The sequence below is a fragment of the Vidua macroura genome, chromosome 2 (assembly GCF_024509145.1).
Source record: "Vidua macroura isolate BioBank_ID:100142 chromosome 2, ASM2450914v1, whole genome shotgun sequence".
Lineage (NCBI taxonomy): Eukaryota > Metazoa > Chordata > Aves > Passeriformes > Viduidae > Vidua > Vidua macroura.
The window spans coordinates 27,089,380-27,211,275 of NC_071572.1; the positions used below are offsets into that span (position 1 = coordinate 27,089,380).

The 121,896-nt window shown below is 41.8% G+C and overlaps 2 protein-coding genes across 2 annotated transcripts in view; one reads left to right on the top strand and one right to left on the bottom strand.

The window, feature by feature from the left end:
• Window positions 1-13,253, bottom strand: part of SH3RF3 (SH3 domain containing ring finger 3) — a 246,319-nt gene extending 233,066 nt beyond the window's left edge. Inside the window, exon 1 of the mRNA XM_053971184.1 lies at window positions 12,858-13,253. Coding sequence (XP_053827159.1) covers window positions 12,858-13,253 — 396 coding nt within the window. The remainder of the gene's footprint in view (window positions 1-12,857) is intronic.
• Window positions 13,254-49,086: 35,833 nt separating this feature from the next.
• Window positions 49,087-121,197, top strand: EDAR (ectodysplasin A receptor). Its single transcript, XM_053970828.1, has 12 exons — window positions 49,087-49,153; window positions 95,261-95,329; window positions 96,033-96,155; window positions 97,234-97,415; window positions 102,279-102,364; window positions 113,101-113,187; window positions 114,340-114,465; window positions 114,554-114,628; window positions 114,933-115,005; window positions 115,733-115,892; window positions 118,692-118,752; window positions 120,125-121,197. The coding sequence occupies exons 2-12, from the start codon at window positions 95,279-95,281 to the stop codon at window positions 120,442-120,444; spliced, it is 1,344 nt and encodes a 447-aa protein (XP_053826803.1). The 5' UTR covers window positions 49,087-49,153; window positions 95,261-95,278; the 3' UTR covers window positions 120,445-121,197.
• The last annotated feature ends 699 nt before the right edge of the window (window positions 121,198-121,896 follow it).

Sequence of the window (121,896 nt, forward strand, 5' to 3'; positions counted from 1 at the left end):
TCAAAGAAGCACATATTCATCAAAAGCATCAGACCAGCTGAGGAACCTCAAATCTATCCTATTTCTTGCTATCTATTAATTCAACACAGAATGAGCTCAGAATTTTTTCACCCCTGCATCAACAAAAAGCCTACCAAATGTTAACTATGGAGAATATAAAGGAAATACGCTTCTCCTACATCCAAGATCCTAAAAAAACCACCCCTCTTTCACCACAATTTTCAGAACCAGATTAATTAATTCTCAAATGATAAATAGGAAAACCCTGTCTGTCAGGGCAGCATTCTAGCATACAAACTACTCACTATATGAAGAGTATTGCTGAGGGAATCACAGAATCATCAAGGTTAGAAGGGACTTTCAAGATTATCCACCCAGCACCACCATAATCACCCCTAAACCATATTCCCAAGTGACACATTCAGATGCTTCTTGAACACTTCCAGAGATGGTGACTCCATTCACTCCAATGCCTAACCACTCTTTCAGTGATTTTTTTTTTTTCTAATATCTAATCTGAACCTCTCATAGTGCAACTTAAGGTAATTTCCTTTCATCTCTTCACTTGAGAAAGGAAGAATTTAAACTTCTATTTTGTATAAAATCAAACTAACAAAAAGCCAAAACACATAAATGAGGCTGGAACAAATGGAACACCTCCTGGAATTTTTAAGCCTCATTTGATGAAGAACAAAGAACTACAAAGAAGTGAAGAACAGCCATTGGGAACATCCCCTCTTTTCCTCGGTACTGGGCCCCTTTTATTGTCACCTCTGTGCACCCTGAATTCTCCTCCCATGTTCACTGGCCGGAGACAGCTGCCCCTGCCTCTGTTTTCTAAGTTGGTGGTGGCCTATGTGAAGAGTGGTCAAAGCAGGCTGAGTCTTGGGAGTGTTAATTTGATGACAAAACACAAGCCCACCAACTCCTTTCTTGCTGTAGCAATGAGGAAGTTGCTCATCAGCAACAGCTGATCACGACCTCGGTGCAGCACAGGTTTCTGAGCTCAGAGAACAGGGTACAAAGACTTAGAAAGTTCAGTGTGGTCTCCAAATCTTATTATTGACTGCACTTGAAAACCAACCTACAATGCTGTCAGGGCAAACTCTCCCTAAATAATCCCGTCATATTTTTTTAAGATTAGGCTATTACACAAGCTCTACTCCCACAGGAAACGGAGCATCCAAAATGTTCCTCTCTCATTTTCTGCCCAGCCCTGTGCTGCCTTTCAGTATGACTCTACTTGGTACAGTCATTCTATCATTAGCTACCACCAGGCATCCCCCTCTCCCAGGGCCCCTGACCACTAGCACCACCAGTGACTCATGAAGCACTTAATCACCCACATCAAGGAGCTCATCTTCTGGGTCCTTCTCTGAGCTCATCACACAGAAAAAAAAGTGAGGATGCTCATCCTGAAAGCTGGGTTCTGCAATATAGACTAGAAAGGATGTGCTAATTTGGAAGGTTAAAAATTCAACAAGCAGGAGTGAAGGCACAGGCAGATGCCCTAGCCCACTGAAAAGTGAGGATTCATGTAGAGAAAGAGGACAGGAGAACCAGAGCCCAGCTCCTGGACAGACTGTTCCTGCACACTACTGACTGCTGGATGTCTTCAAATGTGATGAAGCACTGCAGAATGACACAGTTCCTTTGCTGGATCTTCTGTTACCACTACCAACAAAGCACTTTGCTTCTGGTATTCCTATTTTTTTGTATCTTTTTAAAGGTGGGTGAAACAGTTGGCAGAGGAGATGCATTAAACAGCACAACAAACCCCCCCAGTCCCCCAGATAATCACAGTGCTTGAGGCACCAAACCTATTTCCTGCTCTCATTTATGGTGGTAGACAGGGCTTGTTTCCCTGCTCTACACACTGCACAAGGCAGCAAATTAAATGCTATATGTTGTTGTTTTGTGGGGTTTTTTTTAATACAAAAGGTAAAACCAATTCTTAGCAATGGCGATTTAACAGAATAAAACTCATATGAAATGAACATCACAAGTGGAGAAATGGGAAAGCAAACTGGCTCTAGGAAGGGGGGAAGGGAAGGGAAGGGAAGGGAAGGGAAGGGAAGGGAAGGGAAGGGAAGGGAAGGGAAGGGAAGGGAAGGGAAGGGAAGGGAAGGGAAGGGAAGGGAAGGGAAGGGAAGGGAAGGGAAGGGAAGGGAAGGGAAGGGAAGGGAAGGGAAGGGAAGGGAAGGGAAGGGAAGGGAAGGGAAGGGAAGGGAAGGGAAGGGAAGGGAAGGGAAGGGAAGGGAAGGGAAGGGAAGGGAAGGGAAGGGAAGGGAAGGGAAGGGAAGGGAAGGGAAGGGAAGGAAAGGAAAGGAAAGGAAAGGAAAGGAAAGGAAAGGAAAGGAAAGGAAAGGAAAGGAAAGGAAAGGAAAGGAAAGGAAAGGAAAGGAAAGGAAAGGAAAGGAAAGGAAAGGAAAGGAAAGGAAAGGAAAGGAAAGGAAAGGAACTGGCTTTTGACCATCTTGTGGCTCTGAACACCTCTGTACTTCTTGTAGTGTGCTGCTGACAAGACAAAGGGAGGAAGACACCAGCCTTCCCTTTAGCTACTTGCTTCTTGATTTTAGAAGCCAGGGATAAAGGGGAGATGGCCATTCAATCCTGGACATTGAGTTCTTGTTTATTAGGAAGCAGAAAATGACCTCTCCCTGGCTGAACAATATTATTACAGATGATGAAACCTCCACAGTCCCTTCTTTAAAATGTGCTGAATTATTTTTAACAGTAGCAACCATCATGGAAGTTTACACTCAGACAGAAGTGAGACTAACTGCACATAAAAGGAAGTCCTGTGTTTATCAAAAGAATAGATAAAACTCTAGGAAAAAATGAATTTTCTCTTCTGCAATATAGATCAAAGGTAACAGGCTTTCCTTTTATAAAAAATTTACTAATTTTTAAAATGGTGTAATTGGTTCAGATTTTACATTGCTGCATGACTGTGAAATATAAATAGTCAGATGTTTCCCACTAAGATCTAACACCATAATTACCTACACAGAAGAAGAGAATAAGCAAAAAATTTCATCTCATGGTTGTCAGCTACTATTTTACTGTATTTTATGACTGTATGACTGTATTCTCCCAGGGGGGGTTATGATTTGTTTTAGAAAGAGCATATGCAAAAGAATGAGGCTCTCCACACAAAAACTCTTGGTTGAAATGCAAGATGTTCTGGACTGAACACAAAGATGTCCTCGCCTGCCTCCTCAACATGCCCACTCAACATGCTACAGATCCCACTTCTGTCAGGAAAGTCTGTGCTATTTCGGTGCCTCATCTCGTGACATTTTAGCACGAAATTACAAGGAGGCTCACAATGAGCATCAGAAGAGCCCGTCACAACTTGTCCCAGCATCCTTGAGGAACAGGCACCTTGCAGCACACCAGGACCCATTCCCCCTCCTCCTCTCCCTTGCTGGACATCCCTTCTCCCTCACACAACAAGCACAGGTCTGTGTTTTTGGGGTGCAACAGGAGGCTGTGTGTGTGCACTCCTATGATCCCTTGAGGAGATGTACTCTGCAACAGGGGTTACCCATGAGCACATGTCGAGAGATGTGGCTGGAACAGCCACACCTGTGTCTGACAATAATGCACAGTTTACTACATATGGACATGAGCATGCACAGAACAGGCCAACCTGACAAGAAAATATACATTCAGGGAGATAGATATACAGATAGATATAGATATAGATAGTATACATACATATATTTGAGTGTTTACAGACAACTAAATGTAAGTTGAAGTCAATCAAAACAAAATCTTCCTTCTACTTCTTTCTAATTCCTTCTACTTCACTGCATAAAAATAATTACAAATTCATAAATTATTGCTGTTATTGGAAATGAAAACATATTGTTTTGTTTATAAGGACAACAATATTGTAAACCTGGTACAAGCTGAAATAAAAGCATTTCAAAACACATATGAAGGCAGCCAGTAAAGAGGAAGCCTACTAAAAGCTGTTAAAGCTGTTTCAAAATTAATTTAGAAATTAAAAAGTAAATTTATAAAATCATGTCTTTTTATAGTAAGTCACAGAGGAGTTTTTTATTGGAATTGGCCTGAAAGTAATCCACAAATAAACATGTCCAATAATATTTACTGAAATGATCATTTAGGAAAATAAATACGATAGTGCCTGTGTTTGGCTGACTCCTTGGCTGTTGCAGGGAAGGCAATCAGGAGGCAGCACATCAAACACAGCAGTGTCCCCTTCCTTTGGTTAGGGCTGTAATATCTTAACCCAAAGGTCCATCCAGTACTGCACTGTCAACATTTTAGATCTCTCTTTCCCTCTACGCTTCTTGCACCTAAACCCACTTCAATGACACATCAACTGCAGCAATTAATGAATCTTTGTCCAGAAGGGGAAAGACTGTAACAGCTTAATGAGACAGTAATACATATTAAAATCAATATTATTCAGATTATGTATCTATTCTAGTCCTCCCTCTGAAAATAACTGAGACTGTAGGAGAAATTATCATTAGCATTTTGATAAAAATCTTGCCAGCCTTCTGGTAAAATACTTTCTCTTTACAGTAAAACTGGGATTTGTTATCTTATACAAGCAGACCACTCTAAAATTAGCAATGGCAAATTCATATTGGTTTGCATCAGATTTTAAAAAAACTTGGAAAAAAATGAATGCTAACTTGCCTGAATAATCAGACTCTTGTGCTGGTTGCTGTAGCAGTGGAAAGACACTCTAAGCACTGACTAAGAAGCAATCTCTTCCCATAAATACCATTTTTGTGCACAGAAAAGCAGAAAAGCACTCCTTAACCATATACAGCACTAGTTTCGCTTGTCTGATAAATCATATTCCTGCTGACAGCCAACATGAGGGACAAATTCCTCCCTACCATAAATCCTTTAGGTATCTTCAAAAAAAAAAAAAAAAAAAAAAAAAAAGGCTGAATGCTGCAAAGCAGGAAAGAGTTTTGCACCTTTTTCCCATTGCCACTGCAAGTGGACAAAAATTCCTCAGCATTCCTGAGTCAAATTATATTATGCAAACACCATGGTGAAAGAAAACAGTTCCATCTCTCCCTTTTTTAAATTAGCAAATCCCACAGCCTTCCTTCTCCTCCTGGCACCCAGTGCCGTGAACCAGACAGCTAAGCCCTCCTGTTTCCAAAATGGGACAAGATGGAGACCTGCTGCAGAAACAGCTTTAAATTGTTCATGAGGATCTGTGTCCCTCAGAAACCCCTGCCCTCGGTCAAACACATGCAAACAGACCAGTCACACCAAAAATCCCAACCACTCCGACAGGACAAGAAGCCAAAATTCAGCAGGGGTAAATCCATGCTTTGAAAGTGCCAGAAACCAGTTGTAAGACAAAGCCAAGCAAGTTTTTCACTGTTTAACCCCTCAATAGCTGGCCTGCAGATGTGAAAGACTTAGCCCAGTGCCAGGTGATGAGTCCTTCCACTGACACCCAAAGAGCTCCATCAGCTCCTTTGGGCAGATATTCAGCTGCCCATCACCTGAGCTCACAGGTCACCCCAGCTGATAGCAATCAGTGAGCAGCAAGTTCTGTGGAACCAGTGGAACATACGCACAAAAGACTGGTCACAAAGTGCTCTTGATTCCAGATGTTTTACATTTTTGTCTCTGCTTTTGAAAACAAAATGTCTTTTTAATACCAAAAGTAATACTCTCTCTTTCTGTTCTTCCCCTAAGAGCCATCTCATGTACATGCATCATTAAATTAATGTTTGTTCTGTCTAACGGAATAAAACCATTCAAATTACATACAAAGACAATTAGATTAAATTATTAGGTGCATGCTCTGGGTTTTTCTTTTCAAAGCTATTCAAATAATTTTAAAGGTTTTTCAGCAATCCTCTAGGAACATAAGCAAAACTTCCCACAAAGAGGAGGTAACAAGTTTAACATTACTGCTGAGGAAGACAGTAATGGAGCCAAGTGAGTAAAACTAGCACATCAGCAACCCCCCCCCCACCACAAACAGTCAGGAAAAGGCATGGCTCAAGCTGTCAGAGGACTCCAAATTAGCAAAAGAAAGAGGATATGGGGCTGGTATATGGGGAGAACCCGTTCCCATGCTCATCTGCATCATGCACTAGAAAGAAATTTTTCTCATTGTTTTTTTTTTTTTTTTTTTTTTTTTTTTTTTTTTTTTTTTTTTGTAGTGCATAATGGTCAGACTAGTAATTTTCTAGCCGAAGTACCAGGCTGCTCCAAGCAAGAGGTTTCTGTCATTAGGAGCAGTTTGTTTTGGTGCAAGACTAGGGATAAATAGGTAGCTTTCAGCTGGCACTGTATTTCCCTGTCACTCCCTCCTCTGCTGCAGAAGCACAGCTGCTGTGGGAGCTGGGCAATGCCAAGGTCATGCAACTTTCTCAAATCCTGTAGTTTATCTGTGTCCAGGCGCTCATGTCCTATTAGAACTAATCTTGGGTTCTCCCATGACAGCTCATGGCAGATTGGGAAAACCTGCTGTAAAATATCAGATTTTAACAGGACTGCAATGAACAGGTTTGCAAAGTTTAGCTTGATATGTGATGAATGAATGCAGGAAAGCTGAAACCATGTTCACCCCCAGCAGTTTTGGTCTGTAGAAGTCACAAAGTCCCTGAACACTGAATGAATCCAGTGCTCTAGAGGTCATCAATTACAATGTTGCAATGCTTAAAGACATTAACCAGAGTGAAATATTAGTTATAATGCCTCCTGAAGCTCAAGGAAAGGCTTCCAAGAAAGAATGATCTACAGCTTTGAAAACAAGTGTCATCTCACAGCTGAAGATATTTCAGGTGGGTCATTGAAGTGCAAGAGTAAACTATGGTTTTTAGCTGAAATTTAAGCACTGTTTCTTAAGAGAAACAACATGAAATATTGAACAGAATAGTGAGATTAGAGAGGACAGTATAAAGACAACAGTGCAAAACTCAAGAACTACCCATCCTTTTCAAGATGAAATTGTAATGGGATTACTAAACCAAAATTATGAGACAGCAGAAAAAAAAATAAGTATAAGAAAATACCTTCTCAGAGAAAGAAATCCTCCATGGCATAAATAAAAAAATGTTGCAGCACTTTATGGGGCAGCTTATTGATCGTATGGACACAGCTTCATCTAGAAGGAGCATGTGTAGCCTCCCCCTGACCTGCAAGTACAGGCACCCAGCATCACCAGCCAGTGCCTGCAGCCTGTCTGACCTGTTGGGCACCCAGCCAGAACCAGGAGTCTGCCTGAACATGAAGTGATAAGATTAGAAACAAGGAATACAGTGTACTATTACAGTCCATGTGCAGCATACATCGCTGCATCCCTGCGCCGACACTCCCTGCAAACCAAGTGCAGCATCTCTGCCAAACCCCACACAACAGCAGAAAACAACCATCGTAGCTTCAATGTATACAGCCAGCACTTTTCAATTTTCCCAAAACCCAGCTTCTCTAGTAATAATTCTGTGTTCGTAGGGCAGCTTCCTTTGGAAGGCTAAGAAGCACATGAGGGTGGGCTAGTGCTACTGGGGCAGATTTCCAGCTGAGAAATGTGAAGCCCAGAAAGGTCATGCAGCTTGCTAGACACCGATGACCATGTTCTGCATATGACTTGAAACCACAGCAGAGCTTTAGGGCAGCTGGGCAAAAATTGCCAGGGTTGAAATGTGCACAAGATCTTTAGGGCTGAGTTGAGCAAGCCTATCCATCTGTCTTTGAATAGCCAGCTACCGAGCACAGAACCCTGTCATATGCTAAACGTTACCAGCATTCTTCATGAATCATTCAGAAGGATGACGTGCAGGGATTAAACTTAGCATTCACATTTGACATCAAGAGGAGTCCTACAGAGCCATGTCACACTGACACAAACTAATAGGGAGGGTTTGGGGCTAATGACACAAAGCCCTCTCCACTGTCCCACAACTGTTTTAGGTGTGACTGAGCCACTGCTGGCCACCCCAATTCAGAAGAAAAAGTGACAGCACTGGCACCCTTTGGTCACACCAGGTCCATCACACATTTTTCTAGCTTGCAAGTAAAATAACATCATCACACAGAAAAAAATCACGAGTAAAAATACTCTGTTTCTGGAAAACATGATGGACATAAAGATGACACCTTCAAATAGCACACTTTCTGGAAAGTCTAAGTGCTCAGTGAATGATGAATTTTTCTGACACAGCCCCTCAGCAATCCCTTCTCCTTTGCTCACTCATTTCTGTGGAGACAGCTTCAGCTGCTGGGGTTTTAAATACTTCTGGCTATATTCTTCACAATACCCTTTAGTATGGTAGTTAATCTCCTGTATCAAAACACATTTTTAGCCATCTGCCAGACAAAAAGGAAATCCTCAAGATCAGAGCCTTTGACACGTGGAACATCACTCCTTTTTGGATAGCTTTATGACAAAGTTCAAGTGCTGATCAGTGAAACTACAGCATCAGAAGCAAATAAATCAAAGAGAATGAACAAAAGTAAGGTAAGTCCCTGGGTTTATGTACATGGCACACTGCTGAACAGCACTCCAATCTGTGCAAGCCTGACCATTAAAAAGGCAAGCTGAACACTACCCTCTGCCCAAGACAAAGTGTGTCCCCTACACAATCCTCTCCTGCTGTAATATATAGAAATGCATATAAACGCCAGACTCTGTCTGCTTCCTCTTGCCTAACCCAGGGTCGGATCTTCACCTGATAGACAATGTAACCACAAAGGAAAGAAACAGGGGAGCGGATAAATACTGTGAGGCCTACTCCTTTAATCCACAGTACCCAGTCTAGGATGAGGTGGAACTCTTAAAAAAGTGACAGAATGTCTCTTTTGGAGAATTTCTGCAGAGTAGCTGAAAAGCTTATTTAGCAAATTAGCGCTGTTCCCTTTGCCTGCAAAACTTGCGTGAAGCCAAGGGCTAGCAAATGGCAGCCTTCCTCCTGAAACAGGGAAATAGCTCTGCAAAGCTGACACACATGAGATGCATCCCGTGCAACATGGGAGTGCAGCCCATCCGTCACTTTGCTCAGGCACGCTGACACATCATTTTCCTTATGTGCACATCTTACTCTTCACCAGTACCTACAACCCATCTGGTAACACACCACATCCCTATCCATCACTTCAGCCATGTTCTCTCTTCTGGGAAAAAGGACATGTTTTGTTTTACTAGGTTGTTTCTTTTTCATGCAAATGTTGTTCTCAGTTTGTATTATGAGCAAACAAGCAATAAGCCTTGCACCTGGAGTGGAAGACGCCTGGTTTGGGAGGAAATTACTAAAGACTTCATGCACTTAGCTGGCTATTAGATCTTAAGAATTCCTGAAAAAAAAAATTAAGTGATAAACTGCAATAATTGTTAAAAAAAGCCCCCAAACTCCACACTCAGTAAAGAAAGCAGATTTACCATAATGCCTCAACAATCTAAAGGAGCCATTTACTTTGACAGAACCTGAAATCCCCAAGCAATTCGTCAGTGGTAATGGAAACAGAGAAGCCAATAAATTATAACCTTGTGAGTAATGTGCCTACCATTATAAACCACTCTTAGCCTCCTGTCTATTCCCGGAGCGGGAGGGCACACAGTTGTTGGATTTCCTTTCCTTCATTCTTCCAGTGTGCTCTTTCAGTAGTTGGACCCTTTTATAATGTTTAATACCATACTCTGCATTTAAACAGCTTTAATGTGAACATCTCAAAATATGCAATATCATTTAGAACAGGACTGTTTGGGGTTTTTTTTTTTAATAGGCTGAAACAGAGGCATTGGGTTACACCATTATACATTGATAGAATCCCAAATATTGTTCAATCATATATTAGTAGGTACATGCTACTTCCACATCTCTCATACTGTACCATGTATCTCCAAACACCTACAGTATTTCAGGAATGTTTCTGAAGAATGGTCTTGGACAACTTTAGAAACAGCACCAGTGCCAGTTCACCCCCAGTTCAGCCCCTCTTACACGGTCTTTCAGCAGTCTGTACAGACCAAGTCTGTGAAAACTATGGAAAAAGAAAGGCCAGAGACCCAATAAAGAAATACAAACCCCACAGAGTTTTGCCCAAGAGATAAACAACATGTGTTGATTTCAGAAAATAGCATCTATGCAAAGAAGATTTCTCCAAAGTATAAGGTGCAGAAGCAAAATACAGGCATGATAGCAACAAAGAGGCTGACCCTGCTCTGTCTTCTAAGGTTAATTAAAACTCTCATAGAAACAGATCCCTGGTGTGATTCTAACATATTGGTCCAAGGAACTGGGCAAGATTGAAGTCTGATAGAAGTGACCTTGGCTCTCTGCCATTATACTTCACAATCAGCAGTTTCCTTCCTAACCAAAAAGCCCGTAATGGTATGTCCTATTTTATATACTGCATTATCTAAAATGAAAGGTAATAATTAGTAAAATAGTGTAATTTGCATTTAAGCCCCAGGCAGCAAATCTACAGCAATTTCTGAAATATATATATCACAAAGAATCACTTCTGCTTTCTTCAAGGCAGCTGAGCTGTCAAAGACCAATGCAAGAGAGAAAGGGGTGTAATTCTTCTTTTCCGTATCAGCCTCAAAAAGCTTGATTCTAGCCTGGATTGTACCATCTATTGTTTAGTACAGAGAGAGGTTCTGCACTCTTGTCTCCAGGACTGCTCAGCAATCAGCTGTATCAGCAGCTCCAAGGAGGATTATTCTCCCCTGCTGCTTTTTTAAAAAAGCAGATTAGTTCAGACTTTCTTTCACTGTAATGAACCTTGTAAGGATCAAGCACATTGCATTGATTTCCAGGATAAAATTGTGCCATCAGTCAAAAGGCCAAGCAAACACTTCCACAGACCCACTCTGTCCCAGCAGACCCACTGCCCCAGAATTACCCATTAACCCCAGCAAAGGGAAAAGAATCGCAGTTGTTAACCATAATAGCCAAAACGTGATTATCAAGTTGTTTAATTTTGCTTTCTGTCAAATTCAGACGGGTAACAACCCTCACAGAAATGGACAACAGAACTGCCAACGCTCACCAAAGTGCTATGCAATCAAAGACAAAAAATGATAAAGTGCAATGTGTTTTTATTTACTACGTGATATCTGCAATAATGGCTAGGGAAGCAACCTTTTAAAAGCCTGACAATTTATGGTAAAATAACAAAAATTCAATTTCCCTAAAAATTTGCAAATAGCTTTCCCTATCAAGCATTTTGTTACATATGCACACCACTGTAATATACAAGCTTGACTAGGACTTAAAGATTTGATAACCAGAGATTGTCTTCTTGTTGGATGGTCACAAAAGCCTAGTGAGGGTGCAAGACCCTGCAGGTCTTGCACTGCAGGTTTAATCAGCAGACCCTGCCTCCCACAAGAGACTGCCTGACTGGACTTCAAACCAGACCATGGGATATTGTACTTTACCTAATGAATGCAAACTTCCATTTCTATAATGCTGAAACTAAGAAGACAGGGGTTGTCTGCTGTGACCAAGCTACAGCACTAAGCTTAGCTGAAAAACAAGGAAAAAAAGCAGAAGGCAGAATTCCATTGCTTTTCTTCTTTAAAATGGACAAGTCATTATTAAATACCTGAAGCTCATTGAAGACTATGGTTCAATAATAAAGGATCTACCCTTCCAGAAATACTGCCTAGCACATTTCAATTCCAACTCCAGGACAGAATTTTATGGAACAATGTATGGCATTTGCCATCATTTCCTGTATGGAAAACTTCAAAACAGCGGTACAGATCGATTCCTTTTTTTCAGGGGGAAAGAAAAAAAAAAAGGAAAAAAAGTAGAAAATTAATTAATTGAAACATTTACTATAGCAATACAACGTCACAAGGAATCTCTACACTGACCTTTTAAAATCAAAAGCCTGTACACTAAACTACAGCTCAAGTGGATTACAGCTCAAGTAAAAAATCAAAGACAATTAAACATATCCAGCATATATATGACATTAAAAGTGAGATTAAGTTCACAGTTTTAAGACTGTCTCCATTCCCAAGTTTCCTGAAGAGGTCCAATAGTAAATTTTATCAGATCGCATGAAAGAGCAATACAGAACAGTGGAAGGAACTGATCTTGTCCCATCCGAGCCAAGAAAACCTTTGTCATGGACTTTAAAGGGCACAAGATGGGGCACTCCATTGAAGAGTTCAATAAATAAATGCACACGCTGCAGTACTCGCCTTCGATAAATCACACACCTTATACATAAAAATGTAATTACGTTCCCTTGAGAGGGGGAAGCTTCAGCTTCAAACCCCGCTCCGTTCCGCCTGTCAGGAGGGCTCTGCGGGGATGTAGCAGCACCGGCGGCGCCCGGAGAGCGGAGGGAGAATTCCAGGGTTGGAGGAACACGCCGGGATCGGACCGGCCGAGCGTTCGCAGAGACTTCCCCCCGCAGGCAGCGCGGGAGTGGGAGCCGGCTCCTGCCCGCACCTGACAGGCACCTGGCGCAGCCCGACACGCCGGCTAAGAGCGCTTTCGAGGCACTCTGTGGTTCGTAACTCCACGTCCGGCTCTCCTACACCGGGGGCGGCCCCGGGTCCCGCCGGTGCAGCAGCTGCCCCACAGCCGGTATAAACCCACCCAAAGGGGGGTGTCCCGGGGCGGTCCCGGCCGCCCCCGCCGCCCAGAGTACTTTGAGGACATCCCCGTCCAAGCCTCCCGTCGTTAGATCGAGGGAGCTACCACAACAGCGGGCCGCAAGTGCGGAGCAGGCTCACGCCGGTGCCCGCGGGCAGGCACCCTCCGCCAGCCGCGGGACGTCCCGCCGCCAAACCGGGGCCGCCCGGCGCTCCGCGGGGACGCGCGCTCGCCCGGCCGCCCTCCCGGCCCGTCCTCCCCCGGCCCGGCACCCACCTTTCCCAGCAGGGCGCTGCGGCTGGCGGCCGCCAGTTCCCGCAGGCTGGCGGCGGCCGAGGCGGCGGCGGCGGCGACGGCGCTGGGGGCGGCTGCGGGCTGGGGGTACGTGGGGGCCGCGGAGCTGGGGCTGCCGCTGGCGCCCCCGGCGGCGCGGGGCCGCTGCCGGATGCCGTCCAGGAGGCGGACGAGGAGGATGTTGGCGGGCAGCTCGTCCACGCCGCAGCCCACCAGGATGCGGCACTCGGGGCAGCGCAGCTCGTGGCGGGAGCTGACGATGCTCTCCAGACAACGGCGGCAGAAGGTGTGCTGGCACGGCAGCACCTTGGCCGTGGTGTCCAGACGCTCCAGGCACACGGAGCACTCCAGAAGATCCAGCAGCGACGACTCGTCCATCGCCGCCGCCGGCTCCCGCTCCGCCGGCGTTCCGCCGCCGCTCCGCCGCCCCTTCGCCTCCGCCTCCGCCCCCGCCCCGCCGCCGCCGCCTCCGCCTCCCCTCCGCGGGGCAGCGCAGGGCCCCGACGCCCCTAGGGCCGCCGCGGCCGGCGGCGGCGAGGGAGGGGCGGCGGCGGGGCGGCGGGGGCCATCGGGGCGGCGGGTCTGCCCCCGGCGGCAGGCGGCGGCGACCTCGGGGGCTGCCTGGGCGACGCTGCCCAGCGCCGTGCGGCGCGGCGGCGATGCCAGCGGCGGGGAGCGCAGCGGTTCGGGAGGAGGGCACCTGTCTGCCCGCGCCTCCTCCCGCCGCCCGGCGCGGCTCGGCAGCTACGGCGGGGCCCGGCGAGGCGCCCGCCGCGCCTCCGCGCGGGGCGGAGAGCGGCGGGGAGCCCCGGGGGGGCGCCCGCAGCACGGCGGCCGCCCCGCAGGCGGTCCCCGCCCGCCTCGCCGCCGCTCCGTGGCTCCCTGTAACCCGACCCACCAGGGCTCGCCGCCCGCTTGCCGCCGCCGCTACTCCCTCCTCCTTCTCCTCCCGGCGGAGGCTCCTGGACAGGCGGGTACAGGCGGAGGAGACCCTTCGGGGAAGCCAAAGGCACCAAGGCGGGGGCAGAGGGGAGCCCCTGAGGGCCCGGCGACCTGCGGAGAGCGGTCTGGGTGGTGGCGGCCGGGCGGGCAGGGCCGGCGGGCACGGCATCCCCGCGGGGAGCAGCGCTCGGCCCGCGGGCCGCGCCATCCCTGGCGGCGCGGCGCCCCCTGGCGGGCGCGGCTGGAGGCGGCGCGGGGCCTCAGCTCGTCACCCCCGGTGCCCCAGGGCGTCCCCAAATAATTGTAATTTAATTATTAACGTATCGTACCCAACCCCTGAGGGGTCCGAAGGGGTGAAAATAAGAGCGAAGGTCGCTCCTTCTCTTCCTGCCGGGTGTCCTGTGCTCCAGCCAGCTGCCTGCCGTCCAGTCTGTCGTGGTACCCGTGTCCCGAAGGCTGCAGCAGGATGTGCCCGGGTCTTGTGTGAGCTGGTGGTCAATCCCTGCGGTAAGGGGAGAGACCCTGTCATTTTGGAGTTAGACATCCGTGGTGTTTATTAACCGCAGGGAGTTTAAAAATATGACATACAGCCGTTTCACGTGTGGACTATGCACGGAGTTTCTCCTAAGAGAAACTGCCGACGAAACTCTATTCTTTATATAAATATTTCATTTGACAAGTCCCTTTTTGTCTAACTTCCGACTATTAATACGATTTAGAGCCCTGCTTAACCCAGACACTACAACTGAAATACGTTGTAGTCTTGCCAAAGAGATTCTTCATTTGTGGTCCAACCCCTGAGTCTTTTTTTTCTATACCTGTGCCTGTGCTGCAACACAGCACTTTTGGAATTGAGGATTGCAATCCAAGTGTTTGCAGAAGCCCTCCCATTCTTCTCTTAAGTGACACTTTTAAAATTGGGTTTTTGTGATAGCCATGTCATAATGACTGCACAAAATCTTTCTGTCAGCTTCATGACTCCACAGTTAACTTCCAATGCACACACAGTTGAACCTGTTGTGATAAGGGTAATCTAGACACTGTATAATAAAATTTACTAAATTTCAGTGTGTGAAAAGCAACTAATCTCTTGCCACTCTTTTGCTACTCTCAAAGGAATATGTGTAAAGCCAAATAAAAGCAGAGCTCAGATCATTATTTGTTGCTGAGTAATGTCCAGTAAGGTTACAACCTATGCCCTTGCAGAAAGAAATACCAAGCACAACAGTTTTAAACTATAAATAATACCGATTCCTGGAGAAATGTGGAACATAGTATCAAGGACTTTGGCTTTCTCTGGAGTAAAACTGTTAATTTAAGAAAAAGAAGTAGTGGAAAACCTTTAATGATAAAAGGTGTTGTTTCAGCAAAGAGAGAGGAATACTGGAAAGTCTGCAATGAACTGCCTAATTGTTTCAGCACCTCATATTGCTTCCTTCAGAGGTGGAAACTTAAATATCACCATCAAAACATAAAAGCCAAAAGTGCTGTGTTGCACACCAGAATGCCTTCAGTGATTAGAGGGGCACTTTTCATCACTCCTTCCTTCTGGTTGCTCCAGAGTTACCACCAAACTACCCTGTCACCAGAGTTGCCTGGTTACACAGCCCCAGAGCAGGCAAAGCACTCTGGAGAGCCAGCACCCAAAGGTGATGAGAGAGTGCCTTGATATTGGGACGGCTTAAAATAGGTGCAGGTGTGCAAAGCACTTATTATTCAATAGGAGAAATTGCTGACGCACTTAAAATGAGAATCTGCTGTAATCCACCTGAAAAATTCCCTCTTAAACTGGAGCTGAGTGCCATCACAGAAGCAGAAGCAAAGCTACATCAGGTCCCTGCAAGGGAGAGGAAGTCAGGGAGCTCTCCGACCACCCCAGAGGACTGCAAGTGAGGGAAGGAATTGCTGAGAGACACTGAGGAGGATGGAAGAAATGGGGAACCAGAGAAGGAGAGAGAAAAGGAGACATGAGATGAAAAAGGAAGGGAAGCAAAGATTAGGAGAGTGAAAGGTTTATACAGAAATGGCACAAAGGACAGGAGACAATAAAAGCACATTATTATGAAAGGAGGAAGACACTTGCAAGTTGGGCTCCAACTAGAAAAAACAGCTTCGAATTCTTTGATGTCAAGAGAAGCATTTTCAGACTTACAAGTTTAGTGTGTGTTTGTGCACCTCCCTGTACCTGGGACTTAATGAAAGTTAGGCCAGGCCAGGCCTAAAGGAAATGAAAGAAAAAAATATCATCACACTTTTTTCTTCTTGCCAAAGAGACCATGGGAAAAATTGCATTAGATATTAGGAAATTAAATACTCAGAGTATTATGTTTGGAAATAGAAAAAAAGATTAAATTCTCAGAAGCCTGAGATAAAACATATGGAAAAAAAGGAAAAAGGTAAAGAAGATGTAACAGGTTTACTTTAAACAAATGTGGATTTGATTAATTTCCCTGTCTCAGCTGCCAAAACATCTAGCTACAGATTATAAGTGTGAAGTGATTATTTGTGAACTAATTAAGTAATGTGATTAACATAGTTCTGAAGCAGAGGTGCTGCTTTACACACAGGGATGTAGCTGCACATTTTGCCGCACATTCCTTGGTGAATATGTTTGACAAGGCAGTTGATAAGCAACTTCTGTTTCAGGCTGTGGAAGTGGCTTCACTCCTATCCTATGGTGGATAGGAGTGAAGAAGTACCCAGAGACAAGAAGAGATTCAAAAAAGGAAAATACTGTTACAGGAGAGTAGGGTGATGCTGAAGCATTCCAAGAGTTCATTTGTAGTTGTCCTTAAATTACAATGTACTAAGTATTACTTGGTGTCTCAATTCAAAATTTAAAAAGTTGTTCTGCTTTCCTGGTTCTTGTTCCTGCATGATCTCTCTTGCTATTTTGTTCAGATCGGGAGAGACTTGACAGATTTTTCTGTCTGCAGCTATATCTATGTTGGTTTTGAAGGCATTTTCTCAGGACAGAAAATGAACATTACACCTTCAGCATTGCCTTCATGTATTTGCATGCTGCTCTTGAAAATGCCCAAATCTTTTGCAGTCTTCTGCCAAATGGGATTTGATTATACAGAAATCGTTCTCAATTCTTGCTTGTATGCTTGCTCTGCTTTAAGAGTCAACAGCACAATAACTATCAATTTGCATAGTGAGGGAACATTTGCCTACTAAATAACGAGTTGCTCTATTTTTATGGTTCTTCCCAAACCTGGAAAGCATTATATGAATGATAGGCATTATTATTTTAGATTATTCAATGTGATTGAACTTATGGTGAAATTCACAGCAGTTCATTTTTACTACTACATTTTCTCTATATGTTTAAATGATCATTCAGTTATACTTACATTGCTTACTTTATTTACACCTATATTCAAAAAATTAAAGCATTCTTGGATTTCTGAAGTGAGTTCTATTAATACCGAGCATGGGGAAAGAGGGGAACCTGTCAACTCTGCCTTTTCTTCCATTTATTTGACCTAAAAAAATCAGGTATATCTAACAAAAAATACCAAATTTCAGACCATGGTAATAATACTGCAAAACAGACAAATTTGATTATGGGGTCTTCTCTCTGCTCCTTTGACTGGAGATAAGATTTTTGGTCAAGATCAGCTGATCTTTTCATCCATCCATCCATCCATCCATCCATCCATCCATCCATCCATCCATCCCTCCATGTGCATATACACATATATTGCCCTCCAGTGTAGAAACCTAGCAATAAATACTGTAAAGAGTTTTTTCTTAGATGTGGAGAGGGTAACGTGTCAAAAACCAGACTGTACAAAACTGGTGGCTGAAAATGCTTACAGAAGCTACAGCAGGACCACTGCCCCAAAGTACATTGCCTGTTACAATACCTGTCCTGGCAGCATGTGTGTGACAGCCTGCCCTAGCATCAAGGTCTGGAGAGGATAGCTGAGATTCCCCCATATGAGACAGTCACAGAAAATCCACTCATTTGGGCTCTGGATTATTTTCAGTGCCAACTTAAAAGACTCCTTAAGGAGGACATGTTACTTTAATTGCTCTTGAAAGTATTTTAATACTGAGGAGAAAATAGTTCCTCGCCTTGTGTTTGACCACAACACTGACAGCAGGAAAGAGAATGATATCCATGTACCTCTGCTGTCTCCTTACATGTATGTTGGTCATGTAGGCCACAGGTCACTAAGATATGTGTGTGGCGTGCAGTGGAATGGCAGCAGATGTTCAAGCAGACACATCAGCTGTCCTGCCTTATCTTCCCCAACAGCCCTGACTGGCTTTTCTGTCCCCTCCCTTGCACCTTGCCTGTATAATGTGTGTCTTTATGAAACTCCTACAGGCAAAAAATAACCCAGAAAAAAAAATCAAATAATTTTGACCATAAAAATGATAAATAAATGTTAATGCTCTAGACATTAGGAAAATTCCTGCATTATACTGTGGTTTTGTTTCAATGAACTTATGAATTAAAATGGCATGTCCTCTGACAATACATGTCCATGACCAGTCTCAGTATGACAGCCTATCAAGTCACTGCAGTTTTCTGACAAGTTTATCTCATTCCTGGTAGTTCAGGACTTTTTTAAAGATATGGACAGAGACATTGTCTGTTGTGTAGCTCTTACAACACATCCAGCCCTTCTGGAAGGCATATCCCTTCCAATGTGATTGTAGAACCTTCCTTGGGCATGGCTTTCAAGATGCACTTTGGGCTTTTATAAAGAATAAACTTCAACTTTTTCTGCAACTTTTTTTAGGGCCTCAAGCATTTATGATACTACCTTCTTTGCAGTGAATTTGACATGAATGCTGCAAGGAGCTTTCAATCTTTGTGGGAATGAGCTTGATGGCATCAAAGGCTGAAGAGGAATATTATCCTAGTCCTGAGGAACTTTTTCCAGTCATGAATACAGTATACAGAACTATATTTCCTTGCCCTCTCTAGGAGTCAGATGTAAGATGATAAACCCCCAAATTCTATTTCTTTTGTCTTTGTCAATTATTGAATTTTCTTCCTGGAGCAAAACAGATTAAAAAAAAAAAAAAAAAAAAACAAACCTGAGAGGAAGATACTTCAGTTAGTGATTAATTAGTTTACCCCATTTATCAAAATACTTCTTCCATGTAGTTGATTTCTTCCCACTAAATCACATGTAAAATTAACAGCAGCTTTGAGGATATCTGACAAAGTCTCTGTATTGGGCTTGCATGGCCAGGTTTTGGTAGCAGGGGGGCTACAGGGGTGCCTCCTGTGAGAGGCTGCTAGAAGGCCCCCCTCTGTCTCGTGAAGTCATTGCCACTGGGCTCCAAGATGGACCCACTGCTGGCCAAGGCAAGGGTGGTAGAGCTTTTGGGATAACATTTAAGAAGGGGAAGGGAGAGACCCTGGCCTGGGAGACACTGCAGCTGGAGAGGAGAGTGAGGTTATGGGAGAGGAGCAGCCCTGCAGACACCAAGGTCAGTGGATAAGGAGGGGGAGGAGGTGCTTCAGGAGCTGAGATTCCCCTGGAGCTCCTGGAGAACACTGTGGAGAGACAGGCTGGACGCCTGCAGCCGATTTTGATCCACAGTGGAGAAGTTATCCACTTACAGATAGAAGATATCCCTGGAGGAATCCATGTCAGAGCTAGTGGATGTCTGAAGGAGTGTGTGACCCTGTGGGAAGCCCACACTGGAGCATGCTTCTGGCAGATCCCGTGGAGATGTGGAGAGAGGAGCTCACATTGGAGCAGGTTTGCAGGCAGGATTTGTGAACCTACAGGAGACTCATGCTGCAACAGCCTGTTCCTGAAGGACTGCACCCTCTGGAAGACACCCACACTGGAGCAGGGAAGAATGTGAAGAGTCATCTCCCAGAGGAGGGAGAGGCAGAGACGTGATGAACTGACCACAGACCCCATTCCTTGTCGCCCTGCATCACTTGAAGGGGGAAAGGAGAAAACTGGGGATGAAGTTAAGGCCAGGAAGAAGGGAGGGGCAAGGGGAAGATGGTTTTAAGATTTGATTTTATTTCTCATTATCTTACTCTGATTTGATTGGTAAGAAATCTAATTAATTTCCCCCAGTCAGGTCTGTTTTGTCCATGATGGTAACTGGTGAATGATTTCCTTCTGTCCTTATCTCAGATCATGAGCCTTTCCTTGTATTTTCTCCCTGCTGCATCATGGTTAATCCTCTGTTATGTTTTACTTGTCCTAACTGTGAGAGGATAAACTATTTCATCACTGTCCTGCCACTAATGAGGTGCCTGCAATGTTGCTTTAGAGAAATCCCTTGCAGGGAGTAAGAAGGGATTGCTGTGGTTAACCTACGCATTTCAAATTGCCAGGTTTTTAACAGTTTAAAATTTGCTGTTTAATCTTCTTGTGTTGCAGTTGTTTTGAAAAGCTAAGTTGAAGTAAACTTGCACTTGACACCTGAATTCCTTGAATTTGTGTGCCCTCATAGGGACTGGGTTGTGTTCAACTGGGGATAGTCAGTACTTCCAATTTTAGTCAAACACTACTCCATGAATATTTAATCAAGATTACTCCACTTGCAGCAACCAGCCAAGAAAACTTATTTTCCAGGAGTCCAGTTTTTTCCTGGAGGCCCATTTGCCTATCTGCCCTGTGCTGCGTAGGCACAGCAGTTGTGTTCATGTCCTCGGGTGGCTGGTTCTCAGCTCTGCAAATGAAAAACCCAGGACTCCCCTCCTCAGCAGGAACTGAGCCATTGTGTTGTCAGTGTTTTCCTTAAACTTTAACCAGCACATCCAGCCAGCAGAAACTGCTGCTTCACTATCAGCTAATCAATGCATGATTGACTTAACAAACCATCTGCTGTTAACACATGGAACAATACTGCGCACTGTAAAATTCTTCCTTTCTCTATCACACTTTTGACTTTGTAATTTTATTTTTTTTAAAGGATTAACTTTTCTTGCATGTGGTTTAGGAATAACTTTGACTTTTATTTGTAAAACTTTGGAAGAATGAGGATTAATTACCATATGTGAGAGAGGACATGTGTTCTTTCAATCAGCATTGACTTCTTTACATTGAAGAGGGGAAACAGCAACCAACAATGCTGCCAAAATAAATGTTTAATGGAGCACAAAGTTGTAATTTTCTTTATAGGGATGAAATGGGTACCATCTCCACAGACAGGCATGTACTTAGAAATTTAGAGATGTAATATACAGAGAAATCTTCACAGTTTCAAGCTACAGACAATACAGGCGAGGAATAGCTCAATAAACTTTATTAATATTCAAACAAGCAGCTGTCAACACTTCATCTCAGAACACACTGAAGCTCCTTACATAGTTTTTACTACTGTAATAGTTGGGTTCATTGGCAGTAGATTGGAAAACATGCAAGACTAATGAACCCTCCCTATTTTTCCTGGTCTGGCATTTAATCCATCCTAAAGTGAAAAACATTTACGACATACACAACACCACGCTCACAAGAGGCTCAGGTTCAAAAGAGATGTTTCAATTTTGTTTCTTAGCAACATACATCCAGCAACAGTGAAACACTATACAAACTGTAATATGTTTGTGTTGTTTTAATCTATAATGCAGTACTTTGCCAGTGCCAAGGAAGTATGCTGCTACAGGATCTTTTCAATGTCACTTATAATTAGACGTACGCATTTTTGTTTTTCCATACTGGATTACCTGCTGCAGAATATATTTCTGAAGATGCTCTAATGTAATCATGAATAATAAATAAATAGGTAAATTCTGCTATAATAAGGGCACGCTTGTCAGGATTATACTGTAGTCTGTTACATAGGGAGACAGCTTTTGATGTTTCTATCATAGGAAGCATTTGGACACCTTGTGAGGACTTGATTTCTAGAATAAGTATCAGCCAGCCTTCAATACAGGACTTAAAAGATTTGTACAGCACTTATTTCTTGGAAGGACAGTAGGCATGGCTTAATATTTTCTTCTCCACAGTTCAATGTCTGTCTCCACAGTCCATTTTGATGTGACCAAAACCGGTTTTGTGGTGTCTTCACTTTAATGTCACATCAAGGAAGAGAAGGAATCAGCCAGGTCTCCAAAGCCACATTATGTCCTGCAGAGGAGCCTTCAGAATTTCACTCACTGCAGCTATAACTCTTCCTCTCTGAAATTTAGCATAACTGCTTCCCCAGCACCAGAAAAGAGGAATAAGAAACATGGTATTTAGTTTCTTCCTATGTTTTTATGCTTCTCCTCTGTATATTTATCTTTAAAAGTCAGACTCCTCTCTCTAGAAAAGCTGTAGTATTTGCATTCTCTAAGTGCCTGGTAATAACAGTTCTAGCACATCAACACTAAGTTTGTAGTAGGCAAATATTGAGAAGTTGTAAAAGGAAAAAATCAATATATAAAGAAGTGCTGTTATTTAATGCATGAAACAAGATTTTTTAAAATAACATAAATGGTATCCTTAAGTTTGGAAATACCAAGAAATGGCTCAAGAAATGCAGCAATGTTTCCAGTTCACACTAGGATTCACCTTCCCAGGGAACCTTGTGCCCTAGTCCTCCTGATGCCAATCTTATACATCATGCTCCAACATTAGGCACTTCTACAGACTAACTCATATTTTCTAGCTGTGTGGACTGAAAAAGTCAGTCTGAAATATTCAAAGAAAACTGGTCTGAGGGGAGGCCTGTAAGTATCTAGCACCATAGATATAATTTATGAATTATTTAACATTGAGGGTAGCTGAGGAAAACAATACCACACAGAAACACCAGGTGGAACTAGGAGGAGAGGAAAGAAGGAAAGAAAGAAAAAAAAATAACCCTCTTTATAGGTTGCCAAGTTTTCTGAAGAAACACTTTTTCCAAATTCAGTCTAGGTAGAAAATTAGTTATTTACTTCTATTTCACTAACTATCCACTTCTCTGGATGCATACAAAATTGAACAGGCGGATTTGCTCTCTAAAGCAAAGCAGCAAAGATTCTACACAGAAATAATAAATATGAGAACTCAGCCAGATATGATAACCCAGTTTGATACATCCTGTTGCATGCAAAATTTGGTGGCAAGACATAATCTGTCTTCATAATGCCCTCTAATTACCTGCTTTTTATTTTTCTTTAGAAAATCTGAACACTTTGTAGTTTTGCTGGGGTCTACTGCAATTTGTAAATGAGGTTGCAGAAGCCAACAAACTCCACAAAAATGGCAGAGGAAATTAATAAATTAATCACATGGTGAAAGGGCACAGTCTCTCTTGAGGAAATAGTAAATTCATCCAACTTGAGCCATCTCAATAACGTGGAAGAAGGAGGTTTTTTCCCCCTAGCAGAGACCACTGCAATGAAATTCCCTGTAGAACAATACCTATTCCCCAATACACACTTAAGCCATGAAGAGAAAGTCACCCTCAGCAGTAGTGAGATGCTGCCTACACGTTTTGCAGAAGGCAAGGAACCAAAAATGATCCTGAAGTTCAGTTTTGGTGCAGCTTCCGCTTCTTGCCTCACAAATAGCTGCCAAAGAGGAGGTGCTTTGTTGTGGCAGCTCCAAATCACCTCTGGCCTCAGTAAATAGGAGGGGTGCACTTCTGCCTCTGTATATAGAAAATGCATTAGGAAGTATTTCAGATTTTGTATCTTTAGCTTTTGCTTCTACAGAAAGCACAATTGCAGATTCTGAGATTTGTAGGATTCAACAAAAGAGGCAATAGAATTTTCCACTTTTGTTCATGTGACCTGTGCTTATTTTTATAACTTTAGATTAGTTTTGATACCAATTTAGATATCATTGTTAAGCTTCAAGTGACTTGCCAAATTGAAATATTGCAATTTTTCACCATTAAACAATCCAGGATACATTTGAAGGGTTTGGGGTTTTGTCAGAGCAGTATGCTTCCAAAGGCACTAATAGCACAATCTTAAAAATGCTATTTCTCTTTCATCAGAAATGTTAGCTGGAGAAATTATGTAAAAAATGCATTGCCTGGAAATCACTAATTAATCAATTATTCAGTGCTCAATTATTCACCCAGCATTCAGGGTGTTTTTCCTATGGGCAATGCTTATGTGGAGACATTTGTGTATTTTTGGACAGAGAAGAGCAATCTCCACGCAGGGTTTTCTGTGTGAGTACCCCTCCACAAATCAGTTGCACTCTTCATACACTTCTCTGGGATTTACCTTCCTCATGAGCATTACAATCAGAGTGTTTATCTGCTAGACCACTTATGGAAAGGAAACACAAAAGGTCTTGAATATAAAAATATAATCAAAACACATTTTCTTTATTTGCAGAAATGCTAATACATAACCAGCTTCCTATTTACAAAAAAAAAAAAAAAAGAAAAAGAAAAAGAAAAAAAAAAAAAGAACTACAAAAATTATGTATTTCTTTCTCCTGTGCTAATTTTCCTCTCTTTATTTCCCAGCTGAGAAACCAAATTTTAATAGCCTATAACTGGAAGGCCAGCTCATGGTGTCTTGACCCTTCTGTAATAATTCACCCTTGTGCAAAAATCATTAATGTGGCCCAGCAAAATAGCATTTATAACCCATTTGCAGAGTGTAAATTATATAGTCCAGGGTATTGCACATTAGGTTTTTCACCCCATAATTTAAAACTGAACATAATCAATAAAACTACAGACTCTACAGTGTTGCCCTTCCAGACTATGTTTGCATGATGTCAGGACTACTGTGTATTGTAAAAATCTGCACACAGAAGAAATGCTGATGCAAATAAATTTGAGACGAGATATTCTTTTCCCCAGACAAAATATATCATAAACTCTTTTCTCAGAAAAAAATTATCTAGGAACTCACCTATCCTGGGGTAATGCAGGACAAAATAGAAGTTTTTATAACCAAATGCTAGTTTACAATGGCCATGTAAGTAATAGCAACTAATAAAGATTACTGGAAAATTATACATTTTGGCCAAAAGTCAGGCAGTTAAGAAGCAATACTGTGAAATGTTTTTTTAGTAAGTGACACAACAAAAAATTGGGAAGGCAGTGTAATGTGACCTCCATGACAATGGGGCCAAGACTGATTTAATCACTTCCTGTTTGTGCAAATGGATCACCAAGACTTGTAATATTAATAACATGGACCAAATTACCATAATTATTTTTAAAAAATGAGCCAGGAAAAGATATAAAGCTTTACTGCTTCTTGATTTTCCTTTGACTTTAACATGCTAACAAATGTTAATATGCCAGAATGCAGATCTTGAAATATAAAGGTGTTCTATTAGCTCTCTAATAGACAGGAGAAGGACAGTTTTCTATCAAAGACTGTGACTCTTGAAGATGCACTCTCCACATATGTGTATATTGAGATGCTGATGATCTCCAGAACTGTGAGAGAAAATGCAAGGAGACTTGGATGGGGCTTTGAGCAACCTGGTCTGGTGGAAGGTATCCCTGCCCATGGCAGTGAAGTTGGAACTAGATAGTCTTTAAGGTCCCTTTCAAACCAAACAATTCTGTGATTCATGAACTGCATCCTTCACCACTGCAGAGTCTGGAGGCAGGAGGCAGTAGCTAAAACAGATCTCAGGAGCTACTGGCACAAACCTTTAGAAGTAGAGATGAAAAGGAGGCATTTCAAGCATGCAGCTATTCCAGCCTAGTTTATGTTCACACAGAAATCAGTAAACATTTCTGAAATGCTGACTGGGCACACCAGCGAGGCATTTCTCCCAAGCAGGCACTCAAACATGAATTCTTAGCTGTGGAGAGGTGTTGAATAACAGCATGGACTGACACTGCCACCAATACATCATAAGTGCCTGAAGTAGACTGACAAATCAGCTTCCACCTGTCTTTGAAAAAGAGGTCTAAACAGTTGAATTTCTTCCTGGCAAAGGCAGAACAAGGTATATGCGTCCAGGGAGGGCTTTCCATGACAAGTGGGGTTCAATTTGTGTCCTTCTGTTACCTATTTTAATTTCAGATGCCTGGCAGCTTCAAATTTGAAGAAAGCATTGGTGTCTACTTTCACAGAAACAGATTTGTGTGGTTGGGATTTTTTAAACTGTCTTTTGTGGCATTATGTAATAGAGAAAACTTATTAAGAGGACTTGGATGCCAAGAAAAATCAAAGAGAACTGAGGCCTGCAGCAGTTCAATCTACTGTGGCTAAATCAACGGCTTAAGCAGCACAGTCTGACGCTCCTTTGGAAGCATATCCTGCCAAAGATGCTATGGACACCTATGTAACCAGTTCCCACAACAGTGAGAAAGAGGGATGTTTTCCAACATGTACAACAACAACAACAACAACTTGAATAAATTCCCTGCTATGGAGAAGGGAATGTTTGTGTATCCCTGTGAACAGCTGGTACAGGCAAAGTCCTAGTATTTTTTTCTTAATCAGAATCAAGTGCATTCTGACTTAAAAAACAACTATGAGACTTTTGAAAGCTAGTAAGTGCTGTCTGTTGCTTGCTGAAAGAGACATCAGTAAGGTTTTGGGGTAAACTCCCCTGTACAAAAAGAGAAGTGAGGGTTATTTAAAAACCTTGCATAAGAAGGAATCACCATCACATGGAGAGACTAAAGCAGCTTTATTATTTCACTCCTCAAAGCTAAATTTGCCACATTTTTTAAAGGGCAGACAAGAAGAGAGGAGCATCTGCCAGGGAGGAGAAGAGCAGAACTCAGCTTAGGTGGGACCTCTTTCCACAGCCCAAAGAAAAGAGGCAGGGGCATGGTTGGAGATACCATTTTGTCAAAATCAATTTTGTGTTAGCAAATCTCAGTGCAAAGAGTGTGCCAAATGGGGAGGTAGGATCTCAGAGGTACCATAGCCCAGGGAAACACAGGATGCATCCACCAGTGCAAAACCCAGCAGTGACAAAACTGTGATGTCTTAGGTGTGCTATGTAAACCTGGGTTTCAGGGCTGTCAGGGGAATTAGGTACAGTTGTCAGCACACCACAGGGCTAAATACAGGCAGGGTGATATGGCTACTGGCAATCTCCCATATGCTGAGGAATAAGGTCCCAGGAGAATAAAAGTTTCCTTTAAGAACAGGTTAGACAAATATATCCCAGGAACAACATGAGTACAGATCATCCTGCCTCAGGCAGAGTGATGGAGTAAATCACCTCCCAAGGCCTAGTCTGGTCTTGTTTTCTGTGTTAATACCCAGGTAAATAATGAAATGATAGAATTTTGAAAGTTTATAATATCCACAGGGCTGTGGAGAATAAAAGGAAAATAGATGGAGGTTTCCTAGATAAATACTAAGGAAGCAAGAGTGGGTTTGCACTAGCAGAAATAGAAGCAAATAGAGAGAAGGGAACAATGTTCTGCCATTGCACTGCATTGAGGAGACCTGTTGATCACACCAGCAAGTGGACAGGATGGTCTGCTCTAGATGGGAGGAACTGGTTTGTAGTCAGACTGGAGAGTATCCCACTGCAGGACAGGCAAGATGTACTTTTGGATGACAATCAAGAATTTTGGGAAGAAATCACCACAGATCCACATCTGAGGGGCAGACCCACACATGCATGCTGCAAAAGCTGTGGGAGGAACTGAAAGATGCAAAATTATCCTTGGGTTGCTGTCACCAGAAAGTTGTTGGAAATGGCCCCATTTCAATTCCCCAACTTGCAGGACTGGTTTGTAAAGGGAGATTGAACCTACCAGGCTGGATATACCCCAATTCAAGTGGTGTCAGAGCCAGAACCAGCAGGCTCTGAGGCAGGGGTGTACCTGGGGACAAACTAAGTGGGATGGGTGGCTTCTGAGCCAGCTGGGCATCTCCATGGATTCTCAAAGTATGGCTGAGTACCACCAGGGGCTCACAGGGACATCCCATAGCTGATTGGCATGTTCATAGCTGAGGGAATGTTCATGTTGAGGGAAATTGAATGTAATTTCTATCCTATAAAGTCAGATAACTACAGAAGGTCTATGAAAGTTTCCAGCAATATTGTATCATCACTTAAGATCCATCAATGTGTTTTGTCATGTTGCATAAAAATACAGCTGTGCTTTGATGGAGAAATAAGGCTTTTTTTAAGGAAGAGAGAAATTAAGTCATTACAGTTGATGGAGACAGGGCTTTGTTTTCCACTTTCAAAAAGTGCAGGGGGAAAGCCATTTCATAACACTAGCAAATGCTACTCTCTTCAGGCAGCATTTTGTGGGGAGCTAAATTCCAGAAGTATCTTTGCTGCCTAAAAAAATCTCTTTCTGATATATTATATGGTACTGGTGAAAATCATGAGGCTGAAGACAGTAAGAGTAACAACCCAGTAGCATTGAGTCGGAGTGGCATTTTTTTTTTTTTAAGACAAAATTCATGGAAATTGCAGAGCTACAAACTTGTTAAATGCCCCAAGCACCAGGGAGATGGACTGATCATGTCTCAAGATCAGCTTCCTTAAAATGCCAGCAAAGCAGATTTCATGTCAGCAGTGTCTGCTTTCTAAGGTAGCTGAAGACAACCATACAGAGAAATTTGTGAAAAAGGGTATTGAATTGATTGGGAATCCAGCACCCTGCCTCAACATTACTTCTTGATCTATGCTCCCAGAGTGTTTTCATCTGCTCTTCTCTAACATTTGGCCAGGTGTAGGCGGAGAAGAACAGAGCTGGATGGGATCTGCAGGGTCATTGAATCCAGTCCCCGTTGTCTGCAACAGAGGCTTCAATCAAAGTGCCATTTCTCCTGCCACAGAAAGACCAGCTGTGATATCTTTAATGCAGCAGAGGAAAAATTAGGAGAAATTGAGAACGTTTTGGTCACCACAATATAAAAAAAGATACTAAAGCTATTAGAGAGAGTCCAAAGAAGGGCAGCAAAGATGGTGAAGAGCCTTAATAGGAAGTCTTTTGAGGAACAGCTGAGGTCACTTGGTCTGTTCAGCTTGGAGGAGACTGAGAAGAGACCTCATTGCAGTTACAACTTCCTCATGAGGGGAAAAGGAGGGGCAGACACTGATCCCTTCTCTGTGGTGACCAGTGACAGGACCCAAGGGAATGGCCTGAAGTTGCGTCAGGGAAGGTTTGGGTTGGATATTAGAAAAGGATTTTTCACCCCAGAGAAGTGGTCACAGCACCAGCCTGACAGAGTTCAAGGAGCCATTTGGACAATGTCTTGGGCACAGGGTGTAATTCTTGGGAATGGTGCTGTGCAGAGCCAGGTGTTGGACTCTATGATTCTCATGGGTTCTTTCCAACTCAGCCTATTCTGTGATTCTGTGATTTTCAATTCCCACAGTCACAGGATATCGCACAGATGCTTCAAGGTAGATCACTGTATTGTGAATGAGGGTCACATTCTGCTCCTCCCTGCCAAACCATCCAGCAGGATAACATCTTTCTGACTGCAGATCACAAACTGCCTTAACTTTCAGAACTGCACAGACTATGCCTACCTTAACAAGTAAGAAACTCAATAAATATGGATTTCTGGAGCAAAACCACTGATGTTGGAAACCTGCCATTGATGTTACACAATTTAGGGGTGATAATAGCTAGTCTGATCCCCAGGACCACATTGGGGCATGTTGGGTGTGCAACTGAGACACGCTTGGTTTAATCTCTCTCAGGGAACCCCATCCACATACCCAGTGGCATTGCTGTGACACAACCCACACTGCAGTGAGTGGGGACCACCAAGACCACCACTTCAAAACTACAGTCCTGGTCTGGGTTAAAATGCTGATGTGGATGTACTTGCTAATGTTTTACCTGAGGATTTTACATCATCAAGAGTTGTCTGTGCCCTCTCTTCCAGCCACTCAAAGAAAAGTGTGTGTAGGAAACCGCTGGTGGCAAATTAGGCATTTAGATTATAGAAAGGAGTTCCTCCTTATACCTTACAGGTGATCAGTGGACACCCAGAAGGGAATAATATTAGGTGAAGTGATGGTGCAGAAAAGCAGCAGAAAAGCATCAGCTCCTCTTCTGCTATCAGTGTATCACAGACCTGTTTCCAGTCATTCTCCCTTTCTTTTTGCAGTTCTTGCTGTGAGAATTGGCTAGGAGGAATGTGGAGCTCTTTGAAGAAGAACAAACCTGAGAGCTCGGAGTAGTTCAAAAAAGCTCTCAATGCTTGTAATAGCTGAGCCTTGACAAAGCCCTCTCCTTTCAGACTCAGAGGACTCCATCAGATGCCAGACTTCAGGGAAATGAACTTGTACACATCTCCTCCATCTTATTTTGAGAGAAGAGAAATTGACCCTGCATCTTTCAGAGATGTGATTTAGGCTGAGGTAAACCACACCCAGCTTTCATGGGCTGGAACCTGTATTGCAAAGCCCTCTCTACACATAGCTTTTAGACAGAAAAAAAAAAAATTCCTGACACACTTGATATGCCAAACAATAGAAAATAACTTAATACTTCTCCTCTGAAGTAGGACACAGTACTTAGATTATTCCTTATATATGAAAATATATCCTCCAGTGGGATTAAACAGCATCTACAAGTGCAGACACAGAGTACACTGCTGGTGAAGAGAGTCCCTGAGTTTGCATGAGAGACCTGTGTTTGCCAGGAGACTTCAGACTTCCACATGCTCAAGGAACTAACATCTAAGAAAGAAAAAGAACACCATCTTTGGCCCCAAAACTCAAAAGGAACATTGATGGTTTTAGTTCCTGTTTTTACACCCAGTACTAGAAACCTTGCTTTATCCACTCATTTAATCAGCACCCATTTATCACCACAGCTGACTGAAATGATCCTAATGATAAATGGCTTGTTACACAAAAAGCGATTGCAAAAGAATTAGTGACATTAAGAATTCTTCATAATTTAAGTTATAAGTCTTCTTTCTTCTACAGTTATTTCTTTCAGTAATCCATTCTGAAGTTAGTGTCTCCTGAACTAGAATTAGTGACATTAATACATTTTTTACTGTTCAAATTATGGTCTACCTTTTCCCCATAGTTGGGTATTTCATTTAGTAAAGGAGACTAAATTTACATCCTGCAAAGGAGATTATTTAATTTAACAAGAAATCTTTCCATGGTTGGATGAGGTAATAAAAAAGCTGTATTATTGAAAATTATTTATGTAATTAAAAAAAAAACTTGATGAAAAGTATGCCTTTTATGAGAATCTGGAAATTTCTCTACTTTTCTGTTTAAAAGCCTCCCACCCTTCTTTTCATACATATTTGATATTCTAAAAATCTTAGAGTTCATCAGGAAAAGAACAATCACAACATCATCTAAAGAATGTAGAATTTGTACCTCTAATTTCTTATTTTATCATTCACTGGCTCCTACATGGCAAATTAATAAATACATCGACCTCTTTCTGAAAAACACTAATGATTTCAGAAGACTTGGATCTACTAGAATTATGGGAGACAATGAAGATTTATTGAAGTAACCTAATTAAATCTTGTTATGCATTATAAATGCCTTTCCAGCTAATATTGTAAGAGTAGGAATTGCAAGGTAAAAAGTCTAATCACAGAGGGAACGGACTTCTGAGTGGCAGCCGTCGTGTATGGCTGCTGCTGTGCAGGCAGGGCTCTCTGGAGAGAGGGGCAGATCCAGCAAATTCTTACTGAGGCTACCCGTAGCAAATTATATTACAGTCTATCTCTCCATATCTGATATATAATGCTGGCTTTACAGGAAATGTAATGAGACTTGTAATATACTTTGCCTGCCTTTTAATAACTCTGTGCTTGGGAGAAAATCATTATGAAAGGCAAAATCATTATTATGAGCCGTTTCCATAGGCTAGACCTAATGCAGTAATCTAGTAATTCTGATATTTATTTAAGCAAAATCAACCTAAAATGTTAACCTGGAGAAAATGTACTTTCAGGCCCTAATCCTGATTTTTTTTTTTTCATCCTGCATGGAATCTGCTGAAATCAAGCTATGAATGATTTATAGAAATAGGACATTGGGTAGTATTTTAGTCAAGTATCACAAAACCAACCTAAATACTATTACAGAATATGGCTTGTTTGTTTTCACAGCCATCTCTTGCACTGAAACTCAACAAATGACAGTAAACCCATTTTCCTCTCAAAATAAATACTGAGAAGGGATCATAAGAAACTGTGGTATGGGCCAAAATCCTGCATTCCAGCATGACCCAGAAATAGAGTGCATCCCAGGCAGTCCATGTATGCCATCAATGAACTTCGCAATAGCACATATTCCCTCTTTAGAATATGTTTAGAAACATAGAGATGTTTAGTTGGCCACCAAGCTGGTTTGCACTTTATTGCTGAAGTACTACACAATACTGTTGCCTTCTCCCAGAATAGATATTTTCTTTATTTCATTTGGTTAATGAGGGATGGCCTGAATCATGAATATGAAAGCTAGAGCACTAACCAGCTTTCCCATCACTCAGGGCATTGGATTTGGCAGAGCGGTTTCAGCCCATTTCCATACCTATGGAAGCAGCTTTCACAAAAAGTAATCCATGAAACTGGAAAAACACATTACTGTACCACAGTGTTATGGTGTGCTCTTGTTAAAAGTAACAGCTAAAAGGCCACTGGAAATGCCCCAAAGAGTGAGGGAAGAAGTTGCCTCTGAGCACCAGCCACACTTCTCTTTCCCATATCCCCTTCTGAGCATGGAAGTGCCTTGACAACAGCGGGGGATGTATAGCTCATGTCGTGCTTGTTTGACTCTTTGCACACAGGGCAACTTCCCATGGGACGAGGCTCAGAGAAATGGCACAGCATCCACAGTGAGTATCCACACTGTTTTCCCCTTAAGCAGCTCCTACTCCAGAACCACTTAGGTCAGAGTTTTGGACAGCTGGTCTAACCAAAAGCCTGCCCTTTATCCTGCCCCATATTTCTGCCCTTCTTGCAGGCACTGTGATGATATGGAAGAGCAGAGACCTACAAGGAGCTATCTAGTGTGGGTACCACAGAACTTGTCACTGGTTAACACGATGCATAACCACACACCCAACATTATTTCTTTGTACTAATACAAGCCTTAGGCCACATGAACATATTATTCTCTGATTCTTAATTTCTAAGCCCACTAAATCCTTAACAAGATGCAAACCTAAAGTGCACAAAATGCTTATTTTATACTGCCAGAATCCTTAGCCTCTGGAAGGTATCAACAGACCAATTAAAACCAAACCAACCAAAATCAAAAGCCAGACTGCTGAAACCCATTATCTAGCACATTAACTTCTCTTGATTTGTCTTGGATAAAAGGCCAAGAAAATGAATATAGATTACAGTGCTGGCTTACTTATAATAGAACAGTAGAATGAACTGGTTTAGAAATAGTTATTTAATTTGATTTCTAGTTTGAAGATTGATTATGCAACCTTCATCGAAGATTTATTTATTTATTTATTTGAAGTTCTTTATCAATCATTTTAATGACTGATAATCTGCCTTTACCAGAGGCAAAGGCAGTCCTCCTGTGGGCAAACTCCGATACAATATGTACAATGTAAAATTCACTGAAATATTTATGAAATGAGGTATTTGCTTCATTTCTGGAACATGTAGAAATTTGCTTTTCATGGTGGAAGACCAGCAGGTACTCCAAGTGCCTGATTTTATCAAATGTACTGAACATTTACTTAAGTCATACATTTTGGCATAGTGTATATGGTTATAGTTGCAATGAATAGATCCGTAGCATAATTATAGGTATCACAAACTGTTTAGGATGAGAATGAAGTGAAAACACAGCTTCTTTAAAAAATTGTTTATAATTACCATGTGCATTTTTTGCCTGTATTTACTGCTTTTGCAAATAAACTTGCCATGCCCTTTCTGGTTTCCTTTGCCAGCTGCCATTTCCCACTCTACTCAAGACATAACCATGCTTTGTTCAGCTACAGAAATAGCTCTTCTTCTCAGAAATAGGATCTTTTCCTTCAAACACAGAGATGACAAAGGCTTCTGTGTTTTGCATTTTAAGAACAAAAAAGGGAAGAGGAGGTCTGAGGAAAAGTAGCCTGCAGAGGATCAGAGGTGCCCAAAAGAGTGCAAAAAATGGTATTGTTTTAAATAGAGATTTTTTTTCCCCCAACATTGTTATTGTGTTATTGAGGTTCTGTATAAAGTAAAAAGTTTATAGAAAGTGACAGATTTTAGTATCATCATTTGTCTTTACAGGTCCAGAGGAAAGGAAAAATCAGAAAGGCAGCAAGAGGAGGACTCTTTAGTTTCACTTAAGAATTGTTGCAAATTAATTCAACCAGATCCAGTTTTAAAGGTTTTATTACACACTTCTGCCACTCTTCATGAGAGAGGAGACATAAGTGAGCAGACTAACTTGCAGCCAGACAGCTCCTGAGCATGTATGGGAATTCACAAGGCCACTGAATATTGATTTGACATGAACAGGTACAAAATAGACTCTGTGGAACAACAGCACCAGGGCACAAGAGTGCAAGGAAAAGTCCAATATCCCACCATATTAAGCAACTGTTCTCCTTATGTTTTATTCTGTACAGATCTGTTGTGCTCTACACCAGAAGTAAATGGATTTTAGTGGAGAGCCTTGAAAGTAAATAGTGTGTGCACTGCTGGGAAATGCCACAGCCCTGGCAGTGGCACTGTCCCTTGAGGATTTCACACAGAGGGAAGGAGGAAGAGCTTGTGCCTTTGAATGATTTCACTGCATAGGAGACGAGTAACACACATTTGCTCCAGTTAAAGAATCCTACTGAGGCAATTTCTTCCTATCATGCAAAGTCATTTTATAAATACACTTAGAGTGTTCTTGAATGTAGAGAAGTAAGGAGAAACCCAGCATAGCTGGAGACAAGAAAGAAGATGGGATCTCGAGTCATTGTTCAGAGAAAGCTATCTAACTTGATGTGCCAGCAGGAGAAATGCCATGTACTCATTGTTGAATGTGCTCTCACTCACTGTTACGGAAAGGCATTATTAACCTGGAGAGAGCAAGTGGTTTGGCTGCACATTTCGGCATGAACTCCAGTCAATTAGGTTCTTGAAGCTGGCTTTCTAAGAGCCATATTGGCACTCCCTCTTCATCTTTTTGTGTCTGTACTTATTAACAAAATACATGAACAAGTATATTGAGATGAAGAGAGAGGGAGCTGCAACAGCCACTTGTAGAACACCACCAAGTTCAAACATCCCTATGACCTTCCTCAAAGTAGAGATGTGCCAAAACTGAAGGTGTATTGCAGGCTGTCCCAAAACCTCTGATATGTTCCAAGTCCAGTAGATATGTCTAAAGTTAATTCACAGATATGCACCTGGGCTAAGCCATTCCAGGAGAGGCTGCCCTGTGGAAGTCAACCCTCCCTGGCATTGCACAGGGAGGATGACCATCCATGTCGCCTCACAGGAATGTGCTGCATAAGGCACAATGGAGTCCAGCCGGGGACAGGCAATTGGATAATACAGAGCAGTGCTAGGGCTTGAATGTTGAAATTATCCATGTGCTGGTACCAGTCTCCTGCCTGCTGTATGTAAAGTAGTATAAAACTTCCTGAGCCCATCCTGCACAAAATGCAGTCACTATTTGGTCTCTGATAGGAAAATGTTGGCACAAGCAAAGGGCTCTAAGCCAAGGAAGACTGATAACACTTTCTCTAGTCTCCCCACCTTCATAATTAAAAGGAGGAATGAAAAAAGGATTTAGATTGTATTGAAAGAAAAGGCATCGGGGAGCAGATTCAATTTTTGAGTCATCATAGAAATTCTCTAAAATTCAATTACAGTGGTGTGGATCTGACATAGGATGTATCATTATAGTACCCTAGAGAAGGTCAATAAAGCATATTGTAAAGTTTCTACAAGATTTCATCAGGACTATAATATAGATAAGTCTCATTGTTTCACATGTTTTGCAGCTGCTCTAACTTAATTTTCAGGGGTGCCATCATGTAATTATCAAAGATTATTAAGTTTTATGCCCCCAGATCTTGCAGGTTAAGTCTGCAGGGAAAGAGTTCAGACTTACCATATAAAAGTGGAGATGTAATTAGACTCTGGAGAGTGAATAAATAAATCACACCAAGCGAAAAAGGGCAACCTATCTACCAACAGACCAGCATATTTACAGATGAAGCTAATGTCATACAATGAAATACCAATTTAAAGTACAGGAAATTAGCAGGTATTTCACAGAACCTTGACTTTTAGCCACTCACCAGTAAAACATCTGCATTTCTTTAGATATGAAATCTGTCCACACTGACTAATGTTTTCATCTTTACAAATAGAGATGGGTCACAGTGACATAATATTGTATGTATGGCCCAGACTTTGCCTCCAGCACTCACCATGGAATTGCAAGTCTACAAACTGTATCTATTTTTAAATTTACCACAAGTTCACAAGGAAAGAATGGGACTGATTGTGGGTTTATCTTGTTTAACAATAGGTGGCTTACTGCCATCAGACATGCCCTCAATATCTGGGGCTTCTGAGTGGGGTTGGCAGGAATGACACAAGACTTGTGAGAGGTCTGCTCCTCCATGAAAGAGCAGCTGAAGGCAGGGGGCATAGCAAGGTCTGAAATTACTCTAGACTCATCAGGATTTAGTAATTTGTTTTTTTTCCTTGCAGGGTTATTGAGCTGCACAGTTTGATCCAGTGCCTGCTAAAGGACCCAGGTGTTTTGGTCACTGGGAAAGGTCCCAAGAGTGTTTTAATCATCAGCCTATGTGGAGCAGGGACTTAATGTGGCTGTGTATTTATCAGTCTATACCTTTAGTGTGGTAAGGGAAAAAAATTAAGACTTGCTGCTTGTGGTAATTTCACCTTGAATAAATGTGGTGGAAATAGTGTTTAAGAGATAATAAGAACATGTAGAAATTTGCAAAGGCTAAAAAAGACCGACCCATCAGTGACCAGAGATCAAGAAACATGGGTGATGCTAGCTGTCCTTTCTGCCTGCGTGAAGCTAAGAGTCTAGCTGATGTCAGTGAACAGCATGTACAGAAAACTGAGAAAAATACCTTGTGTTTGATAATATCAAGTTCTTTAAGGCATGTTTAAAGCATCAAGTATCTACCACTTGTCAGGCAGGAGAAGTCTCTTCACAGTTCCAAGTGGCTATACATGTATGTCAAAACCTTACCATGCAGAACCTGATTTACTGCCAGAATGTAGGGTCTGCCATGCCCCTTTTGAGTGCCTTGCACAGCCCCAGGGTGTCAGGGCACCTTCACAGCTACACAGCCTGGCCCAGGCCCATGCAGCCCCAATAGCTGGTGCCCATCAGTCTTGCTTTCACCAAATTCACTTTCTTGGACAATCCTCTGATGGTTCATGAATTTCATTGGAGTAGCTGTGTCTGCTGCATTTGTGATGTGAGGGAAGGGAGGATATTTAGACCTCTGGGGGAAAATTCAGGGAGCTTTATGGAAAATGCAGCTTTTTAAATGAAGAGTAGATTTCTTTGTGCATTTAATGGGAATACAGCTCGTGCTGTTTGGATGAGGCACTTCTGAGAAAATGACTAATTAATCATTGCTACTTGTATTCAGACTGTTTACATTTCAGCTTGTTGTACTACAGTATAACTCTGATAAAATAGAGACATTAAGGGCAGTTCAAACTGCTCATAATATAAACTAGGACTTCTGGGGCTTTTATGTGTCTTGTAATACAATTTTTGCTTCTGGTAATATGTAGATAAAACCTACAGAGACAACACAATTCTGCTGTGAACTCTACTGATGCTGGGCCAGCATTACAGTTCCCAGTGCCACCTCAGTTCTCCCTCTTTTGGCATTGTCTGCAGTCATTATCTGAACGACTTACTGAATTTCAGTCTTCAGCACAGCCCTCTGCACCCCTTCCCAAACCCCTGCACCTCCCTAGTCCCCTACCCCCACCCCACAACGAGTACCTGCAGCCAATGTCTTGCCCCCATGTCCCCTCCACTGCAATCTTGTTCAGTTTTCGTCTTGCTTCACAACTTCAGTTCCCAGTCTTGCTATCCAGCTCCTAGTCCCAGTTTTTATCTTTCTCCTTGGATTCCAAGGTGTCCTCACAAGGTTTTTCGCCTAATCTGCTTGGCATGCCTACCCTTTGCCCACTTTGATTTCAAATAATTCTTTTTCTAGTCTTCCCAAGGACTGGTAAAGTTGTTGAAATTGCTAAGTGTGGTCTTCTGGTGCCGGAACACTCTTATTCTTATTACCCACCTGGAGAACAGGATTTGAAGTGTGTTGCCCTGGAGGGGATGGAAATGCCTACTTTAGCATAAGGGAAGAAGGTAAAAAATATACAGGAAGACCAAAAAAGCCAAGACCAAAGAAGGCTCCTAAGATTTTAAGAAAATTCACAGACTGGGAGTGATTTGTAACTGCATTTAAAGAAGGAGCAATGTTCCAAATATTCCTAGGAATCAAGAATCTCAAAATATGCCAGTCAATAACTAAGCCTAACAGCACTGCTGGAAGGAAAGCACAGGCTCCATCAAACTAGCAGATCACAAGCTGCAGAGATAGATGCAGAAACCAAAGTTTGTATTTCACAGGGTACTCTAAAGGATTAACTCAGAAATATTATGGTACAGTACTTAGTATTTTTATTCATGTGAAAGAGCAGAGAAAACTGCCTGCAGTGTTTACCTGGGTGCTTTTTTTTGCTTGTTCCCTTAGTGTGAATATAATATATAGATATGTTTAAATTAAATTCTGTATTTGTGCATGCAAATCATGTTTCTTACACGTAGGCAGAAGTCTCCTCAGATGTTGCATGTGTAATTTAAGAAGCAGCTTTGAACATTTGGTCCTGTATTTGCCTGAAGGAAAGGAATTCAGTACACTAAGATTACATTCTTCTGTGCCCAACCTTAGCAGTTCATTGAGCATGTTGGGTCACTGACTCTGTAAGCATTTAAATTAACTTTTCTTAACAATTACAGTAATTAAGTCTCTCCTAAATTACAAATTAAGATCATCTGGATGCATTATAGAAGCAAAAGTGGTATTAGCAGGGGGGAGGGAAAAAAAAAGTTTAAAAAGTTTTCAATTATTTGTAATTTTAGAGACAAGTTTGTGTTTTTACAGACCAGGCTGTGCTGTTGCTGTGGGCGTGTAGGGTGAGGCACCTCCACAGCACATCCTGGCCACTATCTCCATTCCTGCTGCTCTCCCTGCACTTTGCATAGTCTCTTCAGCTGTCGGAGGATCTTCGTTAGGTACACCTAAGTGCTGGTGTGAGTTTGCTGTGGCAAATGTATCTCCAATGTGAATATAACTTTAAAGTCAATTCAACTCATTTGGCTCCCATATCTTTCTCTGAAGGCACAAGCTCTTAAAACATCCATACAAGCTTCCTGCACAGAGATGCTTTCCACTGTTGTTGAACAGGAGCTGCTCCAACAGTGGCTCATTGACTTCACAGACACTCTGTGCATGCTCACTGATGTTACTGAGGAGTCTTGCCAGCAGTCAATACCCTGGGCCAGAGAACGTACAGGAAAATGCATCCGTTTAAAACAAAATCTTTGGCGGCAGCCAACACCTGGATCCATTTTTCTCTGTCTTCACCCTTTAGTTTAAAAGAAAAAATGAAGAAGATGAAAGCCTTTAACCAGCAAGCAGTGAAAATTCTTGGTAGAGGTCTTGGTGTAAGCCCAAAATTTAATTCAGGCCCAATGTACCAGGGGAGTACTTTGACTACTGTGTTGCTAGCTGTGCTGGAAAGGGAAACAAACACACATGCCTCTCACACACCCACATACGCCTTCTATCCTGAGGGTATTTTCCCAGGAATTAGAATTTTGAAATTATCTTGAAAAAAGCTTTGAATTTCTTTTGGGAAAGGATCCCAACCAGTTCAGCTGATACACTGTAGGAACTAAGGGCAAGGTAGAGAAGGTGCGTGCTGGTCTGAGAGAGGTTATGAACTGCTTCAGCACAAACAGAACTGGGACTCTACCTCTGAGCAAGTGCATGGCCTTACAGTTCACCTCTAAAATGGAAACAGGAATATTTGGAGAACAGCCCATCAGTGGACAGTAGATGATAAAGACGGTGGTGTCATCCATGTCTCTGACTACCTGCTCACCTGCACTTGTGTGGAAGTATTACTGTGAGGCTGGATTTGATCTGTTTAACCAGCTGACAGTTTCAATTTATTATGTATTTTGAAGTTTAGTAATACACCACAGTCATATATTTCAGGTGATACAAGACCATATTAAAATATTAATCAAATATGCAAACCATCTGCATTCATGAAGGGAAGTAATCTGCAAAGGAAGAAGTTATAAACAAAATGGGAATTCATTGCACTGTGTTTGAAAAATGTGCTACTGGCATGTACTTGAAAATACCCTGAATAATTCCTCTTAATACAAGCTTCCGGGATTAAAGATTAATTACATATATTAAGAGTAATAAAAGTGTAATTGACCTTTAGGGATGTGAATTTAAACTCTCTTGTCACTCTGGAGAAAGCACTGACTTGTAGTGAATGGAATGGTTTATTCTACTAGGCATAGAAATTTATCTTGGCCAGACTCATGACCTAAGCCTTTTTGATTTTTTTTCACCACTTAAGTGACAAATTGTGACATCACTGTGGTTATTTTATGGTCCAAATGTCAATTAGATTTTGGTTTGAACCAAAGCTAAAATCACCACTAATTTAAAAACCTCATTTTGGCAGATGTTTATAAACTCAATACCATTCATGCCCTGTTTATATTCTTCTATTAAATTGATGATCATGTATTTTGCATCAAAAAAACTTATGATGCTCAACATTAAAACAAATGCTTAAAACACTGCTCTAGTTACCCTTTCTAAGTGATTCCTCTAATACTCCAGTGTATTATACAATGTTTACACACAACAGAGGAAAACAGACTCCAAGCTGAAAGCCTCTAGTTCTATCTAAAAGCAAGGTGTTTACAGGCTCAGGACATGCTTGAAATATCTACAAATAATTCTTGCAATTCACTTTTTAGGTGTCTAAACAGCTTTAGTATCCTGTAGCTATTTGAAGAGGAATCACTGCTGACTAAAGAATTCCCTTGCTTATATAGCCATGACTATAACAGTGAAATATATGTTTTAATATGCTAGTGACTGCTGCTCTTGTCAGGTGACAAAGCTTTCAGTGGTCAAGTTTCAAGTAACTTCTGAGGGATGGAGCCTGATCCATGGAAAGTGATTTGTGCCCAAACCAAGCATAGGGAGTCACCAGTTGAGTATGACAGGGCTGGAGACTAGCTTTGTCTGACTGGCAGAGGTTATACAAACATAAAGGCATCTGAGACTGAATTTAAGGACTTACTCGAATTACTTTGAAAGTCCAAACTACCATGTGTTCATTTTGGTGGTGGGGGGCAAGGGGGCATAGGGGGTAACTTCTGTGCGAAGCTGCTAGAAGCTTCCACCATGACCAAGAGCCAATCTCTAATGGCTCTGAAGATGGACACACTTCTGGCCCAGTTAGGGAGGTTGGTAACACTCTGTGATGACATATTTAAGAAGAACATAAAAACAGCACACAGGCAGTTTTTTCCAAGGGTGGCTGCTGCCATCCCGGCCTGTGGTGATGCGCCACCATGGCCACCGCCGTGTTGGCGTGGCCCATGGCAAGCCTTGCCTGCCTGGCCACCCCTAGCCAGCCACAGCATGGGCAGAAGGGCAGGGACAGCAGCAGCAGCTTCTCCTTCCTGGCACCCCATGTGAGGAGAGGCATTAAATAGCACAAGCTCCATGACAGCCACCACTGACACAGTGGTGTTGGGGCCACATGGCCAACAGTGGAAACATGGCAAGCAATTCCCTGACATTGAACCTAGACAAAATCAACCTCTCAGCGCTGTGTGCTCCTGCAGGAATCCTTGAATTACTGGAACTTGTTGGCAATGATATCTGTGAGCTGCAGGTTTTCCGCTGGTCAGAGAAGATGAGGAAGTGAGGACATGTGAGGGAAAACAACATGGTGGTATCAAGGTCAAAAAAAAAAAAAAGAGGGGGAGGAGGTGCTCCAAGTGAGCCAAGATTCCTCTGCAGGCTGTGATGAAGACTGTGGTGAAACAAACTGTCCCTCTGTAATGCATGAGTCCACAGGGGATGCAGAGATCCTCTCGCAGCCTGTGTGAAAAGTACTCACGCCAGAGCAGGAGGATGCCAGAAAAAGCTGTGACCCAGGGTGAGATCTGAATCGAGAGAGAGAGCCCCTGCTTCCAAACTAGAGCAGCCTATCCTTAGAGGATGCACCCTGTGGATGAGTGACCCACGCCAGAACAGTTTTGGGAAGACTGTTTGCCTGTGGGAGGGACCCCACAGCACAGCAGAGGAAAGACTCCTCTCCCTAAACAGAATAAGATCTTGAGTGATGAACTGACCAAAAACCCCACACCCTGTCTTCCTATGCTATCAGTGGGAAGGAAGGAGGGGCTGGGTGAAAAAAGGTGTTTTAAAGGCTTATTTAACTTCTCATTTTCCTCCTCTGATTGCTAATAATAAATTTACCTTATGTCTTTTAATTTGAACCTGTTTTGCCCTTGGAGTGTTTTTGTCCCAGTCCTTATCTCAACTCATGACCCCTTCACAATTTTTTTCCTCTCCTCTGCCCAACTATAACAGAAGTGAGCAAATTACTTTTATGGGTGCCTGGCATTTGGCCAATATCAAACCACGACATACCATATTCTGTTTGGCTACATGCTGTGCTTTTTACTAGACTTTGCTTCCTCTGCTGCAACATCTAAACAAAAGTAAAGGCAAAGAGATGAAGCAGAAGAAGGAATATTTGAGTACTTCAGGCAGCCAATACTGCTCTGGAAACTCCAAGGCTCCCTTGCCCTATTACTCTGCTCCCCAAGAGATACACAATACAGGCCTGACAGAGTGATTCAATTTCTGACTGCCACTGAAGCCACTTCAAGCTTCCAGAATATATCAAGTGCTGTATATTGTGATACAGCCTGAAATATCAGTCCTGAGGCATTTGAAATCAAACATCTGAAATTATTGGGCGTATTTGGTTATCATTACTCCTACGTCTTCCTGTTTTCCTCCCTTTTCTCTTACATCAAGTTAACACCACCTGTTTTAGAGAGAAGTTGTATTGATTGATACAATCAATATTGCTCGTAAAGCTCTGAGGAATACTGAGTGTTTTACAAGAGACATCCATAGTACTTGGCAACTTCCATAAGAAAGTTAAAGTATGTTTAGCAGGGTTTGCTATTGTGCCATTAATAATGTTCCTGCTTGCACTTTGCATAAGGAAGAAAAGAAGGACTATTCTAATGTACATTGACTGGGGTGGGTGCATGTCTAGTGTCTGGGGACTGAAATTGTTGAGGCGAGCCAGTGTGAGCATACTGTGGATTCTGGCTTTGCCATGTTAGTTCTGGTCTCCTACTGAGTCCCCCTCTTCCCTTTGCAGTCATACATGTGGGTATGTGGCTGTCCAGCCATGGATATACATATGGATGCAAGAAGCTTGCAAATTTTAGTTTCAGATGTCAAAAGAAAAATGCTCAAAAAAGCAACAAAACACTGAAAAAATAAAAAACAGCCTTTAAAATTATACTTACCTTTGGTTATTCCCAGTGTTCTCCCTCTCTTCCTCCATAAGTCTTCCCTTATCTTGTTCTTCTTGCTAATTTTCATAACTTTCTTCTTCTTTTATGCTAATGTTTCCATCCTTCTAGCCTGTCATTGTCCCATTCTCTTCTTTGTTCCCTCAAACCTAACCATTGGCCTATGTTTTCCTCTCTTCCTTTTCTTCTTTTGGGTCCTCCCTCCTCTCACATTCTGTTTCTTCCCAGCTCTTGCATTTTTCCTGTGCACAGGGATGAGTCATTACAAGGATAGGAGATTTCTCTTCCTTGCAGATCAGCACTACAATGCCAATAACACAAACAAGAAATAATTTCAGGGGAAAAGTTGGTTCAATTTCCACAATGTTGGAGCACATCCACTGTAAGAAGAAAGTTTGGATAATTGTAAAAATGCAAATTGCGAATTCAGAGATGCATAACTCTCTCAGATCAGTGTGTATAGTAGCAAAAAGCAAACTATAAGTTTTACTTTCTCCAAAATTTACATCCCTAAGTCAAAATCTGTGTTATGATGAAGTCTCCTAATGGAAGCCAATGGTAAATATTAGCAGTATTGCAGGCAACAGTACTGTTGCTGCCTCTGACAATTTGATATCAGAGAGACACAAATAAAATTGGACTGTTTTCGAACAATAGAGAAAATACAAGGTTAGCTTGGAATAGAACATTAACATGTGTGTAAGTATGCATAATTTACATTGAATATACACATATGTTAAGGGCTCCCCTAAAGTTTAGCATTTTAAAGAAACTTTCTGACATTGGCATCTTCTGTGCAGGATCACTTCAGCAGGGAAAATCTGAAATTAAATAAGATAGGCAAGAACACTGAAGATGGAAGAAATCTCTCCTAGAACTGAAAAAAGTTTGGAATAAAAATGGCAAATCTAGAAGCATCGGAGATTAATGGTTCTTAATACCCATAGTTCTCTCTCTTCCCCAAATAATAAAACCTCACAAAATGTGAGCTAGTTTTAGATATACCGATAGGGTAATAAAAAGAAAACAGCAGTTTGATGAATGTCTTATCTCTAGAATATACCTCAAGAAATAAAAATAAGTGAAACTATATGGAAAGACATTTGTAAAGAAAGTAATTTTACAACAGGAAGTACAGAAATGTCAATGAAGAGAGAAGGTAAGCATATATGCAAAAGTGAAAAATTACAATACAAAGCAATACATGTGAACAAAAATGCTGCAGAGAATGAAAGTACAAATGTAGATTCAAATATAGTGTAACACAGTAAATATCCACTGATCACTGGTTTAAAATGTTGTATCATGTCTAGATCAAGAGTTTGAGCTACTGACTGTCTTAGAATCCAGGGTTTTTATTAAATCAATAGTAAAACTCTGGGAGACATTTGTGATGCCTGAAGAGGCCTCTTAAGAATACTTCTGATACCACAGTGTATCTCAAGCGTCCTGTATTCCATTTGTTCTTTGTCCTTCAGTTTAACTCTTTCCTAGCTTCCTCTCTTCCCTTGGCTTTTCAGGTATTTGAGAAAAGTTTGTGCTTGGATCCATCCTCCTGTGCTCTCCAAAACCTGCCTGAGTTTTTGAAAGACTGGGAAGAAAATACCTTATAACAAGTAAGGTGTTCTTTCTCAGCAGCAAGGGAAATGGTATTTTCATTTGGTTTTGTTTTAACTACTTCTGCAGTAGTTGTCATAAGTTCTTCCTTTTAGGAAAGGAGACATGATTAATATATTTGTTAATTGCATGCATTCTAGATGGCACAAAAATACATTGCTAATTATTTGAAATATTTATTGCAAACTCAAGAGCATGGTTACTGTGGGTGTTTGAGCTAACCTAATTGCTTTGCAATTTTCAGAACTAGATTCTTTTGAACTAGGAACTAGGTTCTTGTGAAAGACATAATTCTGAAAATCAGAAATATATTTAAGTGGGCTAGCCTGAAACAGTCGACCTGAAGATTTGGAAGAAGTTCTCCAAATGCTATGTAGGGTTTTGTGACTTGGTAAGCAGTTTCAGTTCCCAGATATCTGTAAGGCTGGGGGCTTGTAATAAGTCAGCTGGAGAAGTGAGTCAGTTAAACCTGAAGAATCTCTGAAAGGTACCATTTGAAATAAACCAAACTTTTCTTGGTGCAAGAAACCTTTATCGGACTCGTCTCTACATAAACCATCACCCATGTGTGTTTTCTCTGGCCTAATAAAAAGTGTGGCATCTGAAAGCAGTGCTATGTGTCTTGGACAGATAGAACCAATGAAGGGCAACCCTATGGATGTAGAAAGTGTTGAGGGAGAAAAGCTAAGGGCAGTGGTAGGTGCTGCAATACATCTGACTGAGGCAACTGGGTGGGTTATGAAGGAAAGGAATGGGGTTAGAAGCCCTGGATGAATATGCTCATGTGTAGTCATCAGTCTAACATCAATGAGTCCATCTTTTGAAGTAGGTGGGATGCTAATGGGGGCCCTTTGCAGGTGTATGCTGGTTATTTTGTAATTTTTTATATTGGGAAATAAATGTAAGCTCTCGGAAAGGGGCCCTTTATTAAGCACATCTCCAGAAGTGTTGGCTTTTCATTCCTAAGAGTTCTGCTCAATTATTTCATTTTCCTTCTTACAGTATCTTTCTCAGCTCTTAGTGTTGCAATAAAATGGATGTCACTTCTTCTGAGAGACAATGACAAACAGCTCAACTTTCATTATAAACTAGATAATTTTCCACCACAAAAGGAGAAAGTATCTCCAAGGGCTATGATGCTCTCTCCTTCTCCTCATGTACCACCTCTGGATACCAGTGTCTTGTGCTGCAGTGGGGCAGGAGGATACCAGCCCCTGCAGAAAAGGGAGACAGAAGATGTAAAAGGGAGAGCTCCATCAGCTTTACTTCGCAGCAGCAAGAACACATACCAGGCAAACCCACTGTCTGTTTTAGGCATGTAATACAGGCACTTCTCATGTTATTCTACCTCTCCCATGACTTGAGGGAAGACACAGGCCCTTTGGACAAACTTAAAAAATATTGCAGTGACATGCTTCACCCTTGGGCTGCCTCTGGTGGGACCGAAGGTAGGGTGGAAGGATGATTATGTGACAACAGATATTCATGTGCCATATAGACCTCCATTCTGATAGAAAAGGTAAACAGTAAGAAGCCTCACAAGTCCAGAATTTCTACGTTCATCACGGCTCATTCCTCCTTTCCTTTCTTGTGGCTGTACATATTTTGTCACTGATGCCTGCATGTCCCCTCATTTCAGCTGGGTGCTCAGTGCAGGAATTTCTCATGTCAGAGAGGGTGGGTGACATATAGTTGTCATAGGGGCTGAAAGGGGTAGTTAATCCTTTCAGCCTGTTATCTGATGCCAGGAATCAATGTGGCAGCTTAAAAAACACACTGTGAGTTTGGTGGCTCTTTGACAAAGGTAGCTCTTCTTCTCTTCTTCTTTTGTATTTACTTTTCCGCTGTGGCTGGGTCAGCAAAATACGAGTTTCTCTTTTTCACACAGTGTCTTTGCAGAGCAACTTCTCTGGTCCAGATGTCAGCCCTGATAGGATGTGGACTTCAAAACCAAACCATAAGGAGTTTGCTCAGAGGCAGGACCTTGGGTATCCCTATTGCATTGTGATTTTTCCCTTGGCAAAGCCTAGCTGCCTTGAAGACTGGGAGAAACAGAAGAATGAAAATTAACCTAATTTGGCCCAAAGATATAAAACATAAAATTCTCCAGTGCCTCTCAGACCCACGATGACAAACCATCCTCAGAAAAACATCTTCCTCCAGAAGTACTGGAACTAATGAATCCTGATTTCCTACAGATTTGTGTTCTGTGGGTTGACTGACTTGTGTGGTCTAAGAAGATGTATGCTTTTTGGGTGGCTGGAGAACGTGTGAGGTCTCTCTCTGCATGGATTTGTTGCTTTCTCATAAGGTGTGTTCACAGTGTGCTTTCTCTAAATCCAGGCAATAGATTTGGGATGACTGTCTTTAGCCAGCTGCTTATTGTTAGAGGCTTCTGAGAATGTATCTTTGTTGGCCAGTAGATTCAAATGCTATTCGGAGGGAACACAAACATTGTATAAGCCTTGCTTCCACAGGCAATGGAGACATACAGCTATTGTTCTCCCTCTGCCCTCTGCTCCACACTATCTTCTGTCTTTCATGGTCCTGCTGCCTTTGCCTCTTCTCAGGAATGGATACATCCTGTGGGCCACTTTCCTGGTTTATTCCATAATTTCCAGTGAATCTGCCCTGATACTACCACCTTCATCCTTGTCTCTCTTATGTTCAGAAAAGAACTAGATTCAGGAACAATTCACCTGCTGCTAAGAGAAGCGATCCCTGTGGAAGGTCAGACAGGCTTAGCCATGTTTTGTCTGTTGTAGTGATACCAGCTGTAATCTTTTCTTCTCTGCAGGTAAGGAAGCAACTCGCTGTGTAGTCCAGGGTCAGCTTTTGACTACTGGAACCATTGTATTAAATATGTTTCTTAATAAAATTAAAAATTACCGATTATATTTTAATGTTGATTCATACTATCGAGTTTGGTAGATGTTAGATAAGAACCAAAGCATCCCTGCTTTCAATGCATGCCTTTGCCCAATGGGATGTTGACTGTAAGGTCAGCTGCCAATGACAAGAACAACACACACCAATACACACTTAAGAATCTTGTATACAACAAGGCTGAAAGGTCTCAGTTGAAAAATATTTTCCACTGATCAAGCACTGTCAGTTTTTCATACTACATATTGGATGCTCAAAAAAGGAGGTGTAGTGTTGATATGTTTCTCCTTTATGACCTCTAAATTAAGTGCTCTAACTGCTCTCAAGCCACTTGCAGGTGGGCTGTGTGTTTTTAGTTTCATTTATTTTCACTTCAGTGATAAATAATGCTATCTGAGTAGGTTATTTCACATTTTCTGATTTTAAGGAACACTGTCTTTGCAGAAATACTGGTAATTCCCTTGCATGAAGCTAGTTGACAACCAGAATTTGCAACCTTTAGAAAACACAACTGTATAAGGATATTTCAATTTTGCTCGGGAAGAAAAGAATCAATAGTTCAGAAAGGTACCATGACATTTTCAATTTGTAAAACGTCTAGGTTATTCTTTAGAATTTTCTAGAAGCAGCAGGGAGCTGTGTGTGCTCCTGGGGAGCCAGTGATTCCTGATGTCTCCCATGCTATCCCTTCCTGGTAAGAGTCCTGTGGAAGTCCAGGGAGTCTCCAGAACTGCCATTGAAAAATAGGAAACTGAGGCGGGCTTCAGAGGAGCCACCCCAAATTAACTGAAAATCAGGTTTTTCTGCAGGACAGTTTGATTTTGCCATCGCAACATTCACTAAATTGAACCAGTTCAGTCATCAAACTTTCCCCTCCCTTCTGCTCTCAGGCGCTCCCCAGAAGCATTCCCCTGCACCCCAGGCTCTGGCTCCCCTTCTCTCAGCCAAACCAGATAAAACCTTCTGTTCACCAGCCAAATCCGAGCTCGGCGGTAGCGGGCATGGGCGCGGGACTCCTCCTCATCCCGCGGGGCTCCTCTAGGTGGGGCAGGCGAGTTTTCGCAGAGAGCGGATCCCGCTCCGGCGCCCGCGGCTCTGCCGAACTTCCCAGCGGAGAGCGAGGGAAGGAGAAGTTGCGAGCGGACCGCGGGGCCGTGGGCTGCCGGCCCCGAGGTGTTCGGGCTCACTGGGACCCAGCTGGGGACATTCATGACAAACTCTGCGAGCGGAGGAGACGCGCGCTGGCACCTGTGAGAGCCCAAGCTAGCGGGACACTGCGCCCTGTGCCTGCCGGAGCAGCTGCGGGCATCCCGCTCTCTGTGCCCGCCGGAGCAGCCCTTCTCCGGGCTTCGGAGGCCGTGAGCCCGTCTGTGCAAGGTAGGCTCCCGTTTCTGTGAATCCGTCTGTGCAAGGTAGGCTCCCGTCGAGTTCGTCGGCTGCCTCTCCCCAGAGCCAGCGTGCCTCTGGGACGGGATCCACTCTGTCACGGGGCTGTCATTGAGGACTGTGGCTGGAAATTGTGTTGGGTTTAGGCTTCGTTTGAAAGAGGTCTACCATCCAGTGAGTTTCTCTGCTGCTAGCACAGGACTAAAGAACTGCTTTTATTCTGTGAATGCTAGAAAGTAGCTGCAGTTCCTGGTAGTACCTTTGGTTAGAAGCTCGTTTCTTTGCACAGAATGTGTGGTAGACTTTTTTAATTATTGGAAGTATTGATGTTCTGACTGGTTTCTAAACTCTAGAGGATCCAGTGGGTTTTTTATTTCAATAGAAGTATAAATTTCTTCAAAAGATAGTGGAACTGCTCTTTCGGGTTTTGTGTTAACACTGCAAACTAATTTGCATTTATTTTTTAATACACATGTGAATACATGTTCATAGCATTCTGATTTTTATTTTCCCTGCTTCCACAATCTCTCTGTGAAAGGGTACTGTGAGACTGAGGTCCAGAGAAGAAAGCAGGCTACTGCCCACACTGAAAAGTACTTGGGCAGAGTGGTGTTGCATACCTGCTCCAAGCACAGGACTCTGTAGCCATACGTGGTACCAGAGTAGCTTTGAAATGCCCAGCTATGCCTGGGGGAGCAGAGAGTTCAGCTGGGACTGCAGAACCTGCTCCAATGGTGAAGTGGCCTCTGTGAACCTTGCACAACTATGAAAGATTGCAATTTGTACTGAGGCTGGGTGGTTTTAGCTGCCGCTGCTACAGCTATAGCACTGATACTGTGTATTAGAAAAAGTGCAGCTAGACACTGGTATGCCAAAGAGAAAAGGTGTTTTCATTTTTACAAGCAGTGAAGATTTAGATATTATATGAAAGGGCAATGGATGGCACTTAGGCTCTGTCCCCCATGGGGTGAGATCCTCATCAATAGCACAACAATGCCAAGGAGCTTAGTGAGCACCACCTCCCTGGGGTACCACCGCAAACCTCTCTACATGCCTCAAACTACAAGGAAATCTTTCACACTTTTGGCTGCAGTTCATTCGAGTAGACAAGACCAATGGCCATGCTGCCCCTCCTCTACAGCAGAGGTGGGAGTTGATGTTGTGTGCTGCAGTTTCGAATGCTAGGTCTTGAAATGTTTTAGGCAAGTGGCGGAAATCTCTGGCAGCTCTTTGGGAAAAATCATAGAAGATCGCAAATTTTAAAAGGAAATTAATGTGACTGCAAAGAGGGTCAAACCCAATGACTATTATCAGGATTACTCAGTTCTTTGTTCTTCTCTCTCAGAAATGCCTAAGTTGTACAAAGTGAAAAGAAAGAAAGTTTGGGTATCCTCTATTGAAGACCAATACTATTAAGAAATTAATTGATAAATTAAAAAAGACAAGAACTGTCAAATAAAGGAAATATATTCAGCAGCAGGAAGTTGGCTCCACATCACTCAGTGGGAACAATTCCACCTTCAGGTAACCTCTGTGAACCCATTTTCACTGGAAATCATTGACAATCATGAAACTGTTACTAGAGCTTAGCCCACTTCTTTTGGTTGGTAGGGCACGGCCTAGCTGTGTTCTGTTTGCAATACTGTAGTCTGACCACAAGAAAGAGCTCAGATGAGGATGTGCCCAGAAAAAGCCAGCAGGTTGGTTTTTTTTTTTTTTTTTTTGAGTACATAGATAGCTTTTGCAGAAAACCACTGGCATAAATAGACTGATTTTTCTCTATTGCAGCTAGGTGAAAAAAATGTGGGTTTAATTTTTCACATAGAATGGCAAGATGGTAATTTTCAAGGCATCATATTGAATTGTGTGCCATGGAAATCATCTCACCGAAAATGCTGAACTGAATGCAATTATACCATAGTCTTGTTAAGAACTCCTCTGAAAATTACTTCATGTGGAACATTTCAACTTTATGTGTTAAGGTGGCATTTCTTGGAGGACTGAAATATTATAACAGAGTCTAAAGTTTCTAACTGAATCCATATAGCTGTGCTAGATAAATGATCCAAGTCTCAGTTTTCAAGAAATAGCAGCATAAGCTTTTGAAGATTAGATTAATATTAAGATAAAGTTTTTCTCATGTTGTCATCAATTAAGGAATTCCCCTCTAATATCATCAACAAGAGTTGTTTCCTTTAACCATGCTAGGATGGAACTGGGTCTCAGATCATATCTATGCTATTTCTCTTTTCAGCTAAAAGGTAGATAACTTGCAATGTGAACTACTACTAGCAGAATAACCAGAGAGGTGCCAGCATGGCCCCACCCTACATGAGTCATTGGTGTGAAGCTGAGTGTAGACCAGCCGTTCCATTCACTCCTGTAAAATGTATCTAATTTCTCCTGATTATTCTGAAACCAGGCCTTTACTGCCTTCTGGTGCCCTCCTGGCCCTCAAGACTCAGTATACATTTTATGATGCAATAGAAGGTAATAGGTACACCTTTTTATTCAACAGGTCCTGAAGCAGCAGCTTTTGTTGCAGAAAACCCTTCTTTCCTAACATGTAGAAAAGTTCTGGCTGGTGTGTCAATAGGTCAGGGAGGTATTTGCAAAAACAGAGACACTTTCTTGCCATGTATATTCCAAGAAGGTAAGTCCCTGTAAAGAATTAGTTTATTACTGAACAAGGACAGAATTGTGATGTGTAAGACTGTCCACCTTGGCAAAGTGTAACTGACCTCTGCCAATGGTCACTTTATGGACCACGTGTTCGACTATACTTGTCCCAGAAAACTATGAACCTTCATACAGCGAAGACTAGAACATACAAATATTATTTGGAGGCCAAGTAACTTGCTGTTCCTTTGTTTGATTTATCACTCATCCAATTCTATTACAAATGGATGAGATTCTGAGCCGATGCAGTCAATGGCAAAACTCCCACAAGGGTGGTGTGCCCAGCTCTTGCTGGCTCTTTGGCAACATTCAGTGATCAAACACTGTTTCCTGAATTATATTAACTTTGCACACATTTCTTCTGACTTGACGTAGATCAGTTTTTTCAGTTTCTTTCCACTGGGGAAATCAGAACAAAAGTAGAGAGGACGTTATTTTCATATTCAGAAGGAGTCCATTAGAAAGAAAAAAATAAAAGATAAACAGAAACTACTTTTAAAACATTATCTGCTATTGTCTTATGAAGATGTTAAAGCTTTGCCAGTGGATTTTCAAATCTCTGTGGAGATGGACTCAGGGCCACATCCTCCTGATCTGACGCAAGCAAGTGCTAGTTTTGAAATGTCAGAAGTGTCATTCTGTGAAGTTAAGCCACAATGCTTGAAGTGAATCACCCATCATGAATCTAGCAACAGGTTTTACATTGCCACATTGCCATAATGTCTGACCATCTGCAGTGCAAAATCAATAGCTAAGTCCCTGGTGGATTTCATAGAATTTCTGGCATTCTTTTTCAGACTCTGTTCTGCAGAGCTGAGATTTTTTTTTTTTTTTTTGGTGCCTTAAATTCTTCCTGTTTGCTTTTTGGGAGGAGATGGCTGGTAAGAGTTTATATAGCATAAGTGACTCCCAGAGCTGTGTTAGTTTTATAGCAGAAAGGCTTTTTGAGGAGGCTGATGTTGTCCCATTCCCTGTCCCACAAGGAGCCTCTCCAACAGTTGGTGGTATCTCTGCTGATCTTTGCTTCACTTGCTGTGCACAGGAAGCTAGGAGGGTCTCAATGACCTGACTACCCAGAGTCCTGCTCCAATAATAAAATGTGCATGGTATACTGTGTTTTGAGAATGTTACTTTGATACAGTCAATGGCTATGGGTGAATTGGGAAGAAAAAGCAAAAGAGTTCAGAAAAATCAGTTTGATTATACTTGCAGCATCCTGAATGTTGATGGACCTGAGACCCTTTTGATCTTCAAGTCTAAGAACAGTCTAGTTGCTACCCTTCAGCATCCAGCTATTCCCAACCAATCTTCAGTGAGATACTTGCTCCCTACTGGAGCCTGGCATAGAAAGATCCATGACTTAAGAGTTTCTTGCTGTCTCTGTCTCTGCTGTGTAAGCACTGATGGATGCACATCCCCTGAAGATCATGTTAATGGGCCTCTGGTTCTTTGGGCTTTGCAGCCAGGAAGGATGTGGTGCTGCAAAACTTAGTTGCATCCAAGCCCAAACCAGCTCTTTGGTAAGAAGGAACCCAGGAAACATTCACCCTTTTCCCTACCTCCATATGCAGATGAAGACTGGGCTCTATCCACTCTACAGAAACATAACAGACTGGGGACCAAAGCAGAAACATATGGACAAATAATGAGAGAGCTTTAATTCTGACAGTGCATCCATCTCTTCCTTTGGATATATCACAAACAAAAACTACTGAAGTGCCAGTTAAGCGGCATACAATTACTTGCAGATTGAGTGTCAGAATATTGCATTTCATTTGAAGCAAGAACCATTTTATTAGTTCAGGATTAGATATTTGTAATTATCCAGGCTAGAAGGATGCATTCCTAGGACATGCTCCATTTTTCTTTTGGAACTCTATACTTCTTGGGAGAAGGATCAGGGAGGGAAAAAGATCTGTACAGTAATAGCTGATAAATTGAGGCTTTCTAGAACTTGGCTTCTGTCACTGAAAAGAAGACTAAAAGACCCTGTACATCAATATCACACTTCTTGGAAGAGAAACACTGGGACTGCAAATATATGAGGAACAGATGATATCAAAGGCTAAAATAGGCAGAGTCTTTAAAATACCTGGTGCTGGCTTATAGCCTGGTCTAGTTAGGAGCTATGAAACAGACAACATCCTCAAACATGAGGGACTTCAATTTACCTCTTATAATGAAGCAAAACTTGAAATTACCATTCTAAAGTAGCATTTGTGTTCCTATTGAAGTCCGCAATAAAACCGGAAAGGCTGGGGACATGTTCTCTTTTTGTCACTCAGGATTTTGCCATTTCTTCTCTCAGTGGGTAGTTGTGACAGTGTGTCCCCTGAGTTAGACACATTTGTATTTACAAACATAGGAAAGAATGATCTGTGGGCTGCCACCCACAGTGGTACGTGACAGGGGGCAAGCAAAGCAGCAGCACCTTCACCCCCTTTCTGTCTGAGTGTTTACCACCTGCACAGCAGGCATGGCTCAATGGCTTGTGGGCTCACCTCCAAGCCATGGGAGTTTATGGGCTGGCAGATTCACGTAAGCCGAGGCTGGCGTGAAGTCTGGCAGTCTGAAGCTGGTTTCACAAAGCATCCAGTTTTGCCAGCTGCAGGAGGGTAATAATTTCCAAGAGAGGGACAGAGCGCACAGCTGAGGGCAATAACTATCTCAGCTGTCACCATGTATTCCATCACCAAGTCTGAGTGTCAACACCCTCCAAGAGAGACAAAAGTAAAACTGAGTATCCAGGCATTGTGGGGCACAGATTTATTTCATTAAATTCAAATTCTTCCCTGTGATGAGTCTTGTCGCTTTAAATTTTCCATACAGAAAAAGCATGTAATAATATACTGCCAGTTGGAGGGGTATATTTTCTGTGCATGTGTAAATCCAGTTGGTTTATTTAGGACGTAAAATACAAAGGAAAAAGCCATTGTTCTTGTTTTGCTCTCAATTTTCAAAAATTGCTAGTTCTTATAAGCAGACCAAAACAGATAACAGATGGCACTGGCTAGCAGCAAGGAAACCTAGATGCAAATATTGTATGGTATATGAAGAACATCTCTGATGTGGTAGGGTTATGTTTTTTATCATGGTTTCTAACCAGTTGTGAGAAAAATCCAGTACTAGCACTTTTGTGGTATTTAACTAGATGTGAAAGGTGCAAATAATTCAGCTGGTGACCAAATTATATAATTGGTAATAAATTAAAAAAAAAAAAACAAAAAAACAAACAAAAAAAAACCCAACCTGATAAAATTAATATAAAGGGACTCAATATACTTCCCAATAAAGCCAATAGGAGACTCTCCAGTCATGTCAGCAGATATCCAACCTGACTCAATTTCTGAATTTCTTCCAAGATCCCCATGTACACAGGTTACACTGCAAAAAAGAAATAAAGGGTGCTTGTCTGTGAATGCTTTCCTGGCCCAATTGATCAGTCAGTGATCAAAATCAGGCACCATGCAGGGTCTCTCAGAAAAAGCAGCAGGTCTAGCATGTCAGCCTTACAGATGCCTTGTACCCCTGCTCTCCCAGACCTGGATATCTTCACAATGAACAAGGAACCACAGCTGGGCTGAACTACAGGAGTGTGCCCAGTATAGTGCAGGTCTCCCAGGGCTTGCATAAGGCTGTTTCTAATTTAGCTTTGGTGGAAGTCAGACTAAACAAACAAATGGGTATCTCTGCTGCAAGCATCTATGCATGGGGAAACACCAGGAGCAACCTTGAGGAGGCAGTGAGTGGTGCCCTTGGGAGGACAGCACATGGGAGAGGCACGTCCACATGTAGATGAGACATCTGCTTGCAGCTTGATGAGTGTACATATTTTCCACTCACTCCTGCCCACAATGTCACCTCTACCTCCACTTTTAAATTGCAGCCTCCACAGCAGGGAAAGGCACCACAGGTTAAAAAACCCTAGAACTCCACCAACTTCTCTTTCCAACCAAGAGTGAAACCTGTCTTGTAGCAAATGAGTATCAGATCCAAACCCTACAATTAATAGTAGGGATCTGAGCAGCTGGAAAGTTTAGGTCTAATGTCTTCATTGGGTGAGATTACAGTTAAATGCCTTTTTTCCTGCAGAAATGGGTGCTTGCCAAATCTGAAGTGTAATACAGAACAGCTTCTTGTGCTGCAGACCTCTAAGATATCAGACCTTCTATGTACAGCAGCAGACAAATGCACTCAAAATGACAGAGCAATTTCTCATATTTACTCTCTTTGCCTCTACTCCCAGTACCTGTAGAGGCAGATCTATGGCAGTGAGCATAGTCTTACCTTGTTGGTAGAAGGATGTGGTTAAATGCTCCCTGACTTTTTTTACTAGAAAATGAGTCTGTTGATGTGGTGCCAGTCAATTACTGACAGAAATTTCAGAGAGCTGTGAAGCTCACTTGTTCATTGATGCTTCACTTGTAAAGTACTTAAGTGCTGTAGTAAGTTACTTTGCTGGTAAAATACCTTTTTCCTAGCCCTTCGCCCATTTAACATTGAACTATGCCTACAGAGAGCATCAGAGCATCACAAGTTTTCTTCAGCATATGTATAAAATTAAATTTTTCTTTGTAGTGTTTCTTAATACTCTTCTTGTGTTCAAGTAAAGCTGTCACTGAGTTCACTGAGGTTTGCCCACGCAAGGAGCAAAGGCTCTGTCCCCTTGGGATTGCACAAGCCATTTTCTAGTAATTTGTCTGCTAAGGTGACAGATTTCCTTATTATAGCACTGAAAACAGGAACTTCACTGTCTTCTAACAGAAATGACTTTATGTATTTTATGAAACTGAGCCAAAGGCACTGCTCTTGTCAGCTGGAGTTGGTGGCTGTTTGGTTGGTCTGGACATGAGAATTATCTACTTCCCCTTCCTCTTTTTTTGTTTTTGTTAATGAAGGCTTTATACCTGACTAAAATACATAGCTGTGTTTTTCCCTTCAGGTCATGTTATCGGAAGCTTTGAGTTGGGGGTGGGAGTAAAAAAGTTCACTTACTAAGTAAGATTAAAGAAATTAAAGGGTAAGGCTCGTATTTAATTTTCCCTTGTAGATGTAATTTTTCATGCAGTGACAGCATCAGAACCTTTTCAAGTTTTATAGCTATTTCATATTTGGCAGAAACAACAGGAAACCATCTGTAGCAAAGCAGGATTGTTATAAGCATAATATTCAGTAATGAAAAAAAAGATTAAAAGAAAACACTGTTATCTTTATGTGATAGCTTTGAAGGGGCAAAGAGCAGGATGCTTGCATTTGTTACTAACTTCATAAAAATTTTCTAGATGAGTCAGCCATAGAAAAAAAAAGATTATTTCAGTAGAAAGAAAAAATCCAACAAGAAATTTGACTTCTGGTTTCTTGTTGAGATTTCCACGATGACTGTAAAAAATGCTTGTGGTGAGGAAATTTATATGCCTGTTTTCTGTAAATTGTAACTTACAGTGATGGAGCTTATAAGCACACACACAACTTAAAATAGTCACATTGTCCCACAAAAGGCAAGTAAGCTGCTCGTGTTCTTAAGCTTTAAGTCCAGGCCTGAAAGCCTTTTATAGACCAAGGAAATAAAAATGAATTGTGGAGATTTAGACAGCTTGTGCTGTCCTCCATTCCCATATGACAGGATGTGTTTGTTCTTGCTTTACTGTGTTTTCTGTGCTGGAAAGGAGACTTCCAGACTGAAAAAGTGTATACTCATTGCTTGCAGGCAAAAAATACTTTTTGCTGAAACTTATTTTGTTAATTGGACTGTCACATCCCAAGGCTGCACTAAATACCTCTGAAGACCATGGTCAGTCCTGTAAAGTTGTTACATTGCAAATATCCTTTGTCAGAATGTCCACTTAAGAAAGGGTGTGTTTTTTCAGGTGTGTTCTAAAGTTTAGCCTGGGCTAAACCTGTCTGTAATTTCTTTGTCGCTGACTGTGTTTCATATTTTTATAATCAGACCTAGTTTTAAGATAGCATTTCACCGTGCAAAAGTCAAAATGTGTCAGGAAACTGCAATATCTTGTTGTTATTAATGTCTTAAATTATAGCTAGGCACCCTGTTTTTCCAGTTTTCGAGGCAAGTTATGAAGGCTTTTTTTTTAGTGCTGAGCTGATGAGACATTAAAGGTTTCTTTTTCAAATAGTTTGGCTGTTGGGTTGCTCCTTTCACTCACACCTGCCCCTTGACTTAGAAATTGTCTCCGCCTCTTCTGCATCAAACACTGAATTTACATAGGCACAAAGAAAGTGTGGAAGGCCAACAGCTCGCACCGTCATTATGATGAGAATGCAAGAACAAAGCAGCACAATGGTAAGAGAAATCTAACAATACCCTGCCTTGCTGCGAGTCTGACTAACCAGGGCTTTCCCACAGGAGGGAATGGTGCTGAGGATACCGCAGGATTAGCAGATGCATGCAGGGCTGCTGGCAGTGACTAAGCCAGCAACAGAGAGTGAGTCGAAGTTCTAGACATGAGTCAGGTTTTGAACTTGTTGTGGTTTGTAGCGGCTCGAAAGGCTTTGTATGGCATCACTGCAAGAGTCTGTGACTGCAAAGTGATGGGCTCACAGCTGGCAGAGCCACTGGCTGCTTTGGAAGGGAGTGCTTGCTTTCAACAAAACACTGTAGTTGAGCTCAACATCCACAGCACAGCCTTGGCATTATTTTAATGCGTTTACCGAAATGCTCTGGCTTAGCAGTTCAGTAAGATCTTGCTAATTATGCAAGCCTCCCTGGAGAATTTCAGAGATACTCATAAGAAGCATCATAAAATTATTTCTTAAAATATATGTGACAAAAATAAGACAAAAGCAGTGGAATGATACATGCATTTAGCAGCTAGAGTAAAAATGTTTTTTTCTCTGTATGCATGCCTTTTCTTCTGGAATTCTAAAACACAGAAGGAAAGAAAATGAGAGGAAAGCATGATGTCTGGATTTGTTTTGTTTCTTCAGAACTTTCTGTTTGAGCCTTTTCAAACAGTTTGGCATAAAGATTTGAGCGGGAAGACTTGAGATGCTCCCTCAGTCCTGATGTTCTCAGTGTTTTTGCCATTTATTTTAACAAAATGTTGGTGTACTTTTGTATCTGTTTCCTATGCCTATGTCAGAGATGGACTAAAAGAAAAGGTGCAATTGCTGCACAAGCTGCTGAAACTGTATGAGTTTAATCAAAATGAGTGAAAGACATCTGCTTTTCCCCTTGCAAAGCCAAGTGCAAAGACATTGCTAACAGTTCAAGTTTCCCAGAAATACATGCAGAAGCTGCCCTATGTGGTGTTTTCCCTACCATTACTAATTCTAGATGGATTAATCAAACAAGAGGTGCACACAGACCTATGCTTACCTTCATAGGCATGTCAATTTTTGCAGAAGATATACAAACTCATAAACAATTCTGCTTAACTCTGCAATATTTTTTATAGATAAAATATTTTTCCTTAATCACAGAAGAGCAATTAGTGCTGCGTGTGAGAAAAGTGCATAGAATAACAGGCGTTCTCTGAGTCTTTGATTAGGCAAAGACTCACTCTGAGGTGAGAAGCAGATACTTTCTGTTAGAGCATCTTCAAGGACTTAATCCCAAGGAGGAACTTGGATGCCTAGCTGACAAGTCACCTCACATGCTAAGTCTGAAACTTAGATACTAAGAAATCTTGCTTGCCTCCTCTTCACCGCAGAGGTACCTACATACCTCAACACCCACGTTTGTATCCAGTGAGTTCCTTGCATGCCTGAACGTGTGCTTCTGGACATGCTTTACCTGGCTTGGCCTGTGCTGGATGAACAGACCCACATGCCACATGTCAAGTCCTCCTGCTGAGCATGGTCACACTGTTACATGCTCAGGGAGCTCAGGTGGGAGATCTGGACTCAATGTGTTTCTCAGCCTGTGGAGACTTTAGCTGTTTTACTCACAGCAGTGTCCCCAGCCCCAGCTCTTGTGCATTCCAAGAGAGGTGTCTGCCTGTCTATTCCTTTTGCTTTTTCACTGTTACATTTTCCTAGGCATAAGTGACAATTTGGAGAGCAAAAGAAAAATAATACTGCCATGTGGTGGCTAGGGTGTCCATACACACCTGCCAAAGTGTGTGGAGATGTAGGCTCTGGGTAATAATATATCTAAATTTAGCTCAGAGTAAGAACTGGAGCTCAGTTTCCAAACTCTGGCCCAGGTGGTGCCCCAGCCACTAGGTTTGGAAATCATGTGAGTGAGTGAAAAAGAGACAAAAACTGTATCATGCAAAACGGAAAAGCTGCAAGAGGAGGGAGCTGGACAAACCTAAGAGAGCCTGTGTAGCCATGCTGCCTGGCCAGGAGCTCTGAACAGCTCCCTCTCTATAGAGCCCCCCCAGCCTCTTAGAGGAAAGATTTCCAAAACTGTGGAAGGAAGTTCCAAGGAGGATCCTGGCAGGTGGAGGTGTTTGGCCTTGTGTTGCCCTGTAGATGATGGGGGTATTAAGTGCAAAGATATGAAGCAGTGGTAGGAAAGGTTCCATAGGCTGGAATTTGGGGTGAGTCTGGAGGCTGTAAGGCAAAGCCTTGTCAGGTTTCTAAGCCCTGCCAGGGTCAGGGCCAAGGCATTTTGAAGATTTCTGTTATGAGGTGTCTCTTCCCAGACTCTGGCTGTAGCAAGGATGCTGCCACCTTCTGTGTCTGCTGTGGAGCACTGAGTCCATTATGGCACTGTTCCTGTTGTGAATCTGGCCTGATCCCCAATGAAGTAGGAAACTTTCCTGAGAAAAATGCTGGACATTAGTCCAGGCTAGTTAAAATCAAAGATGGCTAAGAGGCAAATAGCTCCAGGAACACTAGCAAGCATGAAGAATGATTTCTGATGGATCGGTGTCTTGTGGCCAATAGCCAGCTCCAGATGAAGCTATTCTTACTGGGACATTGCAAAGACCTTGCTGCCATGTGCTGTCAGTGGCTCACAAGGCACCCTTGTCACATGCTGTAGTGCACCATGAAACCTCTGGGGTCCACAGGGGAAAGGGGCTGGGGGTGCACAATTAAGCTGTGGAAGTGTGTGTGGGAAATTGCTTCATGGCCACACAAAGCCCATTTGCTTTGGAATCCACTTAAAATTTGGGTAAATACACGCAGTTTAAAAAAACCAAAACCACAAAGTAGCCCTCCTGCAAATATCCAATAACCCCATGGCTTTGGCACTCTCTTGAGATGCAGGTGTTGGAAATTCTGCTCCCTGTTCCAGTTTAAATAGAGGGAGTATTTGATGTTGTCCCATTTTACTCAAAGTGTGTCATACACCTGCACCAATAAATTGATCTGTGGAAACCATATACTCCTTGAAATGTGCTAACCATACCCTGTAATCAAGCCTTTAGTCCTTATTAAAGTTATAGCAATACATTTCAATCTGTTAAAGAACAATTATATGGAGTGCAAGCAGAGAACACAGTAGAGATTTAGTAGAAAGATGTTGCAGGGTAAACTTCAGTGAAGGGGTAATAGATGGTATCAATGTGGTCATCTTAGGTTTGTACTTCCAGGCTTTTGAATGGCTTTGAAGTTTAAATGTTGTACAGTAACTACAGTTACTGAACACTGACATTTGTATTGTAAACTAATTGGTTTTGGTTGAGAAACTGCTGACTGAGCTAATATACCTTTCTGTTAGTTGGCAGGATGAATTCAGCTGCTGATGCCACTTTGGGAGCGGGAACAGCACAATTTGATCTTTATATTTTAAAAATTGAAGTTTGGAGAAGTTTGTTTTATTTGGCATATAAATTAGGGAGAACCGTTTTATATCTCTGTATACAGCTTTGAGTTCTTCCTACAAGAAGAATACACACGTGAGAAATAAACAGGACATCAGGGGTTCAGGTGAGGCAGGGGTTCAGGTGAGGAGCTTTATATATGCAACAGTATGGGCAAGAAAAATGTACAGAACTGATTCCATGCAGACAGGCAAACTCAGTCATTGTTTCCTAAAGGCTTTAAACTTACGTCAGCATGAGGTGCTAAAAGACAGGGTGGTCTTATGGCAGGGTGAGTTTTTTTGGTTGTTTTGTTTTGTTTTGTTTTGTTTTGTTTTTTAACAGATTTGTATATCCATGACATGACAACTAAGATGAAAGGGCTTTAATTGGCATATAATTTATGTGTGTTTGGGTCACTTTTAATTACATGTGAATAGTGCAGAAGAAAAATAACAAACACATATTAGTAACAAAGAAAAACGCTACCCTTTCTGCTGCACACTTGTGGGCTGAGATTTGATATAATTAAGCTCAATGTAAAAATAACTCATCTATCAATACCATCATGTATCATGAAAGGATGAGCTCTCTGTAATGCATGGTTTGAATTAACTGTCGCTTGCTGTCAAAGTGACTGAGATGCTGTGTACACATTTGGCTCTTATGCACATACACGAGTTTTTGTAGATGTCTTTTGGAGACAGAGCCAAGAGAGACGAAAAAAACAGACTCTGAAAGCAACCTGAGCACACATGTGAACACAAGCACTTGCTATGCACTGAAAGTTTTGTCCTTTAAACAAGTTTCCTGTTTGCCTTTTTTGGAGAAGAATTAGCTTTCGTTGTTCGCTGTTTTAAAGCTCTTCACTTTAACATGCCCTCAGGTCCCTACATGGTGACACTTCAGACAAGCTGTAAAAGAAACGTAGTTCTTCAGCTGCTGTTGTGCACTTGATAGTTTTATCGTCTCGAAATTATATTTCTATAACCCTTTATTTATTTCAAGCAAATAGTCATGGAAATAAATAATTTTCTGTTATAGGGTTTTGCTATAGAATACATTGCTACCACTACGAATATGACTTTTCCACTGCTTACACAGAGCAACACATTTAGTCAGACTAAGCCAACTTCTAAAAGCTGCCCCAGACCAGGGCCTGGGGGACTCTAAGGGACTCTGAATCAGGCAGGCTGTCCTCAATTCTTGGAGAGAAACAGCTGTACCAGGAGGCAGGAAGAGGCTCTTCTCACAGCCCTCTCAAGTCATAAACATGACTGCTGCTGTATTTCAATTTGCAAGATGATCTTGACATTGACTCCCCTACAGGCAGAGGCTGATGACACATGGTGCCACATTGCTCTGGTAGCAATAGGGCAGCAAGCAGGTGAGAGTGAGTTGCCTGGGATTTCTGTCCAGCACCTTCTTTCCATGGGGGACTTGAATGGCTGTGGAGAACGGGTGAATGAAGGGAGCAGGTAGAACAGAGGGTCTGTGTTGCAGCAAACATGAGGGTTGTAGGAAAGGATGCTCAAATCCTGTTTGGGCTCCCAAAAGTATGAAGAGCAGCAGGGACATGAGCAGTGGCTGTGGGAACAGCACAGGGTGCTGGCAGAGGGGAAGGGATACCTGCTGCTTTCCAGTGAGGTGCTGCTCGAGCTAGAGTGGAGTGGGGAATGGCAGCCAGAGGAGTCACGCAGCATTAAAAAATAGTCATTGGCCTGACAAAGCATGTGCAGTGAGGGAAAAACTGAGTTAATCAGAGGCAAAGGACCGAATGGGGAAAAAACCAGCAAATGCTTGGAGGACAGGGAGAAAGCTTGCATCTCTCTGGGGGTGGAGAAGGAATTGCTGGTGAATCCAGGGCATTTGCTGTTTAATTCATTGCTGGTGCTCTCATTCTTTAATAACATAACAAGCATCAAACTTTGAAGTTCCATTTTCAGAACAGTAAAATTATTAGATCAGAAGCACAAAGGAGGGAGAAAGTACAAACAAAATTTCATAGGCTGCAGAAAAACTATCTTGAGCCTAAAATGTGTCTAAGGATCTACCATGTAGCCTGAATACACACGTACATATAACATATATGTACATATAACATATAAATAAGTATTTATTTTTCATTGGCTCAGAAGAAATTTTTAAAGTTCCAGTCGTTGCCAGTATACAGAAGTTTCCTGGAACCTTTTTAGCATCTTATTGCAGTAGGAACTGTTCAACACCAGCAACAGATGCACATTGTGTACAAATACAGAATACATTTATACCCTGGCCAAGTACTTAATCACAAAAAATTATGTGAACAATCTCAGTTAATGTACAAGTTTGTCATCCATATTCATATTTGCATCTTCTGATGATCTTTTATCACTGTTGCAACTTATTTTGGGAGATGCTGAACATCCTTCTGGGAAGGAAGAATGCAATGATTCTACATGGCTGTGGGCTTGGCAGTGCTGGGTTAAGAGTTGGACTTGATGATCTTAAAGTTCTTTTTCAACCTAAATGGTTTTATGATTCTGTGTTTAGGCCAGAAGGCCCTGATAGTACCTGTAACTCTTTCTTGAAAATTCTGTTATTTTTAGTAGGCAGGCAGCAGTGAAGCAGCTGCTTAGAGCCAGGTATTTCTGTTTGCCACTCCTGTGGCTCTCTGTGATAGCAATCTGAACTGGCCTTGCTCATGTTTTTGGTTTGGTTTTGTTTTGTTTTTTTGGCAAAGCTGTGCACAGTTTATTGCATTTGACTTTAGGTTCAAGCAGCATTCTGTAGTGCTGTCAAGAGCTGAAATGTCAGAATGAAATACTGAAAGCTATTTCCTCAGAATCTTGGTGTCACAAATTATGGAGGCTCCAGGCTAAGTGTCTGCAACATTTCCCGTGATTGCTGCAGAGGAGCCATGCTCCATTTTTAAATACATTGGTCATGGGTTGATGAAACCGATTTCTCTGAGAATCTTTTGCTGTCACCAGGTAGAAGATATCATCCCCCAAGAGAAAAACAAAACAAAACAAAACAAAATTACAAAACGGCCCACAGAAAAAAAATCTAAAAAACACTTATAAATTGTAAGTTTTTCAATTCCAAAAAATGGAACAGGATACCTGTGGCCAAGCTGAGATTGATGCTGCAGCTTCACATGCAGTTGTGTCAGTTTGGTAGTGTAGATGTTTTTCCTCCCACCCAAGTCAGCAAATGTTGAATGTGTTGTTCAAGCTCTCTTCCTGCCCTCCCTTTTGCCCTATTTTAATTCTGCTGCCAACTTAACCTGCCTTATTCAGATTTGTAACGGCATGAGGCTTATGTGCTAGCTGGGACATGCAAGTACCTGGAGTCTTAGAAATGCTCATAATTTGCATTCTTAATGAAACATAATTTAAAATCCTAAATATAGAAAGTAGTCTATAACTGAAATGGATTACACCAGCTCCTTTTTCCCAGATCTCAAACATCCCTGTCAGCCCAGAAATTTTGGAAGAAGCCCTGTAAAGCCCTAAGACTTAACTTGTTGACAAAGGAGAACCAGAAAACTAAACCAAACAAAGATCTTTCTATTGGGTTAAATCCAGAATATGTTGATGGGTCCTGCCCAACAGCAGGTCAAACCTGTGTAGGAACCTTAATTTTTTGTTAATCCTGTATTGCTTTCTGATCTCTGGATCCAAGATAGGCATTATGAAATGCTTCAGAAGAGCATTTTTTTCTAACTTCAAAATTTTGCATTAACTACCTATGCTGTCATCTTTTCTGCATTCTTTTCTCTATCAGTTTAATTTCAGAATATGTCCTCAAAACTATTTTTGAATGCCCTGGATTAATGGGGCATTATTCCAAATGCCATGCTAATTCTTCAGCCTCGAAAATGCTCCTTAGCTGGTTCTACACCACAAATTGCATCCTTACACCCCAACTTTTATTGGGCCTTTGAGCAATAGTATGATATAGGCAGTAAGTATCTCTGCCAATTGCCAGGTGTTATTCTCTCATTATGACAGACGTTTTCTGCCAGCATCACTTCAAAGCCTTCAATAACTAGCCCAGGTCCTGTTAATGCTAGAGTTTCAGCAGCCTGAGCTGTAGGAAGTTCAGCTGTATTTCTCTACATCCTGACACTGTCCTGAGCACTCTCTTCTGTCTGTCCTATTGTTTGCTTCACCTATCTCAATACCCTATGGCTTTGCCTCCCACCAGACAGATCCAGTGTAAAATTAAGTCCTTACTACCAAGGGTTGTCCTCCAGAGAAAGCTGAATTAAAATAGCTATCCACAGCTTACTTAGGGACAGGATCCTCAAATGAAGAAATCAGGCTTGCCTCAGAAAACATGGGAATGACATGAATTGATGGCACAGTCCTTCTCATTGTCTCCCACCAAGTGAAAAAGCTCCTTTCAGTCCTTCACAAGCACCCGAGTGGTTACCGCTTCCCTGGCACTGGGGTGGCTTAAGGATCCCGCCCGATGCCTGGTCCCACAGCCTGGCTGCCAAAGGCAAGGAGAGCCTGGGCCAAAACACAGGTGCCCACACAGGCTGCCAGAGCCATTTCATCGCTGCGCCCCATGCCGCAGGCTGGCGGCTGTCGCTGGCTTCTTCCCTGGTCACACCCTTACACACTCCTTCATGCCCGTCTGTCTTTTCTCCACCCACTACGTTCATCAGAGGTTCGATTTCTGTCCCCCCCCCCCCCCCCCCCGCCCCCACACACCCGTTTTTTTTTTCACCTCAAAGTGATAGCAATTCCTGGTGCATTTATCTTGGATGATGTGGTTGTTGTAAGATGAGGTACCTGCAGCAGCCAGTCTGCGGTTGATTTGAACTCAGGCGAGTCTCAACAATGAGCTTAAAGGAGGGTGTCAGGTATAAATCTTGTCTTCAAACAGCCAGGGTGCATTCCAGACTTCAGAGACACCTCTTTGTGTGGAAGGTTGGTTGGGTTTTTTTGCCTCCTTTTTGCTTTTTCTTGGACCTGGAAGAGGATGAAAGTGACGGGGTGTGTGCGTTCGTTTAGGCTGATAATGAGAGTGGGGCTCAAGGGCATGGTAATTTGGCAGCCTCTTCACTTCCTGTAACAGTTTCAAAAAAAAAAATCATTCAAGGGCTGCTTAAAGACAAACATTTTTTGTTTAACTACTGGTGGCTCATTTTCTGAACACCCATGCAATTAATCTTACTTGTATTAAAGAGGCAGGCTGCTTTTTGTAAGGTTTTCTGAACTGTAATTAATGAAGATCAAAAATGTTACAGAGACGTAATATTTAACTTTTCATATAGGTGCAACTGCACAACATCTGCAGCAATTAGAGAAGCAAAAAAAAAAAAAGGCATTGTGTTTGGGTTTCTTTCCCTTCAAAGTGTCTTTGTTAAGCCTCTTCAGTATTCTAGCTGGGAATGTAATTTTTGGTGAGGAAACTAATCGATACTAAAACCACAGATTTTTTTTTTTTATTGCACTGATTGTCAAACACATAGTTCAAAAATATTATCAGCTATGTCAGACTTGTGAGAACCAAGCCCGTGAAGTTAAGTGAAGAGCTACCTGTATTGCACCTTGAAGAATCAGACCCAAACAAGAGTGTTTACTGCTTCCATAGCAGTTTTCAAGCAAATGCATGAGTGTGTTAAAACTTCAAAAGCATCATAACAGTTTCATGATTTTACATGTAAAAAATCCTGGATGTTTTGCCACTAGGAATTCTGTAACACAGATTATCTTTCAGCTGGGCTGCTTAAAACATAATTAGTTTTTAATAAGTAGCAGCTTATTTATCTCAGGATGATTAAATGAAGAACTCTGGAATGCATCACTTGAAGACATATGACAAGTAACATGCATAGTTCTACCTTGGCGCTAGCTGCCTCCCACTTCACCAACCTTTCAGCAACTCTAGCAAAAAGAAAATCTGGTTTTCACTGGCTTGAAATCAAAATGTGGATGGCTCCAAGTGTGTCACTTGGATTCACAAGGCAACGTCAACCTTTGCCTTTACAACAGACACACAACATCCTTATGCCAGGGATTGCCTGTTTCATATGCATGTGGCATCTTGATAGCACTTTGTTAGATTAAAAAAAAAAAGATGCAACTACATCATTCCTATAACTATCTGAACTCTTCTGACACTGCTAAAGCAAAATGATCTCTGTCATGTCTGTGATCTGCAGTTAAGTTTGACATCAAACTTAATTGTTTAAGGAACAAGCTATCCTGGTGTGATCCCAGAAACCAAGAGAGGCACCATCTGATGTGTACTAAACCACACTAAGAATGAAAGAAGAATTAATCTTTGTCCTTTCATTGTGGATGCAAGTGTCACATGAAAGGTGACATATGAAGAAGTTACAACCCATGGATATCTACTGCACCATAACTACCATGAGAAGTGCTACCTGATGACAAGTCCCTCCATCTCCAGAAGCAAAATACTGCATGTCTAGAAACCTGGAGGCAACTATGAGCAAGGGTTCTGGGCAGTGCTGAGCACCCTGCTGCTGTGCCCCAGCAGCCTACACCCCAACTACTCCTTCCCAAGGAGAGAGCAGCTCAGTACCCTTGTGTCTGGGGGTCCTTGTGTTTAACCCATGCTTGATGTCTGAAGATAGATAGGTTTGGTCTGAAGAAATGTTTGCAAAATTAAATAATGGGATTGCACATGCTGATTGCATCACTTTTATTTCTGTTTACTTTGTGACTCATAACTTTCCTAATTATATTCAAGCAAAAAAGGCTAAAAATTTCTTGTATTTCAATGTAAAGTTCTCCATCATATACAAGAGATATCTGGTCTCCAAGTCTAACACCTCTCAAGGTCAAAGCCCAAGCAGGGCCAGTGGTTTGAACAAGAGCGTTGGGCTTTGTGCAGAGGATGACTGTAGCAGGAGAGCTTGGGAGTGTCAGAATTAGCAGCAACATGCTACCTCAGTCCTAGCAAAACCAGGCACAAGAAAATGTCAACAGTTTCAGCATTTTTCTTAATTACAAAACTGTTATACATAAAAAAATGCACCCTTCCAGGACCAAAATCTGTACATTCTTTGAATGTTATCCAGGTTTATACATTTTAACTGAGGTGAACCCCTCCCACAATCCCCCCAGTTACTCATCTTTCCAAGCACTCTTTCATCTTTTATCTTTCAGACTGTAAGATCTCTGAGAAAGAGACAGTCTTTATTTGTGTATGTACAGCACCCGCATATTTAGCACTAAGCTCAAATGTTTGCCTACACTGTAAAATAGTTGCCAAACAGTGTGGTTTAAGAGCGTGTCAAGGGTATTAATTTCTAACAATTAAGAAGGGAGTGAGAAACAGTGTGAACAAGCTGTAGTTTTTGTTCAAAACAAAGTGATTGCACATGGAACTCCCTGAAGATTTCAATCAGAGAACCCCAAATGCAGCGGTGGTCAGCACGCAGCTGACGTTTCTGCACCTCAGCTTCTTTCTGCCTCATGCTACTTGTACGCTAATCACAGCCATCATCTTGAAAAGGTTTTGATGAGGATGTGCTCAGGAGGAGTTGGAGAGCTCTAGGAAGCTACAGTCACTGTATTCACACTTAACAGGCTCTGTTTGTTCAGGAAAATGAGGTGTTTGGGGATTTTTCTTTACCTCTTCAGCCTGTCCCCTTTCATCCAACAGATCTACTGTGTGAGGCCCCAGATTTTTGATCCTGCCCTCAAAACGCAGGCCTGCTTCAAAGTCAGAGGAATGGTGCCTTTGATGGCTTTTACTTAATATACCATATAGCCCCTACACATATATGTTCTGTTTATAGGTAAAAACACAGCTGGTTTGACTCTGTATGGCAATTTTCACATGACATGATTCTTTTTTCTGGTGACCGGCAAGAGTATGAAGTAGAAAAATAGTATTTTCACTCTCAGATCATGTAGAAATAAGTAATTGCATGGGCACCAGCCACTGGAAGTTTGTATCTGTCTTCTTTCCCCAAAAGAAAACAGGTTACCATAATAACCTGAAATGAGAAAATCACCCTGGATCTTTCTTTTATATGGTCTCAAAGATGAGATCTTTTAGTGCTGTTTTTTTTTGCCTGTGATTTTTAAATGATTATAAGAACCTCTGAAGAGCTGCATTCATTTGCCTGCCTATGTGTGGCTACTGCCTTTTAAGCTGTGCTATGTAAGATGTCCATGTGAGCTTGGCAGGTCTGATACAGGACCTTGAGGGGACTCACTGCCTTTTGAAGTGGCACACGGGGGTCAGGCAGAGTCCACAGGACATCTCAGGTGCCACCACCCCCCTGTATGTGGGCAGCTGTGTTGAGCCTCTGTTGAGGCCAGCAACGAGAAGAATTGCTTAGTTAACACATCTAGATCCAGAAAGCTCCTGATCCACTGCCTGGTCTTTAGACAACTTCCTTTTCCCCAAGAACATCATACATTTCTTCTTCCTTGCTTTCATGGGTGCTCCCAGCTATCCAAGTAAATACAACTTTTACATTTGCTGCTTCATATAGTGGATTCCTACTTTGAATGTCAATATGATGATTTTGCAACATCTTAGTAGGATTTTGAAATTGTGTAGGCAATTTATTATCACAGGTATGAATTGATAATTAATGCCTAACAAATTTCTATGAATATCACAGAACAGAACATAAAAAATTGGCTATAATATAAGATCAAAGTAGGGCTTTCTTGAGTATGAGAACCAAAAACATTGAATGTCCAAAAAGTAAGATCACTCTAGTTTTTAAAAATTATAAATTTCCTATGCCTTGTGAAAATTACCCTCATGTTTCCAAAGATGCCTGGAAGAAGATCAGGTCTTGACATTACTGAATGAGTAATATGAGGTATACTTCAACATAGAAAATTGCTAGATAAAGAAATGGCACCTGTCTGGTAACATAAACTGTTTTTTTTCAAGCCTGACCTATTGCAGTGCCTAGAGATTTACACAAGCACTTTGTTCAAACCTTCAACTTAGTGTTATCATCTGGAATTTCAGAAAAACTGAACCTCTTCTTAAGTCAAACCTCACTTCTCTCTGGATCCATGTCTTTATTAAAGACACATGGCAAAGTGAAGTTCAAGTGTATCTACATCTGAGGCAGGTCATGGATTTGTTTCTCACAGTGGCAGCAGGCTGGTGAGGATCAATGTACAATATTGCTTGTGAGGAGTAATCACATTTTAAAATCTAGCAGAGAACTACCCCTCTTGCATTCCTTCATGCTCTGGATCCTGGATTTTCAGTACTTTAGAGAAACGATCTTTCTGCCCATTACACTGAATCCATGAAAAGCAAATTTGAGTGTGTGATGGCACTGATCTGTTGATATGAAGTGCTTGTAAAAAACATTGTTTGCTTTACTTTGCACACAGTGCTAGCAGGTAATAACACAAGAGCCACCATGAAACAGTGTTCCCAGGGCTGCTGAGCCTTGGAGAGCCCATCTTCTTGGCAATCACCATCAGATGTGTCAAGATGAGGACCGGTCTCCTCAGACTTGTATCCATCACCAGGCCACTGTTGCAGAGGGGTTTGCATTAATGTTAATAAAGATTACACATAGAAAGGAGTTTTTCAGCCAGTTATTTCTTCACATACACACACTCAAAACCTGCTAAAACTGTTCCTGAGTAAGTTAAATAATTTATAAATTCATTTGTAATTCAGAAAGGGGTTTAGATAGTAATACTGGGAAACGGCTTTGGAAAATATGAAGCAATTCAAATGTAGGATTTGTTATGTGAAACAGTTTACATGTTTATAGTATTTTACCTGATAAAATTGCTTATTTATTTTAAGGGGAGCAAAAATCTTTCCCAAAACCATCTTTCCCAAAACCCTTTGTGGCCAGGCCTTCTTTGTATGCACCATTTCACCCAGTCTGAGCTCAGTCCTCAGTTTGGCCAGTAAAATACCCTGGAAGTATACCCTTATGCCCTCCAGTCATGCTAGGAAAGCATTTGCTGCCTGGAGGCACAGACTGCTAGACCTGTAGCAGCACCACCAAGCCATCTCCATCTCCAAAGCAGCTATATTTGGTCCAAAGGCTGAGGAAAGGAGTGCTTGGCTTGGCTTTCCATCCTTCCTAACCAGAAAGCTGCTGTCTTTGCTCACTCCAGAGCGAAAAGGAGGCGGGAGAGCAGCTCAAATAACAGCACCATGGCTTTAGGACCTAGATTGTAGCAATCCTAGTGTTCACAGTATGAGCCACAGTACAGACACCTGAGAGCACTGAGGTGCCCACAGGGTGTCCCTGCTGAAGAGCCTGGCAAAGGGGCACCAGGGAGGGTCTCCCTGTGATGCTTGTGTTGAGAAGGAGGGTGAACTCCAGAGCATTCCCTACCCGCTCTCTGGCATGTCTGTGTTGAGTGCTTGGGGGGAAAATATGGGCTTCCTCAGGATCACTTCTCAATGCCATAATTATAGGTCTTGCAGTGAAAGAAGCAGCTCCACAGAGATCTTGAGCTACTAGACTTTCACTAGAGACGTTATTTCTGGGATATTATTCCCACAGGCCAAAGTACAATTACAGTGTTGGTTTATGTTTCCTTGCAAAAAAAAAAAAAAAAAAAAAAAGAGTTAAATGAGCAAAGTGTCAGTGATATCTGGGAAAGTCTCTAGTTTGAATCTTTGCACAGCACAGGGTAAAGGGCCGGAGCAGGGTGGCAGGCTTGGTCCTGCCAGGTTGAGTACTTTCTTTGAAATCATCAGGAAACCTGATACTGTATAGTAAATTAACAGAGAAAGAAGCCCTTTTCTATGCAGTACTCCTCCAAAACAGCAAAGAGAAATTAATGGTGTTCCCTCTTCACATAGGAGAACAAGTTCTTGAAACAAGTCCGGGGCCTACTTCATTTGTAGCCTTGAAATATTGTTATTTGCACCTGACCGCTCTAAGGAGAGATAATTGCAGTACAATTCTTTGCATGCATCCTAATACTTGCCTAGAAATATGTTCCCACAAGTTGTCCATAATTAGCCTCTCCCTAAAAGATAAACATGTGAGGAAAAGATTGGGAAAAATTAGCTCTGATTTCCAAGTAGTGAGAAACAATTTTGCCCTCTCTAAAGTGTCACTTCCTTGGGCAAAGTGAGAGAAAGACAGATGCAGCTTGAAAGCTTTGAGCTGTCATGCAAGTGGTCTTTTCTAGGACATGCATTTCTGACTGGAAAATAAAAATGGGAAGAGTTTGACAGAATTAGGAGTGGTTTGCAAGCTGTGTCTTGGGAAGAAGCAGTGGAAGAGAGAAAAAACTACCAGAACTGAGGACTGTGCATGTCTGCCTGGGATAAATTCAAAGTCAGGGCACTGTTTCAAGGGTCCTTTGAGTTCATTCAGGATGTCATTGAAGTACAGAAGCCCAAAGTTTATATGAGTCCAACACTTTGTGCTGCGCTACTGAGAAACAGCATGCAGTGGGATGGTGAAAAGTCATTAAAAATAAGGAAGATAATAGATAGGACCATATTTTTCAGTCTTTTTTGTATAACTTCAATCCCAGAATATGTGGAAGGATTTTATGAAAGGATATACAAATTGTATGTAATGGCTTTTCACAGCAGCATGCCACTGCCTTTTAAACATATGGTAGAAAACACAGCACTGTGTTGCGCTCAAAAATACTTTCCATTTCCATTTAGAGTGTGTGTGTTTGGAGCATGTGACTGGAGGGGTAATATTTTAGGTTTAACAAAAAATGGGCTCTGGACTGTGCCTCACAGAAGAAGCTCAGAGATTTCATCTAGAAAGAGCAGCGGGACTTTGGCTGCTTGGCCACACTGCAGGGAGTGGGGTGGTCCTTTGTGGGTCTGCATTCCCAAGACTTGAGTTTGATAACATTTCCTTTCTCAAGCACCAGGCATGGTTTAAATAGGATGCCTGTTTTCTGATCTTAAACAGCACTGTCAGCAGCTTGATACTTCAAAGACTGTGCTAAGCTGCTGGCTGGGTGCCAGTCCTCTGAAGGAAGGGTGCCCACATCACTTGGCACAGCAACTGGTGTTTCTCTTTGTCTTGTCTCCAGTCACCAGTGCCAAACCTGCCCCTTTGGTAAAGCCCAGGATCTCATCTAAGGCCGTGCCCACTAACCACAGAACCACAGGCCACATAAACAATAGCCTTTGCAAACATGATTAATTGTCTCTGAGATGTACAGCAGCCTGGGGAGAGTAGCTCAGTCTCTAGCAGAGAAAACCTGTTCCCTGAGATACAGGTATATGGGAACAAAAAAGAGTGGAGGTGGGCACTTTAATTACAAACCCAGGTAGTCTGTAGCAGAAGCATCCCAACCTCCAGTTCTCTGAACACCTTTAAAGGATGAAAGTGAGTGATTCATATGTAAAAGAGACACTAGCCATCACTGAATATCCCAGTCCTAGAGTAAGCTGAGTATTGTTTTTAGAACCTGTTGCTTTCCCAAGATGTCAATTTGTGTGACAGGATGTATTGTCCTAATGCTCTGTCAAACCTATCATAGTGACAAGGAAATACTGTGCTTCCCTCTGAAATTCCTTGAATACCTGGTGCCAGCAGTTCAGCTGATAATGCAAAGAGGGATGAAAGCAGACGGCCTTGTTTAGAAGAAGTGACTTTTCAAATGGGCTTTGACAGGCTCCCTTCGTCTTTCTATAACATGTCATTTCAATGCAAGCAACAGACTACAAATAAATCCTTTGGTACAGCAAAGGCTACAGCACTTCACATATTCTCTGTAACTGAACTGTTACTTAATTGTTAATATGCTAGTGATTATTCCATTACTTGGAATGTATAGAGTGTTGTATTTCAGTCTCTGAGCTCAGATTTGGCTATTTTCAAGATACTTTTCAAGTTTCTGATCAAACTGCTAAGCATAGGTTTATGTTAGGGTAGGTCTCTGGTGCTTATTAGTGGTATTGTTTTGATAGGGAAATTATAAGACTACTTCCTTTAAGTGCATTGAACACCCACCAGTTTTATCTACATGATTCTCTTTTATTAACTCTGTCAACTGCCATACAGAATGTGCTCTTTGTGTCTCATGGCTCAAATCCAGATGCCGCCAGCATCGCTGAGAACTTCACTCAGACTTCAGGGGGGTTTCACCTGCACAGCTGTGCCTGATGCTTCACCTCAGGGAGGAAGCAGTCTTGTTCATCCTCAGCTGCCAGGCTGTACTTTTGAAACAGGGTTGTTCAGACAACCCACGTCCTCTCAGGTGTCTCAGCCCCTCCTAGTCTAGGAACAGTGGTGTCTATCCCTCACAGGTCTGGAGTCAGGCACCTCAGCATACACCCTACCTCAGCAGATGGAAGTGAGTGCCGTGACACAGGGAGCACGGGACTGTTCACAGAGACACAGCTGCATCTCTCTGTGCCTTCCAGTAAGCAATGCTGGAGATCACAGGTTTGCAATCCCTAATACAAAAGAAAAATCTCTAAAGGACAGGGGAGAAAAGCCTACCTAGGAAACATGGCTGGGCTGACTATGTCTGTTTAAAGCACCATGCAAAGTGTGACCAGGAGCTACTGCATGCACACCATGTAGTTTGCATAGCAGAAGAAATATATCCATGTGGCAACAAGGGCCTCAGCACAGAGCCTGAGGTATGCTGTGGGCTTTGCCTCTCCTGGCTTAGTCCCAAAATATATTAAAGCAGCCTGGAAGCTGCTTTGACTTGTATCCAGCTATAAGGGCTCCCGTGGACCATGGAGGCACACAAGGCAGGGTGTAGTAATGGTTACAGGTTTTCTAAGTTATCTGAAGCATCTATGGCAACTTGTCAGACTGATCCATAGGAAGATAACTAAAGTCTACTCAGCTGCACATAAGCCCACCCTCTTAAGACAGGTCCAAGGCTTTAGAGAAAAAGCATGTTTACATAAGAGAGAAAATGTTCCCATATTTGCTGCGACAGTAGTCGATTTGTCATGGGAATTATCCTTCTGTGCTTAACCCCCCCCCCTTTAAACCAAGCTCCTACTATGCAACACAACAAACAAATTCTGCTAGTCTACTTACCTGTACAGGTCATGCTCCAGCCTCCATTATGGCCATTCACTTCCAGGACGGCCTCCCTTCCCTGCAGTAATGTGAGGCCAAGAACAAGAGCAGCAGTACACAATGGCATGTGGGCCTGCCTGAACTTCCTACGGGTTGGAAAGGCAGCATTAGTCCTTTCTCACACTGTAGAGCAGTTTCCAGTTTCTCTACATATATCTATCTATATCTACCTATATCTATCTATATCTATATCTATCATCTATATCATCTATATCATCTATATCTATAGCTATATCTATATATCTCTTTATATCTATATATGTATATATAGATATATAGATATAGCTATAGATATAGATATATATATATCTAGGAAGACCTTGTCTTTCCCTATGAGAGGAGACTCCACTTTTCCAGCTGCAGCACAGTCAGGGAGTTTCAAACAGATACATCTCAGATAAAGTTGCAGCTAGAAGGGCTGCCAACATGCAGGACTTAAGCACAGGATGTCAGCAGCAACTATGTCAAGCATAGGAGAACAATTACATGTGTGGTCCTCAGTGCTTTCATAGCTTCATGGTGATGTAAGTCTTAGGCTGTTCCAGGTCTCTTCATGCTGGATGTTAAATTAATTAAGTAAGCAGATGAGAATGTTCTAGCAGCCACCTTCAGAAGAAGCCTTGGAAGTTTAATGTGCTTTAACTTCACAGGTTTAGTTCATAATACCAGTTCAGGTCCTCTCCTAGAATCCCACCCCCCGTTTACAAGCCTTTAGTGTTATTTTAGCTTTTTGCTTATGCATTCATCATAATCTGTGAAAATTAGAGCTGACACAATGACAAAAGTTGTCACATTGAATACATTGTTTACTTGGCTTGAACAGTTATTTTTATAGTCTCTCCAGAGAAAGTTTCTTACTCAAATTTGCCAGAGATACTCAACAAGTTTAACTAGAAACTTGGCATTTCTTCTTCCAAAAATTCTTCGAATTATATTTTCCAGCAACAGACTAATTAACATCTTGCTTCACGTAGGCACACATCCTCCTGCATTAGATTCCCTCAACCTAGTAACACTTGGAGTTGATGGAGGTGGTCAGCTGCTGGGCACTGCATTGAACAGCCAGTAGATGGCTCACCTAGCAGGCACACCGATCAATTCCCCCAAATTCAATTTTGTGTAAATGAGGGATAAAATTCCTGCCAGCTCGTGACAAGAGTGATTCTTCATGCCCAGACTGAGATTTCTCTAGTGTTCTGCACTGTATATTTTACATACTGAATCTCTCACCATTTTAATTTTCCCCAAGGCTTTCATGCTGTTCTAAGGGAAACAACTGCTCTTTTTCAAACCAGTGGGACGAGACAGCGTGTTTGACAGGAAAGGCCTAAAATTTATGTTTCTCTTGCTTCATGCTTAGACTTGAATTTACCAAAACAGCTTTTCCAAGAGGTAATAGTTCCTTGTTATTTATATCCACTGAACACCACAGTCATCTGTGTGATCCAGAACTGTCTGTGTCTGGGTTATTTACATATTGATAGCAGCAGACATTTTAACCTGGAGGAAGGGCAGAATTACTTGAAATTTTATTTGTGACCAGTAAGGAATAACCACCTTGCTGCAATTTTTAGATTAGAAACGCTATCTCCCAAAAATTTGGGCTAGGTGAGTTCACCAGCACCATAAAATGCTTTATGATATATGCCTTTGGACTCCAGAAACCATGGACCTGTTTGCAAGAGCTCTGCAGCAATCACTATTAATTGTTTATTAAAACTAAGTTTAGTTTAAGGTGAAATTACTACCAACATTTGTTCCAGCTCTACAGAAGACAAAAGAAATGTCTGAGGGTTAAAGTCTGGCTGTCCTACCAGCCACCAGGGAGGAAAGCTGTTTATAAAAGGAAAAAAATAGCCCTCAAAATTTCTCAGTCTACAGAGTCTCATCCATTCTGTTTCCAAATTGTATAACATTTTAGGTTCTAAGGAGTAAACAATGTATTTCTGCTTCTGGCTCTTCAAAGCTATTTGATGAATTTACCATTCTCAGCTCTAAGTAGGTTCACTGCATGTCCTACCTTGCCTCCCGTCTCCTCCTGGTGTGTGGACACAGAGCTCTGTGCAGGCAGCAGCACCAGCTCCTCTCAAGCCCACATGTTGCCCAGGAGCACCCAGCATTAGTTCTTTTTGGGCTGGTGATCTTTCTAAACCACATGTGCCCTATCTGTGCCACCCTTCTCCACTCCCCACGGCTGTCCCATCACAGATCCCAGATCAGATGTGCAGGCATCATTTTGCTGTGTATAAGGTATTTTCTAACCTGCCCTGCAGAAACAACACACACATGTTTTTAACATAAAATATAACTAAATAAAATATACCAAGATGATTTGAGAGGTAGCTCTCAAAATCTGTCCTGTTCAGGAGGGGAGGTTACTACACCAACTGACTCTAGGCAGCACCTCAAGGTGCTCCAGAAAGTAGTGAAGGAAGTATTACCAGTATGGCCTAGCTGTGTGTGAGCTGATTCAGACAAAAAGAAGGCTTCCTCCATTCCTCCAGCTGGCTTTGATGTACATACAAGCTTTTTACTCAACATAAACTCAAAACAATATGGTCCCATCCCAACAGCTAGAATTGAGAGTAGCTGGCAGATAAAACACAGTCTTCCCCCCTCCTGTACTTCTCCAAGAACATTCAGTTAGCACTGGCTTGCTCATGTGATAGTGTAAGCAGAATTTTGACCAGTTTGACTCTTTCAAAGCAGATACTTGACTCCAGCAAATGCTTTCTCAAGGTGCAAAGTCAGGCGAGCAATAATATACCTGCATGGCACTCCAGTATATTTTTAATGCACTGTCTTTGTAGGAGACCAAAAAAAAAGCAGAAAGCTAAAAACATATATTTTCATCATCTCTTTCTGTCTTTGGGTCTTGATTTTACTGCAGCCTTTAAAGGGGTCCTTTAAAACTTCACCCCCTGCATGGAAATTTCCCTCTCTGATTGCCCTAACTTTGGTTTAGTAGGGGGCACATAGTGTTAATGATGGGAAAATATTAGGGTTTGTATGCAATCAAGGCTTCCCATATTTCTTCTAAGTTGTTGATCTTCAAAGTACAGAGGTGCTGGCTCTGGAGGAGCAGTCACTGCTTCATACTAAAGAAAGCTTCTGAGAAGCTCAGTGTCTCCATGTGAAAGCCATCCTTCAGTCTTCCACACAGAAAAAAATGCAGCCAACAGTAAGCCATTGCCAATGTACTCCAAAAAGACAAGATATAAACTTCAGTATAACATTTCCTAGGCTCTACTCATTACATATCACTCTGCTTTGCTTTTACACTCAGGATGGCAGTTAAATGCAACTAGTGACCCCATTTCTCTCAGCTCACTTAAGGAGTTAACCAAATTTTAACACAGTTGTTTTAAAGACCAGTTAAATATCTGCAATGAATATTTGCAGACATTGATAGTTTTGTGTTGTTTTGTTAAAATAGATGTTATCTATTAAGGCATCCTCCAGTAGTTTGAGCTCACAATTGGCCAGCAAGTGACATAGGAGATACTTGGAGAAGTTAATGGACAAAAGGGAACAATTTCCCAGCTCTGTTTAAAGCAGAACTTTTCTTGCCAGCACTCACAACTGTATTCTCTCCTGACCATGCAAGTGTGTTGCCTGTAAAACATTCAGTCTTCAAAAAAAGAGACACTAGAATTCGAGGATGAAAGCAGATTTTTGTAGTGGAAATATTGCAAAGATATTCTGCCAGAAAAATCTTTTTCAGCAACTTGAGCATCCAGCTCAAAATAGCAGTTCATGTTGCTGGAGTCACTGCTTTCATCCAGCATCACAGCAAAAAGATGTGAGCTGGCATGGCTCAGCAGTCTGCAGGAGAGACGATGACAGCTTTCTGAGGGTGCATATTGCTTTTGTTCTCCAGATGAAAGCTCTCTTACCATAGCAGTCTCAACATCCCCTTTACCAGCCTGGCAAAGCAAGGAGCATGAAGAATGGGAATGTGTTGCTATGGCATCACTGGCAGAAGAGAAAATTCAGTAGAGTTTACTCCAGCAGAATGAAAAACCCAGGACAGTTGTTAGGCACAACTGGAATGTATTTGCTGGGGTATAAATAGAAACACTGCAAAACTGATATATGTCTTACAAATGTAAGATATTTTTTTCTCATCTTGGTAGTAATGCCAAATAGCTTATGGGGAAGAAACGAGAAGAGCAAGTAGAAGATTACCAGCTTCAAACATGTAGCAGCTTAATAGATGAGATTTTAGTCTTCAGCAGATCCCTAGCTGAATTCAGGACCTTTATTCTCTCACAACCTCATTTGGGGATGTGTGAAACAGAACTTATAAACTCTTCAATGCAATGCTCTATCCAGGGTGGCCAAGGCTTTCATAAAATTCCTCTATTCAGCTTTAGACCTTCATTTCAAGAAAGATGAGGTCACGGTAGAGAACATCCAGGTAGAAGCACAAGGAGACAGAGCTCTAGAAATCATGGGTAATGGTGCAAGACTGGATGAATCAGAAGTATTTTACCTAAAATATGACCAAGCTGAGGTCACAAATACCTAGGAGGCTATTGCAGAGCATAAGGAAATAATCCTTCATGTCTGTGGTGGGTAAGAAAAACAGCAGCAGCTCCAAGTGAATGAAGAGAGATATGCAGATGAGACATGCAGAGAAGGTGCCTAAGAGCAGGAATAGCAAAGCAGTGGAATAAAGAGATGAGGGAGAACTGTGTAATCTCTGTCATTGGACATTCTCAAGATGCAGTTAGATAAAAATTTGTTGGTGTGGCAGAGAATGATTTCCACAGTATGAATCAGAAGGGTAACTTCTCTGTGTGTGAATCAGAAGATAACTTCTTGAGGTCCCATCTTGTCCTGGTGGTTTTTTGACAACTGAATAATTTGATAACTCTTATATAAAATAAACACTTATCACATAAACACCTTCTTTCTTTTTCTGACAGGATGCACTTTAATGTACTAATACAATGAATTATCAAAGGTCTGTATAATTCTCTGTAGAATCTGATGGCTTTATAGTCTGGTCTTTTTGGGTGTGCCTTGGAGGAACATATGCTTTTAAAGAAAGTACAGCTAAGAAGATGCAAGAATCTTGTTTTAATTAGGTTAATTTAATGTAGTTCCGAGATTTGTTTCAGTGTAAACTTTATTCTGTTAATGTTACTTCATCATCAAAATTGCTGAAAAAAGTGGGACATGTATAGGAAAAATATCCATTCTGGCCTTGCAAAAGGAATTTTTATGTTAAAATACTTGGCCACAAATATCACACACATAGACACAAACTACAAAGCTGTCAGATGTGATAGAAATGAAATATAGGGAGAATTGATTTCTTCCATGTTTAGTAATAAACTGCATGAGGCCATAAGACAGAGATGCAATATGCACACCAGTAACCATCTATGGTCCAAGTTTTCCAATAAAGATCCATGAGAACTGAAGAAGTGTTTGCAGTATCATCTGAATTCCAGGCAATTGTAATCCAAGGAGACCCTTCAGCCTCTCATTGCTGCAATTACAGTGAATTCTTAAGTGCCAGGACAGTAAAAAAAGCACTTAAATCTACAGCTGTGAGCTATTCTTCTTCTTTCTTATAATCCTGATAAATATGAATTATCCATTAATTGCCAAAATTATTTTTAATCTTCTTAGAATTATCTTAGCTAGTTTTAGCCAGTTCTGCTTTGTGCCTTGCACTGCTGTGCTATCCACAAGCTGAGTGGAATGACATACCTCCAGCCAGCATTTCTCCTCTGCCACGGACCTACTGCTCTGCTTCCCAAGAGCCCACCTCTCCCACCCAGAGCCTGGCACATCCAACTTCACCCCTCACCCTGCCATAGCCATACTACAGCTTAGCAGCTGTGTGGGACCTTGTCAGGCCATTTCTCCAAGTGCCTTCTCAGCCCCTCCTCTCTTCCTTGTGAAGTCCAAGTGTGATCCACCAGCCTGTGGTGAGGTAAATCGGCGTTCGTGGCTGCAAGGCTCTCAGACAAAGCCCTTCATGGCATGCCCAGCCCTGAAAAAAAAATAAAGCAGAGCAAAACAAAGCAAAGCAAAACAAAACTCACAAAGCCCAGTGAGAACCTCCTCCTCCACAAGCTCCAAACATCCAGGGACTGATGAGTAAGCACAAACTTCCAGCAAGTTCTGCCTCTTCCTAGCCTAGAGGGATCCTAAGTAGCTCTAACACTTCTGCCCCAGTCTGCTCTGAAACCTGTTCAAATATACCCAAAGGGGAACAAGAACAGTGACTGGGATTAGTGCAAGCCATCCAAGACAGGTATAGTCCTGGTGCAGGTATCAGAATCTTTAAGGTTGGAAAATACCTCTAAGAACACTGAGTCCCACTATTAGCCCAGCACTGCCAAGTCCACCACTAAACCATGTCCCCAGCTGCCATATCCACAGGATTTTTTAACACTTCAAGGGATGGTGACTTCCCTGGACAGCCTGTTCCAATGCTTGACCACCCATTCAGTGAATAAATTTTTCATAATATACAATCTAAACTTCCCTGGGTGCAACTTGAGACCATTTGTTCTTCTATTGCTTATCACTTGGGAGAAGATGCAGACCACCACATGGCTACAGGCTCCTTTCAGGTGGTTGCAGAGTGACAAGGTCCCTTCTGAGCCTCTTCTTCTCTGGGCTAAACACTCTCAGCTCCCTCATCTGCTCCTCATCAGGCTTGTGTTCCAGATGATTGCCCGTTTACCAGCTTCATTGCCCTTCTTTGGACACACTTCAGCACCTCAATGTGCTTTTTATAGTGAGGTGTGGATATGTTACATTTCTCTACCATCTGAAACACAACACAGGGAAGCACCCATCTCCCCTCAGCTGTGCAACTGCAAAACCATTATGAGGACCCCAGTGAGAGCACATTAAGGCCCTAGTGAGAGGGTGATTGAGTTACAGAATGTACATGTTCTGTACAGGGACATGTCCTGGGCAGTCCCAGTCCGCCTGCCAGCTCAGGCTCCTCTGAGCTAACCGGTTCCTCCACGTGCACTGCTCAGGGTGAGGGCTTCGCTCGGAAAGGCAGGATCTGCCCAAGTGCCTTCTTTCCTGCCATGTAATTCCTGTGTTTCACCTATGGTAGCTGCTCTCTATACATGTATCCCTCAATTTGCAGCCCCTGGGTTCAGGCCAGAATACCTACATGTCTTCCTTCAGATTGGTGTGTAACTAAGTCTTGTCCTACTAACTAATTCATCGCACTAATTCTTGTCACCATCCCTTGGCACAGCACAGCGGAGCTCTGCCAGGGATATGTGAGCGGGTCTCTCTGTGCTGCCATGGGGCAGACATCCCAGCTTTCTGTTAAGCTGTCTTTTCCCATGCCTGCAAGTGAGAGCTTGAGCCTTATCACAAAGCTGGTTTAAGGCTCATCCTCTTCCCCTCCCACTCCTCGGCAAAGGATGGTTCCAGTTGTGCTTCATGAAGCCTCAGCAACCCACTCCATTCCACCAAGCCGTGATTGCTTCCAAGCCTGGAGGCCCTATGCACTCTGATTACCTCCAGACCTGGAGCCCCCATTCCATTTTCTGGAGTCACATAACCCAAACTCCACCAGGCAACTATGGAGCAGCCAGCAGGCAGGACCCCACCAAAGGGCCACTGCAGCCTGTGCTTGGCTCTGCTACCTTCCAGTTATGTCACATTTCCCATTCCTGTTTCTACCCTTGGTGCCTTCTCTCCAGTGCAGGCTCCTGGTCCGGATAACAGCAATCCATACCTAGACTTTTGCTCTCGTTTCTGCTTCTGCCCAGCTTCATCCCTCCTCCCCAGCTGCCCTCCAGGCTTCATTTCTCTTCTAACCAGAGAGTGCAGAGCACCGTCCCACCCAAACCCTGGTATAGAGGTGTGGCAGCACCCTGTGGGGTTTAACTCCTAGGCAGAGCTCAGAATAATTACGGGGCCAGATGGATTCCTCCTACAGCTTGGCAGCCCTGGGAGAGCTGGGGTTTGCATACATTACCCCTGCAATCCTGCGCACGGCGTTCTGACACTGCACAGCTCCTGGCTTCATGCAGTTCCAGGCAGCCTTTGATGGATACAGGTTTGCAGCCTGCAGACAGGACCTTTGCCATGTCAAAATGCCTGCAAGCAGCAACCACCCATGTTGGCAGGCTATTAGGTTTCTATGGAATTTTGACGACTCTCCAGATGAAGATCAAACCATCTCAAATCTCCTGAGGGGCTAAGAATTTAAAAGAAAAAAAAAAAAAATCCCACACCAAACTGATTTCACATTTCAGGATTCCCTGCAGCTTTGTAGCTAATTTAGAATCTGTTGATCCTGGTGCCAATAAATAGCTTAAACTATCTCTGTACTCAGACTTGGTTTCATCCTCAGGTTAGCATTGGTTGTGTAGTTAGCAATTCAGTAATCTAACAGTACACATAGGAGAACTATTCGTGCATATTTGTTCTATTAAGCAGAATGTCTCACGGTAGCTAAACATTTCTCTGGAAATTTTGCTTTCTCAGAAGCAGAGAAAGCTTGAAATCTTGGTTTCACAGAAGCAGGTGAGTGCATTATTAATATATGTGCTAATGCACTGCCCCCCAGTGGAGTTGGAATCCTGTTCAGGAGATTGAGCTTGGCCAACCTTCACTTGTGAAATGTGTAAAGAGAACACTTATGGGACATATGGTAAATCAAAACATTAAATTAACCATTGGTGGGGCAGTATTAAATCTATTCAAATGTTTTCTATGGGAAGGATGATTCACATCCGATTTTAAATTTGCAGTACAATTAGTGCTGTCCCTGCATTTCTCCTTTCTCAGCAAGCACTGCAGTTAGAGGGAACAGAAGGTATTCAGCTGTTTGTGGGTGATGCTTCACATTCCCAAGATTCTAAGAGAAGTTATAGGAAGTTCTCATTTTTAGAGAATAGCCAAGTCTAAAATGTCTTAAGGCTGATGAGGTATTACACATAACTATTAAAGCAGCTGTCAGGACCTGTATTTATTCAAAACAACATTCCTCATGATCTGGTAGGAAAATGTGTCACTTTCTGGTAGGTAACAGAAAAGATTATATTTATTTGATCATACTGTATGTTTCTGGAGATAACTTTAAATACTCCCACTGGCTCCTTGTCTTCCATACATCTTAGAACTGTAAGTGCTTCACAGAGGTCCCTTTCCTATCCTCATTTAGTTTTTCCTACAGCAACACAGAATATTATAGAGATTAGGTTCACAATTACAGCCAGACTCATGACATGTCCAAAGACTTTTATCAAAAAGCAGCTTTACATGATTTTAAATTTTTAAACATGCAACTAAACATCTAGATGATAGAAATGAAGCCCATGACACTCATAGTCTTTAAGACTATGACACTCACTGCTGTGTCGATTATTCTCTGGTGCCATCCTCTTCATTTTTTCCACAGTGCTCTGCCATATTTCCATCACATCACCTCTGTGTCAGGACAGGGTAGTGCTTCTGAAACTGCATCTCCATGTTTTCTTGTGACCATGTCACTGGAATGGGACGAGGCAGTAGATGTGCTTATGAGTGATAAAAATATCTTTTCTCCTCAGCAGCTTAGTTGGGTTGTAGCACCATAAAAGGCATCTGAATCAGCTAAATGAACAATTAATGGAGTGGGGAGAAGAAGAAATATAAAGCTGATTTGAAATGCAGTATATTTGAAGAGAATATGTAGGCTGGGGTTAGCAGTAGCCAAGCCAGAGGCAGTCAGCAGCTCGCCCCAGGTGACTGGGGAAGGGAGTCACAGACACCTGGTAGTGCACAGAGGAAAACCTCACCTGGCACAGTGCTAGCAGCAGGAATATGGCTTCCTTTCTGCAGATATATTTTCTGAACACTACATAAGGCTTGCCTTCCAGGTCATTAGTTTGCCAGCCTGAACTCCCCACTTCTCCTGTGCTTTCTGGAGTGCTTGCTGCCAGGTCAGCAGGTGGCAAAGCTTGGCGTTCATATATTGCAGGGTGGCCCGCAGCGTGTGCAATGGTTTCCAGTTACCTCAGTTCCCAGGACACAGGTATCAAGGCTGAGGCACCAGTGGGACCCATGGAAGGCACACCCACACCTGTCCTGACAGGAGGCTTGCTCAGCTACCTGCAGCAAGCAGCCCCTGGACACTACTGACCTCTGGACACTACTGACCTCCTCTTTCAAGATGGGTGCTCGTAGCCTATTCCCTCTCCTGCAAAATCACAGTAGAGACATTGCACAAATTAAATGTGCAATATGTCCTTGGTAGGTGGTACTTGGCTCCTAAGTTACTCTTGACAAGAAGCTTTAATTCCTAATAAAGAGGGTACCATAGAATCCTTGGCCTCTGATAAAACACTTGACACTCATATGCATAAAGAGCATGAGACAGGTCCTAGAGGTCCCATCAAAAGAGCAATCACTGAATTGAAGACTCCTGCCTGGTCTCTCAAAACCAGTCTTATTTAAATGAGTGTATTGGGCTGCAAGCTGCAATGACAAGTGGCTGAGTGTGCCATGCTGGAAAGCAATAGCTGTTCCCAAACAGGTAGGGTGCAGTCACAAGGCTGCTGCTTCACAGGAAGGAGGTCAAGTGGTTACTTCCACAAGCTGACACTTTGTGTGGCAAGGAGGTGGTGTCTCAAAGTTTTCCTGAGTCGTGTGTTGGTGGTGTTGGGAGTATGGGCATGGAGAGATAGCTAATGTCTTTCATTAGACCAACTGACAGATAAAAATAAACATTTCAAGCCTAGTTCGTTCATCAGGTCCAGAAAGCACCAGTAAAATCCATGCTAACTGCAAGGCAGAAGCAAGAATTCTTGGATCAATCTTGTTATGCTAATGAATCCCTCCACATGAGAGAAAAAGGTGGTTAACACCTGTGGAGCATGGCGGGGGTGTTACCTGGGAACAAAGTGACAGGCTGTAAGCTCCTGCAGAAAGGAGAAAAAAGAGAAGGGAAGGAGAAAACAAACAAAAAAAAGTCATTAGCACCTGTGTTATATTTTTAAATATATTATTACATTTCTGGTATTTTGTAATTAACCCAAGTTAATTGTGAGCTCTTGGTTTGCATATTTCAGCCCAGAGGATAACCAGTTTTTAAAGCTAGCTTGCTACCTTGAAACGCTCAGCTTGACATAGCCTACTAATGGGTTTATCAGATAAGGTACCACTAGGCTTAATGCACTCCTTAATTAGGAATGTAAACACCTTCATTAAAAAAGAAATGAGGGCCTCAGAGAAATTATGAAGAGATTTTATGATTATTGACTCAAAAGAGAAAGTATTCCAACAGAAAAACCCATTTCTCCCTCCTTCTCTAGGAGCAAAGGCAACATACTTTGTAATTGCAACCCTACTAAGAATGTTGACCATAGAGATGCCACTGCACTAGGACATTCCTGGAGTTTTGGGACATCCTGGCTGAACAGAGATGTGAAGGACAGTCAGCCTCTCTGAAGGCATGTGTGTATAAATAGATGTGTTTGTGTACACACGCATGCCTGTAAACACATGATTCCCGTAGGCATGTCCGTGTGATGGGCTGCAACTTCAGCTCTTCTTAGCCAAGGTGGTGGTTGTTCCCTCTCCTGCCTCTACATGTGCTGGTTGGCATAAATAGCCTCAGCAGGCCGTAGCTCGCCAGTACCCACAGACAGGGGGGATTTGGTTGCTTAGGCGTGTTCCTCTGCCCAGCACTGGGACTGGGAGCTGTGTTTTTGCCTCTGTGCCCCTTCCCCTCACTGGGGCTCCAGGGGGAGTCATGCCCATGAGATGGGTGGGTGGATGGGGCACACGGGGGGCTGCTCCCATGGACCATGCCCCAACCCCCTGCTTGGGGCCCCGGGGCCCACAAGCCCTGGCTGGTGCTCCAGGCCCTGAGCCGTGCCCTGCAGCCGCCTCTCCCCTTGGGCACCCCGGCGCGGCGCCCGCTCGCTGTGTGGCCCCTGTTCCCAGCAGAGAGCTTCCCCTCCCTCTGCTCCCTCTCCCTGCTCTTCCCAACAATGGTGGCCTGGGCAGCTTGGGATGCAGTTTTGAAATTAAATGCAGCCAGTCTTTAGTTTACGAAAATAATAAGTCCCCTTCAAACACAGTTATGTAAAAAGTAGAATAATAAAAAACTTAATGTTTGTTGGCAGCATATGTATCCCTTTGTCTGTAAGACAGAGGCCCGTTGACAAACAAGAGGCTTTTCTGGGACTCTAATATCATGTACCAAAGTATACATGGCCACGACATAATACTGCCTCCATTGCCTTTGCCAAACAGTGAAACTGCTGAAGCATTGTTTAATGCACTTGCACAAGGAAGGAGAATTCGTGGCCAGGACCCTCCTGATAACATCCTGCCCCATGCAGTACCTCCAGGGGCACCACCACGCTCTCCTGTATCTCCTTCCCGCTGCACCCCAGCTGCTATTCTCTGTGCCTGTCAGATGCAGTAATTCAGATGTTTTCATGTAAACCATGGGAAAACTAGAACTCTGTGTTGATCTCTCTAACAATATTTGGCTTTTAGTTAAGAAATGCAAATGTACCGTAGAGCTAAGAACAGAAATTATTTGTTGAATGGCCACCATGGGACTTTTTTCTATTTACAATTTCAATAAATTCTTTCAATGGTCACTGCAGGATTTCACCTCAGTTCCTTCGTGTAAAGTATTTCTAAATTTCAACCATTATTATATGTAAATAATAATACAGTAATAAATATAATAGTCAACCGTTATTGTATTTAAAGAATGACCGTGTCTGCACCATGCTAAAAATCATCTGCTGCCCAAATATTACGATCTTTGAAGGTAATCAGCAGCTCCCGGGAACAGACCCTGAGAAGTAGAAGCAAAGTATGAGCTCAAATCCTTATTGGTCCTTATAATGACAAACAAGATTCAGACTGTTCTTATTATGTTATTTGTCATCTAGAAGAGTAAAGCACAACAAAAAGGAAAAGGTGTTAGAAAAGCACCATCATTGCTTTGGTAGTTTGTACTTTCCTAATAAGCTTTTAATTTTCTGCTTCAAATAGAAAGCAATACTTGTCTCAGGAGAGCTTCTGAATCTAAATTGTTTCTGTATCAGCAGTTTTACCTTGCTCTTGCAGCAAAATTCCAGAAACAAGTTTCCTGTCCCTTGGGTAACAGTAGATGGGGAAACTTCTTAGGAAATGGTGATGGAGAGAGCACTGAGCAGATGTGGCACTGAGACAATCCATCAGACAGTGAATGACTGTGCTGCTGCTCATTAATTTTCGTCTTAGAAGTATTAGGCTGGGAAGTCTAGCATGTTCACTTGCAATTTTTCATGGTGATGTAAGATTCATCTTCCCACTATTTCCATGGAAAACTCAGATGCCCTCTGGCTGCTCTGAACTGGCAGCAAGGTGAGCTCACCTGGGCGGTGGAGCAGGAGATCTGCTGGGGAGGACGGGGTGCAGCCCTAATGTGCCCCCAGCACCACCACCATTGCCAATGCTTCTCAAAAGAAAAGCCCAAGCCCTCTGAAAACAGATACCTAAGCAAGGAAACCAGAAGGAATAATATTACTGTTGTAGCACTTTCTGGAAGACATTAGTAGGAGCTGAAAATAATCAGAAAGCCTTCATGGCAAGCACCTTAGAAAAACAAGCAGAGGTGGAAAGCAAGCCTGTACCACTCAGGAGAATCCTTCTGGGGACTGGCCAAAGCATTTGAAATTTTTTTCCCATTATATATATATATATGTATATGTATGTGTGTGTGTGTGTCAGAAATATAAGGTTTCTGTGTGTTTTTTGTTTTTTTTTTAATTTTTAGAACTTATTTATAGTAAAACACCAATAAGAAAGCAAAAGAGCCTATGTAACCTCTCCTAAGATCAGGGCAGCCTTTTGACTGGGAGAGATGCAAACCCCTGCTAACATTTTTGCCCTAATATTTTCTTATTTGTATAAAGAAAATATTGTTGAATGGTCACCATGGGACTTTTATTCCATTTATAATTTCAATAAATTCTGTCACTAGCTGCAGTAGCCTCCATGGCAGGAGGTCATGAGTGCCTTTTCCCTTCAGTATCACTTCCCCACCAAAACGCCACTCTGTCTAGCATGAGCATCATTGATGAGGATATGTTGTGGTAGCAGGTTGTGAGATTAATTAATTACCATTTTCCTGCCCAAAAAAATCCATCCTATGCTCACTCCCCTCTCACATCCCCAAGTGGCTTGGAGAAACACAGAGAGGAGTTGCCTGTGAGCCATGTGCCGTGAGTGGACTTTAGAGTGGGAATGGAGACCACAGTGGTCCTCCAACAGTCCCAGCCTGGCAGGGTTAGGTTTTGGAGGGATGCTGCTGGCAGGTAAAACCAGTGTCAGCCCAGGGGAGAGGCTGAATCAGGGCCATGCCAGCAGCAAGGGGGCTGGGGCACAGCTGACTCAGTACCAGCCAACAGTGTGTGCACTATGGGAAACCCCAGGGTCCTCTCAGACCTTGTTAATGCCCCCTTTCTGCAGAAATGTGTGTCAGTTGTGCAAAGTGTGTTAGAAAAGTATTGTAAAGGTGAACCTGGTGGGAAGAAATGATGATGTCTGACTCCAGTTCAGAAGGCTAAATGATTTCTTTATTATTACTATACTAAAATACATTAATATACTATTTAAAGGAGATACTAAAACTACAAACCTACTTGTTCTAACTACCATATCTGACTCACAACTCGTGACTCTCTCGCAAGAGTCCAGACACAAGTGGATCTGATTGGCCATCAGGCTCAAAAATCCTCACCAGAATCCAACCAAGCAATCACCCCAGGTAAACAATTCTCCAAGCACATTCCACATGAGAAAAACAAGGAGCAGAAATAGAAATTGTTTTCTCTTTCTTTCCTCTGTGCTGCTCTATGAAAAATCCTGAAAGAAAAAAGAATGTCCCTGTGACAGAAAAGTCTTTCCTTCTTTTCTGCTTTTGCATTGTTCCTGCATGGTAGCCTCTTTTTCCCCCAAAGAATGTTTCATAAAGTTGATGGGCCACCTACCTGAGAGCTGACACGTGTCTTTATGTAAGGTGAAAAAACAGGCTCGAATATCAACTTCCAGACATGGTTTCCAAATAAGCAACCCTGTAGGAGATGGATGGCTTTTCATTAGGTTTGATTGTCCCCAGTCCTCAGCACACAGTGCCCCCATTAACAGATTAAAGAATCTTTTGTCTCCTCTTGTCAATACTGTTCCCACTGGAAAAAGTATTGTTTCTGTGCCCGATTAATCAATTATTTTCCTGACAGGGTTGCCAGATCACAGGGCAATTAAAGTTTAATGTGTAGCTTGGACTGTTCTCACTGCCTTTTGATGTTTTGGGTAAGAAGGGAGAATAGAGTTGTATCATTTTAGCACTTTTTACATCTCTCTGAAGAATTTCTTAAGGTATTTGCAAGGTCAAAGTGATAAAGAAACAGTGGGAAACAGTATCGTTGGTGGTGTCCTACGAATGTAATAATGTTCCGTACAATAATTTTTCACAACAATGCAAACTGTAATTAAGGCTGCAAAATAGTTTTCTTCCATCATCTCTGTGTTTCCATTTACTTTTAATTCACTGAGTTTATTCTTTCCCTGAGCATGCAGTGCCATCATTGTCATTCAGTGGTGGGCTTCCCTTCTGAAAGCAAAACTCAGACTGCATCTTTTTTCAGAAGTCTGGAGCCAGACTGAACTCTGCTGCTGAGCTCTGAAGCCTGTGGGGCCCTGCAGTGAGGATTATATGCTTATCTCAGTTAAGAAGGATTTAGCACCATCGGGAGCATACAGAGATTATCTACTGAGCTCATGCAAAAAACTGTGATAATCTGTGCAAGAGGTGGTTTGTGAGGTCCTTCCCATAAACCCTGGGAACTCAGGGCAAGTGCTGGGTTTGCTGGTGGCCCTGTAAAGGACATGAAATGTGCCCACCTTTATTCATATGAAAGCCTTTTTCTCACATTCTGCTGCTGTTAGCTGGGGTCTTGGGTATGGATTGATGATTGATACCAATTTGCCAACTACTTAGGGATTACATTTCTAGCCACAGACCTGATAAGCAAACTGCTGCTTAGGAAACCCCAGAAAAGAAATGTGTATAGGCCTATCGGCATTGGCAAAGTTGTTTGAGACAGTGTTTGTGCCCCTCCCTCTCACAAGGTTGTTTTCTGTCATTGAAGTATACCTATGTCAATGATGAAACTAAGGAAATACAGAGATACGAAAAAGTCCCTATCTGTCTACATGAGAAACATTTCTGTGTTTCAATCCACGTGTTTGCTTTCCTCCATTTTTAAACTGTATTTTAAAAAACAGAAAAGTCTATGATAGGAAATTATTTTTCCACTGTATTTCTTACTGAAGTCAGAGAATTAGAAGAACATGTAAGGTCATCCATTGAAAGCTGTGAACTTTTGCTTAGTCCACCAGCTGTGGTAACCTCATTGTTTCACATTTCATATATTTACTCTGATTATAATCACGGATGCTGTAAATAAATCATGTCAGTGCTACCTAATAATCTAAGTAAATTATCAAATTCGAAGGCTAACTACAATATAAATACTACTATAAATAATGCTTTTTCTTGTTTAGACAGCATGAACTAAACATTTTCTACCTGGTGGTTTACTTATTTAATTAATTATTAATTCATTTATTTATACCTACTAGTTAGACAAGGACTGTATGGAAGGATTTTTGATGTGAGAGGAGAAATATTTGAGTAATAGGGTCCCAGTCATCTCTTCTGTTCCCCAATTTTCTGCCATGCATCTACAGGAAAGTAGCTGAGAAAGGGAGTCTCTAGCATTTCTTGCTGTGGTTGCCACTGGGAAAATAGTCTTCCTTTTCCTGTCATCTTACATGTATATTCTTACCAGCTATTAACGAATATGTCCAAAAGACAAATATAGCTGTAATTAGCAACCCCCGCTAGTCATGACGAGACTTGCTGTGTGTTGCACACCTGATCCACAGAGACACCATCTATGTTTTACACCTCCTCTCTGGAGACACCCACACGTCCCAAACAAAAACACAAATCAGGATCTCTGCAGGGCTTGGCAGACAAGCAGCCAGAGATCCCGAATTCCTTAGGAGCAATACCAGAATCCCAGCAAAAAATACACCTCTAGCTCCTTCCTGCTCACTGCTTCATTCCAGCCCACAGGAGAAAGTCATTTGCTTCAGCTGAAGGAAAATAATTAATTAAGAATTAATTTATTTTAATGGTTAGGGGCCATAATGTCTGGTCAGTCTTTTTTCTGCTTCTTGGCAGAAGCTGGCTGGTTGAACATGTCTTCATAGGTGTCAGCTAGAAACAAAAGTGGTCCTGGCACTAGAAGACCCCTTGTTGTGTGGATGGGATTAATGAGTGACAGATAGCACGGTGCAGATATAACTTACCATGCCTGAAAACTGACAGCAAGCCCAAGAGCAGCCTGGCATATCTTGGCAGATACCTCCAGCTATCTCCCCAGCTGAGTACAGGAGACAACTAACACAGGTGGTTACCTGTGGCCCTACTGCCAGAAACTTCCTTCATCTCCCTCCCCCACTCCCATGTTCGCACCTGTGTTATAAAATAAGAGTTTTCAGTTTTAACACCAAAGGAGGAAAAACCCCAACCAAACAAACAAATAAAACCAACAGAAATAACACAGCCAATTTATGGCCATGTACTTGAATAGGATAGGAAGATGAATACCAAAATTTAATTTTTTTGATATTGCAATTTGTGGGAGAAGCCTCCCCTGGAGTTCTAATCTAGCACTTTAAAATGGCTTCTTCCAGTTAAAATAAGTATTTCCCATATGCTTGACATATTGCTGCATAAAATGAAGGAATGCAGGGGGGGGAAAAAGTATGTTTACATACAAAACATACCCCACATGCATATTTATATTAAGAGAGAGAAAAATATTTTATTTATCTATGTATAACTTGACACTTTCAACATTTTATGTAAATAAATGCCAAATGAAGAAGATTGTATGGAACATTAGTGGGCTATACTTCCTCATTTCCATTTTTCAAATCTGGCTATGATTGCATGCAAGTACCTCAAACAGTGAACATCTGGGTGGCTTGAAAGCAACTGAAGCATGGTTTTGCTGTAAGATAGACTCTTACTATAAACTTACAGATTCAACATTTACTGGTGAAATTTTTTGTTCTGAGCAGCCTCAGACCAGATTTATAATAAATGTGATAATTTAGCAGTATCAGTGGGGCCTTAATAATATTAATATCTAAGGTCTAACAAACTCTTTTATAATTAGGGTGCAGTTTAACATACATATCCTTGGAACTTTTCCAGGAAACGGCACTGCACAGACAAAGCTTTCATCCAACTTCATGTTTGACACTTTATACAATGGAATTACTATTTTCCATCTCTTACCTCCAGATTTAGGACAATTTATCTCCGATTCTCTTTTGTTTCTAGGTTTCAAAGTGCAATTTCCTGCACAAACGAATATATTCATGGTTCAGGTTGTCCACCCACCCACCCAGTTACCTGTCTCAGCTAGCCCAGTTGCTGGAAGGAACATATAAAGCAAGTTCGTAGCTTGATGCTGGAGTGATATAATCTTTACTTAATCTACTTAGTGTTTAAAAATGTAAATGTTAGCAGCTATCTCAAATACTGGAGCACTGCTCTCATATAAGTTGTATGCTTTACAAAGCAGTAATTGTACTCTTCTGGGAGGTTGAAAGTCTCCCAGCGTCTGAGACATGGAAAATTGAAAGAGTAGTTTACATCTGGTAGGAGCAAAATGTTGCAACTGTATCTCAAACACTTGCAATTTGGAGCTCTAAAACCCCCAGGGCATGTTATGTGCTCTAACAATATAATTAAATATGTTGTATCATGCTAAAAAAAGCCAATTTGAGCGTCCTTTTCCTGTCTCTTTTTTCACCTTAGAAAGAAATCCAGTACTTGAACATGGAACATTAGCTCTTATTAAAAATTAATCATTTTAAGAAACTAAATAAATTAGCATATGTGTTTGTAACATTGATTTCAGCCTTTCTTTTTCCCAACTGTTTCAATAGCTTTTTGAATATAAGGTTTGGCTCCTTCCTTGGGTTTAACTTCTCAGATCTGCAGTTTGCTTATCAAGAACAAAAAGCAGCTGATGCTTGCTGAAGAAGGGAGAGTAGCTCTGGGTGTTCTCAGTGCATCCACAGGAGCTGGCAAGGAAAGTGCAGCCCTAGTGTTCTGACTGCCCACACTGCTTGCCATTGGGTCACTCCCTGGCTCTGCTTTGGCTGCTCCATACGAATCTTTCCCAGACAAACCTGATGTAGTGTGGTCATGCACTAATTGGTGTGGACATAAACGAGGCTACTTCATTTCAGTGGTCAAGACTACCTCCTTCATTTAGTGGTCAAGACACAGCCCTCCATTCCTCCAGGGGAGGATTTCTCAGCAAGCCAAGATGGTTCCTCATCTTTTACAGATTTTTGTAAATATGGCAAGAGTGGATCCCCTCCTGCCATTATCTTCTCAAAGAGAGGAAAGAGATGTGCAGTAAGGGGGTGTGGTGTCTGTGTGTGTGCACGACTGCACGTGCACATCTCCCCCTCTCTTTGTTTAGACCTCTGGGCATTGCTCCCATGTAACCTTTGTTCTGCTTATGAGCCCTTCTGTTCTTATTTTGGCAACACTCACAAATATTTACTCATGTTCATAAACAACCACCAATTCTATCTTTTCAGGTAAAATATCAAGAGAGCATGGCTCACCTGGGTGAACGTAAATGGACTCACGTGTTCCCTTTCCTGATGGTAGGTATTTCTGTGTGTACATGTCTCTCTAGTGTGCAAAGATAACAGGGTTCTGCTTGGGTTATTCATAACCACCTGTGAATGGTAGCAGACCCACACATGACCTATGGAGTGAACCTCAATGTAGATCATTTTCATTCCATAAAACACCTGAGAATGTGCAGTTTAAACCGTGGCTGCTAGGAAGGAGGGGGAAGGAGAAGGACCCAGGATGGAGCAGAGACAGAAAGTGCTGGAAGAGCACATTAGCCTGGCTGTGACATGAAGCACAGCCCTACTGTGGTTGAGGCCTGAGGCAATGCATTATCTCTGGTTGTTATAGTTGCCCCTTGCAGTCACATTTATGAAAGCTCATTAGAGCTGGGAGTCATGAGGACGTGAACTTGGGCATTTGCTTGTGTGGGAGAGCATGTGAGTTAACAGGTCAGGAACCGTGGCCTTCAGTGTTTTAAGGACTGGCAGTAACAGCAAGCATGAATGTCAGTCTCTGAGAAACTCTTGGAACTACCAGGTTGCTGAAACCTGCATCTGCTGCCATTTAAATAGTGTCACCACTTCTGCTTCTGAGCTTTAGGTGTGTTTCACTCTGCAGTGCTGGCCCTGCTGCCTGTTGAACTGCAGCAGATGTGCAAGGGGAGGGGGTGAGGCATGGAGGACGATGGCAGTGGAAGTGACAGTGCTCTGGAATGCTCTCTGGTGACAGGTCTCCCTGGTGTACTCTGCCAGTGCCGAATACTCCAACTGCGGTGAGAACGAGTACTACAACCAGACCACTGGCATGTGCCATGACTGCCCCAAGTGCGAGCCGGGTGAAGAACCTTACATGGTAATACCAGCTTCTGCTGCTGCTGGGGGGAACATATCAAGCACTAAATGCAAAAAACCCAAATGCTTTGTTGTGTGGAAGTAATGGGTAGGAAAGGAAATGGGAAGGCTGAGGATGCAGAGCAGGAGCACTCACACCTCCAAGTGTGCCGTGGGAGCGAGGCATCTTGCATGCACGCCAGCAGTCCATATCCCAGGAGCAGCCTGTTAAAAGGGATACTGTAAAAATGGAAAGGTAGAAGTTGCATACACAGTCTCTGAGTCTGTTCTCATCTCAGTAGTTATTTAGAATCTGATGCTGACATTCCAACACAGAGTGATAAATCGGTCAGTCTGGCTTGCTTGCCCTCACACTGACAAGTTAATTTTGCTCTCCTGCTAAGATATTTCGGCACTAGAGGAACTTGGATGTTTCTGCAATATTTTAAATTATGGTTCCTAAGTAACCATTTGATTTACAGTAGATAATTATTGCTTATTTAAAAAAAAATAAATTACTGAAATCCTGTTTGATTTTAATGGGATAAACATCCTATTGCAAGCATTTCACACAGTTGGTAGTCCCAAACAAGTATGTTTGAATAACCAGTTTGGTTTAGTTTTATTTAATCTAAATGCAATGTTCACCTGGGACATGTGAGTCCAGAGATTACAAAATCTCATCCAAACACTGCCTTTTGGGTTCCCTCTGGGGTCTCCTAGCCTGAAACTGCTGATAGCCCTGCTGCAGCTGTGTTTCTCCTGTAGGAATCTTCTCTATTCTTCCATTTTCAGTTCACTTTCTATCCAACCCGCAGCTGAAATTCACTTCCACAATATGCTGGACTATGATAGAAGTAGTATGGGGAGCCACTCAAAAACAGTATGATTCTCCAGTTCCCCTTCTCCCTCTCCAGCACTCAGTGTGCTGCATCCTCATATCCCTGCATGGTCTTTTTAGGATAAACACGAACAGGCCAAAGGACAGACTCCTTTCCCTTTGTGCTGCAAGGCCAATGGGGCAGGCTGTGAGCATTCTCTTTTGCTAGAAGTTGGTGTGCAGCACAAGACTGCTTTTGAGTGACTGTGTGTTGTTGCAGACATGTGGATATGGCACCAAAGATGAGGACTATGGCTGCATCCCCTGCCCTTCTGAGAAGTTTTCCAAAGGAGGTTACCAGATATGCAGACGGCACAAGGACTGCGAGGGTTTTTTCCGAGCCACAGTCATGACACCTGGGGATCAGGAGAATGACGCAGAGTGCGGTCCTTGTCTCCCAGGGTAAGGACTTATCCACGGACCTTTGCTCTGCCCAAGGAGAGGCAGAGGAGGTACTGGGTACTCCCTCTACTGGGAGGTACTCTTCAGATGTCAAAATCTCTGACAGCCTCTCCATGTCAAAGCTGACTGTAGGTACAATACTGGTAAATTATGCTTTTTCATCTCTACTAAAACAACACATTTAAATGTTTCAAAAGCATTGGTAAGTTTAATAAACACAGAATCATAAAACAGTTAGGCCTGGAAGGGACCTAAAGAAGATGTTTTTAATCTTACTGAAATCTCACTGTTTGGAACAACTTTTTCCTCTTACTAGAAATGGAAAGGGAACAAGCACAGCTATGCAGTGCCGTTTTAAACACTTGAAGAAATCCAGCTTGGCCTCCAGGTGTAGCTTCAGAGGGTCACCTTCTGAGTCCTGCCTCCTACATATGAGCTGCATGACAGCACCTTAAATACCCTCTAGGGTCTGTGCTGGCACTACAGCATGTTTAGGGACATAAAATATCTCCTCTCCAGATGTGAACAGCTGGCACATTTGTCAGTGGTTGACAGTATTAGCCAACATAGCTGTTCAGTGAGATTTACCAAGGCATTTTAGTCTCTGGGGTCCTTTCTACACAACAGAATGGAGTCTGAGGAGCTGTTAATGTTGTGTATGTAGTGTTGTTCAGAGTCAAAACAAGTTTCAGGGCTGGCTGAAGGGGCTTAAAATAGGTGCTCTTTATCAAGTCCATCTTTGTAATGGTCTCACACTCGGTATAATTCTCATTATAATGGTGAGAAAGAAATTGCTACATTGGATATGTATATCCTTGACAATATTACATCTGAAAGTCTGCAAACTCAAGCATATATATGCACTCTTGATGGTTTTTTTTGTAGGGTAAGTAAATACTCTAAAGTACAACCTCACCTTATATACCTTTTCAGCTTCTGCCGCTATTCCTCTTTGGTTCAGAGAGTAATTCCTACTGACATTTGGCTTTTGTGCAGTTTGCAGATGCTGTATAACCCACACTCCTTATAGTACAGGAAGCCCTGTTAAAGAGGCCCTGCAAGCTTCCAGGTTTATTTTATCAGTAAGTCTTTGTGAAATGTTCACAGTTTACAAATAAAATGAAGGACTTGTCTAGCTGCCAGCCAAACAGACTGATGATGTGACTTGAAAAAGCTCCCTCTTGACTTCCCCTCATGCATTATAAAGAGCAAGAAACTTAAATAGTGGTCACAGTTGCTGTTTTGCAATTTTTGTCAGGACTAATGAGGTCACCCAGGTGGGAACAGGGTGCTGGCTGAAAATAATCAGCTTGCACAGCTGGTGCTTGGGGAGAAATCTCAAAACATCGTGTTTGCACAGGTGTGGCCTGTAGCAGAAACTGGTCTGCCGGAATCTGGCTGTGTGCCGCTCCTCCTGCAACGCTCAGGTCCTGGGATTGTTTGGCAAAGCCAGCAGTTAAGGAGAAACACCCTCTCAGCCCAAGCTTGAATAGATGGAATTCTCTAGATAAACTAAATATGAGCTAAGACAAGCTCTGAAGCTGCCCTGACTCCTCATGCTACTTAGAGTCCTCAGAGTTTGCTCCTGTGTGCTGTTGGGTGAAATGCAGAACCTGTGTGTCAGAGCAAAGAGCTGGTGAGTGGCTGATGGTCCTTAATGTCCCCTGTGCCACAGGGACAACCAGGTACCAGGGTGAATGGCAGCTGGCAGGGTGCTCTCTCGCCTGGGCAGTAAACCTCAGAGAGCCCCTGAGCGGGTGTGAGGGATAAAAACAAGGTTTCCATTTTTAGAGGATTGCTTCCATAACACACTGCAGACCTGCCCAAGGTAACAGCCCACATGCTGCTGTTTGCACTTAAGGACATCTCATCCCTTTGCTATTTTTCACCAGCTCAGTAAAGAAGCCTGAGGAAAAGATGAGCATATGGCACCTTCTGCACAAAAGTTTTCAGACAAAATACCACTGAAGGGGCAGCCTTTCCCAGTGGTTACAAGAGCCATCCTCCGCACTTTATCTTAAAATAAGTGCTGGATAATTATATATTTTTCCTTCAGTTTTCTTTTTTTTTTCAGTATTACTGATGACCAATTTTAGGGAAGGAGGCCTTTGGTACAAGAGGAGAGGTCATCCACTGCTTCTTTGTGTTCCCTCTCATATAAAATAGAAACAACACTCTCGTGCTCACAGGAACTGTGCAAGACAGGGAAGATTTTAAAGGCTTAGTTCCAAAGCTGTGATCCTCAAAACCGAAGTCCAGTTGCCAGTGAACTCTAGAGGTACCTAGACTGAACCTCCTGGGACACTGCAGGTTTTGTCCTCTGCTCCCTGCCCAGAAGCTCTTCCATCATGCCAAATAGACAGGTTAAGAATGTGGAAATTAGGTGTGACTCAGGCTATTTCCCTCAATGGGGTGATCCATTAGGTGTTCCTGGAGTGAGAATGAGATCACAGCTGACTACAAGCAACAATGGCAGGTCAGAGCAAGGGTCTCTCTAGCCTGGTTGTCTGTCCTCATTCAGTAGTGGCCATAAGGAGTAAGAACAGGGCAAGTACAATAATTACACATATTCCTTATGCTGTCCCAGAACCTATTTTCAGCTTGGGATAAGTCTCCAGTCCCCGCACAAGATAGAATTGCAGTGGGGTCATTTTCTTTTTAAATGCAGTCAGAAATGCCTCTTCTACTGACATTTCCCCATTTCCTGTATTTGTCTATGGCTACAGCAAATGCAGGATCAGTTCTCTGAGAGGTTTTAAGAGAAGGAGTGAATGCTTCTCTGTTTTCTGCATGAAAAGGTTTAGCCAGTGAATTTCTAACAAAACTAAGTCCCACCCTTGCTGCTGTGGATAAGGGAGCAGATGCCTTCACCAAGGATACTCCACCTTGATGTCTCTCTGCAGACTGTTCCCTGCTGAGAACAGCACCCACCCCTCTCCACCTCCTGTGCCAGCCCCAGGTTCTCTGTTAGGGTGGGAGCACAGACCTAAATCTGGGTCCAAGTCCCTGAGTCTGGAATGACACCACCAAGGTTAGCCCGAGATAAGCCAGTTTGGCGTTAAGCAGGAAAACAAGTCCATTTTTGAGTCTAGCCTCTATTCTTGGATTTTGCCTGTAGCCTCTCCAAACCTGAGCCTGGCAGGTGCCAAGGAAAGAAAGAATAAACATCATAGTGAAAGAGTAATACTCTGAAAATTTATTTTGTTATTAGCGGGTCACTTCTCTGTAGTTGGTGATATAAAGCTATCACGTATTTCCAACATTACCTTTAATATCTGGTGCTTTGGAAAGTAACCAGAAACACAAATCTGTTGCCAGTACTTCGTGGGGGTGAGTCATTATGCTTGCAACTGCAGAGTTTCCTACTCACATGAGTGAATGGTTGCCTACCATGAGTATCCTCTTCAGTTTTTTTTACATGTCCTCCACCATTCTGCATTGTGGTGAAAACCAAGAATTCTTCCACCAGCTTGATTTAATTAATTGTCAGAAGGATTGTTTGTCTTTCCTAAACCAACACAGCTATTGGACTGTGGATCCTAACTGTCTTGTATTTTTCTTCACAGATTTATATGTATCTTTGGGCTTCCACACTTTTTTTTTTGTGGTTTGGCAGTCCTTTCCTGTGTATTTATTACAACCTAAAATTATGTAGGCCTCATAAGAGAGGAAAGATGAAGTTTTGTTCCTGAGAGAATGGTAGAGTGGCACATGAGGCACAAGAGGTATTTGAAGGATGTAGTGAGGGTGAATCTTTTAAAACCAGTAAGAAAGAAATGAGGAGCTATGTGTAGCTCCCCTACTCTGTGAGCTTGTTCCAGTTCCTGCCTCCCCTTTGCATCTCTGTGTATTCCATTTCCTGGACCTGTATCTCTTATTTGTCATTCGTTGATACACCAACTGATTTTGGACCATTTCAGCAGTGATTTCCTAACAATGCATACATTTTCCAGAAAAACCCCATACTTCACATGCATAGGCAGGTATATAAGAGCAGAAAGCAGATCCCAGTTGCATAAAATGTTTGTAGTGTTGAGTTCCTGTCTCCGCAGAATAGATTAAGAATTTATTCATCTCTTCATTAAAATATGTAGTGATTTACAAGTGATTTGTAAAGACATATCTGTAACATCAACAGTATGATGTTACATCAACATATGTATGATTCTGATGTAATTACTCATTAAGGTGCATGTGGATCCAGCTCTTGAGTAGCCAATTACCATATTTCAACACCAACTTTATTAGCAGCCCAGAAGTTCAAATTTTGAAAACCTTTCCTTCACACTTTAATTCCACTATCAAGGACTAATTTATAAACAATACAGCAAGGAAATTAAAAAAAAAAAAAAAAAACAAACCTGTGAAACCTAATCTGCCTTGCTCTGTGAGGTTGTTTTTCCCCTGTATTTTTTATTATGATCTGGCTCAGATTTGGTTCTAAGATTACAGAGATTATTCTTAATGTGTTTGTGAGAAAAATTAGCTAACCATATCCAAGTGGTCTTGCTTGAAAGATTACTGCGTCAAAAAACTGCATTCTCTTACTTTGAAAAATCTTATTTCAGGGCATGCTGTAAACTGCAGCTTGAACTCAGCAGGGAGACTAATGTTGTTTTAGGCAATGTTACCACTTCTTGTCATGTCTAGATGTTTGATTAATTACATTTTAGGAGGAAAGGAAGAAGAGAAACACAGTGCCTATTCAAGCAATTTGAAAAAAAAAGAATAATCTTTGCCTCGGATTGCTTATAAAAGTTTTTTTTAATGATTTTATCTCCCTATAATTGGTTGCTGCCGAACCGTGTTCAGTCATATCATATTAATTTGCACTGTTTTGCCTCTTCTTGCCCTTCACTGCAGTTACTACATGCTGGAAAACAGACCTCGGAACATCTATGGGATGGTTTGCTACTCGTGCTTGCTGGCGCCTCCCAACACCAAGGAATGTAAGTGTTCTGATGTTTCTATGCACTTCATCTGGTTTTGACTTAAAATCATCTGGAAGCTCAATGTGAAATCTTTCAGTGATGATAATTATGTTCAAACAATAAACCCAGCTCCAGTTAAGCAATTTCTGCTTCCAACTAGCCTTGCCAGCAGAGGGAGAGAATGCTTATCATTTGAGGAAAAATCAGAATCTTTGATTTTAGGATCATTTGTTCTCCAGTTTTCATCTGTTAAGATATCCCATGCAGGACTTATTAGGGTTACTTAACCAGTAGCTCCAGGAAATCCCATATCTCTGTATTTTTTTGTAACTGAGTTTCAGTTCAGCTGTAAAGAAAACATGGCAAAATTTGTAGATTTGTAATTTGTAGGAGTAAAAGGGTATCACACTTTTTCATATCCTTTTGCTGCAAAATGATTCAAGGGTTAACATTGATGTCTGGTGGTCAGCACTGATAAGAGAATTAGTTCTGCAGATTTCATGGACAAAAGGATCTCTAGTTTGCTAATTGAGGAAATCGTGTGAATGTGTGTGTGACACTCTAGAGGCACCTGTTCGTTTGCATAACATGTATGTGCAATGGCTTATCCATCCTCATGTCATGGGGAGGAGGGACAGCTCACACCAGCATTGTCCTGCAGAGGCAACCCCCCAGAAAACTGCTGTCTCCTTTCGGGGGCAAAGAAAGTGAAAAAAAAAAAAAAAAAAAAAAAAAAAAAAAAAAAAAAAAAAAAATTAGGCTCTCTCTGAATGATCAAATTACTTTGACACCCCCTCAGGGAATCTGGAGAAGATCAGGTCAAAAAGCTTTCAAACAAAACAACAAAAACCCAAACAAACAGAAAAAATGAGTAGTTCCCCAGCAAAATCTGGTGCCTCTAAAACCAAAATCCTGTCCATGTTCTCTTCTTTTAGAAATCTTTGTCATGAAAAGGAGTTGCAATATTTTGTCTGCTTGATTTGAAAGCAGGGGCTGGAACTCCCAGAGCATTTATTTATGTACATAAATAGCAATTGCTTCGTTCAGATGCTGCAGAACTGTGTGTCACTGGTGCTCTGGGAGTCACTTTAAAGGAGGATAGGACATGAACATCTACCACTTTCCTACAGTTTAAGAGTTTGGAGGAGCCAGGGGTTGATCACCACCTCACAGAGCTCCTGTGAGCATAGCAGTCCAGAAGGAGGCATCTCCCTGAGCTGACTGAATGCAGTCACTGCTCTGTTGTACAGCTGCTTGTCCCACTTGGCTGCAGAAACCCACCCAGCCCTGAGATTGCCCTTCTGCCTGAGACAGTGGGCTTGGGTGAAGAGCAGGGGAGCGTGATTTTGGTGAGATAACATCTGTTTAGGAGGTGAGGTAAGGGTGCTAGGGAGGACCCAAATGCCAGATACAGGAAGAAGGTGCAGAGGTAACTGAAAACACAAGGGTAGGAAGATTGTGGTTTATCCCCAACTGACAGTCCAGACCTAGACAGCCAGTCATTTACACCCACCCACACAGGGAAGAAAACCAGCAAGGTAAAAGTGAGATAACTCAACAAATGAGATAAAGACAGTTAAATAGGTAAAGGAAAAGCTACACACATGCAGCAATGCAGAACAAGGAGTCCATTCTCTGCTTTCCATGGGCAGTTCAGTATGCCATGGGGATACTCAGCCATTCCCAGGAAAGCTGAGCTACATCACATGTAATAATGACTTGGGAACACCAGCACCATCACTCTGAAGTGCTCCACTTCCTCTTCTTCCCCAGCTTTATATGCTGAGCATGACACCACATGGTGTGGGATGTCCCTCTAGTCAGCTGGGGTCAGTTGTCCTGGCTGTGTCCCCTCCCAGCTCCTTGTGCACCCAGAGCCCCCTCACTGATGGGGTGGGTGAGAGGAACAAAAGGTGCTGCGTAAGCACCACTCAGCAATATTGAAAATATCTCTGAATTATCAACACCTTTTTGTTCACAAATCTAAACCATAGCCCCATACTAGCTGCTATTAATAAAATTAACTGTACTCCAGCCATTCCCAGCACATAGACTCACGTGGGACATGAGGGGATAAGCAGTTGCACCTGGCTGCCCCTTTGGTGGGAGTAGAACCATGCATACTGCTAGCCCATAGCTGGAAATTAATCCCTTCCTCAGCTCTGACAGTCTGTCTCAAACACATGCTGAAACAGGTTGTTAGTAATATCTGTCATGGTATAACTTACTGATTTGGGAAGAAACTACTAGGCCTTATGGCTTTTACTCACCTAAAAGAAAATAAATCTTTATCTTTTGTAGGATATCTGGCAGATACAATAGGTAATGTGTTTCTATTAGGAAAATATGATCAGCAGAAGTGATCAACTACATGCAATTTTTAGCTTGATAAACACAAGAATAAATATGTATTATCTTTGTGAGGCATTTAGGCAGGTGCATAAACCAACAAATTGATTGGGTACTAAGATAAAAGAAAACATTAGCCCTAGAAGCACTAAATATTTCCATTTTAATCAAGTCCATGAAGCCAACCATTTGATTACAAGTGTTCAAAAAGCAAGAAAGTGTCTCAAAATCCAAGTCCCTCAAACCAATAAGGTCAGGTAATTTGGTTTATGATACCTAAATCTCTGGACCCCATTTGGAATGGCAGTGCCCCAGTTCATAGGCATTAATTTGTACTCCAGCTGGAAAATCAGCCTTGCTGCAGGAACCCCCTGAAATGCTCCCTGTTGCTGTAGAAGGCAGTATAAAATCTGGTATTAGCAGATTATCTTTTTCACATATTTCATTGTCATCAGATTATACCAGTTGAAGCAAAGAAGAGGTGACATGTCAGTGTAGAACAACCGTGGAATTTTTTGAGGTTTGCAAATTCCAAACTCATCTAAGTGCTCTGCTTTGAGCACATAACCTTAACAAGAGGATGAGGTTTCTGTCACATGAAGGATAATACCAGAATTTTGGTAGGAATGGTTCCTTTGTGCAGAACAACCTCTGCTTATTAACTGGCTGTCAGGATGGAGAACCCAGTATGAAAACTCCAAGAAATCTTGGCCCCAGAAATCTTCAGTTCCTTTGTTGAAACTTCAGAATAGCTGAACAGCTTTCAGGAACCTAAACCCCACACTACAGTGTTGCATCTCCCCCAGAGCTCCTATTCTTCAAACTCTGGAGACTCTTCTTCACCACTGGAGAAAGGTGACCCAGCAGGTCACAAGGAAATGAGAATGGAAAATTTCTTAAAAATAGGAGGCTCAGGGTGACAAGCTCTGAGTTTACAACTCTATACAGAAAAATGAGGGCAGATAAATCCTGCTTCAGGCCTTCATTAGGGCTGAGACAGGATGGGAGAACAGTGGTACTTTCCTTAGCTGTAAACATTCCTTGCTGGGGAAGTGCCTGGACTATGTGTTACAGATGGCCACGTCCAGGGGTATGTGCCCCTGCATGGAAACTTGCTCAGGAAATTTGCCTGATGACACATTTCATCTGGCAGAAAAGTATTTGGGTTTGATCAAAGGGTAAGCAAATATCTTTTAGCTCATGTGCAGTCAATAAAATTTGAAATGGCCAAGGACATGAGATGCCCCATGCCCCAGCATCTGGAAATATTAGTGTAAAAAGGACTGGAAGTGAGAAAAAAATTCCTTGATGGGCCTGTGTCACCTTGTTGGGTTTTTTCCCCCCTCTCAAAGGACTTGAGACATAAATAACACAAAATAGCATGGAAAAGAGGGGGAGGAAAGGGAGATGATTCACAGAGGCCAGAGGTTTAATTGAGGTAAACATGTCACTAGTTTATGGTGTTGAGTCTCACTGGTCTGAAGGATGGGAGCAACAGTTCTGCAGCCTGGGAGGAAGAGGCTTCAGTGGCAGCCTGTGGGCAGCGGGCACATAGAGGAAAAGGGCTGTTCACACACGAGCATAACAATGTGTGTTGTGCAGCAGGAAGGTTTGTTCTTACTGTGAAGAAGGTGAACATCACCATAAAGACTACAGTTTGCCCCATCTTGTGCACTGTGAAACAGCTGTGTAAGATTTCTGGCCTCTCAACATGCAGCTCCCTCAAGTCTCCTGTGCAGGAGCTTCTGTGCTGAGCACAGAGGAGCACAATGTAAAACGCCAAAGGTGTGAGAGCTTCAGCTGTGCTTGAGGCAGATCATGAGCCATCAATGCCCCTTGCTGGCCTAAATGGGGATCTGATACCTCTGTGATAAATAACAGCACTGCAAAAGGGAGGGGAGGTAGGTTTTCCATGTAAATCAAACCATTAAGGTAATGAACACCAAACCACTCTGAGATGTGGCTTCCCACAGTAAATGGTGCTGGATTTTCCATCAACACCTCTGGAACTGCAGTCACTTCGGACCTCTGACTCTGTAGGCTGGGGTTTTCTTTGTTGTCTTTTTCTTTTATCCAGTGCAAAAGTATATGCAAAAGACAGAAGACAGAAACCCCATATATGGAGTTTCTCTGGCAGAGAGGTACAGTTACTGCTGGAAGAGATTTTGTCTTTTAGCAGCTGAAACTCTCAATTTTGTGTATTAATTCTCTTTCTCTTCAAACTTTGATATTTATCACTCCAATTCAAAAATGCTGGAGAAAAACAAAATCAAACCCTGCTACACTAACTTTAAGAACACTTACTTTGAAGTTGAATATACACAATTGCATCAAAAGTCCTTTTCCACTCACAGATTATTGGTCTAGAGAATTTCAGCAACTGATTGAGGGTTTTCTTTTTAATCCACTGTATATATTCATAAGTGTGTATGTGCATAAAATACTTCATGTTATTTTATTTCACCTTTTTTGCTGGATTTATTTATGAACAGAGATACAATAACCAACCTGTGTAAGTTTTTATGTCTCACACCTACCAATGATAGCTTGGGAAAATTAAAAAAGAAGAAAAATATTGATAAAGGAAAATATATGTGGTCAGGCTATTTTTTAAATACCAGAGAGCAAATGACATCTAGAAATAGAAAATATTATTTTTATCATTGTATCATTAGAACTTCAAAAATAACTAAACAGATGAGATGGAACAATTGACTAACAATTGATGTTTCATGTGACGAGCTGTACTCAGGGGGGCACATCCAAATCCATGTACTGAAGACTTAGAACTCAGCTTCCTTAATTGAAAGGCTTAACACAAACAAACCTATTGCCAAAACCACTTTATTAATTAAAATAATTATTTTAGAGATTTTTATTTTAACTTTCCATTCTTTGAATCACTAATTTCCATTCCTTGCCAGTTTTATCCTTTTGTAATACAATCAACATAAGGACCTCTTTTCCTTCTGTTTCAAATTATGCCTCCAAACAAATAGGCTTGTTATCTGGAACTAACATACTTTTTTTTCTTTTTTTTTTTTTTTGAGTTGCTTGATCTCTGAACACCCATTTCCTACTCATATGTGTACTGGGAAAAATGTTGAAGGCCGTGCTTTATTATTCACTGCTTGTATGGTCTGATTCTTCTTCTCTAAGACCTTGTCCATATTAGGAAAGGAACCCAATCTTAGGATAAAATTGGCCAGCTTTAGCCGTCAGCCCTCAAGGGGGATGAATCTGAGAAGAAAATGTGGCCTTTGCTGTCCTCAGCTGCTGGGAAAGCTGAGCTCAGGTATCCCTCAGGAGGTTATGTGGTCCTGGTGCAATTCTTCCCAATAAAACCACTCCAATGACTTTGATGTTTGCACTGGTGCTGGAGCTGCAGCTCCCACAGTGAGCACCACCCGTGCATGGGAGGCTCTGCAGGTCTCTGCAGGATTGCTATGACTGGGCTCAGGAGCTGAAAAACCTGCAGAGCTGCAGCCTTGGACCACCCATTGCAATGGTCTGGCCACCAGGACACTCGGGAAATGGGAGACCAGCTCCAGGCAGGTTTGCTCTCTTCCTTATGAAGCTCTAAAGTCATGACAGCAAAGTTTAAATAGCAATTATCCCCTTCATGTTGCACAGAGAAAGGGGTGATAACACTGAATTCCTGGATAGAAGATTAAGTCATGGAGTGGTTGTCTATGATTTTCCATTCTGTGCAATGATTACAGCTCCCAGTGAGTCCTAAAAAAAAACTTCAACAGATGCGAATAAATTGTCAGATTAAGGCCACGTGGCCTATAATCATCATAATTTTCCTGCCCTGGCAAAAGGAGAGAGAAATAAAATAGTTATAGACATTATAGAAAGCACAACAGAAAAAAAAAAAAAAAATCTTTCCTTTTATGTGATGAGATTACTTACAGAGAGATTGACCAAACTGAAAACAAAAGTCAGGGAGAACTTTCTTATCATTTTCAGAAGCTTAATTCTCAGGAATTAATTTACTTCATGCTCTTCCTGGTGTAATAGCTACCTACACTAACTGAAGTATCTACCTGTGACTCCAGAAGATATCAGAGTAACTTATATTATTCTGTAAAATAAAGATCACTCAGGCAATCCTGCGTTGCCTAGGATATATTCTGTTATCAGTGATATTTTCAGAGTGGGTTTATGTTTGGTTACTGAAATCATATGTAGGCACCTCAGAAAGCAGGTTGGCTTTGACAGCTGCTTTAGTTTTCATGACTTTTCAAGTGCACAGGCATTCCATTTGAAATGTTGTTTTCCTAAGTTTGAAAGCAAACCTTTCACATAAATACCTGAATATAGATTTACATTATTTAAATGTTCTGACCCCTGCTTTCTACATATCTAGGTCTTTATTTATGACTATGTTTAGTTAAAATCCATTTTTAACTTTGTCAGCCATAAACTGTCTACTTTTATAGAATTTCAACTCAGTATAATTTATTTTTCATCTCATATTTCAGGCTGATAGTTACTTATTTGCATGTGTCCTTTATCCTACTTCAGCCCATAAAAGAGTCTCAGTGATGACACTCACAGCTTGTCTGTGCCATTCGTAGCTAGACTATGCCTGGGAGAGGAAGGATGCATCAGGAGAAAGCAAACTGCACTCAAGAGCACCGAATAGATACACATATAGAGAGCAGATTTTTAAAATGTGTCTTATTTTATGATCACTCTGATAGTCTGTTGTGTACAGACTTTGGGGATTTTTATAACATGTTATTAAGTATTAAATAGACTCAAAAAAAATCTGTTGCTAGTTGTGAGCAGCAGTACTTTGAATGGACCAGTAAGCTGATACCCACAGCAACAGATGTCAGGGGCACATGTGGTCTCCTACTGCACCAGATTTTATTCGCTCACAAACACTTGCAAGGGGGCATGGTGGTAAAACCTTTCCCTGTACCCTCCCCCTCCTCCTGTCATAAATCTGGTAGTTTTGTTTGTTACTTCTTATTGTAAGTTCTGTCTCAAGGTACAAGAACAACTGGAATAGTCTGTTACATAAAGCAGAAAGGTTCATTGAAACAACAACAAAAAAAGTATTTTATTGCCCAGCATTTGTTTCCTGAAAGAACAAAAGGCAGCTGCATGGTAATTTAAGTTAAAGCTATCTTTTGAGTTAAAATCCCCAAACATTCAAAAGTGAATACAGATTCAATTGTTCTTTTAAACAATAAGTATGGAGCATTTTTTTTATTGTTTAGACTCCAAGAAAGTTATAACTAAATGACAATTTTTTAAAAATAAAAACGTCTATAATGCAAAAGTTGACCAACCACCAGTGATAAACTTCTTTCCTAATTTCTTTATCACATTCCTACAGTATTACATACAGGTGTCTAGGAATATAAACCACTCTTTTGCACAGCTATTTTACAGCCATCAGTCTTTATTTAAAAAATAGAGTTGTTTCCATATGGTGTGCTATAACACCTTAGGATGCCTCTGCCTGGGCTATATCTAAGTCTTTATAGATTATGTGTCATCTATATTGGAAGCAGAATTAATAATGTGATTGGGATGCAAAACTGCATGTCCACAGAAACTACTGACATTGCAGTCATGGTGTGGTGCTGACTGGGAAAAAGCGATGAGTTGTTTCTTTTTACTCATACAAAAGGTATATAAACTGAAATTCAGCAGAAGGTGGCAGTTTGGTTCCTCTTGTAGTGCAGGTGCATGAATTGGCACTTTCTTCTAAGCCACATCTAAAGGAAAACTTTGGCTCATAATGGATATGCCAAATTATTAAATTTGACAGTAGACTTAAAATATGTGTAACAACTAACTCCCTCCCAGGCATGTGTAAAAGGCCACCACATTCTAGCACCAGCCTGATTTTGCCATGCCAGCACTACAGAACAAATGAGGTGGCTCTGTTCCCATGCAGAGGACATTGTGCTCATAGGCTCTGGGGCTGAAGGCTCTCACTCGTGTGCACAGGAGAGGGAGATGCGCTGTCCACGTGTGTGCATGGTGTGGGCAGCACGCCCTGCCCTGCTGTGGGGTGGAGCTGGGTGAAGTGTAACAATGATGCTGAATGAAGAGTGGTGACCTTCCTGCTTACCCTTCCTGTGCTACTTGCTTCTGCCCAACTTCCCACTTTGAAAGGCTCTGCTTCCTTTCACAGATGGGTGAAAAACATGAAGTTAACAATACCAAGAGACTGAAAGATTAGGCAGAAATACTTCAATGACTTCATGGTTCAAGTGAAAGAAAAGAGAAACAAGTTTGCTAAAACTCACTTGGGGAGATGAGCTGAAGCTTGTTAGCTAAACTCCAGGCAGACAAAGCAGCACAGCTTGCCTGTGTTCACTGAGGGGCAGTGTCAGAGAAGCTACTGTTGACTTGTTTCAGCTTGCAAGGACCATGCAGAATTCCAACTGGCTGTAATTGGATTTGCCAGGGGGGCTGCAAGAATAGACATAAGCCTGGTGTGTGTGCATGAACATGAAGGAAGTATCAGGCCACTGCACTGGCCATTTGTTACAATTCCTCTGTTGTCCAGCCACAATGAGTAAATGCAGAGGTCATGACCAAGGATGATTCACTTCAGTTTTGTGAAGAATTGCTGAAAATTTTACAAATTACCTGTCTTTAATGTCACTACATGCAGATGACAGCTTCATTTACTGATCCCTAGATAGTCTTATTGCTTTGCAGTTTCTGGAGCTCATAAGTAAATCTTAGAAAGAAATCTGCCACAGAGAAAGGACCAGAGGCAAGACTTATGTAATAAGCCTTAGCCTTCATTTGCAAAATACAAAATGCATCTGAATTAATAAGCTAGTATATTTAAAACCTAATGAAAACCCTTATTCAATTTGAAAAAATACCAATTATAATGAGTTAATCCATTTCCTTCCAACAAATGATGCTTGAAAGAAGTTTTATGATTGTTCGAGAAAATTTCTTTTGAAGACACCTGCAACTCATACTTTGCAGCCTCTTTAGGTGTACATTTCTCATTCACAACATGCAGACATGTTTTATTTTAGACAGTACTTTTTTTTTCTTTTTAAAAAACCATTTCTCTTCATTTGAAGAATGTGCTTATTGCTTTGTTCTTAACCATAGAACATTTCTCAGACCATTCCAGACCACTTGATTTCTTGTCTAGTTTACCTGGTGATTTGATTTGTTTGAATATTTACTTGGTCAAAAGAAGGGCACAGTGAGCTCTCATCTACTCCAGTTGCCAAACCAGCTTGTGGAGCCATGTGCTGTGCACACCTTACCAGATGACTGGGACAGCTTTTTTGCCTTTAGGACTGCTGAATTTAATTATCACTAGACTTTTTCCACAACAAGACAAAACAGGAGGAATTTCATACTTCCTCCAAGACAGAAAATGATTTTCAGTGTCTGGTGATAGTAGCTGTTTGCACTACATACTAACCAATAGCATTAAAGTTCATTTGAGAAGGAAGATAACATTTACTCCCAACCCCAATATTTTTGTTCTGTTTTGGAATACTGTGCAAACACCCCCCTATATAAAAGCATTCCTATAAACAGCTTTATTCCAAATAATATACACTATTGTTTGCTGTTGTCAAAATATATTATTACCTGGTTTAATGCTTTGAAAACTTTGTGCATGGCACCAAGTGAAAGACTAACCTTGACTGTAGAATTTAGACCTGGAAACCCCTATTGGACAATCTCATCCCTCTGACAGGATAGAGTTTTCCTATAGCTTCTTCATTTATTGTTTCAGTGAATTTTCACTCTCCCCAGAATATAGATTTGGAATGACAGGAGTTCATAAGACACATACTGCCCAGTTAGATTCCAGGAAATTCTAAAATTCCCTTTTACGACAGTACAGCTCCATGGAACAGAAAAGCAATCAACACCATTATTTGTCACCTTCCCTAGGTTTTCCTGTGGAGTCATGAGGGTTTGCATAGCAGATTTACAGTGATGCTGCTAGTGAAGGTTTCTTGTGAGATGCACTGGTTTGATGAATCTACCAGCTAAGTCTCAGTCTGCAGTTGAAAATACTGGAGTGGGTTGTAAACTGAGTAATCAGCTGGACCCTGGAAAACTCTCTGCTACCCAGGACAGATCCATAACATGGGAATCTATGTGTAACAGTTGGCTTTTTCTTCTGAGTTCGTATCTGTTCAGGAGTTTGACTTTCATTCCTTTGGGACAGTGTGCGCAAACATGGTCTGTAATCCAACTTTCAGTGTATCAGTAACACATTTCTGGATTAGGGACATCTCAAACAGCAAGTAGTTCTTGGGTCTTTTGCTAATAAATGGGAATACAACCAAGCCAAGTAAAGGCTCTCTTTCCTTGAGCCAACCTGTTCCTTTGACTGGACAAAGTATCAATGGAATTTGATGTTATTTTTGTTTATGTTGCAGGTGCAGGCTCTAACTCTGGCATTTCAGCCATTTTCCCAAGCACCTCCGGCACAAGCACTTTCTCACCTTACCAGCATGCTCACAAAGGTAAGAATGCACTCACAGGGTTAATTTAGCAGCTCTTTGTTTTGAAAAGGGCATCAACAAAGTGCAAACAAACTGAAAATATCTGTTACTATTTTCATTGTCACTATTTCCAGATTTCTAGAACTGCTATTAGAAATAATACAGAATTCATTTTTGTTTCTCAGTTAATCAACAATGCTGTTTGTCAGTTGAACGTAAAAAGGATTTGAGCTGTACCCAGTGATGCCAGCAATAAATTTAGCTCATTATTTGTAGCTTTACAGAAATAGCACTATGCCTCAACAAAGCTTAGCTTAGAATGGTGAAAATAACTTCATGCACAAATATGGTCAGTCTCTCATTGAAGTAACATAAACAGTTCTCCAGCATGATCATTTGGCTTTTAAAATTTTTGAACCTGAGAAGACAAAATGGGAAAGGTACAGTTAATAAGGTACTGACAATGCTGTTCTTCTTGGTATTGTCTGAAAACATGACTGTTAGGATCACATTTTCAGAGAAATTAAAGCTTTCATGCCTTTTAGCATATCTATAATTTTCTGCATCCTTTCACACCTTTTAAATTCTAGCCTTTTGCATCCAAGTTTTCTTTCTGAATATCTTTTCATCTAGCTTATTTTAAATTCACATTTTAGCCATGCTGTTTTTTAAGTTTCTGTTAGAAAAACATCAATTTTTCTACATGTGCATTGTGTCCTCCTTTTAACTTAGAGCTTTTGAGGCAGCCACAGTTATCAACAGTCATTTTAGCTCTTTTTTCCTTTGTATATTTACTGTTTTTTGTCCTGTCAATGCTGATTCCAAGAATGCAGTGCTACAAAAGCTTCTACTCTTGTTTGTCTACAGCTTCCCATATTAAAATACAATTTCCTACATCTTTGTATCTGATAAATCATACCATCAAATATTCTTAATGACTACTACCAACTGGTTTTTGCGCATTTATGCAAATATCAAAATTTTGAGAATTTTTTAATTAACTTGCCTTTGAGACCCAGCACTAAGTTTTTCAATGCCTAACAAGTAATCAAGACTCAGATCAACTAAAGGATTATGCAAACTGTGTGTAGAGCAAACTGCAAACTGTTAACTAGTCTCTGATCCTAAGACTTGCTCCTTCATTTATTATTATTTTTTTTTTTATTCCAGCAGATCTTTCAGGACAAGGACATCTGGCTACAGCTCTTATAATTGCTATGTCTACTATCTTCATAATGGCTATTGCCATTGTCCTCATCATCATGTTTTACATTGTAAAAACAAAGCCATCTGCTCAAGGTAATTGTTCAGTAGGTAAAATTCTAGTTGCAAATGCTATTTTTAGAAAGGTTCTGAGAATAATTAGTGTTATATTTGTATATTCTAGCCTGTTGCAAGAGCCACTCAGTAAAAAATGTCGAAGCTCAGGCTAACACACAAGAAGAGAAGAAAGAAGTGCAAGGTACAAATTGGTTTAGTTTTGCTTTTTCTATCCAAGACAACACTGGGCTTAAATATTCCTAATACTTTTCTCTTAATTACAGTTTATCCTTTGGGGTATATAAAACCCTCATCAGTTTACTGAAGAATTGCCTGTACTAGTTTTTTGTGCTTCCAAAATGTCACTTAATCCTCTGATAGCAATTAAAAATATAGCAGAGAGATTTATTTTGTCAGTAGGGTTGCCAGCAGAACTAACTCCTGACACAAAGCACTGGTTTGGAAACTTATTGCCAATTTAAACTTCTCTAATTGTTTTTCTACAGATAATGTTGTGATATTCTCTGAGAAAGAAGAGTTTGAAAAACTTACAGCAACTCCAGCTAAGGCTGTCAAAAGGTGGGTAAAAGATAAATATATTGCCAGTTTCACTGAAATGGGGGAGGCACATGGTCATCATTCATCCTGGTACAGTGGAACACATAAACAAATTTGATGGGTATTTTGGCAAGTTGCTGCAGCAGGGCAAAGACCAGATGCCTTAGTAGGCTTTTCCCCCTCTGGTTTCTAAGAGATGATAACAGACACTGTGAAGAGACACCTGTGTCCTCTCCATTCCCTCTGTGACCAATTCATCAGCTCTTTGGCCTCCATCTCCTCTTCTGAGAGGTTAATTTCTGGGACCTGAGTGCAGCTCTCGCTCACATGACCTTACTGAGATTCCCCTTCCCTTCCAGGCAGGAAGAGTAAAAATAGCTGCTACAGACCTTAAGGAAACCTTGTCCTTAGCATTATCTACATGGCATGGTGTGGTAGTTTTCGTCAACTTGTCTCTGCCCAGTAGCCAAACCTGCCTGGGTAACATGATTAAGGTGGGCTTAACACTGTCCTCAGTTGGAAAATCCCTCTATGAAAGGATTCTTGCAAGCTACCTGTGACTGTGGGGCTTGGTGGACATTGCACGTACACACTGGGCTGGTGAAGGCCATTACAGTCACAGCATTTCAGAGGAAAGGCATTTTAAAAAACAGACAACACTTTTATTTCATTACTCTCAGGAAGCAAAAAGAGGATGACTGGAGTCAACCCATGAGAGACTAAGATAACCATATCCTTCATTTTACAGTGAAAATGATGCATCTTCTGAGAATGAACGACTCTTAAGCCGGAGTATGGATAGTGATGAAGAAGCTGCAGTTGACAAGCAAGGGACTCCAGAGAGATGCTTGTTATCTTTAGTGCATTTGGCCAGAGATAAATCTTCTACAAGCAATAAATCAACTGGGGTAAGGCTACCTTGAGATTTAAAAATTGAGAGCCTTTTTCTACTTTTTTTAAAGAAAAAAAAATATCAACCCCCCAAAATGCATAGTAGGGTAGATCAGATTCATTTACAAGAGCTTCTGCAGACAAATTTGTTATAGAATCTCCTTTGCATAATGACATATATGCATATGTATAGTGTTCAAGGATAGAAATGAAATTTTCTACAAGACTAATCAATTTGCTTTTTTGAGTACTATATTTTATAGTTTCAAGAAAGAAAACACCCATATAACAGCAATCCCCTGTCATAGCTAATGCTAAGATAGTAAAATAATGAAGCAGGCTGGATTTGGCTGACAGCAGAACATCTGAGTACCTTGACCCAGCTGCACTGGTATTTCCACGGCACAGACTTCTCAATAATATCCGGTGTTGTGCTTGGTTTCCATGTGGAATTTTGAAAAACACACACATAGTTTGAAGGTGATTCCTGTGCTCTGAAGGACACTGTAATCCACTGTTTTGCTGTGGAAGGCCTTTGCTTCTTCCTGCTGAGCATGAGATAAAAAGCAGGGCTTTTTATCTCACTTGGAGCATTTTAAGGCACAATTAAGGCCACACCTCACCCACAGAACCCACTCAGTTTGTGTTAATATCAAACTACCCTTAAAAAGAAGATGTCTGCTCTGATTTTTTAGTATTTCTAATTTATTTTAAAATGGCTATAGCTAGGTCCAAATCACATTATTAATATCAAACATCAGATATAGTTTAAGAAAAAAATAGGTTTGAAAATGCATCTTTTCATGTTTGCATGTTTTAAATTGTTGGGAAAATCAGCTCAAAATGTCTAAAACACACCACCTTTCAGCTGAGATTAGACACATAAAATCTCAACAAAAGTGAAATGGTTTAGTAGTTGTAGATATTTATGACCATCTGAAAATAACTTACTATTCCAATGCTTAAACTTTAAAGTTCAGGTTTTTGAGGGCTCTCTAAATATCCAGCTTTATGGTACTTCTGTAAGCACTGGCTTGAAATAGGATAATATACCTTGAGTAGTCATGAAATCAGAATATTTCATAAGAAGCAGGTTACCTTCAGAAGACCCTATATCATAGATACATTCTCCAGAGTAATTTAGATAGATAGCTCATAAGTGCACCTAAAGCATGGACTACTTCTTCCAGACTCGTTCTAACACATCCTCATGGACTAAAGACTGATGGCAAGGCTGAAGACAGACTTTTTTCAATGAAAGAGCAGATTGCATCAAGATTCTCCATACCTAAGCTGTCACAATTAAGCCAGTTGCCAGAAGTTAGAAAAGCAGTAATTTTCTTCAGATTGGGAATTAAGTAGTGTTACTAGCACAGGAAAGAGTACTCAGAGCAGTTAGACAGGGATAAGGAAAATTAGAGACTTGCTATTAACCAAGTCTTCTTTTTCCTAGTTATAAAAAAACCCATTTGCAATGTGCAGCCACACAGAGGATCATCAGGCTAAACATTTCCTGTTTGCTCTCAGCTTAAGGTTTAAAAACCCCCCATCTTCTGGCTCTGGAAAAGAGTGTTGTGCATAATTCTTCAAGGAATTATTTAACCTGCTTCTTTACCCTAAAAGTGGAAGGAGGATGAAAATAAGCACCCAATAGTTTTCTTAGGAGGAGTTTTAATAAACCCCATTAAAAGAAAATTTCCTGGTTTCAAGGTTCTGAAACAGGTAATCCAAGCCAACAATATCAACGTGACCGACTAAGCACACGTAAATTACAGGAGGAGGAAGTGAACGATGCTCAGTGCCTGCATTGCGTTGCCCCGCGGTACAATGCGCTCGCACTGCACCCGCCAGACGCGCTTCAGGTGGAGTGGCCGCTCTGTGCTCTCCAGCTGCAAGCCCATTAATCCACGTCATTGATGCACCTTGCCCTTTACTGCCCAAATAAAGTGAGGGAAATCTTTCCACAAAACTAAGTACTGAAAGCAGAGCTTTTATTCAAGCGTCGTTTGCAGTGAAAAGTGACAAATTTGTGGAGATAATGCTAGAGTCCTGTCAAAAAGACAGCTCAGTCCTAATGAGAGCTGGCACAGGGAAGAAAATTTCAGTCCCTGAGAGCTCATGACATTTTGACATTTGTTTTCACTCCACATTGAATCCAAAGCAAAAACTTGAGAATATTTTGCTAAATGAAACTATATAAAAGTGTCCATTTTTGGCATGAAAAATGTCAGGTTTTCAGTCTTGTTTCTTGCTTGTCAAAAATGACTAGATCCCCCTAGACCTCAGATTTTTCCTCTCCAAAACCTTGCTTTTTTTTCTTAACCTATCTGTAAAAGATTTCAGTTAATTAGTAATGCACTAAGTCAGTCTATGTCAAGAAACAGAAAAGAAGAGCCCCTCCTCTACAGTCCTCTTAGATTATTGGAAGAAGGCAATTTCAGTCTGAATTTAATTCCCTGTATTCAGTCCTGACCTGGTTTACCTAGACATCCATATGTTCACCATTGCATATATGGTACCGCATTTGTCCTCATTCTCAGGAGTTGGAGCAGGAAAGTACTTGCTCTCAAAAAAATTCTAGAAGTTGAAAGATCTCTAGCAGTGGCAAGTGAAATCAGAAATACGTTTATGCTTCATGGAATAATTGCTGTGTCATTTTCTTTGAGTCTCAAAAGGGACCCTTGAGGACACTGTGTGATAACTCCATGAAATGGAGAGGTCCCACAGACTTTCCACAGCTATCTGCTAATTGTTTGATCTTGTAACTGAAAAAATAATTAAATAAATCTCTTCTAATTTAAATCTCTCTCATTTAGATTCAAAGTCGAAGGAAAAAGATACTTGACGTGTATGCTAACGTATGTGACGTTGCAGAAGGTGAGTGTACAATTTGAGCCTATGTTAAAATACGAAATCAGATTACAAGCATTTGCTATAAAGAAAGAAAGGCCTCTGGCTATCTATGGCAAATAGTCCCAAACCAAAGAAGACACTCTGTAGGCAGATTTGTATTCACTTGCCAGGAACCCTGTGCTGCCCTGACCATAGAGCTGTCCAGGCTGGGCTTGGGCTGGAGCAGGCCACAGCTTCTCTCCAGGCACGTGCATGGCCTTCCTTCCTGTGGGGAGCAGGAAGAGTTGTGGTGGGCTGTGTTGGGACACACAAGCAGACCAAGATGCAGAGAAGCAGTTTTGCATTCCCCATCTGGAGGAAACCTGTTGGTCTTATTTCTTTAGATAACAGATTTAAAAAATTCCAAATATGAAAGTGTGATTTGGGGAGGGTCAGGATTGAGGGTAAGACACAAGTCTCAACCTACTCTGCCTCTCTAAATTCTGTCCCACATCTCACAACAAAATGTGGAGTTGCCAGGCTGTGTTTTGTCCCTGTTTAGCACTTGACTACCTGAGCTGTTTTAGCAGGAGACACAAATTAAGTTCCCTGCAGAACAGGAGATGTAACTGCATTTACTTCCTACGCACACACTTTGTGTGCACATTTATGAGTATGCTGTAATTCAGGGAGCTTTGTCTACCACCATATTATTGCTGATGAGTAAGAAGCAGGAAAACTACAGAAGCAGTCTGGTTTGGGAAAAATGCTGTAGCTGGTTCTCTCCTCTGTTTTCTGAACATGAATCCATAGAAAATATATCCAGGAGAAAAGAGCCTTTTTCCCACAGGATGAATGCTAAATCCTCCCTAGAGATTCATGACAGTAATGATAGTTAAGCACTTGCAGGGACTTTTATGCTTGCATCTGGCAGCATTACTTCACCTCACTTCTCACTTTCCTACAAGGGCAACTTTCAATTACAGATATGTTTCAGCAGCTGCTGGTGACAGTCTCAGGGAAGCAGGGAAGGGTCAAAGCTGTCTCTGGAGCTCAAACACTGAGCCTGACATGCAGAAGTATATTAATGGGCCTGCTCACTAGGGACACAGTTGCAATATACTTTTTCTAACAGCTAGTAAATTGTTGAAGGAAAGGGCAGAGCCATGGGAATTCATACAATCCATCTATTACTTCTTTTCCAAGCAACTTTTTACCCTTATTATGATATCCTACTGTCATTATGAAGAATTAATTTGGTAATATGCAGTAGTAACTCTGGACCTAGACATATATCATGAACTTTCACTTAAAGATTTTATCTGTATTCATTACTAACAGTGTAATCTGTTGTACTTTAATAAATGTCAAGACTTGTACCCAGAGCCACCTGACAATCCCCCCCATCCCTTTGCAGGTTTGAGCCCTACGGAGCTGCCTTTTGACTGTCTGGAGAAGACCAGCCGAATGCTCAGCTCGACCTACAACACAGAGAAAGCCATAGTGAAAACGTGGCGTCACCTCGCCGAGAGCTTTGGGCTGAAGAGGGATGAGATTGGCGGCATGACAGATGGCATGCAGCTGTTTGACCGCATCAGCACGGCAGGCTACAGCATCCCAGAACTGCTCACCAAACTCGTGCAAATCGAGCGACTGGATGCTGTTGAATCCTTGTGTGCAGACATTCTGGAGTGGGCACAAGCCATGCCAGCTCCTGAACCAGCAGGGACATCCTGACATGCCTGCCTGGGGCCTGCACCTCCACATCAGAAGTGTGATTCCAATAAGCACTGCATCAAAGACTTTGGACTAAAGATCATTGATGCTGCTTCTACATAATTGCTCACAATAGCCAATGGGAAGCTCTTCTTTTTGACTTCTAAAAGTGAAGTAACACATCTACCAAAATGAGAGCAGAAATTTCCCAAGAAGCTTGGCATGAAATATGTCATTAAATAAAATGATCATGTTAAAAAGTTACAGATAATAAGCAGAGACACAAACATCCATTTTGCAGTCTGTGTATGAGTAGAAGGGCAAATAACCCTTCTGATACCCTTCCTGCCCAGCCTTCAGGAAAGGCATTGAATAGCTGTCTGAAAATATTCGTGTCTCTTAGGCCTTCATTCAATGGTTCAATGGTTTAACAGTTACAGTCAGAAGCAGTACCACAGATACAGTATCAATTAATACACATTAGGCACATACATTTCTATCTGCTCCAACCAGTTTCATTTTCTACACTTATTATGGGTTTGTTGAATCTAGAAGTATTGCATTATGTGCATAGATGTATATGCACAGTCCTCAGATTGACTAACTATGGTATATGGAAAAAGAGTCACCATAACTTACAGATTGAAGTGCTTCAAAACAATCTACATAATGTACATAAATGCACTCTTAGTCCATTCTGACATTTCAGAAATTATAAATTCCAACTGCTGACTTGCTGAGGACAAGCTAGTTAGCAACTGGGCAGTAAAAGTGGGCAGTAAAAGTGGGCAGTTACTCCTTGCAACTGGAGAGCAAAATCTTCTTTTCTTTACTGTTAAGAAAAAAGCAAAACCAAAACCAGATTGTCCACTACCATTAAAAATATACTTTTCCAATAGTGAGATCTATATATCAAATTATATTTCAGCCAGAGGAATTCCAGACAACAGTGGTGCACATGTGACACAAAGAGCAAAAAGAGTAGATTTCTTTAGAGACCCTTGAAATGCAGAGGAAAAAGTGGTTTTAATGCTATACTCTTGTAAGCCTAGACCATGAGCACAGAATCCACCAGTGACATTAAACTCATCTGGAAGGTAATGCATTATTGTGAGTTTGTGAAGTACAAAAATTCACCTAATTTGGTTTTCTTTAACTAATATCTGATTTTCACAGTTAAAATTTATCTAAAATTCATTCAGACCACAGGTCAGTGTCTGTTACCAAACCTATTTGCCTAATTTACAGCCAAAATAGTGATGACAGATTTCACCAAATGCAACCACTAAAGTAAGAGACGTATCAATTACAAAGCAGTACTTCTTAAATTCCAAAATGCACAACTGAACAAAATGCTCTAAAAATATTTACTATTACTCAGAATTTAACAACCAGTATTCCATCACTTAGTAACTAGATCTTATCTATGATAGTATCATAATTGTGCAAAACATTTATCATCACCCTTTAACA

Coding starts and splice junctions, on each gene's coding strand:
- EDAR (XM_053970828.1), top strand. CDS start 95,279: ATGGCTCACCTGGGTGAACGTAAATGGACTCACGTGTTCCCTTTCCTG. Junction 97,416..102,278: donor TGCGGTCCTTGTCTCCCAGG/GTAAGGACTTAT, acceptor CCTTCACTGCAG/TTACTACATGCTGGAAAACA. Junction 118,753..120,124: donor CGTATGTGACGTTGCAGAAG/GTGAGTGTACAA, acceptor ATCCCTTTGCAG/GTTTGAGCCCTACGGAGCTG.